At 38.3% G+C, this 144,179-nt stretch overlaps 3 protein-coding genes, 2 long non-coding RNA genes and 1 pseudogene across 11 annotated transcripts; 2 read left to right on the plus strand and 4 right to left on the minus strand.

Moving 5' to 3' along the window:
- Window positions 1-2,912: 2,912 nt before the first annotated feature.
- Window positions 2,913-7,693, minus strand: MRPL16 (mitochondrial ribosomal protein L16). Its single transcript, XM_077116127.1, has 4 exons — window positions 7,559-7,693; window positions 6,210-6,275; window positions 4,460-4,608; window positions 2,913-3,616 (listed from the first exon to the last, which is right to left on the minus strand). Exons 1-4 carry the CDS (start codon window positions 7,611-7,613, stop codon window positions 3,131-3,133), a joined length of 756 nt encoding a protein of 251 aa, XP_076972242.1. The 5' UTR covers window positions 7,614-7,693; the 3' UTR covers window positions 2,913-3,130.
- A 33-nt stretch (window positions 7,694-7,726) lies between these two features.
- On the plus strand, window positions 7,727-41,789 carry LOC143646783 (uncharacterized). 2 transcript variants are annotated; one of them, XR_013157609.1, is made up of 4 exons: window positions 7,727-7,989; window positions 23,431-23,554; window positions 39,780-39,827; window positions 41,308-41,789. It is a non-coding gene; the product is annotated as an uncharacterized LOC143646783 (long non-coding RNA). The 2 variants fall into 2 exon arrangements; XR_013157610.1 differs by lacking the exon at window positions 23,431-23,554.
- On the minus strand, window positions 29,554-38,992 carry LOC143646310 (tyrosine-protein kinase Yes-like; annotated as a pseudogene).
- Window positions 41,790-41,800: 11 nt separating the features above from the next.
- Window positions 41,801-56,733, plus strand: LOC143646785 (uncharacterized). Of its 2 annotated transcripts, none has more exons than XR_013157613.1 (3): window positions 41,801-42,147; window positions 47,749-50,135; window positions 50,875-56,733. It is a non-coding gene; the product is annotated as an uncharacterized LOC143646785 (long non-coding RNA). The 2 variants fall into 2 exon arrangements; XR_013157614.1 differs by having other exon boundaries at window positions 47,749-49,883; window positions 49,989-56,733.
- Window positions 44,704-55,392, minus strand: LOC143646779 (transcobalamin-1-like). 4 transcript variants are annotated; one of them, XM_077116122.1, is made up of 9 exons: window positions 55,227-55,392; window positions 52,567-52,671; window positions 51,614-51,754; window positions 50,613-50,768; window positions 49,561-49,751; window positions 47,287-47,470; window positions 46,312-46,495; window positions 45,088-45,206; window positions 44,704-44,938 (listed from the first exon to the last, which is right to left on the minus strand). In XM_077116122.1, exons 1-9 carry the CDS (start codon window positions 55,297-55,299, stop codon window positions 44,877-44,879), a joined length of 1,215 nt encoding a protein of 404 aa, XP_076972237.1. In that variant the 5' UTR covers window positions 55,300-55,392; the 3' UTR covers window positions 44,704-44,876. The 4 variants fall into 4 exon arrangements, with proteins under 4 accessions (XP_076972237.1, XP_076972236.1, XP_076972239.1 ...); XM_077116121.1 differs by having other exon boundaries at window positions 52,567-52,746; window positions 55,227-55,391; XM_077116124.1 differs by lacking the exon at window positions 52,567-52,671 and having other exon boundaries at window positions 51,614-51,646.
- Window positions 56,734-105,719: 48,986 nt separating the features above from the next.
- LOC143645903 (uncharacterized) lies at window positions 105,720-125,013 on the minus strand. Of its 2 annotated transcripts, XR_013157207.1 has the most exons (5): window positions 124,890-125,013; window positions 120,139-120,314; window positions 118,037-118,137; window positions 106,768-106,908; window positions 105,720-106,029 (listed from the first exon to the last, which is right to left on the minus strand). XR_013157207.1 is itself a non-coding variant. In XM_077115014.1 (4 exons), the coding sequence occupies exons 1-4, from the start codon at window positions 124,932-124,934 to the stop codon at window positions 105,984-105,986; spliced, it is 333 nt and encodes a 110-aa protein (XP_076971129.1). In that variant the 5' UTR covers window positions 124,935-125,013; the 3' UTR covers window positions 105,720-105,983. The 2 variants fall into 2 exon arrangements, 1 of the variants encoding a protein (XP_076971129.1); XM_077115014.1 differs by lacking the exon at window positions 120,139-120,314.
- Between the last annotated feature and the right edge of the window lie 19,166 nt (window positions 125,014-144,179).

Here is a 144,179-nt window from a genome sequence, read left to right on the forward strand (position 1 = left end):
ACTCATTGAACGAGTATTTGGCTCAAGGAGGAATTGGGGGACTTCTGTTGTGGTGGTTTCTGGGAAGGCAAAACAACATATAAACATCCTGAGGTTCCTGTTGATTTGATTTTTTAATCTTTCACCTGGAAATAACATTTCTATTAACATTCTGGGTTCTAGAAGCCAGATCCATCTTCCTTTTCCTTCAGATGCTCCCTTTCCCTCCATATCCTCTTCTGAGTCTAGATCCCTTCCCATCTCCCTTCCTTTGGAACTCTAACAGCATAGTGATGTTGTTTCTCATATGCCTTTTCTCTTTTCTTGTCTGGATGAGCAGAAGAAGATCATGATCATGATCTGCTGTGTTATCCTTGCGATCATCTTAGCCTCTACCATTGGAGGCATATTTGCCTGAGAAAGGTGAGCCATCTCTGGGGAGAGCCAAGCCTGCTTTCGCTTATTAGAAACTCTTGTGTCTTGGGGTCATCCATTGTCACCAGGTGCTTTGCCCTAAACAGGATGGGATTAGGTTCTGAAATAAATGTAAGCTGGAGAAAATTAAAGAGATGTTTGGAGTTGGCAGTAAGTAGATAGGGAGAGAGAAAAGGTGGCAATCTGTTCCATATTAGGTCTGCTAACAGAATGCTTTGTACAAGTCAAGGATGTCAATTTCATGCTGTAGCATTTGGGCCTTGTTATCTGAGAATGGTTAGAAGAGTAAGAATTAGTTCTAGCATTAGAAGCACCATGAACTCTTTGGAAGAGGGCTACATAGACCCAAGGTAAATAAATTTTCTCCTTAAGGACAAGTCCTGCAGAAGAGATTTGGTGATAATGACCTTGGATCACCATATCATGTAATCTATGGTTTTTTTCCCTCCAGTCTTCTATTTTCTCCCCAGCCCTGAGATGGATCCTTGAATGGCATTTCTAACCCTTCTTCCACCTCTGTGATGCCATCACTTCACCACTGCAGATTCCTCAACAGCTATTCCTCTTTAATCTCTCATAACAAAGGCATCAATCAACCACCTATTAAAAGTTATTGCCTATTAAAAAGAGAAGGGGCTTGTGAAAATAAGGAATTTGATGGGGGCCAGGGGTGAAGGAACAGGGAACCCAGCTATATAAAGCTGATGAGGCAGTTGGTTTAAAGATGGAACTGCAAGGCAGAGAAGAAAACAAATGATGAGTATCTGTTCAGGAAATGAAACTTAGGGCCTGAGACTATAGCTATGAAGAGTCAGATATTTTATCACACGCACTTCAATAGGATCTTATTTTAACTGCTTTAAATTGATCAATAGGATCAAGACACTTGCTAATTCTTTTAGCTCTTAGCTCTATTCTAGGTTTCACCCCTAACTAACCCTACATCTACATTCTTCTTCAGGGTTCAGCAGTGGTCTTAGAGTAAAGAGTAACTAAAGTCCAGCACCGAGACTTGTCTTGCTCACTGCTATATCCTCAATGCTTTAGCACAGTGCCTGCCACTTACTGGTCCTCAGTAAACATTTGGTAATTTAATTACCTAAAATTAAGCTCTGATTTCACCCATGGAAGAGTCCTTGGATTTGATTCTTAAATCCTTTAAGACATCATTGGGGGATTCTAAGTATCAGATGCTGTAAAGCTGCCTCGGAATGAATTGACCCATTTATGCAGAAATGCAACAGGTCCTCCCCACCCATCACCACAACATATATTTTAAAGTGATTTTTCTGATGGTGATGGTGGAGCTTTACTGTCTATTGATAGCCTCTTACTCAGTGGAGAAGATGGCTGGCTCCAGGATTGAGTTCAGTAGATAAATTCAGAGCCCAAACAAAAGAAACAGGTTTATACTACAATTTAACTCAGAACATTCATCAGTACTACACTTTATAAAGCGGATCAGCTGTGAACCATAACAAAGACTAGATTAAGTCAGTATGGTGAAAAAGGGAGTGCAATGAGGCATACTGCTTATGTCACTTCTTACCTGACTCATGTTGCTAGCTGAAACTGTTGTTGGCTAACAATGAGTGTACAAGAAACTGTTCCAAACATTGTCCCCAATTCAATTTAAGGCTTAGGGGTATTCAGCTACAAAGTTATATGAATATGAGTTCGAATACAAAAAACTTTAGTGATTAGCTATATTATAATTCTTGAGGAAAACAAAACTGTCTAAATTGTACCTTTTGAGAGTAAATTAAATCCTTATTTTCTTTGCCAGAGATCTTAAGAAAGTGAAAATGGGTTATTAAGAAAAATTACATTTTAGTCAGTGTGCTTTCTATCCATTTCTTTCAAAAGCAAATGTTTTGATATTTTTATCAACTTGTGTTCCCTTTATTTTGAGTAGGGGATAAAGACTACTGCTAGTCACCTTAGAAAAAAGGAGCTAGAACCATGGGGCTTTTAATCACATGGGACTTTCATTCTTCTACCAATAATTATTTTAGTGCTGTGTGGTACATGGACTGTACTAGATCCTGTAGGGACAGAAAGGGACTGAACACTATCTCCAAAGAACTTCAGACCTAGGAAAGGGCATGCAATTTCAATTCTTGTTTTTGTTGGTTCCTTTTGTTAAAAGGCAAAGAATGTTGTCTGAAATCCCTCGCTCCAAGATTGTGAGAAGATGGGAAGATGGACATTAATAAATATCTATTCAATCAATTAACTTATGTCCTGTCATTTCTTCTTTGCTATTCCAAAAACATTACTGAGTTTGTGATTGTGACTAGTAAAATCTCATAAACAAGCTCCAGAGGTTGTACATATAAAAGGCAGTACAGAAATTAAATCTAACTTTCATCACAGGTAGAGTATGCAAACATTTCTTTATAGCCTGAAGACACTCATACCTGGCAGAACCAGAGCTCCTAGCAGTCAAGTCAGGTCTGTCTGAACAATTTAAGGCACTAAGAGTGACCAATGAGACGTTATTTCCTGAGTTATTGCTCACATTTTATTTAATAATCAGATAATGTATTTTAAAAAAAAAATCTACAAACAATGTACACCCCCCCCCCATCATCTCACATGCTGCTCCTTAGTTATGACATAAGGACTAACCAAAACCTTCCAAGTTAGTTAATGGGGATTAAAATGCAGGTTCCTTTTCTCTCTCAATAGCTTATACATCTTTCTCTCACACTCACTACACTCGCTCAGGCAGGAAAAACTTGCCCCAGTATCGCCCTTTCTGGGTCAAGTCATATGGGCTCAATACTTTCCGAATCCCCAACATGTTGGCAGTGGCTATGCGTTCAAAGGTCCAGGGGTTTTGGTTGTTACATTCTCGTTCCTCTTGATCTTTCCGCATTTTCTCTAGAGTCTCACGGCTCACGGCCTTCGCTGAGAAAGGCAACTTGTGTGCAACCTGGTTGAGGAAACCTTCTACCTCTCTGAATTCACAGCGCCCACCCATCTCTACTATGAGACATCCGGTCTTCACGGGTGTCACGTAGTGATCAATGGCACCCTTGCCCCCGCCCATGCGCTGCCCCATGCCCTTGCGGGTGATGGGTTTGAAAGGGGCCGGTATCCGCCATATGGCAAACATGTTCTTGGGGTCCATAGAGCGGTTGATTGTCAGGCGTATCATTTCAAAATGGCCCCAATGGAGGTAACCACCGCCAAGTGCCTAAAAGTGAAAGAGAATTAGAAACACATAGGGACTTAACTAGTTATCTTTTATGGGATTTTCTATCTTCCTTTGTAGTAACTGTGTGATCGAGTAAGCTGTGATGATACACATGAAAATAAAAATACAAATATTTTTACAGTGATAAAGGAGCAAAAGAGTGAACCCACTTCAATAGATGGCCAGGGAAGGCCTCTCTGAGGAGCTGACAATTTAAAGCTGAAGCGAGAATGATAAGAACCAGTCAAGGAAAAATAGAGACAAATGTTCCAGGCAGAGGAGCAGTATAGGTGAAGACCCTGACACAGCAAAGGGCACAGTGAGTTTGAGTAAAACCCATTGTGCCAGAGTAGAGTGAGCACTGGCGAGAGCGGGCATGGGGTTCTGAGAGGCTGGAAGAGGCTGGCCATGCAGGCTACAGGTAGATGTTTTAAAACTTCACTGACTATTCACTGGAGAATAAATTCTAGTCCACACCCATCTGTGTAGTTACTGGCATCAAGTCCTCATGAAGCTACTCAATAAGTATGGAAACAGCTGTATGGAGTCATGGGTAATTTTATTTTTTTACCAGAGGCTTGGAAAGATCTTATGGTCTGATTATAGGGCAAATTAAGTAGCTCCATCCTTTTCCTGCTTTTCATCCTTTACACTCTACACAAAGAAAACATATGTAACTCAAATGCTTATTGGGTACCTGACTGTGTCTGTGGACATCAATTTAAAGAACTAGTGACAGCTCTATTAACATTGTACAGGAAGAAAATTAGAATTAACTTAAAGAGTTGGAAATTCTGTTTAATTCCTGATTTTCATCCTGTAGCTACTTTTTGTCAAACTCACCAAGATTGCAAAATTGCCTTCTGTGAACTCAGTTGCTTTAGTGGAAGGTCCTCGTATGTCTCTCAAATTTTTAGGTTCTCTTTTCACTTTTGGCACAAGTGGTGCCCTTTCAATAAATCTAAGCTTCGACTTCTCAGGAATGGAAACATCTAAAAGGAACACAGACAACCATGAATAAGTAAAACCAGATTCTCAAAAAAAATCTGTTTTCTTTCTAGAAAAATAATACGTGAAGTAATATACTGTCACAGACTTAACACTTTTTTAAAGTATTTATTACATGCTGAACAATGAATTAACACTTTACCTGTGTTTATCTCATTTAATCCTTAAAACAACTTTATAGCATTAGCATATATATATTTTTAGAGCTTCCTTTTTAAAAAAAAGTTTGAATTTTTATTAAAATTTAATGCATATATAAAAGGGCCACGTCAAAAACGTGTAGCTCAGAGTGAGTTATCACAAAGTGAACACATGAACAAATCCACATCAACTATCACCCAGGTCAAGAAACAACATTAGGTTGGCAGTATTCTTAGTGCCATCTTATAGGAGAGAAGATTTAGAGACTTCTAATAATTTTGTCAAGGTAACAAGTTAAATTCCAGCAGAGCCACAATTTAAACCCAGACATGATTTCTTTCTTTTAATACTATACTGCCTCTCTGGATGTCAGTGAGGGTGGTGGAAAGAATACCATATCATACATGGAAATATTTAAGTGCTCCAGCTCTGCCACTTTCTTGGTTGGGAAACTTACAACCTAGGAATCCTTTCATCAGTGCTCTTGCCTTAATATGTGCAGGGGCTTTTCATGCTGGGACCTGCACAGATCCTGTAACATACAACAGCATGCTATGTGAGGATGTAGGAAATGGAGGCCAGGCATGCTACATCTTAAAGTATTATCTTCACTTGACAACTTAGGAAACAAAGCTAACCTGTCATTGTTAAACATTTCTATAATAAAACATAGCTCATTGATTGAGTCAAATATAAAATGTAGCAGAAATGTTTATGATAAAAAATTCTATTCAGGGTTACAGAGACTTCCCCAACTGCCCACCCACCCCCTGGCATTTTCTATGCTGCTACTGAATAACTTAATGCTTTATTTCAACTATAAGTCAATACATACTATCACATTCTATGTAGATGATAAGACCCTCAGCGGTCCAGGCCCCTTTTATCTCTCTTTTTTTTTTTTACATGGGCAGGCACCAGGAATCGAACCCGGGTCCTCGGGGTTGGCAGGCAAGCATTCTTACCTGCTGAGCCACCATGGCCCGCCCTCCAGGCCCCTTTTGTTATTTTGGGTAGATTAAAAAAAAAAAAGGTAAATGAGATTTACGAAATTGTGGCATACCTTAAATGTTTACATTTAGTAAATCAATGCTTTTCACATATTATTTAAAAATGACTACATACCTATAAAACCTCATTCGGAGAGAACACAGTACAAATTTGAGGCCAATTGGCTCTGGCTATGGGTCGACCATCAGTCACACACTTGTGGTAGGCCCCAGGGTTGATATCCCACCATACAATTGTGCTCTAAGAGCAAGGATTTTTGTCTATTTTGTTCTTTGATTTATTTCTAGTGCATACAACACTGCTTGGCACACAGTATTCCCTTAATAAATATTTACTGAATAAGTGAATGGAGACGGGAAACACAAATGCACTCCTATGTCTTCCTTTACTTTGTGCTGGGTTCCATCGGGGAGGACTTAGAAAATGACCTTACCTTCAAAAGATGGCACTGGGAGCAGGGTCTTTAGACCAGCACTGGCCGGTGGGGTTGTCCAGGAACCTGCAGAGGTAAATCAAGTTAAATAACAATGGTGACAAGTCAAGCAGGACCTGGTACAACCCTTGTCAAAAAAATTCCTGATGATCTCTCCATTCCCCCGAGGAGACTTTGCAAATACTTTTTTGTTCACTGTTCAAATCACTCTGGGATTTACCAGGGCATCACTCTGGACCCTCTCTCCCCAAAAGAATCTCCTTTGTTGCTCAGATGTGGCCTGCCTATCTCTCAGCCAAAACGACAAGCAAACTCACTGCCCTCCCCTTCCCTACCTGGGACATGACTCCCAGGGATGTGGACATCCCTGGCAATGTGGGACAGAAATCCTAGAATGAGCTGAGACTCAGCATCAAGGGACTGAGAAAAACCCTAGAATGAGCGGAGACTCGGCATCAAAGGGATTGAGAAAACCTTCTGGACTGAAAGGGGCAAGAGAGAAATAAGACAAAATAAAGGGTCACTGGCTGAGAGATTCCAGAGTCCAGAAGTTATCCTGGAGGTTATTCTTATGCATAATATAGATATCACCTTTTTAGTTAAGGTGTAACAGAGGCTGGAGGGAAGTGCCTGAAACTGTAGAGCTGTGTTCCAGTAGCCATGTCTCTTGAAGATGACTGTATAATGATATAGCTTTCACAGTGTGACTGTGTGATTGCAAAAAACTTGTGTCTGATGCTCCTTTTATCTACCTTATCGACAGATGAGTAAAACATACAGATTAAAAATAAATAAATAATAGGAGGAACAAACGTTAAAATATATTTAGTAGATTGAAACGCTAGTGACCAATGAATGGGAGGGGCAAGGGGTATGGTATGTATAGATTTTTTTTTTTATTTCTTTTTCTGAATTGATGCAAATGTCCTAAGAAATGATCATGATGATGAATATGGACCTGTATGATGAGATCGTTAATTACTGATTATACATGTAGAATGGAATGAACACACGGTAAGAATGTATGTTGATGTATTTAATAAATAAAATAAACAAAACAAACAAAAACACTCCTGACGGAGGTGTCTTGAAAGGTGGGGGCGCAGGTCCCATTAAATAGGCTCACAGACCGAGGCCCCAAAGAAGCCAGCCAGTGTCGGCCGGCGCCGCGCCCCCCAAAACGCCGAGGCCACTCCGGTGCTCAAATCCCTGTGATGGGGGCCCAGGGCGAGGACAGTACCACACTTTCCCCACCACATGCACAGCGAGCTCAGGGTTTGGGAAGGACAGGACTGGGGGATGGCAAGGCAAGGGGAGGGTCTGTCTAGGGACCAAAGGACACTGCTGACCTGACAGAGGCACCCGCGGGAGCAGCCCACCGGCGCGAGATACCCGCCGCCACATAGTCACGCGGGCCCGGACGCCCCAAGTTCCTCACGCCGGAAGCGCTCGGAGCACGGTCCTTCGTGCCGGAAGTGACGTTAGACATGCCCCCTCCGCAGAGGGTCCTGAAGGAAGTGGAGAAATCACAGCCTCTGAGCTTAGGTTCCGGGCTAATGTGTACGGGTCAAGGACGTGATTGGCCGGGGGTCACGCCGGGGCGCTCTCCGGAGTTGTCCATCCATCCAGGGATTGTTCTCTAGAAGGCGGCGGCATGGCGGGAGAAAGCCTGAGGTTGATTTACTTAGCAAGTTAGTCCCTTGACATTAATCTTGCCTTATCTCTTCTCTAGCGGCCTCTCAAGGAAATTATTAGGAAAAGGCCACTGATTGGCTCAGAGGTAAGCAGTAACTGCAATAATTTCTGTTGTTTTGTTTTTTTGCAAGAGTCGTCTTCTGTGCAATGGAGGATACAAAGATGAACAAAACTGTGATCCCGTGCTTAAAGAATTTATACTTTTGTCGGAAATACACGTAGCTTCTATTGAAATAACAGAAAAGAAGGATGAACCTGATGTCTCCTCTGACTACCCTCCCACCTCCATTGAAAACGATTTTTCTCTCTTAATTTCTGCCGGCTCTGTATTTACACTTCTCTTCTGATATTTCCATGGTACTTATTTACAGGAGACTGAGGTCCAGAGATGAAATGATTTGCCACACGGCTAGTGTGATGGAGTGCAGGAATAGTGTTGGGGATTGAATTATGTTCCCGGTAAAAGGCATGTTCGGCTCTCAACCCCTGGTCCTGTGGGTGTGAACTCATTTGTAAATAGGACCTTTGAAGATTTTATAATTAGTTAAGGTGTGCCCAAACTGAATAAGTGTGGGCTTTGATCCAATGATTGAAGTCCTTATAAGCTCAGAAAATTTGACCCTGAAGAAGAAGCCACAGGGAGAAAACAGAAATAAAGTCAACAGAACCCAGAAGGGAAAGGAAAGGGTGTCGCATGTGCATTTGTTACTGGACAAAGGCCGTGGATTCTTTTGCCTGATGTGCTCAATAACCAGTTCCTGAAATAACAGGGTTTCAAAGAGAGAAAGAGAATATTATTAGGTACGTAGTAGGGGAGCAAATGGCCTTGCAGCCCAAACTCTGACTCCCCAAACTGCAGTAATTCAATAATTATTGGAGAAAAGATGGGCAGGGTTTAGGGTAATGAGCACAGTGGCCCCACATGATGGAATTACAGGTGATCTAATTATTGAGCATCTGCAGATTGATTCCATGCTTAGTCACAGAATGTATGTAAGAAAATGACAGAAGTAGGTATAAGTAATTTACAGATTATAGTCTAATCCACTCAGCATGCCTAGAGGGCCCATTTTGGCTAGATCCAGTCTCCGTTTTCAAGATAACTTTAGCTTTGGGGTGGATTAGTCTGGGTTGACCCAAGATCCCTTATTAATAAACGTTAGAGGCTGTCCTTAGTGATTACAGAACTCTAAAGTTGAAAAATTGGATAACTGGGTACAATCAAGGTTAGTCACAAGGTTTTTACAATCACAGGAGCAGAAGATAAAGGCTATACAATCATTATCAGAGATCAAGGCAGCTGGAGTACAATTTAGAGATTTCAGGAGTCTCCCTCTGTCTACTCCAATGTACCAGAAAGTAAAAAGGATCATCTATATAATGATTCGGTAATCAGAATCATCCCTTAAATCCTAATTTCTCGCTTACACATTGCCTTGGGATGGAGAAGCCAAAGGCCATGAATTGCCGGTGAATTGGCAGCCAGCACCAGAAAGTTACAGAACTTGGGGAAAAAGCCCTGCCTTGCTAATGCCTCCACTTCTCCTACCCAGAAAACTGAACCAATAAATATTTGGCTGCTGCTCAAGCCAACCCATTGTGTGGTAATTGTTTTAATAGTCAGGAGACTAAGACTGATATCCTTTCTTTTATTCGAAGGGGCTTTGTTTACATCTCCCAAAAGTTGATGTTCAAGCCACTTGCATTAGATTCTTCTGAGGCCTTTGTTAAAAATGTAAATACCTGTGCTTTACCCTGTACCTTCTGAATATGAATCTGTAGAGGTGTGGGGTTCAGGAATTTTAATTATTAACTATCACCATGGGTGAGTCTAATGCCTAATAAAGTTTGAGAATAAGTGCTGTGATCACTTCTAAAAAGTAGAATATAAATACACGACATCATTTCTGTATTATCAAAGTCAGAGGTCAAGTTTGGAATTTATAACTTTTTCCATCTTTGTCAAAATTATCTGGCACCTCAGTTGTTAATCTTATTTTAATATTAAAAGCCTAGGACTGTGGCTAAGTCCCAGATCTGGTTGTTGACATAAATGACTTCTGTATAAGGCCTTGCCTGTCTCACTGTGGAATAATTTAAGTTACAATTGAGTCATTTAAAGACTTTGAACTCCTTGAAAAAAAGTGAGGGCAAATGGGGTATTTGGTCATATTCTTTTAGAATTCAGGGAGCTAAGACAAGTGTAAATGGAAATTAGTTAACATAAATGAGTGTCATGTATTGAAAACCAGCTGTGCATTGGGGTAGGTGTGTGTGTATGTGATCTCATTTTAATAAACATTATTATTGCTTATCAGATTTTAATCATAATGCAATAATGTAATAAATCACCATGGTACCCCCCTCATCCAGGAAGCATACAGAGCCTTCTCAAAGGGATTGCTGATGTCAGTTTCTTCATGAGTTTTAGCTTCTATCTGTTTTAGATTTCTAAAAGTGCAAATGGTACTATAGGTTTTGCTAAACACCAAGTCCCCCCAACCTATTTTAATACAGTATATAACAAAATGATTTACTGTTTACAAAGGGCTTTTATATACATGTGTCAGTTTGAAACAGTTGTATACCCCAGAAAAGCTATGCTCTTTAGTCCTCATTCAGTATTGCTGAGTGGGATCTTTTTTATTGTTTCCATGGAGATGTGTCTCCACCCATTCAAGGTGGGGTTGCTTACTGGAGTCCTTTAAGATGGAAACATTTTGGAAAACGCTCAGAACCAAGAGGCCACAGAGCTAATAGAGCCTACACAGTCAGAGACCTTTGGAGATGCAGAAGGAAAAACTCCTGGGGAAGCTTTATGAATTAAAGTAGAGGGTGGGCCTTTGCGCTGGTTTGAAAAGATGTATGTACCCTAGAAAAACCATGTTTTAATCCTAATCCCATTTTGTAAAGGCAGCCATTTCTTCTAATCCCTATACAGTATTGTATGTTTGAAACTTTAAGTAGATTATCTCCCTGGAGATGTGACTTGATTAAAAGTGTTTGTTAAACTGGGTTAGGTGGAGGCATGTCTCCACCCATTCCAGGTGGGTCTTGATTAGTTTATTGGAATTGTATAAAAGAGTAAACATTTTGGAGAAAGCAGGAGATTCAGAGAGTGCAGAGAAGGATGACAGAATGCTGCAGAACCATGAAGCAGGGAGTCTACCAGCCAGTGACTTTTATAGATGAAGAAGGAAAATGTCTCCCGGGGAGCTGGAGAGGAAGCTAGCAGATGATGCCGTGTTCACCATGTGCCCTTCCAGCCAAGAGAGAAACCCTGACAGTGTTCGTCATGTTTCTTTCCACTTGAGAGAGAAACCTGGACTTCATCAGCTGCTTGAATCAAGATATCTTTCCCTGAATGCCTTAGATTGGACATTTCTATAGACTTGTTTTAATTGGGACATTTCCATGGCCAAAAAACTGTTAACTTGCAACTTATTAAATTCCCCTTTTTAAAAGCCATTGAGTTTCTGGTATATTGCATTCTGGCAGCTAGCAAACTAGAACAGCCTTCCACTTCAGTGTTCTGGAAGAGTTATGCCCAGACCTTGGAGAGGGTGGAGCACATTCTTTGGGGATTGGGGAGAGCCTGGCTGCCACCAGATTGTTCTGGAGGGGTTGAGTGTGTGCACTGGAAATGACAGAGAGTCTGGTTATGGCCCTGATGTTTGGAGAGGTTGGAGCAAAGAAAAAAGGTGGTCTCCTCAATGTCTGCCAAGGTTGCATTTGGAGAGAGCTGGGCTGGTGCGTAAACTCTTGGAAAGGGATGAACTGCCCCTTTCTAAAGCTCTTAGGATGAATGACTTCCAGACTTTGAAATCTAATGGAGTTTGCCCTGCAGGATTTCAGAACTGTTTGGGTCTGGTGACCCCTGTTTTCCTTCCAATTTCTCCCTATGGAAATGGGAATTTGTATCCTATGATTGTACCTCCTTTGTATATTGGCAGCAGATAACTTGTTCTGAGTTTTACAGGTCCAGGGTCAGAGGATGATTTTGTTTTAGGATGGGCCATACTGACTGTAGCTGACTGATGAGGTTTTGTACGGTTCCTGACTTTGTATTGTATTTGTATTTTTACTGAAATGGTTTAAGTCTTTGTGATACTGTGATGCTATGAATGTACTTTGAATATTTGGAAAGAACATATCTTTTTGGGGTGCAAAGTGTGGAATATGCTGGTTTAAAACTATTGTGTACCCCAGAAAAGCCATGCTTTTTAATCCTCATTCAGTATTTCTGGGTGGGATCTTTTTGATTGTTTACATGGAGATATGACCCACCCAATTGTGGGTAGTAATTTTTAATTAGATGGTTTCCATGGAGCTGTGTCTCCCCCATTCAAGGAGGAGTTGCATACTGGAGCCCTTTAAGAGAGAAACTTTTTTTTTTTTAAATATCATTATCTTTTATGCAGTCACATTTGAGATCATTTGGGAAGTTAAAATCGGGGTTACAAACCCACACTATATTAGTACTGGCATTTATACTTACCAACGTTATTGCCTCTACTGGAGATCTTTGTTTTTCATGCAGCTTTTTTCTTTTTGTTTAGTGTCTTTTTTTTTTTTTAACGTGCAATATAACATATATATAAAAAAGCTCATAAACAACAGAGACCACAGAGCCAACAGAGCCCACACACCTAGAGACCTTTGGAGATGCAGAGGGAAAACACTCTCAGGTGTTATGAAATAGCCAGGTGTTCCCAGGGAAGCGTTATGAAGTAAAGAGAGAAAGCTAACAGATGTCATCATGTGCCCTCCCAGCTGAGAGAGAAACCCCGAACTTCATCAGCCCTTTCTTTGGAGTTAAGGTATCTTTCTCTGAATACCTTTAATTTGGACATTTTTATGGCCCTAGAACTATAAACTTGCAACTTAATACATTGTCTTTTTAAAAGCTGTTCCATTTCTGGTATATTGCATTCTGACTGCTTACAAGCTAAAACAATACACATAGATTATTTTATTACAATCTTATTTTATAGACAATAGTGGTGGAAATGAGTTGCAGAAATGTTAAGATCATTGCATGGAGTAGGATTCCCATTCAAGTCTTCATTCATTCAACAGATGTAAGAATGAATGTTCCTGCCAGTAGAAAATTAATGTGTCTACACATATTCTTGGAACATTCTAGGTAAATTAAGTTCAATCCCAAGTTTGAGGAGTTACTAAAGTTTTACAAGAGAGCTGTTTCCAACTGTTCTCATCCAGAATATCAAGAGGCGTGGAGAATGGAACAACCCTTAATTGTTTGACCAAAAAGAGGGAACAATACCAACTAGTGTTGTTCATGTTTTTGTCTTGACATTATATCCATGATATTCCGTGAATGATTTCACCATAATGATTTCCTGTCATTGGACAGTTAAGTTATTTACAAATCTGTTGTAATAATAGCTATACTGCAATGAGTATCCTTATAATGTTTGAAAATTGAACAATAGATGAATGAACACTTTTTGCACTATTTTCTTATTTCTTTTGGGAAAATTCCAAAAAGAGAAATTAATAGGTCAAAAGGATGCTCATTTCAAATCCTTTGGTTTCATACAGCTTTGCAACATTAGCCTCCACCAACAATGGAGTACCTATTTATCCACACCCTGGCTGATGAAAGAGATTGTAATTCTTTTAGAATTTTGCCAATGTAAAAGATGAGAAACAAGATGTAAAGGTTACATTTATAATAGGATGCTAATATGGGATGGTTTTTGACTCACTAAGGTATGTGGTAATCCCCACATTCCAAAGTGAGGTGCTGGACCTAGGCAGGACTTAGAAACAGGTGGTGGGATCTGGTTCCGTTATCCCTAGCTGCCTACTTTCGTCTAGGCTATAAAAAGTGTTGGGAAAGCCAAGAAGTAGAGATGAAATGGCAATGAAGATTGTTTTAAAGGGAGCTGCTGGTGTGCTGCTAGTTTCATTGGTGAGGGATGGGATGCTTCATCAAGATTAGTAAGAGGCATTTCAAGACCACTTAGAGTGCTTGATCTGAGTCCTCTAAAGTTTGGGGGACACCAGCTTTGGCACAGAATAGAAGGTTGCAGTTGGGAAGGAGCCACATTTCTACTGATCGTGGATTAAAGGTGTGTATGTCTTGTTGACCAGATGTGGGCTTTGGTGTACTGTGCTCTTTTAGGGTTTACTTCTGTTGTGTCCATGAGGATCATGTCGAGGAGCAAAGAGAAAGAAGCTGGAAGAAGTGTAATGATGTATGTGCAGGACTTAGGGGGAAGAAGCATATGCAACCAGCCAACATTTCTGCAGAGGTAAATTTATCTGCATCAAGGGAAAAGCAGATGAGAGATCTCCAGCTAGTGTGGGGTGTATGGGATGCTCTGAAGAATCTATAAAATATCCCAAAGAGAAAGAGAATACTTAACATTATATATCCAACTGTGGAAACTGTTTAGTGTCAGTCTGTCACCTGAGCATGGTCAGAAAAGGAGGTGAGAGATGAGGGTCAGGAAAGATCTTACTTAACTGGTAAATGTGCAAAGTAAGGCTGTATAGATACCCTTCATCATTTTGTTTTCACTACTGTCTCTACCTGAAGCAGGACTGAGCTGGTGGAGAGAAATGGCTTTCCCTTTAAACTATCCCATAGTACTGGACATTTTAGTTACTGAAATGGAAGTGACAACACAACTTTTTTTTAATATCAGAGAACTATGAGAAAACTAAAAAAAGCCCAGCCTCACAGAGTTAGTTTGATAAGCAGTAGCATGGGTAAAGTTGATTTCTGACAGTGTACTCTGAGTCCTACTTAATATAATTTACATAATGGTCATAAGTAAATTACATTTCTTTGAAGAGTAGTGATGTTGAGCCTTTTCTATCTTTAATGATGTGTTTTTGTCTATTTGTTTTTCTCTGTGTGTGTGATTTGCTTGTGTACTTTATTTTTCCATCATACTGTTCATTTTTTTCTTATTGATTCAAAACTGCTTGGTATATACTATTAGTATTAAATTATTATTATATTACTCTTAAACTGTTAGTATTATATCACTATTAATAGTAAATCAATGATATACTGTTAACTCATTTTGTATATATATATTTTTATATGCTTTATAGTGGTGCCACATTTCATCCTTTTTCCATGTGAGTATCCTGTTATTGCAGCACCATTAGCTCATTTTTGTTTTATGTATTTCAATATTTTTAAAGTTTGTAATATGTCTTACTTTTTTGAGGTATGGCCAGTTATAAGTTTTATGTAGTAAAATCTGCCAGTAATTTCATTAGGAATTTCCATCTCTAATAGTATGTTTGTAAAAACCAGAGGTATAAAACTAACATAATTCTTTTACCAAATTGAAAATCCTGATTTAATGTGTGACTTTATAATTTGCTAAATTCTCACATGATTTTTTTCATCCCCTTCTAACATTTTATTCCAATCGCATGTTCTCTCTGATCTGTTAACAGTTACACTTTTTTTGCCTTCTCTAATACATTTAAATAAAAACCAATTATATTGATAAAAATTTGCATACCATACAATCCATCCAAACTGTTCAGCCAGTGGCTCTAAGTATAATCACAGGGTTGTATATCATTGCCACAGTCAGTTTTAGAACTTTTCATTACTCCAAAAAGAAAAACCTCATACCCTTTAGCAGTCACCTTTCAATCCCACCATCCTTCCCCAGTCCTACATACCTCCAATCTAATTCTGTCTCTATAGATTTATTTATATTTACATTTTATATAAATGGAATCATACAATATGTAGTACTTTGTGTCTGGTTTCATTTTTTTTAAATGTATTGTTATTTATATGTTTTCCTTTAGATAAGTTGTAGGTTTACAGAAAAGTCATGTAAAAAATACACAATTCCCATATACCCCCCTATTGTTGACACTTTGTTTTAGTGTTGTGCCTTGTTACAATTGATGAAAGCATATTAAAATATTACTGTTAGGACTTCCGGAGAAGATGGCGGCTTAGTAAGATGCGTGGGTCTTAGTTCCTCCTCCAGAAAAGCAACTAAAGAAACAGAAACAATACGAAACAGCTCCCGGAGCCACGACAGAGACCAAAAAGACAGCGTACCCCATTCTGGAACGGCTGAACGGGCAGGGAAAAGCCGCTGCGGTGAGATACCCGAGGGGTGCGCGTTTTCCCGCCGGGGCGGCTGGCGACTGGGGTCCCCTCCACGCACGTGGCTCCCCGGTCTGACTGGGAACGTTGGATAGCGGGGCCCTCCCACCACGCTTGGCATCTCGGGCCAGCTGGGCAATTTGGACTGGCACTCCCCCAAGCCTCGGCGGCTGGCGACCCCCCCTCCACGCGCGGTTTCCCGGGCCGACTGCGAGATTCAGATTGGCAAGTTAAAGGAGCCACAGCATCTTTTACTGGTGGGCCCCGCAGACAGACGAGCGCCACGAGCGCCACCTACTGGGCAGGAAAAGAAAAACAGAGCCCAGAGATTTCACAGAAAAACCTTTCAACCAGCTGGGTCCCACACCCAGGGAAATCTGATCAAATGCCCAGACACCAGCAGAAAATAATGGATGATGCTCGGAAAATTGAAGATATGGCCCAGTCAAAGGAACAAACCAATAGTTCAAATGAGATACAGGAGCTGAGACAACTAATGCTGAATATACGAACAGAAATGGAAAAACTCTTCAAAAACCAAATCAATAAATTGAGGGAGGACATGGAGAAGACATGGGCTGAACAAAAAGAAGAAATAGAAAATCTGAAAAAACAAATCACAGAACTTATGGGAGTGAAGGACAAAGAAGAAAAAATGGAAAAAACAATGGATACCTACAATGATAGATCTAAAGAGACAGAAGCTACAATTAGTGAACTGGAGGATGGAACATCTGAATTCCAAAAAGAAACAGAAACTATAGGGAAAAGAATGGAAAAACTTGAGCAGGGGATCAGGGAACTGAATGACAATATGAAGCGCACAAATATACGTGTTGTGGGTGTCCCAGAAGGAGAAGAGAAGGGAAAAGGAGGAGAAAAACTAATGGAAGAAATTATCACTGAAAATTTCCCAACTCTTATGAAAGACCTAAATTTGCAGATCCAAGAAGTGCAGTGCACCCCAAAGAGATTAGACCCAAATAGGCGTTCTCCAAGACACTTACTAGTTAGAATGTCAGAGGTCAAAGAGAAAGAGAGGATCTTGAAAGCAGCAAGAGAAAAACAATCTGTCACATACAAGGGAAACCCAATAAGACTATGTGTAGATTTCTCAGCAGAAACCATGGAAGCTAGAAGACAGTGGGATGATATATTTAAATTACTAAAAGAGAAAAACTGCCAACCAAGACTTCTATATCCAGCAAAATTGTCCTTCAAAAATGAAGGAGAAATTAAAACATTTATAGACAAAAAGTCACTGAGAGAATTTGTGACCAAGAGACCAGCTCTGCAAGAAATACTAAAGGGAGCACTAGAGTCAGATGCGAAAAGACAGAAGAGAGAGGTATGGACTTAAGTGTAGAAAGAAGGAAAATCAGATATGATATATATAATACAAAAGGCAAAATGTTAGAGGAAAATATTATCCAAACAGTAATAACACTAAAAGTTAATGGACTGAATTTCCCAATCAAGACATAGAATGGCAGAATGGATTACGACCCAGCAATACCACCGCTAGGTATCTACTCAAAGGACTTAAGGGCAAAGACACAGACGGACATTTGCACACCAGTGTTTATAGCAGCATTATCTACAATTGCAAAGAGATGGAAACAGCCAAAATGTCCATCAACAGACGAGTGGCTAAACAAACTGTGGCGTATACCTACGATGGAATATTATGCAGCTTTAAGACAGACTAAACTTATGAAGCATGTAATAACATGGATGGACCTAGAGAACATTATGCTGAGTGAGTCTAGCCAAAAACTAAAGGTCAAATACTGTAAGGTTCCACTGATTTGAACCGACATTCGAGAATCAGCTTGGAATATATCATTGGTAACAGAGACCAGCAGGAGTTAGAAACAGGGTAAGATAATGGGTAATTGGAGCTGAAGGGATACAGATTGTGCAACAGGACTAGATACAAAAACTCAAAAATGGACAGCACAATAATACCTAAGTGTAATGTAACTATGTTGGAACACTGAATGAAGCTGCACCTGAAATATAGTTTTTTGTTTGTTTGTATCTTTTGTTTTTGTTTTTTTTCTTTTTCCTTTATATATATATATATTTTTTTTTATTAGTATTATTATTTTAATTCTCTTCTCTATATTAACATTCTATATCTTTTTCTGCTGTTTTGCTAGTTCTTTTCCTAAATCGATGCAAATGTACTAAGAAATGATGATCATACATCTATGTGATGATACTAAGAATTACTGAGTGCATGTGTAGAATGGAATGATTTCTAAATGTTGTGTTAATTTCTTTTCTTTTTTTTGATTAATAAAAAAAAATTAAAAAAAATATTACTGTTAGCCATAACTATATAGTATATAACTATACTGTTCAGGGTTTACATGCTCAGGGTTAACTGTAACTATAACTATATAGTATATAACTATACCATTCAGGGCTTAAATGATTTGTTTTTCCCTCATTTACTACCCTATTATTAACACCTTGTAATAGTGTTGTACATTTGTTATAATTCATGAAAAAAATTCTTATATTTGTACTGTTAACCACAGTCCACTGTATACAAAATTCACTGTGTTATGCAGTGTTTTACTTTGTTAAAGCTGCCAGAAATGGAACAGCTTTTATAAAGGGAATTTATTAAGTTGTAAATTTTTGCTTTTAAGGCCCTGAAAATGTCCAAATTAAGGCACCAGAGGTTAACTTCACTCAATAAAGGCTGATGCCATCTAGAACACCTTTGTCATCTGGGAACTCTCATGGCTGGCATCTGCTGGGGTCTCTGACTTTTGGACACCTCTCTCAGCTGGGAAGGAACATGGTGATGTCTGCTAGCTTTCTTTCCCCATTTCATAAGGCTTCCCCAGGGGCATTTTCTTTCTGCATCTCCAGAGGTCTCTGTCTGCCTGGGCTCTTTCCGGAATGGTTGCTTCTTTAAGGACTGTAGTAAGCAACCCCACCTTGAATGGGTGGAGACACATCTCCATGGAAACTACCCAATCAAAAGGTACTATTCTCAATTGGGTGGGTCACATCTGCATGGATCCAATCAAAGAAATACTACCAGCAACACTGAATGAGGATTAAAGAGCATGGCTATTTTGGGGTACACAACAGTTTCAAACCAGTACATACAGTCCCATGTTTTATTTTCTACTTTCCTTCTAGTAACATAAATGACCCTAAACTTCCCCTTTTATTCACATTCACAAACATTATTTAGTGCTGTTAATTATACTCATAATGTGCAACCATCACCATTATCCATTTCTAGACATTTATAGTCAACCTAAATAGAAATTATGTACAAATTAAAGATATCCTCCCCATCTTCTAGTCCCATTCTCTCCCTGTTACCTGTATTCTAGATCCTAACTCCATGAGTTTGCTTGTTATAATTAGTTCATACCAGTGAGATCATACAATACTTGCCCTTTTGTGTCAGGCTTATTTCACATGACACCATGTCCTCAAGATTCATCCACGTTGTCACATGCATCAGGACTTCATTCCTTCTTATAGTTGTATAATATTCCATTGTATTTTAAGTACTACATTTATTTATCCCTTCATCTGTTGATGGGTGCTTAGGTTGCTTCCATCTTTTGACAATTGTGAATAATGCCAAATGTCTGTGTGCAAATGTCTGTTTGAATTCCTGCTTTCAGTTCTTCTGAGTGTATACCTAATAGCAGGACTGCCAGATCATATGGCAATTCTATACTTAGCTTCCTGAGGAACTAACTGTCTTCCACAGCAGCCACACCATTTTACATTTCCACCAGCGATGAATGAGTGTTCCTGTTTCTCCACATCCTCTCTAACACTTGTAGTTTTCTGTTTTCTTTTTAATAGTGGTGATTCTATTAGGTGTGAAATGATATTTCATTGTGGTTTTGATTTACATTTCTCAAATAGCGAGTGATATTAAACATCTTTTCATGTGCTGTTTAGCCATTTGCATTTCCACTATGGGAAAATGTCTATTCAAGTTTTTTGCCCATTTTTAGTTGTTGAGTTGTACATGTTCTGGATATAGTCTTTCTGTATTCTGAATATTAAGCCCTTATTTGATATGTGGTATTTCAAAATATTTTTCTTCCATTGAATAAGTTGCCTTTTCATTTTCTTGACAGAGTTCTTTGAAGCACAAATAAATTTTTAATTTTGAGGAGGTTTTGTTTATCTATTTTATCTTTCATTGTTTGTGCTTTGGGTATAATGCCTAAGAAATCATTGCCAACCACAAGATCTTGAAGATATTTCCCTATATTTTCTTCTAGGGGTTTTATGGTCTTGATTCTTATATTTAGGTCTTTGGTCCATTTTGAGTTAATTTTTGTATAAGGTGTGAAATAGAGGTCCTCTTTCTCTCTTTTGAATACAGATATCTAGTTCTCCCAGCACCATTTGTTGAATAAGCTGTTTTGTCCCAGTTGAGTGGACTTGGGAGACTTGACATATATCAACTGGCCACAGATAAAACAGTCTATTTCTGAACTCTCAATTTGGATCACTTGACCAACATCTGCCTTTATGCCAGTATCATGTTGTTTTGATCCCTGTAGCTTTGTAATATGCTTTAAAGTCAGGAAATGTGAGGCCTCCAACTTATTTCTTCTTTTTTCAAGAAGTTTTTGGCTACTGGGGCCTCTTACCCTTCCAAATAAATTTGATGATGGGCTTTTCCATATCTGCAAAGTAGGTTGTTGGAATTTTGATTTGGGTTGTGTTGAATCTGTAAATCAATCTGGGTAGAATTGACATCTTAACAACACTTAGCCTTCTAGTCCATGAACCTGGAATGTTCTTCCATTTATTCAGTTTTTCTTTGATTTCTTTTAGCAATATTTTATAGTCTTCTGTGTACACATCTTTTACATGCTTGGTTAGATTTATTCTTAATTATTTTATTCTTTTGTTTGCTGTTGTAGATGGAAATTATTATTGATTTCCTCCTAAGATTGCTCATTACTAGTGTGTTTGAAACACTACTGATTTTTGTGTGTTGAGCATGTATCCTATTTGCTAAACTTGTTTATTATTAGCTCTGGTAGCTTTGCTGTAAATTTTTCAGGACTTTTTATATGTAGGATCATGTCATCTTCAAATAGTGAAAGGTTTACTTTTTCCTTTCCAATTTGAATGCCTTTTATTTCTTTTCTTTGCCTATCTGCTCTAGCTAGGACTTTTAGCACAATTGTGAAGCACTGGTGACAGTGGGTATCCTTCTCATGTCCCAGCTCTTAGAGGAAAAACGTTTAGTCTTTCACCATTCTGTATGATGTTAGTTGTAGGTTTTCATATATGCCCTTTTTCTGGTTGGGGATATTTCCTTCAACTCCTGTATTTTGAAGTGTTTCTATCAAGAAAGGATGCTAGACTTTGTCAAATGCCTTTTCTGCATCCAGCAAGATGATCATGTGGCTTTTCCCCTTTAATTTGTTAATGTGGTATTTTACATTAAATGATTTTCTTGTATTAAGCTACTCTAGCATACCTGAGATATAATTCATTTGATCTTGGTGTACAATTCTTCTAGTGTGCTGTTGGAGTCAATTTGTATGTACTGTGTTGAGGACTTTTTCCTACATTCATTTAAATAATTGGTCTGCGATTCTCTGTTCCTGTAGTATCTTTATCTGGCTTTGGTACCAGGGCGGGGTTGACTTCATAGAATGAGTTAGGTAGTTTTCCCTCCTCTTCAATTTTTTGGAAGAGTTTGAGCAGGTATTAGTTTTTCTTGGAAAGATTGTTAGAATTGACTTGTGAAGCCATCTGGTCCTGGATGTTTCTTAGTTGGGAGGTTTTTGATGACTGATTCAATCTCTTTACTTGTAATTTGCCTTTTGAAGTCTTCTGTTTGTTTTCAAGTCAATGTTGGTTGTTTGTGTGTTTCTAGGAATTTTTCCATTTCATTTAAGTTTTCTGATATGTTGATATAGTCATTCATAATGTCCTCTTATGATCCTTTTGATTTCTGCAAGGTCAGTAGTAATGTCTTCCCTTTCATTTCTAATTTTATTTGCATCCTCTCTTTTTTCCTTTCTTAGTCTAGCTAAGGGTTTGTGTATTTGATTAATCTTCTCAAAGAACCAACTTCTGGTTTTGTTAGTTCTCTTTATTGTTTGTTTTTTTAATTCTCAATTTCAATTTTTTCTGGTCTAATTTTTGTTATTTCTTTCCTTCTGCTAGCTTTTGAATTAGTTTACTGTTCTTTTCTAGATCCTACAGGTGTGCAGTTAGGTCTTTGATTTTAGCTCTTTCTTCTTTTTTAATGTAAGCATACGTTATACATTTTTTATCTGTTTGATAGCATTCTTCCTTTTTTGCTTTTACTTGTCAAAAAACCTAGCTATGTTTTTTATGTTTGCTCTGCAAGGGAAAATCTAGAACATTTTTTGTTAAGTTCCACATTCTCTTTTTACATTGTTGGCCATAATTCTTGTTCCTCATTTAAAAAAGAATTTAATCTCTAATCTCAGTGTGATTTTATCTTCTGAGTTAAACTCCAGGCTTCATTATTTCAGAGAATCATAGGATCTTAGTTGTCAGGAACCATAGGTGTCATCTGTTTAGTTCTACTTCCTTACCAGTGTGCTATTGTCAATTATATACTTGCTGTAGGTCATTAATGTATCTGCATAAAAGCAAATACAATTGCATACAATTTTCAGATGGTCTTTGCTAGCAATCCTCCCTCCCTTCTCCCCTGTATCTTCATAAAAATAGTATAATCTATTACTCCTAAAAGAAAGTTTGGGCTTTACCAGCCATGGCCAATAGAGGGCATAAAAGCACTTGTTAGAGTGACTGAAACCTAAGCCAATTGCAGCTTGGGCATTATGCATACACGTATAATCACCACTAGCCAGGTCCAGTACGTTTTTATTTCAGTTTTCTCTATTACAGCCAATACATCAATGTAAGTAGCTTAAGAAATTTTAGAGATAATTCTAGGCCAAACCGCCCATTTATAGCTGAGGAAACTGATCTTAGAGTTAGAGATTTGCCTAGGTTACTCAGCTTGTTTATTTGGAAATACGAAAATGATACTCAGAGCTTTTTGATTCTGAGTTCAGAATTCTTCTCACACTGAAACTGCCAACTAATTTTCCAACTAGAGCTTACCTAATCTGAAATTAGTTACTTCAACATATGTTTATGTGCCAGGCACTGAGCTACTTGGTGAGGATATGTTAGAAAGTGAAACATGGTCCCTGCTTATGGGACCATGAAAAAGTAATTCTAAGAAGCTCAGAAGTAATGGTGCATTTTTCCCTGATAGGTCCTTTCCATGTATGTGCAGCCAGTCTTGGCTTTTGTTTAGTGTTTTTAGTACTTGGTGTGATAATTTTTTTTGTTTTTTTTTGTAAAATCAGATATATTAATAAATCCCCTAATTGACAGTCTCTTCTTAGATAATGTATTCATGTAAAATGGCCAAGAGAGAAGAATCAGTGGCAAGAAAAACAGGAGGAGCAAAGCTTGGAAAATCCTTCAGCTGCACAACAGGAGTAGAAATCCTTTATGGGTGAGATAATGACAAATGGAAACCATACCAAAAATATACTTGGAAACATATAAAAAAATCAAAATAACTCTTTAGAAATTGTTGTGTATAATAAACAAATTTATATGGCATCCTGACTCAAGGTATTTCCAAGTCATTTTATTTTGTGATATTTTCTCACTCTATCACTATGATAGCCACATTTATTTTTATACTATATGCAAATATTTTATTACAGGCACTTACTCAAAGCAAAATTGCAACATGTCACAGCAAATCCAACATCAACTTCACACTACTTCCCTCCACCCACCCCAGTCAATACAGATGAACATGTATACACAGCTAATTAACAGGTAGGTACCTAGGACCTACCTGTTAATCTACTACTCCTAAAAGAAAGTTTGGGCTTTACCAGCCATGGCCAATAGGCCAATCTCCCTAACCTGTGTTCCTCCCTCTTAACTGTATCACCCCTTTTGTTCACCCAGCCTCCCATCATTAGAGCAAACATTGGGGGAGGGAGGATTCTTTCTCCTACACATACCCCTTCAGTTGCTCAAGTTATTGTTAAACAAGAAAAAGTCATCTTTGTTAGAAATATTTTTTTTTCCAAATTTCCAGTTGTTCAGTTATTATGTACTGTATGCAGAAAACTTAGAAGACAGAAAATAAAAGCAAAGATTCTACCAATAATTCTACCACCCAGAGAGAAATGCGCTAACTCTGTGGCATGGTTGATATTGTAACAGTACTGTGTAATCTGCTTCATTCACTTGGTCATACTCCATTGCTGTGGGTTAAATTGTGTCCTCCTAAGAGATGTTCAAGACCTAACTTCTAGAATCTGTGAATGTGACCTTATTTGGAAGTAGAGTCTCTGCAGAAGTAACCAGCTAAGATGAGGTTCTTATAGGGAGAGGGAAATTTCGACACCAACATGGACACCTCAGGAGATAGCCCATTTGAAGACAGATTGGAGTGATACATCTACAAGCCAAGGAACACTAAGGATTGCTGGCTGCCACAGGAAGCAAGATGAGAGGGACAGGTTCTTCCCCAGAGCCTTTGGAGGGGTTCTGACCTCTAGTCTCCAGAAACGTGAGGGAATAATTTTCTGTCGTTTAAAGCTACCCAGTTTGTGGTACTTTGTTATAGCAGCCCTAGGAAATGAATACAACCAAGGAACATCTTTTCATATCAGCAAGTATTTACCTTCAACATAAAGTTTAGTGATTTTTAGGCCTTTTGGTACAATTTTTTATATTCTGTTATAGAAAGTGAATTCCAGTATTAACTCCTTCCAGCAGAGCGCAGAATTAATATCTATCTTTGAAACTTAAATTTTTCTTCCAAAGATGTTAGTCCTATTCCCTGCATGTGTGAGTATGTATTTTTTTCTTTTAAACTTTATTTCACCCAGAACAAATATTGGAAATGGAAGGGTAGGGTTTTGACAGAACATCATTTACCTAACCTGAACCATCTAGGAGTTTCATGTGAAATATTTTGGTTATTTTATTTATGTATATAGACAGGATTGTATGTATGTTTACAGTGATTTGAAAAGGAGTACTTGGTGTAAGAAACCATAATAGGAGATTTTTAAGGTATCATTTCGGTTGAAGTAAAGGAAATGTGTTGGCTTATTCAATCAAAAAGATCAGATGATCTGCCCAAATATCCAAAAATATTGTCTCCCCCACTTTCCTCTCTCCTTAGATTTAAATGATGATTAGCAGTCATTACCTTGAAAGGATGGACATTTTTTTCCCCCCATGGATCACAGATGTTGAGACTCCAGGGAACTTTGCATCTTTTATTTATATAGTAGTTTCTGCCCTTTTACCAATAATATGGTAGTATTGTGGCTATCAACATTTTTTTTGCACAAATTTGAAATGAAGTGAGAAACATTCCACCTGTCCTCTGGGAAGGTTGGGTGGAGACTGCACTCATCTCCTCCTTAGCACTGTGTGAAGTTGGCTGTGATGTATTCGTGGTTGAAGTTTATGTAGTCAGCAACCTCTGAAAACAGAGAGTAGAATAAGGTGACTGTGGGGCATGTGACCACCCCTAACCCATTACATTTGTTAGAGTAAAACCATCCCAGAGTGAAAGGGGCAACTTGGCTAATATGGAAGAAACATGGAATTGAGATTTAGGGAGTCCTTGTTTCCAGTCTCTAGATCACCATTTTTTTGAGTGTATCACTGGGTCATCTACTAAGCTGTATGAACTTCTTTTCCTTCATTTATACAATTGTGTTATTGCTATTTATTCTGAAGAGTTAGTTTCAGGATTAGGAATAGCGACTGTTGGGTGCCTAATGCAGCACCTGGCACTTAATAAGTGTGCAATGAATGGTGGTTATTTTTAGGCCAAAATTAGAGTATTCAAAGGAGGAGCTTATGTTCATTTTTGAAGATTTTATAAGAAATAAGGGAGGACGGATTATGAATTTTTGTCTTTCAGAGCTGGAAGGGTAATGAAGAGCCTTTGAATGGCCAGGCGTCAGAAAGGATGACAATTCCAGGCCCAGATCTTTCTGGATCTCAGAGGCCTTCATTTATTTCTGGCCTTTTCCTTTATCATCCCTTCGGCCAAAGAAGAAAAGTAATTGGCAGACATGAGAATAAGACTGCTTTAAGTTTCTATGGCAATTTTTTAAATGCAGTGGTATGAAAGCGAATTATAATAATGATTACCATTTCTTAACATAGGTCATGCAAAAGGCATTGTACTTATTCATTTTTAACACATTATCTCTAATCCTCACAATAACCCCAAGAAACTATTATTGCTATTCCTATTTTATACGTTCAGAGATAGTTCATTACTTGCCTAATGCAGCTAGTAAATAAGGGGGTGGCTGCTTCTTTCCAAGGCCAGTGTGACTCCAAGATCTAAAGTCTTTATGAGATGCTTTGCTGCAAGTCTACAATTTCTGACCAGCCAGATTTTGATAAATACACAATAGACTCCCAGGAAAATACTTCTCCCTTTGTAATCCTTGGATAACGAAACATCTTTAGTAAGGCCACAGCTTTGGCTCAAATCTCTCAACATGGTGACAATTTGACACATCCGTTTTCCTAGATAACATCATCCTAAGATGAAGCCACACTCATGTGCTCTTTAAGTCAGAGGACATTTTTGTATTACTGCAAAAATTTTAAAGAACTGTTAAGCTTTCACTGAAGCCCGAGTTTTATTCTTCCCACTTTCTGTACACAGACATACACATGCAAACATTCCTGTCCTTAGAGATTTAATAAAAGAACACTACAGAAAAAACATGAAGAATTAATTTTGAGGCAAGCTAAGGTAGAAGAGACACCCGTTCTAGAATTTGGAAGTCTGGACTGGATTCCTGGCTTTATCAAATACTAGACATACCTTTTGTACAAGTCCCTTTACTATCTCTGAGACTTAGTTTCCTTCTCTGTACAAAGATGGTCCTTAGTATCTACGGAGTTGTAAGGATGAAAAACACATCATCACTACACCAATATCAGCTGTTACTTTTGTCCCTCATACTTGTTTCTCACTGGCTGTGAATTCACTGTGGTTTCATTTTACACAGACATGTTTGATTTCATAATTCAAAAGTGGCCACCTTTCTTGGAGCATTTACTACATTTTTCACCTCTCTCACATTTTCTTTTTAATGATTTAGCCTTTTTTTTCACATTCAATGAGAACTTTTCTTTTAATTATCCACAAAACAATATTACAATACTTTATAAGAATATTAAGTTTTAGGCCTTCATCATTCATTAAGAAAAATGTATGTGCTAGAAAGTTGTTTTTGCCAACACAAATACAGGACTTTTATTTATTAGACTCAGTTTTTCTTTTGCTAGACACTTAAACCAGTAATGCTGCTAATTCATATTCATATTTTTGAATTTCTTTTTGACTTAATCATGCAAATCACTTTTGGTTTCACTAATGCATTTTAAATGGGCAAAAACTGTCCCCTTTTTTGCTGTTATTATTATTCTGCATCAGTTTTCCTCCTCAAATCAATTACATTCTCAAAGAGAGAAAATAGTCACCATTGAGTATATTTAAAAAGTGAATGTCAGATAAGAAAAATTAAAAAACAGAAGTTTAATAATGTTTTGAATAAAAGCTCTATCATTGGAATAAGTGTAAAGCCTTAACTTCGCTATTTTGAGGAAGTTAACACTCATGTAGTGTGCATACTAAGAAAAATTATAGTCATACCTTATAATTCTTAAAAAGACTCAGAAAATAGATAAGTGAGGAGCTTTGAGTGCCAGCAAAGCTATTTTGTCACCCCATGACATTGCCATTAAACATTATATTCCATCCCCCACCTGTAAAGATTTCACATTTTCTTTTCTCATATTTTTTAAAACACATTTTTCTCTCTTAGTCTGAATTCATTAACAGCAAAAGTGGATTCAAGTCCCTGATCTAGCCATATTTTATATTTGTGCCACCCTTCACCATAAGTATATATTAGCAACATCTACAATATCATGTCTGTTTTTTAAAAAGGCATTGTTTAAATTCCGGGTCTTATTTTTCATGGTATCTAAAGATTAAAAGATTTCTCCTTGGATTGGACAGTACAGTTTTCATCATATATTACCTTATTTTAAATCAATGCAACTTTAGAAAAGACTAACTCACTTTCTAATCATCTTCATTATTCTAAATTAAACTATTCAGAAAATTATTAAAGTGAAAAATTTCTTATTCTACCTTCCCAGGTCTGTGAATGAGTATTAATATAGTACATTATAATTTTAAATTCTACTGCTGAGGACCAGCATTTAATCAGGTTTTAGATCCTGCTTGTATTACTTTTTGCTTCCCAGAAACCTAGCCCCTTTCCATTCAAAAGGAGACAGATTAGCTGTTTGACTTAATGAATATAATAAATTTAAAAAACTGGAATGGAATTGTTTGGCCCCATGAAGTTCCTTGATTTTAGATTTTATTATGCCATAACTTTTTTATGTCCCAAATTTTGCCTATAAAGACAAATAATTTCCCCTTAATTCTGAGTTTAGGAGAAAAAATGAAAGGACAGTATTTATAAACAGTAGCCTGTTGCTCTTCATTGTCATGCTATCACTTATACTTTCATCAACATCTTGGCTATACTTTCTTTGGACCCTGAAGTAAGTTGGAAAATTCATCATCGGTACTTTAGAGTTTAACACTTGGGGGAAAAAGTGGTTTTGTGCAACTGTGCTGGTTTGAAAGGAAGTATGCCTCCTAAGAAAAGCCATGTTTTAATATAAATCCCATTTCTTAAAGGTAGAATACTCCCTATTCAATACTGTATATTTGAAACTGTAATGAGATCATCTCCCTAGGTGATGTGATTTAGTCAAGAATGGTTGTTTAACTGGATTAGGGGATGACATGTCTCCACCCATTTGAGTGGGTCTTGATTGGTTTATTGGAGTCCTATAAAAGAGGAAACATTTTGGAGATTCAGAGAGATTTCAGAGAGAGCAGAGAATGCTGCAGCACCACGAAGTGGAGAGTCCATTGGAGATGAAGAAGGAAAACGCCTCCCGGGGAGCTTCATGAAACCAGAAGCCAGGAGAGTAAGCTAGCAGATGATGCCATATATTCGCCATGTGCCCTTCCAGCTGAGAGAGAAGCCCTGACTGTGTTCGCCATGTGCCTTTCCAGATGAGAGAGAAACCCTGAACTTCATCGGCCTTCTTGAACCAAGGTATCTTTCCCTGGATGCCTTTGATTGGACTTTTCTATAGACTTGTTTTAATTCTCGGCTTTAGAACTGTAAACTAGCAACTCATTAAATTCTCCCTTTTAAAAGCCATTCCGTTTCTGGTATATTGCATTCCAGCAGCTAGCAAACTAGAACAGCAACTATGTCTGGAATTCCAGTTTACCGTTAAAAAGCAAGCAGAGTGAAGATTTTCTTCTTTTGATTCCTGTACTTAGGAATTCTACACAAGTTCTTTATATTTTGGCAGATTTGTGTGCATAGAAATTAGGCTAACTACTTACACATTTTCTCCGGGCTGGTACTGTGGCTTTGTAGCAGTGAACTAGTCTTTCAAGAAGGACCGAATATATTCAAATGTTGGTTGTTCATCACAATCTTTCTTCCAGCAAAGGTTCATCAATTCATGTAGGGATTCTGGACAGCTCTGAGGGCAAGCCATCCTGTATATCCTTATTCCACCTGTCCAGCACTTAGGATTTACCATTCCTGGGTATGGTACTCTGCTCTTTATTACAAGTTCTGTCTGTAGAATTCCAAATGACCATATGTCAGACTTTATTATACATCCACTGTACAGTGCAGCCTCAGGAGCTGTCCATCTGATTGAAAATTTTGCACCTTGTCTTGCAGTAAATTCATTGTCTTCTATTAACCTTGCTAAACCAAAATCTGCTATTTTGCACATAAGGTTTCCTCCTACAAGAATAGTAGCAGCCCAAAGGTCACAGTAAATATAATTCATTCTTTCAGTATATGCCACGCCATCAGCAATCTGAGCTGCCATATCAACCAGTTGTGGGAACTTCAAAACTTTCCATTTCCATCCTTAAGGAAATCTAATTAACTCCCTTTTGACATAAATTCAGTGACAATGTAAATTGGCTCTTCAGAAACAACAGCATATAGTGGAACAAATTTATCCTGTCTTAATTTCTTCATGATCTGAGCCTCTTGAAGAAAAGCTCCTTGTCCTCGTTTAAACCTCTAGTTGCAAAGATTCTCAAGTGATTTCCCAAGCATCTTTTGCTAGACCTTGAGTCTAGGATTTCACAGTTGGACACACAATTGTCAACTTACGGCATAAACCATCAGCACGCTCTGTGTAGCGTTTCACCAGTTTCTGCAGAGTATCAGATTGTGCTCTGGCTGTGATGGAGTATCCACCATTGTCAAGTTTTCTAATTCTGTAGTGTTTCACATTGTCACCTCTTACCTCATCCCAATCACAAATAGAGAGGGAATAAGCACCTACTTTAGTAGTTTCACTCTGTTCTTACCAAGAAAATACCTCATTGATTCCCAGGATTCAGAAGTAATCTTTCATCATCTTTTCTCCCCATTTTGCCAAAATACCATACTTCTGCCTGGATGGAATCTGTCGGTGCTACATAATTGCTAGGGACATAACCATTCTTTCCTGTAGCAGTTGATTTTGCTCCCTACCATTCTCCTTCACCCTTCTTAAATGAAAGGTCTTCTGTAGCTCGAGCTTCAGAATCATATAAAGCCACTAATATAGTAACAACACCTGTTAAACCAGTAGGGTATGAAGTTGGCACCACCAAGAATGAGGAAGATGCACCTCCAAAAGGTGTCACCCCTGAGGACCCTCCAAATGATGCTATGGAAAGATTGCTAAAACCAACAGATGGTCGCTCTGCTGATGGTGACGGTGACACTGCAGTGTGTTCTGCTCCAGAGTGGCTGACATTTCTGCTGACAGGCTCTGGAGTATTTTCAGTTCTATGTTTAATGGCTGGACTTTGTTCTCTTTATTTCAGTGCAGCCCACCATCAAATGTGTTCCCTGGCTGCTGCAGCTCCGGTAGAGGAGGGGGTTGTGTGGTGGCCCATGGGGCCCTCAGCCTTCTCCTCCACTGCTTCCTCTCCACCCTGGTGTCCCTGGGCCCCCCACGGTGGCCTCCTTCTTTAGGCTTTTATTGCTTTAAGTAGATCAAGCCATTTCATTTGTTCAGTATTTCCCCACTGCCTCAGGTGGAGAAAGCAATTTTGATTTTTTTAAGATACTGTTTATCTATATCTCATCTATCTATATCTAATCACTGTATATACATATCTAATCACTGAATATGCAGTCACTATATGTATATAAACAACCTTGCAGTTATTCATTGATTAAATGAGTGAATTAATTTAATTAAGCAATGAAAAAATTAGCCTTCAAGGTTTGGCAGAAATGCCCAGATTTATTCTCTTACCTTCATTCAAAGGTGTTTTACCACTAAGGAACTACTAGTCTGTCTTGTGATTAACATTTTCAGCATTATTGTTGATAAGAGAGACAAGATGTTCCCAGGATGTCATTGTGGTTTCAAATCTGTAAGAGCAAGACGGTACATGAGGAATGTATTATGTGCTGTCAGGCAATAATGGGTTAATGATGAAGAGACAGAGCCATTCTAAATACTTTTCTAAGTACTTTATGATTTTTTTTTTTTTGGCATGGGCAGCCTCCAGAAATCTAACCCGGGTCTCTGGCATGGCAGGTGAGAATTCTACAACTGAACCACTGTTGTACCGCCCTCTAAGTACTTTAGAGATCAGGTAAAATCAAGCCGAAAAGCAGAAATGAAAATAACTAATGATTATGCAATTACTTCACTTGGAGTTAAATGCAATTAAAATGAATAGTTTTTTTTTTTAAAAACCGTCAATAATTGTTTTTTAAATGATGTAAATGTCCAACAATGGGCAAGTGTTTAGGGGAATGATAGGATGGATAGCCGAGATTGACTATTTTGCAGTAATGAAAATTATTTTTCCAAATAATTTCTTGTGACATGGGAAAATGCCTATGGAATGAATGTGGGGTGAAGCTTTTTTATGAAATGTTAATGGTGGTTGGATTGGTGAATGTGCGTTTTCTTTTCTATACTTTTTCTCCTCCAAATTTCTTTTACGTAGATTTGTTTCATTTAGAATTAGAAAAAGAGCATTCAGGTAAAATTAAAGACACGTTTCAAGAAGAAGTAAAGTATATTCAAAAGGTTGCTTTGAAAATTAAATATTCCTGAAATGAGAGTTGTATCCTGATCTGTCTGTAGAAGTTATAGAAGTTACAAAGCTTGGCAGTGGGCAGAAGGCACAATGTATTCAGCACAACTCTATGCAATAGATCAGGTCTCACCCATTTGCCAATTTCTTAACTTCTGTCAGTCTTTATCAAACTCGATTCTCTCTGCAGAATTTGATTCTGTGGACCATATCATCTTTCCTTTGAAATTCTCTCCTTTTTCCCCTTTCATGACCTGACATTGTCCCTTTACTTCTTCATAGCTTGGACCACCCTATGTTTCTCTCCTGATTCTCTTTTTGCAAACTACAGACATTCCCCAAGTTTAATTTTCTCATCTGTGATTTATTTCTGTATTATGCTCTTTCCAAATAGGTCAGTGGAAAGAACATGAACTTGAGTCAGTCAAATCTGGGTTCTGATCTCAATTCTATTAGTTTCGTGTTATGTGACCTTAGAGCTGTTATTTAACCTCCTTGGGTGTTGCTGATGCTCTCTGTAAAATAGAAATAACTAGACCCATCTCATGGTTTTGGTGAGTGCGTGGTGTTTCCAGCTGACTGCAGTCCCATAACTTCAATCATCACCCCTATCAGATGACTACCGAAGTTCCCTGACCTGCCCCGACCTCTTTCTCTACATATATTTCCAAACGTCTCTTAATTTTTTTATTTCCATAACCCATGAGTAAACATATCTAAAAAGAATTAAGCCTCTGTGAAACACATTCTTTCTTCCTGATGCTCATATCGGTAGTTTTGGAGCTCCTTTCTCTTGGCCCCCATATCCATTCACTCGCCGCGTCCTTGGAGTCCTCCATGGTATGAGCCCATTTATCATAGATGAGGTCCTCAGCACCTCACAGCTTCGTAATTTTAGACATGCCCCAGCTTTTAGCCTCATCTCCCATTCTCATAACTTAATGAACATTTCAGAACATGGCTTTCATGCTGTCTTTTTCTTACTCAAAAACTTGCAATTCTTCCCTACAATAAGAAGCCCAAACTCCTATGCCTGGTATCAAAGGCTTTTCACCATAGCAACCAAGCTACCCTTCCAGGCACCACTCAATTCAGTTGTGTATTCTCTCCTGCAGTCAAGCTGGTTTACTCACTCACCTCCACATTCTTTGCTCATTCCTAACCCAAATGCTTTGTTTTAGCCATTTCCTTTTCCTAGAACCCCCCTTACCCATAAATTCCTAAATGGTACTTATTCTTTGAATGCAGTCTGTAATCACAGAGGCTCCCTTAATTATTTTAATCTGCAATGAACTATCCCTCCTCTAAATTCCTATTTTAAAACTCCATCGTATGCTCCTTTTATCCAGGGTATGGACAGATGAGTGAAAAAAAAAGATAATAAATAAGAGGGGGGACAAAGGGTAAAGTAAATAGGGCAGATGGATATACTAGTGGTCAATGAGAGGGAAGGTTAAGGGGTATGGTATGTATGAGTTTTTTCTTTTTTCTTTTATTACTTTTTCTGGAGTGATGCAAATGTTCTGAAAAAATGATGATGGTGATGAATACACAACTATGTGATGATATTGTGAGCCACTGATTGTACACCATGTGTATGTATGTGTGTGAAGATTTGTCAATAAAAATTAAAAAAAACTCCATCATATATTGGCTTATGTGATTTAACTTTTCTTAGAGTCTTGCCTCTTTGATAGATTGTGGATCTTCAAGGGGCTATTAAATAAAAGTCTGTTAAATTATCAGAAGGAAGGAAAATAAGAAAATGAAGGCAGAAGAGAGAAAATGGGTTTTGGGTTTTTAATTAGGCCTGGGGAGAATGGTGAATGCCATTTGTGCTCACTTGAACGTGGAACTTTTGCATTGTGCTTCTTCTAGAACAACAAGTAGCACTGATCCCCTTTTTTACACTAACATTGATGGCCACATTGAAGAGCAGATCCACCCCTCTCAGCTGGTTATTAATTGTGTAGATGTCAGTGATGTTGGATGCTGGGGTGGATGCAGGGCCAGGAGGGGTGGGGAGAGTTGGTTGTACTTCATGATCTGTGAAGAGTAAAGAGGACAAATTCAAGAATTATTGGGCCTGGATTATAGGTGCAAAATCTCTGCTATTGGCAATTCATTCCAGAAAATGTTTCAAGAAATTGCAATGACTTTGTGGCTTTTGTGGATGGTTCTGAGGAATTGCTGTGCTCTATAAAGCTATTTCCAGCCAGGGGGCACTGAAGAACTGACACCCAGTTTTACAATGGACATTTATTTTGTTAAAAGAATTTGTAACCTGAAGGGAAGCTTGAGAGCCTCAAGTAGTGTTTTTGACATGGTACTTGCTCATCAGTTCTTTTGTCACCCTTACTGAATTTGGCAGCTAAGGTAGTAGGTTTTAGGCCACATACCGACATACTTGGACAACTAGTGTAAAATCTTAGGAAGGACTCTGTGGCCCCTTTGTTAAAGTTGGGAAATCATTGGTAAGCCACTTAAGAAGCTATGTGAATGTAGTAGTGTTTGGTATGATTGGGACTGGGTTGCTTGGCTTTGGTATGTAGAGTCTTACACTGAGATAAATAAGGAGGTATTTGTCTTAGGAAACACTTACAACATAAAATGAATAACATGTCCTATTGGCATTTGATTAGAAAGAAGAGTTGGAGCAATCCATACTGAATACTAGTGATCTCTGGGGTGGTAAAGTTTTTAAGCAGGACTCCCACTTTCTAAGTGCATATTTCTGCAGTGTTTGCATTTTATGCATCTATGTATTGTATTTGCAATAGAAGGAAATAAAGGTATTTCAAATAAAAAAGCAACATTCCAAATTCAACCCTATCCCTTTTGTGTACTATGAGTACAAAAGCTTGATGTTTAGATCTTTATGGCTTGGCTGAACTATCAACTTTGCTCTTTATCTCAGGGTCGATGAGGTTTTTCAGCTGGACTCCCAATTCTAAGTGCATATTCTACAATGTTTGAATTTTATGCATCTGTGTATTATATTTGCAGTTGAATGAAATAAAGATATTTCAAATAAAGAAGCTGCATTTTAGTTTCCACCTTATCCCTTTGGTGTACTATGAGCACCAAGGCTTGATCTTTAGATCTTAATGGATTGGCTGAAATATCAACTCTGCTTTTCTCTTAAGCCTCTCAGACAAAATAAATTATCAGCCACTACTTCCTTTATCTTTGTACTTACGTGATGTACATAGACATCAATTCTATGTCACACTTAATTCATTTTTCCAAATACTATAGTTTTTGTCCATATATCTATCTCCTGATTTTGTATACAGCAGATATGATAAGATAATGCATAATATTTGGTATAATTGGCAAATGAATGAATGAAGTTATATTTTATTTGGTCGCCAGGATCATGCCTCCCAAACTCTTGCTTCCAGAATTTCATAAAATGCTTTGCCTATTGAGGAACTCAAATATGTGCTGAATGAAGTAGACATGGAGGAATGCTGGGGCCAAGATAGTATGGCTGTATGCTAGCATACCACTTTAGGGAATTGGAAGTCTGATGTACTTCCAGTCTTATGGATATAATGGACCAAACAGCCCTATATGTCACTTAAAACCGATCCACACAGCATTCCTTGCATACATTGCCACTTTATGACATAAGGAATGGCAAATATTAAGAGTTTTTACCAGGGATACAAGTCATGTGGGCCACATCTGGGTATGTTTTGCCTTTCAGTGAAGGGACGATTTGGGCAATAGATATGGGGTTGTGGAACTTTCCCTGCTCTGTCTCATTAAGTATTGTATTCATGGTTTTCTTGCAGTCCCACTCCTTGTTAGGTTGCTTAGGTGCCACAGAGAGAGCCTGATATAAGAAGAAAGAGAAAGGAAGATTAGCCATAGTGAGAGTTAGCCCTTAAAACTTTATAAAGGACAGACATTTTCACTAATCATTGTCATAACCTGGAGTTATCTTGAAGCTTCACGAGATTTGGAAATACGTCTGTCTTGTGTATTGCTATGTACACAGCATGTGGCACAGTGTTTGCCACATAGTAGACACACAACAGATATCTGTGGGATGATCAGATTCAGGAGAGAACATTCTTAGGGCTGCTCTATCTATTTGCAATTCTTGGATTTAGAATGAGAGTGAGAGCTGGGCAAAGCAAGCTGTAGAGAGAGCTTTAGCCTTTTAGTCTAGGAGGACCTGGTCATATGAATGTGGAAGACCTCTCTTTTGCATTGTCGTGGAAGCCCTTTAGTGAACTTATCTCACACTTTAAAAATGTGACAGGACTGTCAGAACCTCTACAACCCTGGCCACAGGGATGGACCCAGTGCTAAGGCTGGGTTGATCAAAGTACACCATCCCCTTGGCAACAGTGATTGATGGTTACATGCACTGATCAGAGTCCTTCCCGGATAAACAGACATTTAGAGAGAGAAGCATGTTTTGATTTTTTTTTTTCGCTGTGGTTATTCACAGCTAGAAAAATGGGGATCCTGTAGGTGAGCATTGAGCTGTGAGTCACCTTCATCCTTAGCTACTCTGGAGAAACTATGAGGTAACAGAGAATGAGGGAAATAGGACTTAAACAGGAAGAAAGCATGAATTGAATCCTTTATTATAGTTTTTTTCTGAAATAAAGGCCTGTACGTCCTAGTTTAATTTTATAAGTACATCCCCATTTTTGCTTAAGCAAAAATGACTTTGAGTTTCCATTACTTGCAAAACAAGGAGTCTTGATTAACACACCAAACAAGTCACTTTAACCTTGCTGGATTTTATATCCCATGGGTAAAACAGAAATCATAATCACTACCCACTTTGGGAGAAGTTATTCAAAGTACAAATGAGATAATGTATAAAACATTTTCTAATTTTTAGTGGGTAAGCTATAGTTACCACCTCTCTCTCTAAAGGGTTGTGCTGACTCTGGCCACCAGAGCATGTTAGTGGGCTGGGATTGTTGGTGACTGACATACCTGTAGCTTGTGATGGGAAATAGGAAAAGAGGAGGGGAGTCAGAAATGCTTTCTCAGCTAGAGTCAAGTCTGAACCACCTGACTGTGTGGCAGAAATGCCATCATTAACCTTGCCAACTGTGACAAAGGCCATTTTCAAGGAAGGTTGGTTTAGGGGTATCTGGTTGCTTCTCAGCAATAATATCTTGTCTATTTGCATGTCACCTCCCACATTTTACCTTAAGCGTTGTATCCCCTTGGGATAAAGCATTAGCATAACCAACACTCTACAGAGGGTAATACATTAAGCTGTTTGAAGTTACTAATAACTTTGCATGAAGACATTTATCAGATCCCTTCTTCCTATTAAGTTCCTATCAGAGGAACCTGTAAAGCTTTGGAATGTTGATGAAAGCATGAGGATAAGGTATGGAATAGAGGAAAAGCCACATGAGTGCTTTGGAGAAGGGGGTGGGTGGCCAGGCTACTTAAAGGGCGTTGGTCTCCTGGAAGGGAGTGAGCAAAGGCTGGAAAGGGTACATATCGATACCAGTGCTCAGCTGGGAGAGACCATGGAGAATTACTTAGCACCATGTTGTATCTGTGATTTTTTTAAATATTGCATTTCATTTAACCTAATTGCAACCTTGTTATTGTGGGGAAAATCAAATTCAGGGAAATTCACTATTTTTCCAAGGTGGTGGCAGATTTGGGATTCAAACTCAGGTAGTTGCCATTCCAGAGCCCTCTGCTTTTCTCAAATACCAAGTTTTGGATTCCAGGATTAGACGCCTGGCTATTTCAGACTTCAGGTTGCCTGGATAAACTCCAGGTAAGGACAGTGAGGGGTCTAGGGAGAAATTATGTATCCTAAATGGACCAGAAATCCAAATGGCGAGTGGTATCTGGGTGTGGATCAGATCCTGCCTTTTCATAAAATCTCAAACAGCATTCACTAACCAAATTAGCCAAAGTAGAAACTTCTCTGTCTGGCACTAAATTGAAGCAAGGTTATTTGAACTGAGTCATGAGCAAAACCCATCTTATATCCCTCCCAGATTGCCTCTGATCCTCAGCAAAGCTTTCTAAACCTGAGCCGTGGGAATGCTCTGTATATGATTCAGCAATGGAAATAAACAGGGCTTTGTTCAATGGCAAAATCTCGTTGACCGTGACATAGAAGCTGACTGACTTTGTTCTCATTAATCTCACCTATACAAGGACACATTGGTGTAGGGGTTTTGTATTTAATATTATGTTTAATGTGAACTAAGTTCTGGGCTGTTTATGTCTTTTCCTCTTTTTTTGTTTTTTTTGTATGCTGTATGTTGGGGAGGTCACATTTCATTCTTTTTTCCATGTGACTATCCTATTGTGGCATCATTTGTTGATTTTTTTTTTCTTTTTTGTAGGGAAGTGCACAGGCTGGGAATTGAACCTGTGTCTCCTGCATGACAGGCGAGAATTCTGCCACTGACCTACCCTTGCACCCCTTCCTTTCCTCATTTTTTTTTTTTTCATGTGGGCAGGCACGGGGTATCGAACCCAGGTCTCTGGCATGGCAGGCAAGAACTCTGCCTGCTGAGCCACCATGGCCTGCCTCCTTTCTTCATTTTTAATATGTGGAACACCAGTTTTTGTTTTCTCTTTAGGAATTTATTTCTTTCTAATACTAGTCCAGACACATACAAGGTTTAGGGCTGGCACCGTATCTCCATTATTCTCCCTTTCCTGGGCTTTCTGAGTTGGGGAAGTCATGGTGCAGTTTCTCTATGAATCATATAGAGTATTTTGAGCCTTTGGAGCATAGACTTCTTAGTTTGGATTGAGGATTTGGTCACAGATGGCTCTTTAATTTTTTTTTTTTTTTTTTTTTTTTGCATGGGCAGGCTCCAGGAATGGAACCCAGATCTCCGGCATGGCAGGCAAGAATTCTGCCATTGAGCCACCATTGCCTGCCCTTTAATTTTTGATTCAGTTTGTTATCTCTCCCTGCTACCACTGGCATATCTGCCTTCCATGGTACGATTAAGTCTTAATCAATGGGGGTTTGTATTTTGGAGCTATATTGAGTATCTTAGAGAATCCAGGCCTAGGAATCTGTATTGGCGAAGCATAGGATGGAGTGTGGATGTGGCTATCAGACAGACCTGGCTTTGTCATTTACTAGAGTTGTCTGTGAGGTTGACGTGACATTGAGATTGTGAAAGAGCCAGGCAAATACTGGATATCCACCCAACTTTAGATTATTTTATTTAATTATTATGACTACAACTCTGCCTTTTGTGGAAGAAGATAAAGGGCTGAAGAAAAATACTTGGTTGGCATAATTGAATCAGAAAATTCAATATTTGTTTGAGGACTCACTTTAATGTCCTTATTATATTAATATCCTTATTACATTATATATTATATTTAACATCTTTATATTTAAGCTTATATTCAAGCTTTTAATATTCTATAGTTCTTATTATTACCAAGCTGATCATTATTAATAATGAACCATTACATTTATTGGATTTATTTGTTTCTTTTTTTCCCCAAGGAATGGAAATAAGGTCCCATGGATTTGTTTTCACATTTCACCTATGAGGTAAGGAGGAATGAACCCTTATCTGCATTTACCAGTAAGGAAATTGAGGCACAAGCACTACAAGGGCCTCAAATCACACTGGCTGGTCTTTCCAAGAGATATTGGCAGAAGTGTTGTCCTGTGACCCAGGCTCATTGTCATGGACCCAATGAAGGACATCAAAGATTGTTTATCTGCATGGTGAGGCCAATACCACCAACGATGCTGTTGTCTTTGATTCTCATGCTGATATTCTCCACAATACACTTTACTACCTGACCAAAGGGGTTCTGAAACCTTCCTCTGAACCTACAGGAATCTAACTGTACATACAGGCCAACGAGGTCACCATTGCTTCTGTGTCTGTGGATCACAGGGGGTATAAGACAACAACCACCACAACCATCACCACCATAATATGAGCAGATAATGCTAATTATGGACTTATTGTGTTCCAGGTGAATGATCTCACTTAGTCCTTAGGACACCCTGTGCAACAGGACCTATAATGATCTCCTTTTACAAGATGAGGAAACTGAGGGTCAGAGAGGTTAGTTAAGTAATTGTCGAAGGTCACTGAAGTAAGAAGTAGCAGCATCAGGATTCGAACCCAGATCTGTATAACTCTACGACTCCTGCTTTTAATTAATGTAGACTGGAAGTCATATTCAATCCCGTTTTTCTTGCATCCGTTTGTTAGGGATTGAATCATGTCACCCGAAACTGGCATGTTCATGTCCAAACCCTTGTTCCTATGGGTGTGAACCCACTTGTGAATAGGACCTTTCAAAATGTTATTAGTTAAGGTGCACAAAAACTGAATGAGGGAGGGCCTTAACCTAATAAGGCTGAAGTCTTTATAAGCAAAGGAAATTTGACATAGAAAGAGAAACCATAGGGAGCAGTCAGAAGCTAGAAGTCAAAAGAACCCAGGAGAGAAAGGAGAAGACACTACCACGTGCATTGTCCTGTGCATTATCCTGTGATGAGAATACCAAAGAACCCTGAACTTTGCTGGCCAGCCAGAAGATACCTACTCCATGAGAAAGCAAGCCTGCTAATCTCTGAAACTGTGAGCCGTTAAATTCCTGTTGTTAAACCAATCCATTTTATGGCACTTATTTCGGCAGCTAGGAAACTAAAACACCAAAGTTTGTTTTTCAAATGCCACCAGTTCTCAAAAGCTCTGCCATCACCAGCTCTCAGGGACACCTTCTCTGGTCATCCCAGAATAACAAGTGTGGTCTTACATTTTTGCACCTTCAACATTTGTTGTTTGTATCTGTTTCACATTCTTAGTACTCTCTGTAGTGTTTTGCTCTTGTCATATCCTGTGAGCTCCTGGATGGCAGGAACTTTATATCCCACATAGCATTCAGCACAGGGCTTTTCTCCTTGTTTGTGTATAATAAACATGTATGAACTGTATGAGCAAGCTCTGGCATGATAATACCAGAAGAAATGAAAGACTTGGTAGATGGTCTCTGTTTTTTTTTCATAGATCCTGTGATAGTTAGATTCAGTTGTCGACTTGGCCAGGTGAAGGCACCTAGTTCTGTTGCTGTGGACATGAGCCAATGGTACGTGAACCTCATCTGTTGCTAATTTACATCTGCAGTCGGCTAGGAGGCGTGCCTGCTGCAATGAATGACGTTTGACTTAATTGGCTGGTAATTAAATGAGAGAGCACAACGTAGCACAGCCTAAGCAGCTCGGCATTCCTCATCTCAGCACTTGCAGCTCAGCCCAGGCCTTTGGAGATGCAGATAGAAGTTACCCCGGGGAAAGTTGTTGGAACCCAGAGGTCTGGAGAGAAGGCCATCAGAGACCATCCTGTGCCTTCCCACGTGAGAAAGAACCTCAATGGAAAGTTAGCTGCCTTTCCTCTGAAGAACTAACAAAATAAATCCCCTTTTATTAAAAGCCAATCTGTTTCTGGTATGTTGCATTCTGGCAGCTAGCAAACTAGAATACCCTCTTTGCCTCAATTCAGATCTCAGATATGCTTTAAAATCTGCTGAGAGATCTGCCGTGCCACATCCAGCACCTGATTGAATATCTCCAGCACAGTCAATTTTTAAAGTCTTTCTGGGGTTCCACTGTCATTCCCAATTCTCACGTTCAAGAAAGTTAGCCACAGAAGTGGGCGGAATAATATGTCCATGTTTTAATCCCCAGAACCTGGCAAGGAATTAGTGTTGCAGATGGAATTCAGGTTGTTAATCAGCTCACCTTAAGATGGAGAAATTAGCTGAAGTTATTTGGCTGACCCCACTGTAATCACAAGGCACCTTATGAAGAGAGTTCGAATCAGAGAAAAGATGTGACCACAGGAGCAGAGGTGAGAGTGAGATGATTGCTAGCTTTGGGGATGAAAGGGTCAAGGCATGTGGGCAGCCTGTAGAAGCTGGTAAAGGCATGGAAATAGATTCTCCCCTAGAGCCTCTAGAAGGAATGTGGCCCTGCTGACCCCTTAATTTTAGCTCAGTAAGACCCATTTTGCTATTCTGACCTCCAGGACTTTAAGATAATACATTTTATTGGTTTAAGCCACTGAATTTGCAGTCATTTGCTAGAAAAGCAATGGGAGGGGGAGGGGTGGGGTGGGTGGATCTAGGAAATCATTGTGATGTTTCCTTGGGTTCCAGAGTCTGCTTGTGACCATCCTGAGATAAGTCACACCTCGGAGTGTCACCTCTATAAACCTGCACTTCCTCATAAGTCATCACTTACAGTCATTGTTGTTCCAAGATTAATTAAGACAATTGTTTCAATTGCTTTAGTTAGGAAATAACTCTCAGAGCAGGAACCACACAGGAAAACATTTCTTAACTAATGCATTTCAACAATCCTTGGTTAACTAACTATTGACTGGCCTTATTTATGTATTTTTTTTTTCTTGTGCCTAAATTTCTGGCATGAAAGCACCCGGACTCTCTCTGGACATCTGCAAAGTTTATATATGGGGATTATTCTCGGCTGGGGTAACATAGCTGTTTCTTCCCTTGAACACATTCTGAGTTTTTTAATAGTCCCAAGCCTTAGATGCTTTTTATAAGGCAAAAAGCTAAAATCAAGGGGTCAGCAGGTCCATGTTCCTTCTAGAGGCTCTGGGGGGGAATCTATTTCCACGCCTTTACCAGCTTCTACAGGCTGCCCACATGCCTTGACCCTTTCATCCCCAAATGATGCTAGAGCTTGGTTTCAGTGGCCAATGCTAGTGGAATCGTAGTGGAATACTATTCCATTAATCTTCATGTCTGCCTCTGACATTAAGGGACTTCTATCAGACAACAGTGTTATTAATTTCTAGTTAGAAACACCACTTACAAGAAGCTTGTTGTTCTCTGTTAAACATGGAGATTAGTAGTGCTAGAGGGAGGTATTAGAAAACATAATTGTGCAACGTGAGACAGAATGCGTGATCCAATTAAAAGAATTAAATGAGAATTAAAAGGGGAGTACATTTTCAGTGCTACGATGCGATGTTATTTAATTCTGTGTTGGTCCATCATTAGAAACAATCTCTCCTACCACACTCTTGAAGATAGGGCTTATACAAATTGAGTTCTTCACTGGGGTTGAGTAAATTTTATTGAAAGTGAAATAGAATCATTGAGAGAGAGTCAGGGGTCTGAAAGAGAACTCTCCCAATATTGTTATAGTGAGACTTGGTTTCACGGGTCAATTGCAGGGTCAATACTTTCTGTCATTTTGGCATATTTGGGTTTATATATTTTCCTCGAGCCTCATTTTTCCTGTCCAGAACATTCCCAGTTTTTTTTTACCTGTTCTTTGAGTTTAATTATTAACAATATTCTTTTTTACTATTAACAATGTCCTTTTAGGATATTAATTTTATGGTCATATTTATTAGAGACTAGTAATAATTCTAATATTCTAATATTTGGCATATTTGCTGCCTTAAACCATACCAATTTCACATAGATTCTATAGTTTACAAACAGATCTGACAACTGCTGCCCTGTACTAGCAGTACCATGGAGATCTGAAAGATCTGCCTTCCTTACCTCTCTTATTTAACTTTCAAGGTTAAGTAAGACACAAGAATATAGACCCACGAAGATAGAATTCAATGCCTTCTAGTCCTAAAGTCCTCTGTTACACCCAATTAATCAAAGCCAAGGTGGCGTTGAACCTGATGGTTAAGGATTTGTACGAGAAAGCAGTGTGTGTGTGGGAAGAGGGTTCAATCTCTGACTGGGAAGCATAGTCACTGCGGAAGGAGAGGAAGCTACAATCATCATGAAGAAAATAGGAGTAATGGTGGAGACGTTGCTAGAGTAATTAAACTAATTCTTCTTGAAGGCATCTTTCTTTTAGGAGTTACTTTAAATGGCTTACTTCATGCTTTCTATAAAGCACTTTTTGTCCTTGAGCATCTTAAAGACACAGATTCCTGGCAGCTGCGTGTACCTCAGGCACTCAATATAAAGTTTAATGTAGATCATGCTGCTTAGACACGATTCACTTTTTTCCCCATGCGAATTCTGTTGAAATGAACATTGGAAATGATTTTTGTTTTAGATGTGTGTATTGATTTTCCCCTTTCTCCAGAATGTCATTTTTCTCTGTCCAACCACTGTCTGTATGAGTCGATATGATCACTTGATAGATTCCTTTCTTGCACCTGAACCTCAGAGCACTGAGTCACCCTACAAACTTTTGTTTAATCTTGCTGATTGATGCAGAAACACTGCATTAGAATTTTATCTCCATTTTTGCTTCTTGCCCAAGATCACCCACCTAGTTAGTGGGGGAACCTTGAGTAGAACAAAGTTTTTTAGACATATGGTCTAATCTCTTTTCACTTTTGCCTCTTGAGTTGGCCTTCCTTCTTATAATAATCTTTTTGAAAAATGAACTCATTAGAATGTGCTTTCTTTGTACAGTTAGGGTTTTTTTTTTTTATTGAACTTGCAAAGAGACAAGAGAAAATTATTGACTGTCCTATTGGAATTGAGATAAATGAAAAAGGAAGCTTGAGGCTAATTTCCACATGGAATTCCACGGTAAACAGATTAGATCCAGCAGGAAACTTTAGGTTTATCAGTATTTGCTCCAACGAATCTCCAGATTTTCACAACTGTGGACAATATAACTACCAGCTCCTGAAAAGGAAGAAGAAAGAGAACTGGGGCAAATAATCTGACTGCAGAATCACCAAGTAATGGACAAAGGTACTCACAATCCCTGGTGCATTCCCCACAAAAGCTCATTTTTACCTTATGGGGCTTCTTGGCATTTTTCTCTCCCTTACCTTGGCTCAATGATCTGCCATCACTCAGAAGTTGCCAGTAGGTTCTGTCATTATTGTTGGCCCTTAGACCCTGAACTGAGGTGATATATGGACCCCAGGAGCTCTCTTCCATTGTGAATCTGTGTAGCACAGTGGAATGGTTACAAGAACTTTGAATTTTCAAAGGAAACCCTACACAGGTTTTTGTCAAACTTTCACATACCTAAGAATCACTTGAAGAACTTACAAAAAAATGCAGATTTCCAGCCCTATCCCCAGATAGTTGGATTCTATAGTTCTGGGCAGAGGCCAGGAAGCTACATTTTAAAAAAACACTTCATGTAATTCTGATGCAGGCATCCCTTGCTGAATTAGAGAAATAATGCCAGTGGTTTTTGCCTCCTCTCCTGCCATAGTAGCTACTTTGTGGTCAACAACTTCTAACTTTCTACTCCCAGATAGTACTTGTTGAAAATACTGGAGCAGTAGCAGATGGTATTAACCTTATGTTCCAGAAGCACTGTCCATTAGTGGGTTTTCTTTTAGGAAATGAGGACAGGAAAGAATAATTTAGTATTTCATGCTGTTTTTATTTAAAAATGACATCGCCAACGTGTTTCAGATTCCTTAATCATATTTTTCTACCTTCCTGAAAGCCTTTGAAGGCAGCTTTTACACACACACATATTTCCACACTTATAAATATATTTTATAATCATTATGATTTTCTCAATAGCATCTTATACTACATTGTTAGACACACAATAAATAATTGTCATTTAGATGAAGATACACCACACTTTGCAGAGGCAAGGTCAATATCTTCGTTTTTAATATTTAATATTTAACTCTCTAGTCCACAGGACTAGAGGCAGGTGGGGGGGGGCAGTCTATGAATCTCCTGGAAAGGGCATTGATGAGTGACTCAAAAATAGCTATGAAGCACTATTCTAGATATTAAATATCTGACTTAAGAGGTCCTATCCATTGAAGGATTTTTTGCTGAAAGAGGAATACTTGGGTTTCATCCTTCCATTAGACAAACATGAATTTAATACCTAGCATGTGATAGAAGTGAAAGCTCTTACCTCATTTTTTAAAGGATTCACTAGATGTAGATAAATAGAAAAAGTACCAATTAAAAAGTGCTTTAATGTGTACATTGTATTCAAGTAAAACTTGAGTACACCTTTTGAATCTCTAGTAATTCACACTAAATACCTTAACCTTAATATAGAGACATACCCAAATATAGTTTGATTTTGTTTCTGAGCTTCCTCCATCACATCTAGGAAGACAGATCCATTCAGCACGGTGACATCTGTGGAATATGTTTTATTGATTCGCACAGAATAATGAACTGTTATCGGTGAGGGTGATTCAGCAGATGGTGCAGGGCCAGGCACAGAAATGGAGATGTTGTTGTTATCTGTCAGAGACAGGAACACAGAGAGAAATATTAAGAAAAATAAAAATGGTGTTGGAACCTTGCACACACATCCACCCCCTTCTTTTTAAACCTTCCCTTTTGTAGATAAGAATCTACTCCAAGGAGCAAGTGTCATCAATTGAAGAGTAGATCTCTCATGTGACTAAAGCAGGAATTAAAACCAGAAGCTCACTGACTTATCAAATGTTGTGTTTAGCTCAACTCACTGCTATTTAAGCAACTCAGTTGCTCCAACTCCCCTTTCTCCTAGAGGCTCCTGCTCTTTTGTTTTTTTATACATCAAACAATAATACTGGCATTTTAAATTATTATTTTAATTTTTTAACATTTGCATGCTGGCCACTGAAGTAATCATTATACTGGATTCATGGATTATCTCATTCAATTCTTACAAAAACTTGTGATATCTAATATTATTATTCCCATTTTTTTAAACATTAGAACACTGAAACTTAGAAGGCAAAAATTTCATCCGAAATCCCTAAACTTATAAGCAGCTAAATCATAGAAGAAGAAGAAGATAGAAGGAAAGGTCTCTTCCTGTTTGTCTTGTTGCAAAACCAATTATTTGAACAAATTACTCATCATACAATTTTCTGAGATTACCACCATATTCCTTTCATATGAGGCACTGAGGCCCAAGTTCTCTCTGGGAACTGTTATGCTTTAGTGGTTTATCTCGTCACTGCTGGTCTCTGAGGACATTTAGACCTCATATGCTTGGGGTGTGCTACTATAAAGGAAAACAATTTGTTCTTTGGTGCTTATACCATAGACACAAGGAGAGTCTTTGTTAACATCCAAATAGGTCTTTCCCAGCAGGGCAGGTAAGATCTGGGCTGCTGCTATTGGAACACTGAATGCTCCCTGAGGAATTTCCTTAAGTACTGTGTCCCGAGTCTGTTGGCAGTTCCATTCGCTTTCACTGTAATGGTTTGATGAGACAAAGAGGGCCTATTGGGGGGGCAGGGAGAGAGAAAGAGAGATTTCAATTAATAGGGAAGCCTACATCTATTTCAGTAAGTATTTATTGCACACTGACTGCACAGGAGGTCAGTCAAGAGGCTCCTTAGGAGTTACAGAGACAACAAAGGTAATGTTCTTTCCTTGATGAAGCTTATATGTTAATTTGGATGGGGAGGTAGGGAATGGCTTAATAGCAAAATATAATAGCTCTGATGAGAACAGATTTTCTCTGCCATGTTCACACCTTTATCTCCATTACTGCACAGTACTGCATAGGAGGCACTCAACAAATATTTGTTGACGGATGAACTATTGTAAAACAGCCATAAGATGAATACAGTAAGAAAAGCATCCAGAAGAATGGCTTTTCAAAGGAGGAAGAGCTCATAACATTGAAGTTTCGCTGAGGAAAGGCTTCATGGAGAAGGTGATCCTTGAAATAGGCATTGAAGGAATGATGGAATGTCGGGAGGTGAAATGAGGAGGGGGCAGTGCACTCAGAGAGAGCTGCATGAGCAAAGATGCTGAGATAGGAATGGCCAGGGCATGGCCCCGCAACATTGGGTAAGTGTCTTCATTTTAGCAAGATCCTTATGGGATTCTCCCTAGGAGGACTGATTGCATAGGGAACACTCAGGGCAATTATGGAAAAGAAGGTTGGAGAAGAGGTTTGGGTCAGGTTGGTAGACCCTTGGATCAGGGTGAGGTTTCTGACATCATTTGATTGACAGTGTGGGGGATCTAATAGGTTTTGAACAGATACCATCCTGGCAACAGAATGTAAACTGGATTGGAGGGACAGCATTGTGAAGCAGGAAAAATGAGGAAGGTATTAGAGTAAGCAAGGCAAGGACTAAAATGGGCTGCACTTGTACATTTAGCAAACATGCATTTGTAGGATATATTAAAAAAGAATAAAATTAGTCATGTTGCCTCTTTCCTTAAAAACTGTCTTGTTAGCAAGTGGCTCTTGAGTGGGCCATGAATGAGAATCACCTGTAGGCTTTCAAACACAACCAAGGCCAAAGCTCCTAAGTTGCTATAATTAAGTGTCCAGTGTGGGTAGCCAGGCATTAGTATTTTCTAAACTATTCTCTAGGTGATTCACATTGGGAATGGGAAACCACTTTCTAGTAAGTTCAAATTTTATAATATCCTTGCTCATATCCCTCACTTCCTCTCATAATGCTTACTGAAGACACTACATTAGCCATGCTAAACACCTTGATCTTCTTAAAATATATAACTTTATTTTATGCCTTTGGGTCTTTATCCTCGCTGTGCTTTCTCTCTTGAAGGCCTCTCACTGTGAGTTGGCCTGGCAAATACCTATTCATGCCAAAGACTCAGTGAAAATACATTTTTTTCCTACAAGTTTTTCTTGGTCTCATCTTGATTCTACCCTTTAGAGTTGAATACCTCAATGAGAAATTGCAGGAATAAAGTCCCACTCCTCAAGAAATATATGTGGTACAGTGTAGGTGTTCAATGTGTGAGTTTGAAAGCAAATTTTGTAAGACCCATCTCTTTGCAGCACTTGCTGACTGTGTAACGTTAGGCAAATTAATGCTTAGGACTCATTTTCCAATTACAGGAGATGAAAGTAATAATTCCTCCCTCATTGGGTTGTAATGTGTATTTGTGAGTTAACACAATAATATACTTGAACTAGTGCATATATCTAGCACTCAAAAAATAATGGGTGCTATTACCACTGTCATTTATTAATTCTGTAACAACAATCTAAGCTGGGAGGTAAGATGAAAGCATAAACAATGGTAAAGTGTGAAACTGTATGTGATAGACCAATAAGATGACTTAGGGTAGTCTCTACAATTGAAATTTAAGAAAAGGAAAAGCTTCATTGAAGCATTGAATATAGTGAGGCAAAGGCTGAAGGTGAGACAAGTACATTTCCATCAGTGGAGGTGAATGACATGAGCAAAATCTCAAACGAAGCAACCCCAGTTGGTATAGAAAACACAGAATGGATAATAAGATTGTTGGAGGCTGATAAGAAAAGATGAAGATTTGCTTTCTTCCATGACTCCCTTCTCCTCTTTTACTCTCTGACTTACCTGCATAGCTTCTCCTGTACTATATATATTTCCAATGAGACCATTTTCTTTTTTCTCAGACAGAATTTTTTTTACCAGTGACTCTATATAATTATCAATAAGATTTGAATTCTCTTGATCTGCTTTGGTCTGCCCTTTTACCATATGCCTCCTCACACAGGTCAGAGCCAGGACAGCCATTCCACCAGTATCTGTCAAGAAATGAAATGTTGGCAGTATCTTTGTAAGGTTCCCCAGGATTCCATTAGACTAATTAGAAAATAGCATTTAACAGAATTTTTCTTCAAACTCCTTGAAGGGAAGGATGAAGCAAGAAGTTGGGGGTAAGTAGGATAAGAACTCTTTTTCTGGCTTGATACCTGGTTTTACATGTTTCCTTTAGTGAGGATAATTTACAGAATTATCCTCACATTCTCTTTACTGTCCAGAAATACCAAATGCTGATTTGCTTTGAGCTTTTTGAAGAAAGATGAACTGTGTATCTGGAGCCATGTGGCTGATCACGAATACGAGTTGTCTAGAGAGTACTTCTTTTAGGATATGCAAGCTGGCTTGATGGAAAGTCTCTTTCCTTTGTGAGTACTTTCTTGATTGATGTATTGGACCTTTTCACCAGAGAGGATGTGCTTTTCAAGTTAACTTAGATATCAAAATGGTTCCAATAAATTAGAGAAAGAGACAGAGTTTAGATAAATGAATTCTACAGCATCTCTTTCACTAGCACTTATATTTCATAAAATGTTTTCAAATAAAGATTATCCGAACTTATTCTTATGTTATGGGTGGGAAGATTAAAACCAAGTGGTCCCATACGTTGACTCAAAAACTCAAAGAAGAATGGCTCTTCCTTGTATATCACGGATCTAGAAAGAGGCTTAAACCCCACCTATCAATCACCCTTTCTTCTCATAAAGAAAATTCTCTCCCTAGAGGACCAGGGTAAAGACAATAAGAAAAAAAAAATCTAAGTTTGTACTGGTAGAGAAATCAAAGGGCAAGACCTACTGGTGACTTTGTACTCTGTACCAAGAGAATTGGGTCCAACAACTCACCTACTGAGAACTGGTCATCAAAATAATAATTTTTATTTTCAGGAGTGAAATATTTAGCAATTTTGGTTATTGAATAGTTCCCATTGAACAGACACAAGGCCAAAACATCTAGGCTGAGTTGGTAGTAGTTTGTCAGTGGATTGCCATTGTGTACTTCTGGAAGAGGGAAGAGAAGAAATACCTTAATCATGGAAGTGGTACTGGGTAAATACATTTTCAATCAATTTCTATTTCCTTCATTCCCCTCTCTCTCTCTTTTAAGGTAAAGTGAGTATACTGGGATGGAGGGTTAGTGATGATGAGACATCACCTATTGAATCAGCAAACCTAAGAAGTTTAAAGGCACTTTAAATTTTAGACCATCCAATTAAACCGAGCTCCCTTCATTTTATAAATGATGAGACCCAGGACTGGAAAGATTAAAATAATATCCCGACACTTAGGTGAGTATAAGTCTGCAACCTCCAAGCCTATTACACTTTTAACAGTAATGTGTTGATTAAGTAGAAACATGGATTGGAAGCCATCTCAAAGATGGACTGTAAAGAACTAAATGAACAAGAGGATAAATATTAGGTGACAGTTCAAATAAAAACAGCTGTCACGGTCATCCTGTTTTTCTCAGTGGTAAAGAACTTTGGCCCTTTAACTTCTTACAGCTAATGATTTGGGACACAATGCCTTGTATTATTCACCTATTTCCAGTGTAATTCATTGTTTTCTAAAGGTCAAGTACCTGGTATATTAGAGGATTGTGCTCTGTTTTTGTGTTTGTGTTTGTTCGCTATCATTTATAGATTAGTGTTTGGCACAGGGTCAATGCTCAATTGAACAAATTTGAAAAACATTCAAGATGCATGTTTAAGGAAGTAAGAAGTAAAAGTGGCCCACAGAGATAATGAGATAATTAGAAGGAAAGGGTATAAAGAAATTCCAGACAGCCCTTAATCAATGAAGGAGAAGAAAAGATTGACTGTGGTCTCTGAACATTTGATTCTCACCCATATTTTCAATTTCTGCTTGGAATTTCTTTCCTAGAAGGCCAACCAGGTCAGAATCAAATACAAAACTTTCATTAGGGTTATGACATGCTCCCAAAGCCAGTATTGTCAAGGCAAGCTGTCCTGAGCTTAAATCTGCTCCTGAAAGGAAAAGTATCCAAGTTCAACAAGGTACATACTTATGATTTTTCTGGCCTCCTGTCTTCTTGTACTCATTTCCTTATGATCTGTATTTCTTGTCACTTGCTTTCTTTGTCTTTTCTTTGCTTCCACTCTATACTAATATTTTATTGTTCTATTCCTTATCCCCAAAGCAGAGCCTTTTTCTATCAGTGCTGTATAATTGTGACCTAGATCCTAGTATTTTTCATGAAGACCTGGATCCCTTCGGAATTTTCTTCTTTTGTGGGTGCCAAGATAATAACAATTGATTTGCATATACTACCATCTAGGACATTTAAAACTTTCAGGCTCCTCAAAATACTTACATACTGTGAAGTACATAGGAGTGGCATCATTTCTCCCTCATACTGATAAGAAAACTGAGGCTCCCTTTTGGCATGACCTGCTCAAGGCAGGGAGGGCATGGACTCCCTCACCCAGTCCCTCTCTCTCTTGCTCCATGTTTGCCTCTCTATTGTCAGTTTTCTTTGTCAGTGTTCCACGTTTCCTGTCTGCTTGTAAAGTCAGCCAGTTTATTCGACAATATTAATGGATGAGAGCCTGTACCTTCTTTTGCCTTTTCCTTGTGGTCTCTTGAAGGAAAATTGTCTCAGGACCCCAAAAAGCATGACCTAGCTCTGGAGTGAATGGCAGAGGATTGATGTTTGGAGGCACCTCAAGTTTCATATGGCTAGGAGAGACGTAGCAGGGGTACTTTGGACACAATTTTTATCGGAACTACTCTTTCAGACAAACTTTTCCTCACTTCTCCAGGAAATACAGGCACTCACCTTTCCTTTCCATGTTGTGTTTGACTCGTTGGATCATCTGTTGCTCTTGGCTTTGGCTCAGCATTCCAGTAAGTCTCAGGGACAATAGAACATTGGCAGCTTGGGCTACATGGGTAGCATTTGAATTGATCATTGTGCTCAACAGAGGGTTTAGAGAGGAGCGTTTTTCTTTACTTACCTCTGTGGTGGAGGAAATAAGAAACAGACACCCAGAAAACATTAATACTAGGAGTAGGGATGGTATTAAAATATTAACTGACAAGTATGGCACAGACATAGACCAATCTAGTGGCCATCGGCTGCGTTGCTGAAACAATGCAAAGGAGAGCTTGGAGTCCCAGCTATGCAGGCATCACTCCTTCACCAATCAGGATGGAAGTATCTCAATATTTCAACAACTGGTTTACATCCTTGACATTATGTGCTGGCAGGATACTGATCCTGCCTTGGAGTATCATTCCATATTCTTGTAGATGAGGCCTAGAGAGTGTATCGCTAAAGAAACCTGAGTAATCAGAGGCTTAGCTGAGGCTGGATGTGTTTCTGACTCTCAGTCTCTAGCCCTTTCTAACTTCCTATTTGCAGTTCTTTTCCCCTCCATCTTATTCTAACTCATTTGGGTTATTACTGAGGGTGTGCTGGTAAGGCTTTTATGGTCCCCAAACCATATATATTATTTGCTTGTCCAATTAGCCAGACATCAAGATCATAATTTATTGAGATAAACCTCCAGTTCTATTATACAACATATCCAAATCCCAGGGGCAAGGACGGAAGGAAGTCTCATTATGTGTGGAACTAAAAAGGAAATCCAGAGCCCCCAGAGAACTGGAGGAGAATAAGAAGAGTTAGTCACCACTAAAACCATGACAATGTCTAAAGAGACTTTTCCACAATACTGAGACATAGTGAAAAATCTTACCCCTTTCCAGATTATCTCTTGGGTTGATGCATTAGTGAAGACTTCAGTCCTGGCTTCAATTAGACCTTAGCTGAGGGCTGTGCATCTCAGCATGGGACTGTGGGTAAGTTATGTGACTTCCCTGACCTTCAGTTTCCTAATTTTCAAATTGTGGATATTAACACCAACCTCACAGGTGTTGGACAAGAAACCACTTACACTGTAAAATGCTGTACATATTATTACATATTGTACAATATGTTATATGTACATCTTGTTACAACACTTAGAGAGTCTAGGGAATGTGACTTCTTTATCTTTTCTTTTTTCTTTATTTTGAAGAAGGCATGGCATGACTTCTTCAATTTAAAAGAAAGAGTCAGGCAGCTCTGAATGGAGTGATTAGAGAAAGGGCATGACTTTTTGCAGGTACAGTGGAATCACTGTGAGTCAGATCTCTGACGTTTTTGTGGTTGCATACAATTCAGCAGGTTTTTTGGCATTAACTTTTTAGTTCCTAGTCAATAACTCAAATCAGCTTGACTTTGAGAACTAAAGACAAAGTTATTTATTTTGTACAATGAAGTGTACTTCAAAGCCTCCGTAGGGATCCCCTATTCTCAGGATACCATGGGGAAGAAAGATGGAAGAAAACTTAACAGCTGGCAGATTCTGTGCGTTAGCTTATATGAATACAAGAATATCTTCTGCTTATATTGAGCTCTTTTTGCTGTTGGATACAGAGTACCAGGAAAATATATACACAGATGGTATCGCTTAGTCATTTTTAAGCTTATTTGCAGCTCAATTCCTGGTAAAGACTCACAGAAGAGAAATCATGAGCCTGAAGTTACATCAGACTTTAGGGAGTCATCTGCTTCAGCCACTACCCCTCATTATCCTCAGTTTATGGAGGAAGTGAAAGACTGAGTCCAGAACCATCACAGTGCCAGTCCTGGTTGAGGTTTCGATTTCTCCAAGAACTTCTAGGGCTGTCTGGCTTCAAAACCACACCTGAACCCTATTTTTCCTCTCAATTAGTTTATCTTCTCTTTAATAGGACTACACAATCTCTGGAGCCAACACTCAGAGGGGAGTGATGGGGCTTTTATCTATGTCCCATGGAGAATAGTTGGAGAAAAGGAAATGTATAGTTTGGAACAAATAAACTCAATAATGACAAGAGGGCAGTCTTCATTATTTGAAAGCGATAATCATCATTTGTTTCCTGTGTAGTCACAAGAGTTAGCACCAAACACACATGTCTAACTTCAGAAAAATAGATTGCAACTCAAAATCATGAGGTAACCTTTAACAATCTTGGGATGTTTCTATGATCATGACTTTTCTTTTCACTGGAAATGAACAAGAATAGACAGTTACTTGCTAGGGATGCTGTGGTAGAGAAGATCTGCACCTAGGCAGAAGGGTCAGGCAAGTTAGCATGGAATCTATGTCTCCTCTTAAAACAATATACAGGGCGGGCCACGCTGGCTCAGCAGGCAGAGTTCTTGCCTGCCATACCGGAGACCCGGATTCAATTCCCAGTGCCTGCCCATTCCAAAACAACAACAACAACAAAAAGAACCCCAGTATACATTGTGGGACTCTCTATCTCCTGTCACCCTTTACATTACTCACAAAGTCAACCCATGTATAGAATTAGAATAGGGTATTTTCTTACTCTACACAGAGTCCCCTGTCAGAAGCTTTCAGGAAACAATGATACTAGTGTAATTTTAGCCCAAGGTGTACTCACCACAGATCTTGCATAGCTGATTTGGAATAATCAATAGGAGCCCCACTAGGGGCAGCTGGTGTGATTGTCTCATCTCCCCAACAGTGTCCTGGAATGGTGAGGAATTGACTGGATATTAACTGGATGATGGGCAGAAGGTAATGAGAACTCCTCCTTCAGGTTGCCTCAACCTGAAGCAAATATTGAGCAATGTCAGGAGGTGTGGTCAAGTGTGTTTGTCCAAGTAATGTGATAAACCAGGAAGAAAACTTGAAAGGTATGGTCAGGGAAAATGAGGAAATACTTCTTTGTTTCCTGTCAGAAACCTTCAGGGTTCTCATTCCTTAGAACTTGCCTTTATCCTAATAGTGATCACAAATTAGGTGAATGACTGTTTTTAATAGCGAGTCCACCTTTTTCCATTCAACTTTTGTTGTTTTATTTTAATGTCTCCTGGGAGATTTGATGTAATAGGGCAAGGGAACCCAAAATATAAAAATGGAAGTAGAACTTCTAAGTCTAAAATTGGAACAAACAGGATTTAAGAGCTTGGCACCTGGAAGGATGCACTGGACTCTTTGGCATAGTGGTTTCTGACCTGTGGCTTTCTCCTAAGATAGATGCTCTTTGAGTCTACAAGTCCAGAAGGAAAATCAGAGATATACACCTGAAAAATAGATTTCGGCCCTGCCAGGACAGTTGCTACATTGTACATGTTAGAAGTGATACCTACACTAGAGAATACTGTAAGCCTTGCTGAGGACTTGATCCTAACAGTTTTTTAATTATACTCAGGAAATGAATATTCAACAAATATTTACAGAGCATCTGCTCTGCATGACATGATACAATAGAAGCATGGAAATATCAAGATAAATAAAATAGATTCTGAATCCAGGTTTTTCAACAGCAATGCCATAGATATTTTGGACCAGACAATTCTTTGTTGTGGGGAGCTGTCCTATGAATTGTAGAACATTTAGCACTATCCCTGGCCTCTACCCATTAAATGCCAGTAACACCCCCAAATAGAGACAATAAAAAAAATGTCTCCAGACAATGCCAAATAACCCATAATGGACAAAATTGCACCCAGTTGAGAATCACTTTTCCAGTCTTTGAGAAGTTCTCAGTTTTTTGTGGAGTAATTGTGTATATATTTAACTTTCTCAATACTTTGGTCTCTATCAAGACTTTCAAACCAATGGTTCTTTTCATTGACTCCTACCCCACTCATGTACTTCTATCCTTATCTGGATGACTTTCCACATTATAATTACTTCCGTTGCTCTTTGACTACTCTCTTGCTTATCATAACTTCTTAGATTATGATAACTGGCTAACTCCAACTCTGCCTATTTTATGTCCAAACACACACAACTTAAACACAACCAGTTGTACTGATTGAACTTAAATTCATACTCACTAACCTCAAATGGGCCCACAATATGATCTGGTAATCAAACTATAATTACCTATACCATTAATTTTCCTATCCCCATTAATAATATCTAATTAAATATCATATCTTCCCCTCTTTCCTCAAAAGCTCCTCCTCCCTCATGCTTACTCTTAGTGTTCTATTTCTCTGAGAAAATTGAATAAGAGAGATCTTTTACAAGCTCTCACCACGACCATATGGAAATCTAAGAACATCCTCTGCACTCAATTTCCAGTGCTTTATATCAAGTACATTGTTTTTGCAATTTTCTATTCTCTCTTTGGTATTATTGATTATTTCCTTTTTATTGGATTTTTCCTATTACCATATGTGGTAGGTTGAATTAGGAAGCCTAGGAAAACATGCCTAATATTAATCCCCTTCCTGTTGATGTGAACCCATTGTAAATAGGACCTTTTGAAGATATTATTTTTAGTTAAGGTGTGACCAAATGAATCTGGATGGGCCTTAATCTGGATTATTGGAATCCTTTCTAAGTGAAAGAAATTCAGACATAGAAAAGGAAGGCCAGAGGGAGAAGCTGGAAGTCAATGGAACCCAGGAGAAAGGAGTGGACATTGCCATATGACAAGGAAGCCAAGGAACCCAAGGATTGCTGGCTAGCCAGGGAGCAACCCTGTCAGGAAGCAAATCTTCTGGCTTCTGAAGCAGAGAGGCAAATTTAAGCCAATTCATTATGTGCTATTTGTTATAGCAGCCAGGAATCTAAGGCAACATAAAAATGTGCTGTTATTATTTATTGAAAAAAATTTTAAAACTATCTCTTGACTTCTGTTCATTGTCTTTAGAATATTTTGCCTTTCTGTGTTGGGGTCCAATGAATTACCTATATCAGTGGGTTGATGTCTTTAAATCAGTTTTGGTAAACTCTCAGCCATTATCTCTTGAATTATTTCTCTGCCCCATTCTCTCTATCCTCTCCTTCTGGGACATCAATTATATGTATATTAGACCATTTGTGACTCATCTGTCTCTTCTGTTCTTTCCTTTTTATTCTTTCAGAGTTCTAATGAGTTCTTAATATCAAATATTGTATTTTTCAGTTCTAGAATGCCTAGAGATTAGCAACTGCAGATAGTCACTGCCATAGGGCTGGAGGGGCAAATAAGGGGGCTGTAACCACAGAGGATGGGGCCATCTGGCAGCATCTGACATACTAGAGATGGTGCTGAAGAAGAGCTGAAGGGGGAGAAATTCCCTAGATAATTCTCTTCTTGTACCTTCCAATCTCCTGCCAGTGACTCAGTGGTGACCACTCTATTCTATTAGCAGCCATGCAATTGGATTCAGATTCCCAGTGAACACATGAGGCATAATGGGCTTCTCCTAGAATCATGTTTACTTAGCCTTAAGAAAGGATACAGGATAGGAAACAACTCAACATGCAGAGATCAACACAGAGCAAAGGTGATATTTCCCAGGCTCAGATGCTGATACTCCACTCAGTCTGCACTTGGGATGGGCAAGGCTATGAGAGATGAGGCTGAGAAAGTATGGACAAGTGTAGCTCAGAGGAGCCATCAGTACTTGGGTTCCTTCACCTTTCATATCAATTTAGTCACACAGTTCCTGCAGGTATATGTGATTAGCCTCTATCTTCAGGGGCAGCAGTAACTCATCAATACATAGTCTTTATTTGTATTTCCATTTATCTTGGATATGGTAGAGGTAAATTCCCAACAATTCTTCAATTTAACACTGCAAGGAGAATTAACCAAGAGTAAAATCCTCAAGTACCCTTTTAATTTAGATGAAAGGCCAAAAAACCAGCTGCAAATCTTTTACTTCCTTCTATCGACTACTCCTAATTGGAAGTCAGTTGGAAGTCAGCCAAGAAAAAGTTCGTAGGGACTAGGTCTCTGATTTAGAGCTGAGCAGGGGAAGGGCTCATAAGGAGTCAAATGACTAGCTGACCCTTGTAAGTGTTTCCGGCTGTCTTCTCCCTCTACTACTGTATCAAACTCCTCATCTAAGGTTACCAACAACTTTTTGTTTCCAAATCTAATAGAGAGCTTTCATCTTAACTGATCTCTTTTTCTCAAAACAGCTTTTTTGAGAAGTAAGTCACATATCATACATTTCACCCATAGAGTGATAACTCAGTGGTTTTTAGTGTATTCACAGAATTTGTGCAACTATCACCAGTCTATTTTAGAACATTTTCATCATCCCAGAAACTCTACCCATTATCAGCAACTCCTCATTTCCCCCGCCCAGTCCTAGGAAAGCACTAATCTACTTTTTGCCTCTGTAGATTTGCCTATTCTTGGACTTTCATATAAATGGAATCATACAATATGTAGTATTTGTGATTACCTTCATTCACTCAGCATCTTTTCAAGGTTCATCTATGTTGTCGCATGCATTAGTACTTCATTCCCTTTTATGGCTAATAATATTCCATTGTATAGCTATATCACATTTTGTTTATTCATTCATCAGAGATGGTCGTTTGGGTTCTTTTAACTCTTTGGCTATCATGAATAATACTGCTATGAACATTTGTGTACAAGTTTTTGTGTGAATATATGGAATTCCTGGGTAATATGGTAACTCTATGCTTAACCATTTAAGGAATTGACAAGACTGCTTTTTGAAGTGATTGATTTTTGAATGCACCATTTTACATTCCCTCCAGTAGTTTATGAAGGTTTTGATTTCTCTACATCCTCACCAAAACTTGTTCTTTTTTTATTTTTTTCAAAACTTGTTCTTAACTGACTTTTTGCTTATAGCCATCCTAGTTGGTTGTGAACTACTGTCTCACTGTGGTTTTGATTTGCGTTTCCCTAATGACTAATGATGTTAAGCATCTTTTCATGTGCTTATTGGCCATTTGTATATCTTTGGAGAAACATATGTTGAGATCCTTTGCCCATTAAAAATTTATTTTTGTCTTTTAATTATTGAGTTGTAAGAGTTCCTTATATATTCTAGAAAAAAAACCCTTATCATATATATGATTTGCAAATATTTTCTCCCATTCTGTGAGTTGTCTTTTCTATTTGACCTCTTTAAAGCACTAAATATAGTTGAGCCCCCCCTCTAATTTTAGACTTTCTTGACTTTTATGACAGTTGCAACCATACACACCCTTCCCCCTGATTTTCCTCCTACTTTTTTTTTTTTGGCTATTCCTTCTTTGCACCCATTGTTAATCTTTTTAAAGTTTTAAATGTACATCTTCAAGGTTTTTTACTTAACTCTTGTTGTTTCTCATGCTACATATTCTCTCTAGTTATTCTCATCTATTTCTTCAAATATGCTGATATTTTCCAAATTTATATTTCTTAGATTCTTTTCTGAACCCCAAATTGCATCCAAATGATTTTTCTACATTTCCACTTGGAAATGTCTCATAGGAATCTCACAATCAGCATGTACAAATTAAATTATTGTTCTTCTACTGCAAACTTGCTTCTTGATCAGTGCTTCCTACTATGCTGTTTAGTAATGGCAATGTGGTCTTAGGTAAGTTTCTTCACATCACTGAGTCTGTTTCTTCATCAGAAAAATATAGATAATAATAGTTGTTATCTCCTAATTTTTAGCGTGTCAGGATTAAATGAGCTAATATTGTGAGGGTGCTTTGTGAGCAGTACAGAACTATTAACTATTATTATCTCTCTGATAACCATTAACTCAGATATACCTGCCTGAAGTCTGGTTATAATGTCTGGTACTCCCATCTCCCTTTTCCTTTAATCTAATCAGCCAGTCACGGGTGGTACAGATTCCACCTTCTGGAATCAGTCCACTTTTCTCTGACTTCACTGCTGCTATTTTGCTGATCTAAATTTCCCCTATCACTGCAATAACTTCCAAATTTGTGTACCAGCATCCACTTTACCAACCTCCCCCTCCCCAAGCCATTCTCCACTTAACTCCTAGAGCAACATTTTTCAAATTCAAGTTTAGAAAACCCACTTGAAGAAAAAGAATTCTCAAAGAAGAATTCTCAAGTTTGAAATACATGGCCTGTGTATTTCACATAGACTTTTGCTCTATGAAAATGTATTGAAATTTTTTGAGATATTTTATAGTTGTAACTGATAATTTAAAAAATGTTTTTCAAATTCTAATAGAAATCTAAGACCCTTGAGAATGCGTCCGTGACTCCCCAGACTCTGAGTAACCAGCTTTACATCTTCAGTAATCTTTAAAATCATAATTCTGATAATTTACTTTCTGAATAAAACCTTGAAGTCTTCCATTGCTCTTACAATAAAACTGCAGATTTTAAGCATGATCTTTAAGACCCTGAAATCTCTGGTCCTTGCCTACCTCTCCAGCATTATCTCAATATCTTAAAAAACCACCATGCACATTATGTCACCACCTCAATTTTTTCAATTATTCTAATGTGCCAAGTTCCTTCCTGCCTCAAGGCTCTTGCATGTGTGGTTTTCCTTACTTGATGCTCTCAGATGGCGCCACTACTCAGTCCCTCAACTGGCCCACTGTTCCTTCAGCTACAATGCCACTTCCTCAGAGATGCTTTCTCTGCACCTCCAGACATGACTTTCCCCCTTGTTTTCCACTCTCTTTGTACTCTGCCTTTCCTTTGTACCACTTATGGGAATGGCAGGTAATTATTTGCAACTGCATTATTGTGACTGAATTTTTATTTTTAATTGCATTTGTGTTTAATGCCTGTCTCCTCCACGAGACTGGATTCCTGATGGGTATATTTCTGTCCTATTAATTATTATATCTATTACACCCGACAAGATTCCTTCATAAGTTTCTCAAATATTTGCTGAAAGAAGCCACTTCTGATCCTTAAGCAAATGTTAACAAATGTGACTAGATAATCCATTGGAACAAATCAAGATTTAAACTGAAATAAACTAGAAAAGAAATGTAAACTATCGAGGTGGCTTCCATCAGAAGTGAGAGTGTGTTCTTTAGATGGGTTTTAAGCATCTGGGATTTGGAGTCAAGATGACCTGTGTATTAAGTATCTTAATAGTTATCTTTTCAGCATTTCTTTATCAAATAAAGCAGATCTACTTTGAGATCATCTACACTCCTTTTGTTTCACCTCTTTCCCTGCTGATAAACACAATGCATGCTATTTTGGTTATTTGCTTAGCTTACTGAAGGTGAACACTGGGGAGTGAGCTAGGCATCAAGATGTATAGTAAAACCCAGATCTTTCAGGGTTGATAGACTGAGCAAGATATGGCTCTGAGAGTTCACAGGAAGGTCAGGAGATACCTCTCAGGACAAGCTGCTCTAAGCTAAGGGCAAATGATGGTAGGTCTGCTCCCCTCTAACATATATCGTATATCGACATAAAAATTATAATTCAGCCAAAGAGGTATTCAGTAAGTTATGGTCTATCCTCCTAACTTGACAAACCAACCTTCATGATGACCTGCAACAAGAGATTTAAATTTGGAATTCTGAGTCTTCAGAGTTCCATACTGGAACATTGCAATATGGTAAAAGCCATTCTCTACCTTCACTCCCATGTGCCCACCATGGCAATGATTAAATACCCCTGCTCTTCCCAGGCCCACCCTGACCTGCACTGTAAGTCCATTTATACTCTCTCTTCTCCTACCCACCATGGTCCATGGGCTGATCCCCTCTGTCTTCCCAACCTCATTCTGACCTGTATTGTTATGGGTCTCCTGTATCTATGTAGGGACGCCCAGTTGGCTTGTCTAAGCTCCATCCACATTTTCAGCTGAGAACTTCCCCACTGGGCCCAGGGATACCCATACCAGGATGACAGAACCTGCTAAGAGGTTCATGCAGGCCTTGGAAGTAAGCTCAGGGCCATTTGGGCTGGGAATTCTGGGGGCTTGGGTTCTGGGTGGACATGCCTTCTTGGTCCTACACATCTCTTGCCTCATGGGAACAGTATATAGAGAAGGCCAGAGACGGGTCCTCTAAAGCCTGGGTTACTGAGTGGGGGCCCTTCCTTCTGAGATCTGAGGGTGATACAAAATGGTATAGTAGCAAATTGACTTATCCTATCTCTTTTTTCCTGTCATAAAAGTAAGTGTCTAGAAGAAGTTAAAACTTCTATATTGGGAAATTTTCTTTTTCAACCTGTTGATTTTTGATCTAGGTCCACATCATGCTGGTTGGATTAGTTTCTGTTTTCTTTTAGGTTATTCCCCATTCTCAAAAGACCATGACTACTAGCACAGATTATACAAATGCTTTACAAAGTTTACCTTATAGAGATGTTGGAAATATCAGGAGGAAGTATGAAGAGAAGTAGGATTTGGATTCATTATTAATTATTTATTCCTTATTGATTCATCAAATCAAACATTTATTGGGGGTGCAAGGGTAGTTCAGTGGTACAGTTCTCGCCTGCCATGCGGGTTCGATTGCTAGCCCACGCGCTTCCCAAAAAAACTAACAAAGAAACCAACAAAAAGAAACAAACAAAATTCAGCAAATGGTGCTGCAATAATGGGACACTCACATGGAAAAAGAACAAAATGTGATCCTACCATACAGCATATTAAAAAAAAATTTTTAAATAATTTTAAAAAACCATTTGTTGATCAACCTCTATGAACATCTGATTTCTTAAAGTCATGATCTTACACTTAAAATCAGAGGATAAAAAACATCAAAAATAAATAAATAAAATCAGAGGATACTGAAGTTTGATTAATTTGGAGGTTTACAAAAAACTGAAGGCTGTACCGTGAAAGTAATATAGGAGAAATAGAAATAAGTGAGGGAGAATTGGAGGCCGTTTCTACTCATTCTCTGATCAGCAATACCTGAGACCTCTTTGCTGAATGCATATAAATGTATGAGTATCCCTGAATCACCTGCAGCAGTTGAAAGTGCAGGCTGCTGGGCTCTGTTCTTGCCCCTCTGAGTGAGAATCTGGGAATTTGCATTTTTAACAAAAGCCTGTGATGACGCATATGTACAGTAAGCTTCCAACTGTTACAGAACCTGTTGGACTGGAGTAGTCTTATGCATCTGTAGTTTTACATAATGTGCCAGATAATTCTAATTATTTAAGATTTGGGGGCTATATGGTAGCCCATGACAAACTCTGGGATCTGTCCTGTAACTACTTGTTTGAAGAGTGCTTTGAAAACTATTGCTTTTTTACCTCTTTGCTTTGTATATATGTTATACTATACAATAAAAAAAAAAGTTTAAAAAGAAAAAAAAGCAGGGGAAGCTGTATGTGTAAGGAGTGGTATATGGGAAGTCTGTATAATATCTGTTCAACTTTTCTGTAAATCAAAACTGTTTTAAAAATAAAATCAGTTTATTCAAAAATAAGACATAGGTTGCATAAAAGAAAAAAAAAGATTTAGGAGCTATTGGACTATGTGTCCTCTAGAGCAATTCATCCAAGCCAGTGGTCCTCAAAGTTTGAGGATCAGTAGCATCAGTGTCACCTGGGAAACTGTTAAAAATGCAAATTCTTGGGTCCCATCCCAGACCTACTGACTAGAATCTCAGAGCATGCAGCCTGGCAATCTGTGTTTTAACAAGCCCTCCAGGTTATTCTGATGTTACTAAAGTTTGAAAATCACTGGCTTATAGTATCCCGCTAAATGTCATTCCCCAACAGTTCAATAAATAGACACTGACATTCTCTGAGCATTCTGTTCTTCCAGGTATTTGGGAAGGCTTGAGAAGTCACAGTTCTCAAAGCTTTGCCAAATGCCATTTTATTTGCACTCCTGATTTCAGTACTGGAATTAACAGAAGACTGTAAAAGTTTCAGGAGGTAGAAAAAACTCTTTGAATATATACTATGGTGGCAATTCTTATAAAGATGTTTTAGTTTCTTCTTTATACTTTCCATACTTTTGCAAATATTAAACAATTTTCCAATGCATAACACATACTCATAGAAACTGCATAATTGCCAAACTGATTGTAGCTGTAGTTGGCTGGCTGTGGCATTGAATTTAAAGTTATTTCGAGAAGGCCAGGTTCTTCTAGCTTCTTATGTTTTTCAGCTGTCCTTGGTTGGGAGTTGACTTCATGAAGGATTTTGTAGTGTTACAACTGTCTCTCCTTTTGTGGCTCTTTCTGAGCAAGAGTCATATATGAGAGATGACCTTCACTGTATTAGTCAGGGTTCTCTAGGGAATAGAACCAACAGGAAATATCTATAAATATGGGATTTTATAAAAGTGTCTCACACAACTGTGGGGATGCATGAGTCCAAATTTTTTTTGATGAAATTTTTCATCAAAAAATGATGAAGTTTTTTGATGAATTTCCCAAGAGAGGTGACTGGTTGGCTGAAGGAGAGATGAAAATTCTCTCTTCCGTATGCTGAAGTCATCACTTCTCCTTTTAAAGCCTTTAACTAATTAGATTAAATGTCTCTCATTGCTAAAGATACACTCCATTATTGATTAAGATGTAATCAGTTATAGGTGCAATCAACTTACTAATGATTTAAGTCCATGAAGTATTCTTGCAGTAATGAGTTAGGCCAGTGTTTTCTTGACCAGACACCTGTCCAAGTTGACACATGCACCTACCATCACACTCATTGTTTTAGTTAGCGTTCTCTAGAGAAACAGAATCAGCAGGAAATATCCATAAATATAAAATTTATAGAAGTGTCTCATGTAACCATGGTAATGTAGAGCCCCAAATCCGTAGGGCAGGCTGTGAAGCTGATGACTCCAATGGAGGGTCTGGATGATCTCCAAAGGAGAGGCTTGCTGATCAAAGCAGGAAGAGAGCCTATCTCTTCTGAATCCTCCTTAAAAGGCTTCCACTGATTAGATTAAGAATCACTCATTGCAGAAGACACTCCCCTTGGCTGATTACAAATGGAATCAGCTGTGGATGCAGCCAACATGATCATGATTTAATTCTATGAAATGTCCTCATAGCAACAGACAGACCAGCACTTGCCCAACCAGACAAACAGGTACCACCACTTGGCCAAGTTGGCACATGAACCTGACCATGACACTCATGTTTTGTTGTTTGAAGGTGTAGTTTCTGAGAGGTTGTTGGACCTTTTGCTCTTTGCTATTTTGAATAGAAGTGAGTTGCCATTCTGTTTTGCTGACTTTTCTGTAATGTTTCTTTCTTTCACTCTCTACCTGTCCCTCAAATTAAGTATCTGATTTATCTGATTTATCCTTATGTTTGGGAAAGAGCTATGTTTTTTAATTCTTCTTTCTAGATGTAAGCATTTTCCATCATTTATCTCTCTGAACCATTCACTCCACCTGGAGGTAAAAATGTCTTTACTTAAGATTTCAGCTTGCTCTTCCATTTTCCATCCTGATCTACTCATAATCCAGCCATTTGTCTTCATCCAAAAAAAAAAATACCTTGACTGAAGAAAGATGACATTCGGGTTTCTCTGTCAGCTAGGAATGCATATGGAGATGTCTGCTAGCTTTCTTTCCCGGATTCTCCTTTCAGATGGCTTCCCTGGGGGCATTTTCTTTCTGTATCTCCAAAGGTCTTTGTGTCAGCTCTGAGGCTTTTTCCAAAATTGTTCCCTCATAAGCGACTCCAGTAAGCAACCCCACCTTGAATGGGAGAAGATACATCTCCAAGGAAACCACCTAATCAGAAGGTCCCACCAACAATTAGGTGGGTCACATCTCCATGGAAACAACTTAATTAAAAGATCCCACCCAACAATATTGAAGTAAAATTAAAGAACATGGTTTTTCTGGGATATACAACAGGCGTACAGGGGATATCTTTATTTTTCACAAAAGACTATGCTCAAACTTTCTCTAAGTGCCCTTTATGGCAGAATTGCTATGTAAGTCTTTCTTTCTTTTTTTTCATTTTTTCTAACAGTGTTATTAGGATGTACTTATTCTGTGTTCTGGGCTGTAGTTGGATCAACTCTACTTGGCAAAAATTACTTTTTGCATTCTGATGAAGTGTCTCTGGGAATGGGCTCTCCTGTAACCAGTATAACTAAGAAAGGATATGAATTTAAGTTCTCTGTCATCAAGTGCAGGATTCAGAAAGAGGTAAGAGGTGTGACCATTTCAAATAATTAACTAAATTTCAGATTTTACCTTGCAGTGGTACTTTGTTTAGAGTTAGTGCAAGATAAGTGCAGTCAAGGTCAGACATGAAGAGCATGTTCATTTTTTGATAACAATGTGGTGGTTTGGAAGTAAATGTACCCCAGAAAAACATGTTCTTAAATCTAATCCATTCCTGTGGGTGTGAAACCATTGCATATAGGACCTTTTGATGAGGTGACTTCAGGTCCACCTCAGTCAGAATGGGTCTTAATCCTATTACTGGAGTCCTTTATAAGAGAATGAAATTCAGACAGAGGAAGAGAAAGCCACAGAAAGCAAGAAGCTTAAAAAGAATCCAAAAGAGAAGGAAGACACCAGGAGATGCTGCCCTGTGCTTTGCCATGTGACAAGCTAAAGATCAATGGTTTGCAGGCCCTAGAATTCCAGTCTTCAGGGAGAAAGCATCACCTTGATATGGATTTTCTTTTAGCTTCAAAACCATAAGCTAAGAATGCCCATTGGCTGAGTTGATCCATTTTATGGTATTTACTTGAGCAGTCTAGGAAACTTTAAACACTTGGCCTTGCAACTTTTTGGCTAGTAAGATGATTGGAACCAGAGATTTGGCCATGAAGAGCCCATAGCCCATAAAGGGAGAATTTTTTGGACATATTGTATTATGACTTTTTAAGCACTTTTAAATCTTCTTTAGTAATAACATCTTCTATAATCTGGAGACACTGTACTATAAGAAGGCATCATTACTACTTTTCATATTAAGAAACTAGGCTCAAATGGTGAACAAGTTACCTTTTCATGTAGCTGTCACAGAGGAAGGACCAAAACTGAGATATTACCAAACTGGGGTTTACATTCTTCCTTTGAAGAACAAGGCATTGAGAAAAGGATGGACAGTAACATATATCAGAGATAGAAAATACAAGGGGAATTCAAAGGAAGAAAAGATCCAAGAAGGTTTGACAAATAGGTAGATTTGCTAGTATACTGTTTATGATTTTTCTATGTCCATGAATGAGTCTGGCCTATAATTATCCTTTCTCATAAAATCCTTAAGATTTAAAATCATTTGGGTCAGATTGAAATTTTTTGACCCCTGAATACCCAGCAGAACTTGGTAGTAAGTCTTCCTGCATCTTTTGTTTTTCTTTGTGGTTAATAACTAGCATGAAGATGAGTCCAGGTGACTTGACTGAGGTAGCAAGAGAAAGCAGGGGAGCTGGGGAGTGAGTCTGCATTTTCTAACAGACTATGTAACCTTTCGTGGAGGATTAAAAAGTGGACTTTGCATTTAACATGAATTTGTTTTTTTTTTTTAAACACGCAGTGATTTTATAACATGAATTCAAAAGAATTACATTTATACGAAAATTAAGTGGAGAATAACCCAAATAGCCATTTAGAGATTTGTGTGTTTTATACAAATAATTCTAATTCCTTCAATATGCCCTTCACATCCACAAAATTTACTATTTTGACTTTATTGTAGATAAAAGTTTGACTATTTCTGATTTCTTTTTTACTTTTGCCTTTATGTTCCTTTCCCATATATCAAAGCATGCCTTATTATGGACATTCAGAAAAAATTACAAAGGTGAAAGGATTAATAACCGGACTAAAACGTTTATACAATTGAATAAGAGATACTAAGTAAAATACAGAGAAATCAACCACAATACTGTTACTGGGACAACCAACTGTCAAGTATAAAAGCCAATCAGAACTACAGGTTTCTTTTAAAGTCTATTTTCCTAGGGTATGACAACCATTTCTAAAATTTTCAGTCTTGCAAGACTTCTTTGAAAGTATAGTTGCAAGGACAGATTATTATATGTAGATCAATTTTGTTGACAACTTCAAAATTTCTCCAGTTTCTGTACTCCACAAAAACAATGATGACATACTTAAGAATATTTTAAAAATAATTTATCACATTGGATTCTTTCAACAAATTTTATGACATGGAAGAATCTCCCCCATGATGGCTGCATTTCTGTCTTAGACTTATTTTTACTTATAAGGATTTGCCGCTTAAAGGACAGGATCTAGAATTTCATTAGTTAGCATTAAAAATAAAAAACAGGACCATAACACTCAATTTAGCTAGCAGATGTGAATAGGGAGGATCATTTTTTTAAGTGTACAGTTCAGTGGTTTTTTTGTATATTCACAAAGTTGTGCAACCATCTGCACTATATAATTCCAGTATATTTCATCACCCCTCCACCCCTGCCAAGAAAGCCCTTACCTATTAGCAGTAATTCAGTATTTCCCCCATCTTTCCAGCTCCTGGCCACCACTAATCTAATTTCTGTCTGTATAGATTTGCCTATTCTGGACACTTTATATAAATGGAATCATATAATATGTGATCTTTTGTGTCTGACATCTTCAATTTAGCATAGTTTGCAAGGTTCATCCACGTTGTAGCATATATGAATACTTCATTTTTATGGCCAAATGATATTCTGTTAATAGATATACCACATTTTGTTTATTTGTTCATCAGTTGATGGACATTTGGTTTTTTTCCCTTTTTGGTTTTATGAATAATGTTGCTACAAACATTTGTGCACAAGTGTTTGTGAGATCATATGTTTTCAGTTCTCTTGGGTAAATATCTAGGAGTAGAATTGCTGGTCATATGGTAACTTTATGTTTAATTGTTTGAAGGACTGTCAAACTGTTTCCTAAGCAGCTATATCATTGTACATTCCCACCAGCCATGTATGAGGGTTCCAATTTTTCTTCATTCTTACCCACAGTTGTTATTGCCCATCTTTTTAATTATAGCTATACTATGGGTGTGAAGTGGTGACTCGTGGTTTTGATTTCCATTTTATCAATAACTAATTATGTTGAGTATCTTTTCATGGATTTATTGGCCATTTTTAAATCTTCCATAGAGAAATGTCTACGAGATATCTTGCCTATTTTTAATTGAGTTATTTGTCTTTTTATAATTGAATTATAAGAGTTCTTTATATTAGGTACAAGTCTCTTATAGATATATGATTAGAAAGTATTCTGTGGGTTGTTTTTCACTTTCTTGGTAGTATTCTTCGCATAAAGATTTTAAATATTGATGAAGCCCAATTTGCCTGTTTTTGTTTTTTTCTTTTGCTACTTGTACTTTTGGTGTTATATCTAAGAAATGTTTTTTTTGCCTAATCCAAGGTCAAGGAGATTGATACCCTTTTTTCTTCTAAAAGTTTTATAATTTTAGCTCTAATGAACAGGTCTTTCATCATTTTGAGTTAATTTGTACATATTTTGTGAGGTTGGGGCCCAATTTCATTCTTTTGCATGTGGGTATCTGGCTATCCCAGCATCATTTGTTGAAAAGTCTATTCTTTTTCAGTTGAATCGTCTTGGCATCCTCCTAGAAAATCAGTTGACCCTAAATGTGTGCATTTATTTCTGGATTCTCAATTGATCCCATTTTATGTCTATCTTTATTACATTACTGTAATGTCTTGGTTACTCTAGCTTTGTAAGTTTTGAAATTGGTAAACGTGAGTGCTCCAACTTTGTTCTTTTCTGTTGGAGTTGAGTGAGCTTGTTGCAGTGGGCTTTTAACACTTCAGCAGGCAGTTTACAGTTGTTTCTCAACTTCATTTCCAGATTGGGCAGAGAAGAGAAGATCAGCCAGAAGTGAAAGAGTAATGCCGTCCCAGGTCTTTTGTGAGCATGCCTGCAGCCCTCCATATGCATATAGCCTTCTAGATTCACAGGGATATTTTCAAGATTTTTAAAGCTCTCTATTCATACTTTTCTTCTCCATTCTTTCTTTGGTAGATTTTTGGTCTGCCACTTGTTTGCTTCAGGTGTTATCACTGCCGCAGGCAGCCGCAGTGTTAAACAACTGCTGCTAATTTTATTTGGCCGATAGTCTCAGGGAAAGGCTATTTGCAGTGACTGTGTTCTGAATTAGATCAAGTAAAGACCAGCATTCCAGGGGACTTCCAGACAGATCAAATAATGACATCTGTCTGGCTTTGAGGCTTTGGGAGAGCTCCAAACTGTTCTTTCCGTGGCTGCTGGGATTCTGGTTTTCACTGCGACTCTGCTTATGAGACTATTGGTTTTCTTGGGAAAAGGGGATGGGAATAGAGAAAAGTTAAAATGCCATAGTGCTCACTGCTCTCTCTGAGAGTCAGCCATTTTTATCGAATAAATCCTTCTTAGATAACTATCTAACAAGCCCTATATTAATTTACAGCATTAAAAAAGTTGAAGTTGTCCGTTTTTGCCAGTTTTCTTGCTGTTTTATGGAGGCTGGATTTTAGAAGGTCCATACTCTGTCATTTTGGAAGTGACTTTGTTACTGGACAAAGGTCATGGAGTCTTTTGCTTGATGCCCTCAGTAACCAGTTACTGAGAAACTGGGGTTTTAAAGAGAGAAAGAGTTTATCACTAGGCACCCAGTAGAAGGGCAGACAGCCTAAAAGCCCAAAATCTGTCTCCTCCAGTTTAGGGAATTCAAGGATTTTAAGCATTTTAGCAAGGGGAGATGAGGTCATTTCAAATAACAAGTTCAAAGCAGAAAAGGAGACAGTGTTAGCATTATAATTTCAACAGGAGAACATAAACTGGAAGGAGGAGAGCAGAGCTATCCCTTCAGTGCTAAAGGTTATCTTTCAATAGCAGGGTCTAGCTGATATGATTTACAGATGTCCTGTGCAAATTTGGGCCTTTGCCCTACAAGGAAACAACCAGATAAAAGGAGTAACAGTTCTTACAGTCACAGAGGCACAAGATAAGGGCTTTTACAATCATTTCAGGTATCTGGGCAGCTGAAATACAGTTTAGGGATTTCAGATATATTCCCCTCTGTCTCCCGCAATATCTCAGAAAACAGAAAGGAATATGATTCAGGAGTCAAAATCATTCCTTAAATCCTAATTTCTCAGTGACAACTTTTGGGTATATTTTTAATTAATAACAGAAGGAGCATTTTTAGTAATTATATTATACAATTTATGTAAAAGTTATAGAACCCTGAGTAAAATAATGTATATGCAGTAGAACCACAGTGGACAATAACCATGTTATTGAATGTTATATATATATATATAAATTTGTATATATACATATATAAATATGTATCTATTTTTTTGGCATGGGCAGGTACCGGGAATCGAACCCAGGTCTCCAGCATGGCAGATGAGAACTCTGCCTGCTGAGCCACCGTGGCCCACCCTGAATGTTATATTTTAATTAAATCAACCATAGAAATATTTTATTTATGAGAATATTTATTGTATAAATTAACAGGTTGAAAAACGATAATGTAACCGAGAAGTTAGGAATTAACAAATGATTATGATTACCGAATAACTATATAGATGCTTCTCTTACTTTCTCATGTGTTGTAAAATGACCAAAGGGAAATGCCTGAGGTTGCTGAGCAGTGGCCCAGCTGCCTTGATCTTTGATAATGATTGTATAACTATTTAGCCTTTATTTTCTGATTGAAAAACCCTTGTGACCGGCCTTCACTTGTACACCCTTATTCTGTTTTACAAGGTTAGAGGTTTATGATCACAAAGTCAGACTCTAATGTTTATTAATGAAAGAATTTGAGTCATCCTAGAACTAAGCTACCCAAATTCTGAAACTGTCTTGCTAGATGAAGCTGGATCTAACCAAAACTGCCCTGCCTGACATATGCCGGGACCTATAAGGGACCTTAATACCTCATTAAGGTATTAAACTTTAACCTATAAGGGACCTTAATACCTCATTAAGATACTAAAAATCATGCCCATCACCATAATAAGGCTGCCATTTTCTTACATACTTTCTGTGCCTAAGCACATAATCAATCTGTACGTGTGCAATAATTAGATCATCTTTGATTTTATCATCTTGAGCCATTGAATTCATCCTAAAACTTGCCCATATTTTAAAACTTTTTAAATTCTATAATATAATATATATACAAAGCAAAGAAAGAAAACAGCAATAGTTTTCAAAGCACTCTTCAACAAATAGTTACAGGACAGATCCCAGAGTTTGTCATGGACCACCATACCATCATCTCAGGTTTTTCCTTCTAGCTTCTCTAGAACATTGGAGGCTAGAAGGAATAAATATTTTTTTAGCATCACAATTGACGTTTTTGTCTTTTTAATGAAAAATAACACATATACAAAAAAAGCAGTAAATTTCAAAGTACAGTGCAACAATTAGTTTTAGAACAGATTTGAGAGTTTTTTTATGGGTTACAATTCTACAATTTTAGATATTTACTTCTAGCTGCTCTAAGATACTGGAGACTAAAAGAAATATCAGCATAATGATTTAGTAGTCATACTCATTTGTAAAACCCTACCTTCTCTGTATAACTCCACCATCACCTTTGATCTTTCTGTTCCATTCTTTGGAGGTATTTGGACTATGACCTCTAACTTTTTCATGTTGGAAGGGGCTGTCAATAATTTGGGGTAGGGAGATGGAAATAGCTGATGTTTGGGAGAGTCTGGGCCCTCTAGGTTTCATGACTTATCCAGGTCAAAGGACCAATCTGGAGGTTGTAGGTTTCTGGAAAGTTAACCTAGTGCATGGAAATTGCCCTGAGTTTTCTTTAGGATTGGCTGGTATCATTTTGGTTGGGGTTTGGCAAGTTATGATAGGTTGCAATGTCTAACTAAAACCTGAATAAGAGTGACCTCCAGAGTAGCCTCTTGACTCCATTTGAACTCTCTTAGCCACTGATACCTTATTTGTTACACTTTTTTCCCCTTTTAGTTAGGATGGCATTGTTGATCCCATGGTGCCAGGACCAGACTCATCTCTGGGAGTCATCTCCCATGCCACCAGGGAGAATTTCACCCCTGGATGTCATGTCCCATGTAAGGGGTGGGTAATGATTTCACTTGCAGAGTTGACCTGCCCTATGAAGCTCTCCAAATTACTGTAGTTTGGAATGACAGATTTTTGGCCAATAGTCATCTGATCACCTGCTTTGCACTTAAGAATAAATTCTTTCTCTCTTTGAAACCCCAGTGTCTTAGGACTTGGTCATTTGAGCACACTGGGCAGAGAACCCTCTGCTCTTGATTGGTATCAATAATTATTGATGACATTTTTGTAAAATATGTAATAGAAAAATACACACCAAATGTGTTTACAGAAGTTATCACTGTATTAGGAATATGGAGATTTTAATTTAGCCATCACATAGTGCTTTCAGATGTCTCCACAATGGACAGGTATTCAGAAACACAAAATTGTAGTTATGGTTTTTAACTAGAAGTGCCTCACCTGTGACCCCGGGCTGTAGTAATGTTTTAAGGCAAAGTTCCAAAAGAAATTGAGTAAACCCTTGTTTTTAGTCTGGTATTTCTTTCATGCTTAATCCAACAGTTGTGATTTCTGTTTCCATAAATGCTAACTGGTTGCACTGGGGTTCAAAAATAGGACTTGGCATTTTCTTACTGTTCTTTGTTAGAACAGTCTCTTCACAGTTATTGTAAATGGGCCTTGGTATAAAAATATTAAATTTTGACTTGATCTACTTCTTGTTCGATTTCTTTAGAACTCCCCCTTGACATCACATATTTCAACTTAAAAGGTCTTCTTGTCTCACTAGGTTTTCTTCTTTGGAATGATTTTTCAGACAGCCCTCTACTGCAGCATAATGCACAAAGAGGTCACTGGTAAAATTCCTTTGATGTATATTATTTCTAGGTGAGTGTAATGGACCAGCCAATTCACAGATTGCCTTCTATGACTTATTTGCTAAAAGCAAAACATTTGGGAAATGAAGCTCGGTTTGGTCTGAGGCCTGGAACAAAGTTGGTCTATATAGTTCTTCAGTCCAATGAGGTATTTATCCATATCATTTAGTTATTGCAGATGATCTCCTTGGCTCCCCCACACCATTTCTGTGTACCTTTTCCCCAGTTTTGTGTGCTTTGACTTCTAATGACCCCAACTGAGCCTAGGAGTTTGTAAAGTGTTGTCTACCACTATGGTTAAGTGGTGTGGAGTGTGGAAACTCAGCTCAATTCACCGAGTCCGGGATAAATTTAGAGGTAGGATTTATGCTTTAGCTCTCTTGCAGATCCTACTGAGTTTAGGACTCTGCTTGAAAGAGCATCCTGCTTGTTGTCTTAACCTTCCCTGTCCTGCTTCTCCCATTCCCTTACTGAGAACATTTCTATAAGTCACCTGTACATAAATCCCCTTGTGAAGTTCTGCTTTTGGGGAACTCAACCAAGACACAGTAAATGGGTTAAATAGGGATCAATGGTTTATATGCCTAAGACCATATAGTTAGAAAATGACAAGTCAAGACATGAAGACATCTCTCACTCATGCCTTTCAAAAGATCAGGAGATGCTTGGAGAAATAAGGAAAGTAGCAAAAGTATTCAGTGTGCAAGTTTTTAGACCATTTAATTAAAAAAAAAAAGTTCTGGCCTAAGTCATATAGCTCATGATTATACACAAGATCTAAACACTTTGTAATTTATATAGCTTGTCTAAGTGGGCATAGTTGCATTGAAGAATAGTTTTTTAAGGAAAAACTAGGATGCTTGTTTATTATAGATACTATAGTCCTATGGCTTTAGGGGAAACTTGCTAAACTTTTTTATGCCTTCAGGATCAATGGAATAGCACTGTTAGCCTTCTAGCATTTTATGAATGAGGTATTTTAAAAGATCTAAGACTCCTGATTTCTACTCTGTGGGTTGTTTTTGAGCAACTTCTTCATAAAACTTATTAGGGGGGCCTACACTGTAAACTCTGATAGCAGTCAGATTTAGTCTGGAGTGTTAACTGCTATTTCTGGATTTTGAGGGGCTGTTTTATATATGTATAATGTGGTGCTTAGAGATAAAAATGAAGCCGATCAGGTAGGGATTAAGGCAATTCAGAATACAGGGGTAAGGAAGACATTGCCTGTATTTTAGAACTTCACCTACTCTTTGAGACGAAAGGAAGAAAGTTTTATTATATCTAGAACCTAAATTTCCTGGAGCACATAATCTAACTCAACCTGTTTGGATAGGTCATTTAAATAATCCAAATACAGGGAGCCCAGAAAATGAATGAGAGCCTTTAATTCTATATAGCTTAATATAATGCCTGGATACATCCCAGAGTATATTAAGCAGATAATAAAAAAAATTTGGTAAAATCCTTTAAGGGTTGGGAGAAAAATTATGGAGCTATTAAGCTTTACCCCTGAGGAAACTCTGATGCTGTGCCATACATTAGGGACACCCAAATCAATAGGCCAAATCCATGATCTTGAGGCTTGCTCTCATGAAGCTTATGTATGTAGCGGAGAAGCTTAGCCTATCTATAGGTATGCCTGAGAGTCACCTCCAGAGGACCTCTTTTGTTGCTCAGATGTGGCCTCACTCTCTCTAAGCCCAACTCTGCAAGTGAAACCATTGCCGTCCCCACTACGAGGGACATGACATCCAGGGATGAAAGTCTCCCTGGCGGCATTGGAGGTGATTTTCAGGGATGAGACTGACCCTGGCGTTGTGTGATCAACAATGCCACCTTGACCAAAAGGGGGTAACAAATAAGATATCAGTGGCTGAGAGAGTTCAAATTAGAGTTGAGAGGCTACACTAGAGGTCCTCCTATGCATACTTCTGTTAGACATTGCTACCTAACATAACTTGCCAAACCCCATACAAAACAATTGCAGCCAATCCTAAAGAATACCTAGAGCATTATAAAAGATTCTACAGAGGTTCCATGCATTAGGGTAACTTTCCAAAACCTATAACTTCCAGATGGTTCCCTAAACCAGATAAGTCCAGAAATGCAGAGGGGCCAGCTTCTCCGGAACATCAACTAATTCTATCTCTCTATCCCATATTATTGACAGCCCCTTCCAACATGAAAAAGTTAGAATGAGCATAGCCCAAATACCCCTACAGAGTTGGAGAAAGATCAAAGGTGATGGTGGAATTATACAGAGAAGGTTGGGTTTAACAAATGAGTATGAGTGCTGAATCATTATGCCATTTCTTTTAGCCTCCAGTACCTTAGAGAAGCTAGAATTAAAAACACAAAATTGTGGAATTGTAACCCATACCAAACTCTGAAATCTGTTCTACAGCTAATTGTTGTGATGTACTTTGAAATTTATTGCTTATATATATATACGTTATTTAAAGAGAAGGAGGAACATAACAGAGAAGAAAGGATTTAACAAATGAATGTGACTGCTGAATCATTATATTGATATTTCTGATGGTCTCCAGTGTCTGGGAGCAGCTAGAAATAAAAAATGAAAAGGTCGAACTGTAACCTATAACAAACTTTAAAATCTGTACTATAACTACTTGTTAAAATGTACTTGGAAATTTATTGCTTTTTTGAATATATGTTATAATTCACAGTTTAAAAAAAGTTTAATAAAAAGCCCAACAACTTCATCAAGGTCACCTTGAACTCAGAATTTCCAAAATGACACCCCAGAAAAGCCATGTTCTTCTAATCCATTCTTGTGGGTGCAGACCTATTATTGGGTGGGACCTTTTGATTAGTTTATTTTCATGGAGATATGACCCTACCCATTCAAAGTAGGTCTTAATCCACTTACTAGAGTCCTTTAAGAGAGCTCATGGAGAGATTGAGCTCAGAAAGAAAATGCTCCAGGAGAAGCCAGAAGGACCCATAGGAACTGAGAGAGCCATTTTGAAACCAACCCAAGAGAGAAGGGCCAGCAGACGTCGCCATGTGTGAAAGGAACCCAGATGCTATGGGCCTTTCTTCAGTGAAGGAATCTCTTGTTGATACCTTAATTTGGACATTTCCATGATCTTAAAATTGTAACTTATAACTTAATAAATTCCCTTTGTAAAAGTCAATCCATTTCTGGTATATTGTATTCCATCAGCTTTAGCAAACTGAAGCAATAGACAAATGGGTTGAGCCAAAATGAGACTTTTTATTTTCTTATCCTGATGTGCAGATTTACACTTCTTTAAAACTTGTTTTTATTGTGAAATATAACATATGTACAAAAAACCCAATAAATTTCCAAGTACATTTTAACAAGTGGTTATAGTAGGATTCAGCTGATTTTAATTTTCTTTCTTTATATTTGGTGGTATTTTTCAGGTTTCCCACAAATAACATCCATTGCCTTTGTAATTTGAAAAGAAACTCAGTAGGGGATATTGCAAATATGGCGGAAAAATGGATGGGTGTATATCACAAATGGTTTATATCCTTTTCTGTTGTAAGCATGTGGGCCCATGCAATAAAATAAAAATAGACCTATAGTTTTAGGGTTCAGTGTTCTGTCCTTACCACAGAAGTCACTTCAGTGTTATTGCTCATCTGAAGTGAATTATTAGTCAGCAGTTGTTCTAGTTTGCTAGCTGCCGGAATGCAATATACCAGAAACAGAATGGCTTTTAAAAAGGGGAATTTAATGAGTTGCTAGTTTACAATTCTAAGGCCGAGAAAATGTCCCAATAAACATGTCTATAGAAATGTCCAATCACAGGCATTCAGGGAAAGATACCTTGATTCAAGAAGGCCGATGAAGTTCAGGGTTTCTCAAATGAGAAGGCACGTGGCAAACACAGAGTTTCTCTTTCATCTGGAAAGGCATATGGTGAACATGGTCAGGGTTCCTCTCTCATCTGGAAGGGCACATGGCAAACATGGGATCATCTGCTAGCTTCTTCTCTTGGTTTCCTGTTTCATGAAGCTCCCCAGGAGGCGTTTTCCTTCTTCATCTCCGAAGGTCACTGGCTTGTGGACTCTGCCTCGTGGTGCTGCAGCATTCTCTGCTCTCTCTGAATCTCTCATTCTCCAAAATGTTTCCTCTTTTATAGGACTCCAGTAAACCAGTCAAGACCCACCCAAATGGGTGGAGACATGTCATCACCTAATCCAGTTTAACTCTTGACTAAATCACATCATCCAGGGAGATGATCTGATTACAGTTTCAAACATACAGTATTGAATAGGGATTATTCTACCTTTATAAAATGGGATTTTGATTAAAACATGGCTTTTCTAGGGGGCATACATCCTTTTAAACCAGCACAGCAGTCAAACAGCAGAACTCTATCTTATGGAATCATACCTGGGGAGGTCTTTGGGTAGGTAAGAAGAGGGTAGGGTCAGCTCCTAAAGAGCTGTGTTGGCATGCCTAATGGGAGATGATGAATTGCATCTTGCAACCATGAAAATAGCATAAGTTATGGGACTTTGGGCACTAAATTTAATTTCAGGACTTGCAACTGAAAGAAGATCTATAAATCTTGGAATGTGTCCATGGGAAGGTTGAGAAACAGGCACTATAAATAAAAGATAAGGTGGCAGAATATATTTACCTTAAATATGGAAAGTCTGACTAGACAATCAGACAAATTCTTATCTCCATGAAGAACTACTGTAGCCCTCCCAGACATGGAGGTGAGACCTGAATTTATTAAGAGTCTTCAGTTGTAGGAAGGGTAATTGTATGGAAGGTATTACTGTCACACTGAGACTGCACCCAGACTGAGCACAAATTAACCAAGCAGAACCAATCTAGGTCAGGCATTTAGAAGAATATACTGAACACCAATCAATTAATAACTTTTCTTAGATTCATAGGAGCTATATTGAAGCTAAGGATTCAGTATAGTATAGTTGATGGGTAGGAGAGGGGAGAGACAGTGTGCCAAATTGAGCTACTTCATAATTTCAGAATCAGTGGATCTTAAGTGAAATAAACTCAGGGGATGAAAAGAAAAAAAAATGGGTGCATCAATATCAACCAGATTCTGGAAAAGATATTGAGCTTTAATCAAATCTAATATATGACAAGTAAGGAGATAAATCTCAGATAATCTGGGAGTGGCTACTTGCTTTGTGAAGGAAATATTCACATTAGCAATCTTTAAATAGCATAAGGCATAGTCTCACATTGTTTTAATTACAAGTACTTAATTTAGAAAATCGTGATCTTTCTTATAAAACTTTTTAAGGATAACACTTTCTGTGAAGTCAGGCATACCTGTAACTATGCATTAATTACCAGCCATTGGAATAGAATTTTGGACTCAAAAATAAGGCCAACAAGCAGCTGGTATGATCTAAATAGAGACCTCATAGTCTTTTGATAGCTCTTCCAATTGTTTAGTTCTTTTACTTTCAATCACAAGAGTTCAAAGACCATTCCAACGGTAATATTCACAATGCCAGATATTGGATCAAACCATATGAGCCTGCTATTTATGTAGGTCAAAACCAAATAAAAAATATCAATTTCATATGATTTAACCTAATACAAGTAAATATTCCAGTAGTTCATCTATACCTCTGTACATCTTCATTAAAGCTAAAGGCTTTACTGTATTTGTTAGATCAAAATATCGGTGAGCAAATAAATGCTTTGTGTACATAAATATTGACAAAGTATAGGGTTGGGATTAAAGATGCATCTTGGAAAAACCACTGATAGGCATTTAGCTCTCTCTTCCACTGTATTAGACACTGGTGCTAAGGTTTTCCAGACCATGGAAAACAAGAAAAGAAATGCAAGGAGCTGATCTCTTAAACTATGGGAAATGGGCCAAAGGAAGAATAGGGAAAATTTAACAAAATTTATACCATGTTCCAAGTTCAATGTGGAAGATCACAACAAAACTGTGATCAGAAAAAATGTGGCTCCTCCTTTCTAAAATACATTATTGCTTAATGTGTCCTGCTTCAAGATTATCAGCAGAAGAGGAGACATTAGAAAAGTCATATCTGGATAGTCATCTAAAATGAGACAAGCTTAGCTGAACTAAAAAGAATTTAACAATGTAAAATGCTAAATATTTTTATAATCCCAGCTAATTCCAGCATGCTGTAAAAGATTTAACACTATGCTGATATGCAGACACCATGCTTCAGATTTCAATTAGAATAAAATGTGATAATGTTCAATTTTAAATTTGAGGGTAGCTGTGTTACTATACCATTTTCTAACTGGATTACCTCACTTACCAAGAAGCAGGAAAAGACACCATTGGATCAAAAGGAAAGTAGTTACCACTATGCATTGTATGAGGGTACTCAGATTATTGTGTATTTACAAAGTTTAAAGGTTCTTCATATATGATTTTGGTTGCTTTATAAGTTGTTTTTATGTTGAAGCTCTTAGAGTCTGACAGAATGGAAGATGAAATGTGAATGAATGCAGAGAAAGCAATAGGTGAGATGAGTATTTTGTTATAATATTATTCCTAATGATATTGCCAGATTGGATTTTTAAACATGGTTTTGCAATTTTAAATAGATTTCTATGTTTAAAGACGTTTTTCATGTAAGACAAATTGTTAAGTTAAAATTATTAAGAGCTATAGTGATACTATTATTCTTGAAATAATTTTCCTCTGTATATGAACTCAGCTAATTCCAACATGCTCTAAAAGATTTAACACTATCTTTTAGAAGTGTTAAACAACTTCTAAAAAAAAAAAAAAGAAAAAAAAGGATTTTTTAGAACTTTTTTTTTGCATGGGCAAGCACCAGAAATTGAACCCAGGTGTCCAGCATGGCAGGCAAGAACTCTGCCTTTAAATTACTTAAAAAGCATAACTATCCCATGTGTTATGTATTGTTTAGAGCAAATGTACAATGTCAGCTTAAAAAATCCTTTTGGAAATAGCCTGCTTTTAAAATCTGTTCTTTTTTTCCTGATAGCAGCTGCTTCAAATGTAAAATCATTTAAAAGAGCTTTAGTTGGGAGTGGGGAGGTGGGTGGATAAAAGTAATAGGAAAGCATAGAAAACATTGTCAAAATCCAATAGTTACGTGGTTCAGTTGTCTAGACATCCTCTGTTTGTGGATTTTCAGGCCTTCCCAGTGGTGGGCTTCCAGGAGGAACTGTCCAGTTTGAGACTAGAAAACAAAGCAGAAAAGAACCTACGTCTTCTAACAAGGGGGTAGGGAGTTAGGTTCAGGTGGTGGCTCTCAAATTGATTTTTCAATGGTAAAGGCATAGTTTCCCTGAGTTTGTGTATGAGGCTCTTCATTTCTTGCACGCCTCTTTCAGTGTTTTCAATATCTGCGAAAACCTGCCAGACATGTTGGTGACTATCTATGGGGAATGCAGAGGCATCCTCTAAAGAAGGTTTGCAATCCAAACTTTTGGTCGCCCCGCCAGGATCCTTCCCTTTGCCATTGTACTGAAGAGATCCCAGTGTAGCCGAGAAATCATGATTTAAGGGATGATTTTGATTCCTGAATCATTATATAGATACTCCTTTTTGCTTTCTGGTATATTGGAATAGACAGAGGGAAACACTTGAAATCTCTGCATTGTAATCCAGTTGCCTTGATCTCTGATAACGGCTGTATAGCTTTGATCTTCTGGCTCTGTGATTGTAAAAATCTTGTGACTACCTCTCATTTGTACCCTGTTATCCAGTGTTTCAACTATTTAGAGCCTCGTAATCACACTAAAGACAGCTCCTAGTGTTTATTAATGAAGGGTCTTGGGTCAGCCCAGAACTAACACACCCCAAGTCCGAAGTTATCTTGATAGCAGAGAATGGATCTAACCAAAATGGGCCAGCATGATATGCATGGGAGTTTAGACTTTAACCTACAAGTCACTATACCTCATTCCACCATTTTCTTACATATGCTCTGTGACTAAGCGTGTAATCAAATTGAGCATGTTCAATAATTAGATCACCTCTAATTAGGTCATCTAGGGGGCAGCTTGAAGGAGAGCAGCGGGAAGCGCTGGCTGTGCAGTGCAGCATCGCTTGCGCTAGCAGTCAGGACTGGGCTTGGGCTGGGTCAAGTTCTGCTCAGCAGCGTTGCAGCCCTATCCCGAGAGCTGGGCTTGGGCCCCGGCTCGCACCAGCTCTCCCTGGGCAAGGCGAGAAGGAACGCGCCGCCCGGCGGTTCCCATGTTCCGTCCAGAAGGCGAGCAGCTTTCAAAGCCTGTATGGTTAGGTGCAGGGTGGTAGGGGGTTGGGGGGTTGGGGGAGGGGCACTGGGTATTGCTCTCGCTTCAGTGTCTTCCGGCGGCAACACCGGGTTCTTTCCCTTCTCTCGCGCGGTCGCCAAGCTTGGAAAGACTGGCTATCTCCAAGCAGGCAATTAGTTCTAATGGGCTGCCTCAATACCTAATCTTTACTGGCTCATCTGTTTAAAGATTCCCCCAAAATGTCTCTATAGTTTTTAAAGCTCTTCTGCATTATGTCCTGAGAGGTTGGGATAGTGCCTAATAATTCACATATATTTTAAACAAAGTGGCCATGTAGTCCTTGAATATTCTATTATGATAGGAAGCCGTCTGTGTATAATTTTTATGTGGAGTTGATTTTACCAATAAAACTTGCTGTGTCTTTGTGGCTACACTTGATGACAGAGAGCAAATCTGGTAATAGAATTTAGCTGAGTGGAAGAGTAACTGTCACCCACCCTGCTGTTAGAAGCTGTTCAATAAACTACTTATAAAGAGAGTGTTAGTTTATATCTGGCGCTGCATTAGAAGCCATCTAGTTTAGCTGCTTGTGGTGTTTGGAGATGAAATGAGAAAGAATAGAGCTGAGAAAGGACTTTCTGAAAAGTGAGTGATTGGCTTCTTCCCCCACCTCTTTATTACCCACCCCTTTACACCTGGAACCCTCAGTATTAGCTATTTTATTAACTCTTTTTAAACTTGTCTTGAGCTCTGAGCTCTGAATCTGATTCCAAACAGGATATCTGCTACTTACTAGCTGTATAGTTTGGGGTAGTTTATTTAATTTCTCCATTTATCACTTCCTCATGTGTAAAGCAGGAAGAAAATAATATCTACCTTTTAGGATTATGGAGATGACTAAAGAAGTTAACTCAAGGAAGACATTTTGAATAATATGAGTTCAAATATAACTCCTTTGTAGCAACTACAGCGACTAAGCCATACATCTGTTTGTCAATTAAATAGCTTTAGAGATAAGTTGCAGAATGAGACATCCAGTGTGACATTGTTTGTATTGGGGGAAATCACCATCTAGCTTTTAATTTTAGTTTTTATTTTATCCTCTGGTCCACTCCTCCTTACCTGTGAATTCTGTTCAACAGAAGAAGTAATCACTTTCAACCCTTAATGGTTTCTTTTTATATTTACAATGTTATTTCTAAATAGTAGCCCTATCCTACTACTTTATTATTTTAAATTTTAACTATTAATTTTTGTATTTCCTCTATGGTGATGAAAATTCAACTCTTCCACTCTTTCCTTTTTGTATACACATACATACTTTCTCTTCCTGCATCTTCCCAATATAGTTATTATGATTATGTTAAAATTGTTCAAGCTGAACTACAATGTTATATAAGTATATTTCCTTTCTGGTATAACATTTTGCTTTTGTTTTTTTCCCCCCCCCACGAGTTTATAGTTGTTTGTTGTCTTTATGTAGTTTCTGTATACCAATGAATTTCCCCCCTAAGATTCCTCTAGAACTATAAAATAAATCATTTTTATTTTATCTGTTATTTTATAGGATTCCATGGAATATCATATATGTGTATGATACATATGTAAAGGGATGGCAAGTTACATTTGTAGCTTGGCTACAATTTGCAGCCTTATGCAGTGGTACTGATATCACAATATTTAAAAGCACAGGTTCTGGAGTCAGACTGTACATTATAGTATGGACATGCACAAGTTATTTTGACTCTGTAATTCAGGTTCCTCGTCTAGAGAAAATTGTATTAACAATAATCCTTATTACACAGACCATGTGATTAAATGAGATGATACAAAGTACTGAGGAACCCTACTGTGTATGAGTAGGGTTCCTACTCATATATAGTATACATATATACTATATATGAGGAACTATACTATATATATATCTACTCGTATACATCCAGTAAAGATGTAAAACCATGCATGGGAATGATGGTTGATTAACTCAGCAGAGGGAGGAAAGAGAATGGTCTCAGGAGGGGGCATATGGAGACCTCAACAGTGATGCTTTATAAATATCTGAAACAAATACAGAAGATGTTATCTGTTAAAGCTGAGTGGTAGGCACATGAGTAATATTCTTTACTCTTCTGGTTGTTTGAAACATCTTTTACTTATAAATTAAAGCTTGTGTATAGAACCTGAATAACAGTGACTTGTATAACTACACTTTTACAAGTTTATTTTCCAGAAAAGAGAACAAAGCCTAAGAAGTTAAATTGTCAATGTCATTATATTTTATACTCCAATCTCCCATAGGCGTTTTAATGGATATTGGAAGATGCAGGCATTAATATTCTATTACTTAGCCATTTCTGACTTGAGCACAAGTCATATTTAAATTCAACAGAGAACCATTAATTCCATTCTGGTGGTAGCTTAAGTCCTTTAAAAAATGTTTAGGAGCCATGTTGGAAATAAACACTATCGGGTCTTCAGTGAGAGTAGACAGTTTGACAACCTTAGATTCTGCAGACCTATGGCTTTGGGAAATACCTAAAGAAGAACCTTTGTTAACCTTTCTTCAAGATCAAAAGGGATGAGCCTGATTTTATTCTTTGTGGCCTAGAAACTAAACCTTCCATGATACCTTAGAACAATCCTTTATATGAGCTACCACTCTTCAGTTAGTAATAGCGTAATTCTGAAACCTGCTTATTAGGATCTTCTCGAGACTGCTTCTTAATAAAGCTTTTCAGAGTTCAGGTTCTATTTGATAATCTTGTCTCTCATATGAGATTAGCAAACCTTAGCCAATAGAGAGAGTCTGAATATGTGTCCTTTAACAATGGCTAGGTGAAGACAGAGTACTTATAATCTTTGCCAGTGTCTCCTACTGGCAGAACCCCAAAGAGAGCCTAGAAAATGTACTTAGTGACCTCTTAGCTCCAGGAGTGTAGGACAAGAGATGGGCAGGTATGGAACTGAGACTATAGATAAGGAACACATATGGCTTCCCATGCAAACAGAGCTACTGCTTTCCACTTTTATAATGGAAGTCTGCAAGGATTTTTGTATTAGAGCTAAAGGTGGTTACAATTTGCTTATCCATTCTCTCATATCTAGCATTCATTTGGAATGAAACCCTTTCACTTTCATAGAAAATACCCCTGCAGTTTTCGTTCTTTCAATAACAACAGTATATTCAGGCTTCATCCACTTAAAAACCAAACCAAAACAAAAAAAATAAATCCAGAATGGAACCAGGAGCTAGTAAATTCAGAGAACAGTGACATTAACCAGCAATGGAAACATACAATGATTTTTGTATTAAATAAGTGCTAAGATTGATTATAGATTTTTTTAAAATCTTCTTTCTCATATCCAACATTCACTTGGAATTGCATTCAGACAAAGGCAGTGGATTCTTTGCCCAGCGCACTCAGTGAACAATTCCTGAGACAACAAGGTTTCAGAGAGAGAGTTTTATGCTAGGCACGAACCAGGAGAGCAGTTAGCCTGTTGGCCCAAAAGTCTTTCTCCCCAAATGGCAGTAATTCTGATAGTTTTATGCTATTAAAGATGGGCAGGTTTTAGAATAATGAGCTCAAATGGCCCCAGATGATGTAATTAGAGGTTATCTAAATACTGAGCATACATAGATTGATTATATGCTTAGTTACAAAATGTATGTAAGAAAGTGGTGGCCTTAATATGATGAAGGGCATGACTTTTAGTATTATAATGAGGTACAGGTGACTTATAGGTTCAAGTCTAAGCTACTGTGCATGTCAGGTGGGCCCATTTTGCTTATATCCATCTTCAGTTATCATGGTAACTTTGGACTTGAGGTGGGCTAGTTCTGGGCTTTCATTAATAAACATTAGGAGCTGTTTTCAGAGATCATAAGGCTCTAATATTGAAAAACTGGATAAATGGGTACAAGTGAAGATTAGTCACAAGGTTTTACAATTAGAAGGTGTGGTAGTTAGATTCATTTGTCATCTTGGGCAGGTGAAGGCACCTAGTTCTGTTGCTGTGGACATGAGCCAATGGTACGTGAACCTCATCTGTTGCTCATTACATCTGCAGTCGGCTAGGAGGCGTGCCTGCTGCAATGAATGATGTTTGATTTAATTGGCTGGTGCTTAAATGAGAGAGCTCAACATAGCACAGCCCAAGCAGCTCAGCATACCTCATCTCAGCACTTGCAGCTCAGCCCAGGCCTTTGGAGATGCAGAAAGGAATCACCCTGGGGAAAGTTGTTGGAACCCAGAGGCCTGGAGAGAAGGCCAGCAGAGACCATCCTGTGCCTTCCCATGTAAGAAAGAACCTCAGTTGAACGTTAGCTGCCTTTCCTCTGAAGAACTAATGAAATAAATCCCCTTTTATTAAAAGCCAATCCATCTCTGGTGTGTTGCATTCTGGCAGCTAGCAAACTAGAACAGAGGGGCACAAGATAAAGTCTATACAATCATTTTCAGACATCAAGGCAGTTGGATTCAGTTCATAAATTTCAGGTATTTCCCTCTGTCTATTCCTGTATACTGAAAAACATAAAAGAATATCTATAAAATGATTCAGCAACCATAACCATTCCTTAAATCCTAATTTCTCAGTTACAGAATGAATCCATTAGTTTCATACAAAACATATTTATTTTTTTCTTTTTCTATCATCCTTAAAAGTCAAAAGCCCCCAATTCCAAACTGAGAACTGGGATTAGTTAAAGCCAGATATTGGTGACCCTAATCATTGTCCCAAAGCAAAGACGCTTCCTTTCTTGAAAGTATCCAAAGTTTTAAAGTGAGAGAAAAAAATTCCATTGTCTTTTTACTCCAGTTGGTCCCATATGTTGGGAAGTTATCTAAATGTTACAACATTTACTTACTTATCTCAAGTTTTGGAAGATGATGTTGTGGAAGGACACACTTTTTATAAATGAGTGGGGTCTAGGTAGTTAACATAAATAAATGGGAAATGACAAAAACTGAAGTAAACTGGAGAACCTAAACTGTTTTGCAAGGGTGCAATCTGTTCTTAGCCCAAGCCCCAAATCTCTGATTTTCAAGAGAATGCAGGAGCCCTTAAGTTTAATGTGAAGTTTCCTGATATTTAAGGCTAGCTACTAATTAAAAGATTAAAAAAGGCGATAGAATCCAGGCTAAGTAAAGTTAACCTAAGCAAGTTACCGGCATGTGACATTTGACAATGGAATAAAAATAGTAAAATATCTGGCACATGGTGTTTCCTCAATATGTGTTACTTCTCTTCTGCACAATATTTGAAGACATTTGTTTGCTGACTGCTTTGCAGCTGCTTTGACTTGTCACCCTTAAACCTACTACTCCCTCTCCAGGGACTTAAATTCGTTGAGGGAGAATTCATTGTCTACCTTGAAGGTTTCATTTCTCTGAGGATCTCTATGATACTATAATCTTTCTTAAAAAAAACATATAACCCACAATCTCACATCTTTTGTGCCCTCCCATTTCCTCATCTTTTATTTTTTTAAGAGATTGGCCAACTGTGGAAATGGAAATGGTTTGCTTACCCTTTCCAACCCATCCTCAACAGAGACATATATATAAGTAGCTCTAGGCACTACAGATAGGGCCCATCTTAGAAAAATTTCAGGAGATTGGGAACCCTACTATTCTGGCTTGAAGTTTACTCATGTTGGTTATTGCATAATTTGTAATAAGTAAAGAAAAAATGGAAAGGGGACAGGCTCTGGTGTTAGCTTACTAAGAGATCTCATTCCTCCAAAAAAAGTGAAAGAGAGTAATTAGAGTTCAGGTATGGGGAGCCATCAACTTATGATATGTGAGGTAATTCGATGTCTGGCTTAGATTTAAAGAGTGAGGTAGGATAATTTTTTATAGTGATAGGCTTATATTTGGAATTGGTTTTAAAGAAATTTAATATAGTAAGAAAAATCAGTAAATTAGTGTTTTGGTTTGCTAAAAGGGCCTTTGCCAGTTTGAATCTGTTGTGTACCCCAGAAAAGCCATGTCCTTTAATCCTCTTTCAATATTGCTATTATACATTTATAATATTATATTATAAAACTACAGTTCTTTATACTTTCATGCTGATAAGGGAAGAGATAGATTATCAGGAGCAAAAGAAAGACTTCAGAAACAAATTTAAGTATGTAATTAAATCATGTATAGTACTGGTCAATTAAAATCAGTGGGACACAGAGGACTTATTTAATAAATGAAGTTAATATAACTAGCTTGCCATTTAAAGAGAAAAATTCTAATTCATTTATTCATTTTTAAAAATTTTTATTAATAAAACCAGTCAACATACAACACAAACATTCTTAACGTATGAACATTCCGTACTTAGTGTGCAATCAATGGCTCACAATATCATCACATAGTTGTATATTCATCACCATGATCATTTCTCAAAACATTTACATCACTCCAGAAAAAGAAATAAAAAGAAGAGAAAACTCGTACATACCATACCCCTTACCCCTCCCTCTCGTTGACCATTAGTATATCCCTCTACCCAATTTATTTTAGCATTTATTTCCCCTATTATTTATTTATTTTCAATCCATATTTTTTACTCATCTGTCCATATTGTAGAAAAAAGGAGCATCAGAACACAATCACAATCACACAGTCACTTTGCGAAAGCTACGTCATTATATAATCATCTGAAAGAACATGGCTACTGGAACACCGCTCACAGTTTCAGGCACTTCCCTCTAGCCTCTCTAAATACACCTTAAACTAAAAAGGGGTTATTTATATAATGCGTGAGAATAACCCCCAGGGTAACCCCTCAACTCGATTTGAAATCTCTCAGCCACTGACACTTTATTTTGCCTCATTTCTCTCTTTCCCCTTGTCAGTCTCTTGATGCTGAATCCTAGTTCATTCTAGGATTTCTGTCCCACATTGCCAGGAAGGTTTACACCCCTGGGAGTCATGTCCCACATAGAGATGTGGAGGGCGGTGAGTTTGCTTTCCATGTTGGCTTGAGAGATAGGCCACATCTGAGCAACAAAAGAGGTTCTCTGTGGGTAACTCTTAGGCCTAATTAAAAAAAAATTATTTATTGATTAAAAAAATTAAGAACAAACAAAAACATTAGCATAAAATTCTGTTCTACATATATATTCAGTAATTCTCAATATCATCACATAGTTGCATATTCATCATTTCTTAGAACATTTGCATCAATTCAGAAAAAGAAATAAAAAGACAACAGAAAAAGAAATAAAACAATAACAGAAAAAAAGATTATACATTCCATAGCCCTTACCCCTCACTTTCATTTATCACTAGCATTTCAAACTAAATTTATTTTAACATTTGTTCCCCCTATTATTTATTTTTATTCCATATGTTCTACTCATTTCTTGACAAGGTAGATAAAAGGAGCATCAGAGACAAGGTTTTCACAATCACACAGTCACATTGTGACAGCTATATCATTATTCAGTCATCATCAAGAAACATGGCTACTGGAACATAGCTCTACATTTTCAGGCAGGTCCCTCCAGCCTCTCCATTACATCTTGAATAACAAAGCTTAGCCTATCCTTTGCAGGGATAAGTTTCATATGAACAAACCCCAAGATTGAGGGTTTAGCCTATTGATTTTGTTGTCCTCACTGCTTGAGAGAATATCAGGCCTTCTCCAACTGGGGAAGTTGAATTTTCCCTCTTTCTCACCATTCCCCCAAGGAGACTTTGCAAATACTTTTTATTCACTGTTCAAATCACTCTGGAGTTTATCAGGGCATCACTCTAGACAAACTTACAAAATCCCATGGCCTATTCAAGGTTTCATATACTTATGATGTTCAATTAAACTGTCCACATAAGTTATATTAGGAAATATACCAGTCAAAATATAAATTTTGTACCAGATAAACATTTTTTGTTTTAGTCTCATACATAAGGTTAAGTTTTAAACTATGAATTACCATCTATTTTCAATACCCTGCAATATTGACATTCCTTTGTTCTTCTTCATGCAAAAACGTTTTTTAATTTGTACATTTAGTCACTGTGATTGTACACTCTAGGCACTCTTAGATTATACCATTTCAGTCTTTATCGTCTATCTTTCCTTCTAGTTTCATTTGTGCCCCCAGCCCTCCTCCCTCTATCATTCTCACATTTGGCATCATTCAATGTACTAACATTATTGTATTACAGTTGGGTAGTAATGTGCTATCCATTTCTGAATTTTTATGATCAGTCCTTTTGCACAATCTGTATCCCTTCAGCTCCAATTACCTAATATCTTACCCTATTTCTATTTCCTGTTCTTAACTGAAATTCTTCAAGTTCATTCAGTAATGTTAGTTCATATCAGTGAGACCATACAGTATTTGCCTTTTTGTTTCTGTCTAATCTCACCCAGCATAATGTCCTCAAGGTCCATCCATGTTGTTACATATGTCATAACTTTATTTTGTCTTACAGCTGCATAATATTCCATCATATGTAAATATCACAGCTTGTTTAGCCACTCATCTGTTGATTAACATTTGGGCTGTTTCCATCTCTTAGCAATTGTAAATAATGCTGCTATAAACATTGATGTGCACATGTCCATTTGTGTCCTTGCCCTCATGTCCTCTGAGTAGATACCTAGCAATTGTATTGCAGATCATATGGCAATTCTATACTTAGCTTCCTGAGGAACCACCAAAATCCCTTCCACAGCAGTTTACCGTTTTACATTCCCACCAACAGTGGTAAGTGTGCCTCTTTCTCCACATCCTCTCCAGCACTTGTCGTTTTCTGTTTTATTGATAATGGCCATTCTGGTGGGTGTGAGATGATGTCTCATTGTGGTTTTGATTTGCATTTCCCTAACAGGCAGGGAAGTTGAGTATCTTTGCATGTGCCTTTTGACCATTTGTATTTCCTCTTCTGAGAAGTGTCTGTTCATGTCTTTTGCCCATGTTGGAATTGGGTTGTTTGTCTTTTTTGTTGTTGAGTTGAACAATCTGTTTGTATATTCTGCATACTAGACCCTTATCTAATATTTCGTTTCCAAATATTGTCTCCCATTGTGTAGGCTGTCTTTTTACTTTCTTGACAAAGTTATTTGATGCAGCAAAGTGTTTAATTTTGAGGAGTTCCCATTTATCTATTTCTTTCTTCAATGCTCATGCTTTGGTTGTAAGATCTAGGAAACCGCCTCCTATTATAGGATTTATAAGATATTTCCCTATATTGTCTTCTAAAAGTTTTATGGTCTTAGATCTAATGTTTAGGTCTTTGATCGATTTTGAGTTAATTTTTGTATAGGGTATGAGATATGGATCCTCTTTCATTCTTTTGCATGTGGATATCCAGTTCTCTAGGCACCATTTATTGAAGAGACTGTTCTGTCCCAGGTGAGTTGGCTTGACTGCTTTATCAAAGATCAATTGTCCATAGATGAGAGGATCTATAGCTGAACACTCTATTCGAGTCCATTGGTCAGTATATCTATCTTTATGCCAGTACCATGCTTTTTTGACCACTGTAGCTTCGTAATATGCCTTAAAGTCAGTTAGTGTGAGACCTCTGACTTCATTTTTCTTTCTCAGGATATTTTTAGCTATTTTGAGTACCCTGCCCTTCCAAATAAATTTAATTATTGGTTTTTCTATTTCTGAAAAGTAAGTTTTGGGGAGTTTAATTGGTATTGCATTGAATCTATAAATCAATTTAGGTAGAATTGACATCTTAACTATATTTTAGTCTTCCAATCCATGAACATGGTATGCCCTTCCATTTATTTAGGTCTTCTGTGATTTCTTTTAGCAATTTCTTGTAGTTTTCTTTGTATAGATCTTTTGTATCCTTAGTTAAATTTATTTCTAAATATTTTATTCTTTTGGTTGCAATTGTAAATGGAATTTTTTTTCTTGATTCCCCCTCAGATTGTTCATTACTAGTGTATAGAAACACTAAAGATTTTTGAGTGTTGATCTTGTAACCTGCCACTTTGCTGTACTCATTTATTAGCTCTAATAGTTTTGCTGTGGATTTTTCAGGGTTTTCAACACATAGTATCATATCATCTGCAAACAATTGGAGAGTTTTACTTCTTCCTTTCCAATTTTGATGCCTTGTATTTCTTTTTCTTGTCTCATTGCTCTGGCTAGAACTTCCAACACAATGTTGAATAACAATGGTAATAGTGGACATCCTTGTCTTGTTCCTGATCTTAAAGGGGAAAGTTTTCAGTTTTTCCCCATTGAGGATGATGTTAGCTGTGGGTTTTTCATATATTCCCATTACATGTTGAGGAAGTTCCCTTCTATTCCTATTCTTTGAAGTGTTTTCAACAAGGAAGGATGTTGAATTTTGTCATATGCAATTTCTGCATCAATCAAGATGATCATGTGGTTTTTCTGCTTAGATTTGTTGATATGGTGTATTACATTAATTGATTTTCTTATGTTGAACCATCCTTGCATACCTGTGATGAATCCTACTTGGTCATGGTATATAATTCTTTTAATGTGCTGTTGGATTTGATTTGCAAGAATTTTGTTGAGGATTTTTCCATATATGTTCATTAGAGAGATTGGTCTATAATTTTCTTTTCTTGTAATATCTTTGTCTGGCTTTGGTATTAAGGTGATGTTGGCTTAATAGAATGAGTTAGGTAGCCTTTCCTCCTCTTTGATTTTTTTGAAGAATTTGAGTAGGATTGGTACTAATTCTTTCTTGAATGTTTGGTAGAATTCACATGTAGAGCCATCTGGTCCTGGACTTTTCTATTTTGGGAGCGTCTTAATGACAGATTCAATTTCTTTACTTGTGATTGGTTTGTTGAGGTCATCTATTTCTTCTTGAGTTAATGCTGGTTTTTCATGCCTGTCATGGTTAGGGACAGGTGTCAACTTGGCCAAGTTGTGGTACCTGTTCATCTGATTGGGCAAGCGCTGGCCTGTCTGTTGCAATGAGGACATTTCATAGGATTAGGTCATAATCACGTCAGCTACATCCACAGCTGATTCCATTTGTAATCAGCCAAAGGGGAGTGTCTTCTGCAATTAGTGATGCTAAATCCAATCATGGGAAGCCTTTTAAGGAGGACTCAGAGGAGACAGGTTGCATTCCTGCTTTGGCTGGTGAGCCTCTCCTGTGGAGTTCATCCAGGCCATCCATTGGAGTCATCGGCTTCGCAGCCTGCCCTGTGGATTTTGGACTCTGAATTCCTACGGTCACGTGAGACACTTTCATAAATTTTATATTTGCAAGTGTTCCCTGTTGATTCTGTTTCTCTAGAGAACCCTAACTAATACAATGCCTTTCTAGGAAGTTGTCCATTTCATCTACATTGTCTAGTTTATTAGCATAAAGTTGTTCATACCATCTTCTCATTACCTCCTTTATTTCTATGGGGTCAGTGATTATGTCTCCTCTTCCATTTCTGATTTTATTTATTTGCATCCTCTGCGTTCTAGTTTGCTAGGTGTCAGAATGCAATATACCAGAATCAGAATGACTTTTAAAAAGGGGAATTTAATAAGTTGCTAGTTTACAGTTCTAAGGCTGAGAAAATGTCCCACTTAAAGCAGTCTATAGAAATGTCCAATCAAAGGTATCCAGGAAAATATACCTTGATTCAAGAAGGCTGATGATGTTCAGGGTTTCTCTCTTATCTGGAAAGGCACGTGGTGAACACAGTCACAGTTTCTCTCTTGGCTGGAAGAGTACATGGTGAGCAAGGCATCATCTGCTAGCTTTCTCTCCTGGCTTCCTGTTTCATGAAGCTCTCTGGAGGCATTTTCCTTCTCCATCTCCAAAGGTCACTTGTTTGTGGGCTCTCTGCTTCTCATGGCTATGTCGTTCTTCTGTGCTCTCTCTGAATCTCTTTCATTCTCCAAAATGTTTCTTCTTTTACAGGACTCCAGAAACTTATCAAGACCCACCCAAATGGTGGGTCACCTAATCCAGCTTAAGAACCACTCTTGATTAACTTGCTTCTCCAGGGAGATGATCTGATTACAGTTTCAAACATACAGTATTGAATAGGGATTATTCTACCTTTATGAAATGGGATTTTGTTTAAAACATGGCTTTTCTAGGGTTCATTCATCCTTTCAAACCAGCACACTCTTCTTCTTTTTGTCAGCCTTGCTAAGTGTCTCATAGAATCAACTTCTGGTTTTGTTCATTTTCTTGATTGTTTTCATGTTCTCAATTTCATTTACTTCTGCTCTAATCTTAGTTATTCCTTTCCTTGTGCTTACTTTGGGGTTAGTTTGCTGTTCTTTTTCTAGTTCTTCCAAGTGAACAGTTCATTCTTTGATTTTTACTCTTTCTTCTTTTTTGATATAGGCATTTAGGGCAATAAATTTCCCTCTTAGCACTTCCTTTGCTGCATCCCATAAATTTTGATATGTTGTGTTTTCATTTTCATTTGCCTTGAGATATTTACTGACTTCTCTTGTAACTTCTTCCTTAACCCACTGGTTGTTTAAGAGTGTTGAGACTCCATATATTTGTGAATTTTCTGGTCCTCTGCCTATTATTGATTTCCAACTTCATTCCTTTATGATTTGAGAAAGTGTTTTGTATAATTTCAATCTTTTAAGATTTATTGAGACTTGCTTTGTGACCCATCATATGGTCTATCCTTGAGAATGATCCATGAGCACTTGAGAAAAGGTGTACCCTGCTGTTGTGGGATGTTCTATAAATGTCTGTTAAGTCTAGTTCATTTATTGTATTATTCAAATTCTGTTTCTTTATTGATCCTCTGTCTAGATGTTCTGTCCATTGATGAGAGTATGGAATTGAAGTCTCCAACTCTTATGGTAGATGTGTCTATTTCTCTTTTCAGTGTTTGCCTCATGTATTTTGAAGTACTCTGGCTTGGTGTATAAATATTTATGATTGTTATGTCTTCTCGTTGAATTGTTCCTTTTATTAATACATAGTGTCTTTGTCTCTTTTAATTGTTTTACATTTGAAGTCTAATTTGTTGGATATTAGTATAGCTACTCCTGCTCTCTTCTGATTGTTGTTTTCATGAAATATCTTTTCCCAACCTTTCACTTTCAACCTGTGTTTATCCTTGGGCCTAAAATGTGTCTCCTGTAGACAGCATATAGATGGGTCCTGTTTTTTAATCCATTCTTCCAGTCTATATCTTTTGATTGGGGAGTTTAATCCATTAACACTTAGTATTATTACTGTAAGGGCAGTACTTTCTTCTACTATTTTGCCTTTTGGATTTTATATGTCATATCCAATTTTTCTTCTTTTTACCTGTACTGATAGTCTTCATTTCTACACTCTTCTCCACACCTCTCTCTCTTGTCTTTTCCTACCTGTCTCTAGTGCTCCCTTTAGTACTTCTTGCAGAGCCAGTCTCTTGGTTACAAATTCTCTCAGTCAATTTTTGCCTGCAAATGTTTTAATTTCCCCCTCATTTTTGAAGGACAGTTTTGCTGGATATAGAATTCTTGGCTGTCAGTTTTTCTCTTTTAGTATCTTAAATATATCATACCACTGTCTTCTCGCCTCCATGGTTTCTGCTGAGATATCTATGCATAGTCTTATTGGGTTTCCCTTGTTATGTGATGGATTGCTTTTCTCTTGCTGCTTTCAAAATTCTCTCTTTCTCTTTCACATCTGACATTCTGATTATTAAGTGTTTTGGAGTACATCTGTTGGGATCTATTCTGCTTGGGATATGCTGAACTTCTTGGATCTATAATGTTAAATCTTTCATAAGAGTTGGGGAATTTTCAGTGATAATTTCCTCCATTAGTTTTTCTTCTCCTTTTCCCTTCTCTTCTCCTTCTGGGACACTCACAACATGTATATTCATGTGCTTCATGCTGTAATTCAATTCCCTGAGTCCCTGCTCATATTTTCCCATTCTTTTCCCTATATTTTCTTTTGCTTGTTGGATTTCAGATGGGATATCTTCTGCCTCTTGAAATCTAACACTGTAGGTTTCCATTGTTTTTTTTCATCTCGTCTACTGTGTCTTTCATTTCCATAAGTTCTGTGATTTGTTTTTTCAGACTTTCTATTTCTTTTTTTTTTTATTTGTTCATCGCTTACCTTCTTCATATTCTCCCTCAATTCATTGATTGGATTTTTGATGAGGTTTTCCATGTCTGTTTGAACATTCTGAATTAATTGTTTCAACTCCTGTATCCCATTTGAATTCCTGGTTTGTTCCTTTGACTGGGCCATATCTTCAATTTTCCTAGTATGATTTCTTAGTTTTTGCTGGTATCTAGGCATTTAATTTCCTAAATTAGTTTATTCTGGAGACTGTTTTCAATTTTTTTACCTAGGATTTTCTTGCTGGATGACTTTGCTGTCTATCTGTTCTTTGACATTCAGTTCAGCTTATTCCAGACCTCTAACTTAGGTTTTAACAGATCAGAATTTTTCAGTTCTTGTTTTCTTGTTTCTTGCTCTGCCTGTATGGTGCCTTTTTTTTCCCCCCTTAGGAGAGTCTACTTAGGTATTATAGACCCCAGTCATGTTTTCTTAGACTAAACTGGCCTCCTCTCAGAAGGAAAGAGTCACCTGCATCAGTTTTCCCTGATGGTGAGACCCAGCAGTTGAATGAATTTCCTATTAAGCCTCTAAACTCGGTTTTTTCCTATCTTGCCCAGTATGTTGTCCTTGTCTGCCTGCAGGTCCTACCAGCATAAGGTGATGTGGTACCTTTTACTTCAGCAGTCTCTCCCTGCTGTAGGTGAGATTGAGACAGAAGGGAGGTTGTAGACTGGCTTTAATTGCTTCAGTTTTCCAAACTCTGGGGTCTGAATTCCTTAAAGAAGAGATTCCACCTGAGAGCCCCACCCCTTTCCTGGGGAAGGCACAGCCTCCAGACAAGCTTTCACACAAGCTTAATTCTGCCCTTGCCTGGGGCAGTTGGAGACTGAGAAGCCATGCAGTTGTACCCAAAGAGCAGTCAAGCTGTAGAAACACAGCCACAAAAAAGAAAAGAAAAAAAAATCCTTTTCAGAGCAGGATCCCCATTCATTGGGTTTGCCAATTGAGAGCTTAAGTTGGTATGGTACTCTGTGTATCTCCAGGTGTTATGTGCCCCCTCCTTTCCTTCAGAGCTCAGACCCTTTTAAGTATTTTGTGCTGTTTGATAAAAAAATACCTGTTTTTTTTTCTTTTTCTATTAGCCCTGCCCCTCTGCCCTGGGGCAAAACCCAGCAATCTCAGCTTTTATGCAAGGTTCAGCTGAGCTGGGGATCTATTTTTACAAGTCAGAATTTGTTAATTAATTCCACAATTGGGGCTTGGTTGTGCTCAGCCCCTTGCTATTAGTACAGTCTGTTTCCTTTGCCCTCTGGGAAGCAGCCCATGGGGGCGGGCCACTGGCCTCCGAGCCTTGGGGAACTCATGGTTCTGGGTGGGTCCAGACTGGGGTACCCTGTGTGTACAGTCACTAACTTGGCCCCAGCAATTGTTCTGTACTGTTCCTGGTTATTTACTAGCTGCTCTGGAGGACAAACTAAATTCTACACCTCACGAAACTGCCATCTTGGTTCCCTGGGTTTATTTTTACTCTCATTTATTCTTAAAGAAGTGTTCAACTGGATCAAAGATTAAAATGCCAAGAATTAATATATACAAATTTTGAAGGAAATCATTGGTAAATGCTTTTAGAATCTTGAGTTCAGGAAGCATTATATGAAAGCCAGAGACTGTAAAGGAAGAGACTAATAAGTTAGACTACATAAAAATCTCTGCTGTACTGTGAAAAACATTATAAATTGAGTTAAAATACTAAAAACAAAATATAAGAATAATTCACACACATTTGACTATGGTTAATTCACCCTTAAATGGATTGGAATATAATATAGACAAAACTGAATAAGGGACTACAGCAGGCAAGTCTAGTAGAAGTAAAATGGCCAGGAGCCTATGAAAGGATTTTCAACTTCATCAATAATAATGTAAGATATTACTCTGAGATTTTTTATTGTCATATCAAAAGTTTTATAAAGCATGATATCATTTGGAGTCTAAGAACTCATGCAATGGCACACCCTAACACAGTGTTAAATGATAAATATTTGACAACATTCATTTTAAAAAGCTGTTCATGTCCTTTCCCCCAGAATTTCCATATCTTGGACCATATACCATAGGAATGCTTGAACATGTGTGCAACAATATACTTTTAAGGATATTATTATTTGTAATAGCGGAATTTTGGATATAGCTCAAATATTCACCAATGGTCACTTGTTAGTCATATAATACATATAAAATGTATTGCTATGCAGCTGTACTGTAAGCCAACTCAGCAGGTAAACTCATTGCCCTCCCCACTATGTGGGACATGACTCCCAGGCATGTAAATCTCCCTGGCAATGTGGGACAGGACTCCTAGGATGAGCGGGGACCCATCATTATGGGATTGAGAAGAACTTCTTGATCAGAAGGGGAAACAGAGAAATGAGAAAGAATACAGTGTCAGTGACTGAGTGATTTCAGAGTCAAGAGGTTATCCTGGAGGTTGTTATTATGCATTGTATAGAAATCCCTTTCTAGGTTATGGTGTATTGGAGTGGCTGGAGGGAAGTACCTGAAACTGTAGAACTGTGTTCCAGTAGCCTTGATTCCTGAAGACGATTGTGTAATGATATAGCTTTAACAGTGTGATGGTGAGACTGAAAACCTTGTGTCTGATGCTCTTTTTAACCAGGGTATGGGCAAATGAGTAAAAAAATAAGGACAATAAAAAGATAAATAATGGGGGGGTAAAAGGTTAAAAATTGGGTAGATGGAAATACTAGTGCTCAATGAGAGGGAGGGGTAAGGGGTTTGGTATGTATGAGTTTTTCTCAAATTTCTTTTTCTGGAGTGATGCAAATGTTCTAAAAATAATCATGGTGATGAATATACAACTATGCAATGTTATTTTGCGTCACTATTGTATACCATTTATGGATTGTATGTGTGGGAAGATTCCTCAATAAAAATATTTAAAAAATAAGCAAAACCTCACTTACATGTGGTAATTTCAGTCATTTAATTTTAGTTATACCAATGGAGATGTAACAGTATTATAATTTATTTCCCTTATGACCAATGATTGGAGCATTTATTCAAATGCTTATTGGCCATTCATATATCTTCTCTGTGAAGATCTATTTTAGTCTCCTGATCACTTATTGTGTTCCATTGCTGGTCTTATCAGTCTTTGTGATCTATTCTAAGAATTGTTTGTTGGCAATAAATATAATGTTTTCCTAAAAAATAAAAAACAAGAATGCTGTGTGTGCCAGTATGAAACTATTATATACCCCAGAAAAGCCATGTTCTTTAACCCTGTTTCAATATTGTTGGGTGAGATTTTTTTGATTAAGCTATTTTCACAGAGATATGACCCACCCAATTGTGGGTGGGATCTTTTGATTAGGTGGTTTGCATGGTGATGTGTCTCTCCCCATGCAACTTAATAAGTTCCCTTTTTAGAACCATTTCATTTATGCTATATTGCATTGTGGCAGCTTTAGCAAACTAATAAATACACTGTGGGTATTTATGTAGTGGCTAAGATTAGCATCAATGATATGTTGATTGCAAATAGCATAATAGAACATGTCATATTTTTGTGAGGGGAGCTATATATAAAATAGACAATACATCAAGCTGATAATAGTGACTATCTCTGGGAAAAGGTGGGATAACAGAATTACTAAGTTTTTTTTGGGTGCATGGGTCAGGAATTGAACCTGGGTCTCCAACATGGCAAGTGAGCATTCTACCACTGAACTACCTAAATTGATTTTTTTTCATTCTTTGTTCTTTTTATAAAGTTACAGACATTCCTTTTGTAAGCAATTTTTTTCATGGGCAGGCACCAGGAATCGAACCCGGGTCTCTGGCATGGCAGGCGAGAGCTCTGCCTGCTGAGCCACCGTGGCCTGCCCTGTAAACAATTTTTTTGAAAGAGGGAATGTGTTATGTACTGAACTGTGTCTCCCTCAAAAGATGTGTCATAGTCCTAATCCCCTAGTGACCTTATTTGGAAATAGGGTCATTGCAGGTGTGAAAATGGAATGGTTAATGCTATACTGACCATCTTGATCTGCTTAAGCTCCCACATTATCCAGGGGAGGACCAGGTCAACTGGGAATTTGATGAAGCTGCTCCAGCTTAACATGCCCATGACCCTCTGAGTGCCCAGCACATTTCTACAGTTATAGAAACTGCAAGTCTCCCAGAATGAACCAGTTTAAGCTAAGTACAGAAAAATCTGGTGGCAAATATCCTGCTTCTGTGGTATCCGAACTGGGGGTAGCCATCTCCAAAGACATTCTCACTGACAAACATCCTGGCTTCGCAGTATCTGAACTGGCCTGCTGTGCTCAAAGACACTGTGAAACCACCCCTAACAATGCCCAACTCCTCCCAGAGCAGCCTAACAAAATTCTCTATGCCCTCTCAAGGCAGTCCAAGTCCCAGATAAACCAAATAGGCTGTTCTCTAAATCCCCAGCTCCAATCAGGTGCTTCTTTCTGGCTCTGATCCACAAGCATGTTTTCTCTTGCTCAATAAAACCTATATTATTATTATTTTAGCAGCAAAGTTCCCTAGTATTTTTCCTTTTGAGAAGATGGAACTTCAGTTCCTAAGTTTTCCACTGCTTCAAGTTTAACAAAGGTATTAGTTAAGATGAGGTCATCCTGGAGACAGATTGATCCTTACTCCAATATGACTGATGTCCTGCGGAGGAGAAGAGGAGATGCAGGGAGAAACCCACTGAAAAGACCATGTGTTGTAGTTTGCTAGCTGCCAGAATACAACACATCAGAGATTGATTGGCTTTCAATAAAAGGGGATTTATTTAGTTAATGTATAGTACTTCAGAAGAAAGGCAGTTAACTGTTGACTGAGGTTCTTTCTTGTGTGGGAAGGCACAAGGTGATCTCTGCTGACCTTCTCTCCAGACCTCTGGGTTCCAATAACTTTCCCCAGGGTGATTTCTTTCTGCATCTCCAAAGGCCTGAGCTGAGCTGCGAGTGCTGAGATGAGGTATGCTGAGCTGCTTTGGCTGTGCTATGGTGCTCTCTTACTTTAAGCACCAGCCAATTAAGTCAAACATCATTCATTGCAGCAGGCATGCCTCCTAGCCCACTGCAGATGTAATCAGCAACAGATGAGGTTCACACACCATTGGCTCATGTCCACAGCAATATAACTAGGCACCTTCACCTGGCCAAGTTGACAACTGAATCTAACTACCACACCATGTAAAGATGGAAGCAGAGACTTGGATTATTTGGCCACAGACCATGGAATGCCAAGGATTTCTGGCTACTAGCAGAAGCTAAGAAGAGGTAAGGAAGGGTTTTTACCTGGAGACTTAGGAAAGAGCATGGCCCTGCTGAACACTGATTATGGATGTCTACCCTCCACAACTGTGAGAGAATAAATTTCTGTTGTTTTAAGCCACTCAGTTTATGGCATTTTGCTAAGAAGGCCTAGGAAATGAATGTAGAATTATTTCCCCTCTCATGTGACAGAGGAACCCAGATGTCAACTGCCTTTCCTGTGAAAAGGTGTCCTCTTGTTGGTGCCTTAATTTGGACATTTTCATAGTCTTAGAATTGTAACTTGTAGCTTATAAATTCCCTTTATAAAAGCCAATCCATTTCTGGTATTTTGCATTCTGGCAGCTTTAGCCAACTGAAACACTTGCTAACCAAACCTTCTGGAGTTTCTGAGTTCCTGTTCCTCATTAATGAGGAGATGAAGTGGCATTGGACTGAAATGCTTTGGAAGGAAATTAAGGCAGTGTTTACCACTTGCTGTTCACTGTCATGGGGATTTGAGCCTTGGCCCTATTTTGATGGGTTCCTTTCAGAACCCATGGCATATGGAATGAGACTAGTGGATCACCAAATCCTATCCTTTCATTATATAGGTAAGGAGTGGGAAGATATGACAAGCTCAGTATTGCAGAACTGGTCTGTGGCAGGGCCAGTCCTCCAGAAGAGATCCTACTGCTAGCATCCTCAAAGTGTCATCGGTGGAGTAATATCTGAGTGATGGCAAAGCACATTCATAGACCAGTGTAGGAAAAAACAAACTCAGGTTACAGAGCCAGGGAGGGACCCTACAAGGATTCACCTAATCAACAATTACATAACATTTCCATTTAGACATCTAACCAGCATCTTAGACATTTAATCACTCATCTAGACCTGAATTTATGATCTTGCCCCAACTCCAGAATGCTCCCTACCTCAATAAAAGGCAGCTCTCTCCTCATTTTACCCCCAATAACCAATCCATCAGTAAGTTCTGTTGGAGTTCTCAGCTGGTTTATTTCACTTGTCTTTTATAGGGCATTTCTGCTTTTTGCCCTTGGATTCCAAGAATCAATTTTCAGCATAGCAGTCAGAGTTCTGGTGCAACCCAGTCAGATCGTGGCATTCCTCTGCTCAAGACCCTCCAGTGTTCTCATCTGACTCACGGGAAAAGCAACCATCTTAATGGTTGCTTAATTATAACTCACGAGGTCCTATGCAGCCTGGCTTTCTTCTCTCTCAGGAAGGAGGGCTAGAGAATGCCATCTCTCATCTCCTACCATGCTGTCTGAGCCTCCTCTCTCTACTTTAACTATCTGGTCTCCTCATCCTTCAGTTGACTGGGTCAGTTATGCTACTGCCCTGGGGCATTTTTTTTTCCTGTAATTCCTTCTTCCTAGAATTCTCTTTCCTCTATCCCTGGTTCCCTTGGCAATTTCAGGCCTCTACTTAAATGCCACTTTCTCAATGAGGCCTTCCCTGATGGAGAAAATTATTTAAAATTCTATCACTGTTTTAGTTTGTTAATACTGCCGGAAATGCAATATACCAGACATGGAACGGATTTTATAAAGGGAGTTTATCAAGTTACAAGTTTATAGTTACAGCTGAGCTACTCAAGACTGTTGGCATACTCTCTTCGATTCTTCCCTTTCTCTCTCTCTCTTTTTTTTTTTTTTGCAAATGAAACCATGCAAACATTTATCTTGCATTTGGTTTCACTAGTTCAGATGTCTACACAGAGAAGTAAGTCCACTTGCCTCTCATCAGCATTCTGACTCTGAAGTGTGCTACCCTGGCCAGGTGTGGCTCTGTCCCGCTGCCGAGTCCTGGTCCTCCAGGGCCTAAGAGGTCCACACCTTTGACAGTATCAGCATCACAGCAAATACAGAAGCCGCACAGGTACAACTTCAGATGGCACCAGGCGCTGTGGGGGCGGATTCCCGAGGTCTCTCTCTCGTCCCACAGAACAGTGAGGCAGCAAAGGTCTGGCTTTTTGATAAACACCTCCACAGGCATGGCCTACTGGTTTGCAGTCTCCTCTGACAGCAGGAATGCCAGCCAGCTTCCTCCGGACTGCATGTGAGGAAGGACTCCCTGTTTTTTCACCATTCAGATCTAGCTTCACAGAGCCCCCGAATTCTTGCCACACCTGGACCTGAGTAAGTGCTCCGAGTTTTAGAAGCCAGATGCTTGTTGCATTTGGACAGAATGAGTAATTTGTCTTTCAGAGTTTCTTTGTATTCAATAGTTGCTTGACCTTTTCAATGGTTGCTATACCTTTCTGCTCTTTACAAAAATGCAAACTAAATGCGAATAGATGGATTAAAGGATTAAATTGTACAAATAACAAGTCTGCTCCAAAATATACTTACATTAAATAAACTACACATTTCAGTGAGAAATATACAGTAAATGATTCAAAGCATTCTGCTAAGCTTCGGGACATCTAGGTAGGGCCAGCATTTCTGGAAAAAGCTCAGAGAATGTGTATCCAATCCCCATTTGCAGCAAGTTTCTTAATGCCACTCTGCAGTTACACTGAACATATCACTAACATCACCTGCTTGGGAAACTCATTTATTTGGGACAAGGGTAAGCAAGCTATAGCGTCAATTCTGAATTCCTTAAAACTTTTCAAGAACGTCATCAATAGCCTATACAATACGGTTTCGAGAAAGTAAACATGTCAAGATAAGCAGACAACTCTAGAACCCAGAACACATTGTCTGGCTGTACTTAAGTTGAAGTGCCCCCATCGTATTCTGGGCAATGTGGCCATGAACTAGTACAATCCAGGGGAACTGAGAGGTGACATGGGGTTAGGAGGAGATGAATTAACCTTGAGTTTTATGTTAGAGAGACACATCTGTGACACAGCCTGTGGTCCTGCAATCTTTTCTAGCATCATCTGGCATATTTTGGAAATCCTTATCCCACAAATGACATTCTACAGCTTCAAGATTCAGTGGTTCATCAATATTCAAAAGTTAGTAAAATAAAGAGTTTAATCCTCAAACCACATCCTTTGGCAAACTCGTGGGAGCCTAGTCTGTGCTGTCAATTGAACGTTCTCGCAGTAAACTTAGACATATCTCCCCTATCTTTGGGATGTTGGGATACCAGACTCTGGTCAAACATTTTACTTTGGGAGGCACCATGTTATATACATCAGGAGCTTCAGTTTCAAGCTGAAATTTTCCACGCTGGTAGTAACCCTCATCTGGGGTTAACATTAGCTAAAAGCACCATCGCTTGTTTGGATCTGGAAAATGTATTTTGCATGTACAAGATAAATTAGCTTCAAGGTCTGCAACATCTTCAACCAGTAGCTTGTCTCTCACAGAAACCCTCCGACTGGGGTTGAAGATAGGGCTGCAGTTTAGGAGCCTTAGAAAACCATCATCCCATGTCAATTTACTTGCCAGAAGTAGCACTACAGCTTCCTTTACCTGGGCCCTCAGAGACAGGCCCATCATGGCCTCTTACCTTCCCATTATCTCTTGAACTCACTGTACTTATGCTATCATACCCTCCCTACACCAAAACGGCTTTTTTGTTAAGAGCACCAAATTACCCTCTACATTGCTAAATCCCGTGGTTGCTTTTTAATCTTCTCCTTATACTTGACCTATCAATAGCATTTAATTATTTTTCATTCCAAACATTTTTGAAACATCACCTTGAGTTCTACTATAATAGTCTCCTGATTTCCTTCCTTAACTGCTTTCTTTCTAACCTCTTTGCTGGCTCTTCTTCATCTTCCTGAATACATAATATTGGAAGGCTCAGAGCTTCATCTTTTGACTCTTCATTCATGTTTTACTGAATTACAGATGATAACAATAGACATATAAGATAAAACAAGCTTTATTCACAAACATCACCCTTTATAAAGTTAAAAATAGTGCCTTCTAAAAAGGGAGTATAAGAAGTTAACCGATGATTTCATTTCAGTTTTTTTTTTAAAGTGGAAGATAGCATATGGCATAGTCAGTTTCTTTATGAGGTTCTTGAAAACTTCCAAGTGGCATGTCAAATGCACAATCCTTAATCAGCTACAGAAATAGTTGACAAGTTCCCATCTATGCAAGTTGATAGCCTGTTATTTCCTCTCTCATGAAAGAGAGATCCCATCACTTGATGAGCAAAGGAATGATCCAGTGGTACATATTCAGATTTCTGAAATGAGAAAAAGGTGAAGCACATCCTGATGTGTCAGTTGCTTAGCTATTTTCTCAGAGTGCCCATGGTTTCAAAGAAAAGCATTACATGCATGTCTGCGTGGGCGCACATATTTAAGTAGATCTCAAGCACGAGAGAATGTTTTAGACTTTAAACTGACTGTGAGGCAACAACAATTCAAGTAAGATATATGTATGGGGTTATGAACAATTATGGATATTCGACAACTCTAAGTTATGAAGAAAGTCCCAGATGTTTAAAGACAACCCTGGTTTTATTAAAGGTCTGATTATGTTTCAAAGTAATATTGAAAAGAATTCAGTTCCATTCAGTGAGAGCAATGTTCAAAGATTATGAACCATGTATATTTTTAAAATGTCTTTTCAGAGTTTCAGAAAACAGAAATAACAATAACCACCACCCAAAGACTTGTATTAAATCCTACATTGTGGTGCAGGCATTTAGTTCTTCCCATGAGAGATTGGATCCTAATGTTACTGTGTCACTCTTTACTATGACTCTCAAAACCATTATTTTGTGGTGTTAATAATAAACTTAAAATAATTTAGGCATTTACTGATGTTGGAATTGAAAAATTTTACCTTAGCATTGATTATAACATTTTACACAAAGCTAGAAAATTAGCACTACTGAACAAGAAACTCTCTTTGTACCTAGATAGGGTGTTTTCAAACTTGAGCAGTATTAAGAAATGCTAGTTCTAAGTTTCCTTACCTCAGCCACCTTGAAAAGTAGATATCTCCACCCACTCTGTTGCCTAGTCTTGCATCCTTTTCATTCTGCTTGGGCTCCAAATTGAAGGCAGTTTTTAGAAAATTCTCTTTTCTTTGGACTTCTTCTGTAAGAGTGACCTGGCTAAAATGGGAGAAAAATAGCATCAGATCAGCTCTTGCCTTTAAGATCTGTTCAAATTTTCATTTTCATGGTGTAAACCTTGGCCAAATCAATTTACCATTTGTGTCATTCACAGATGGACCATTCAGCATCCCTGACTGCCCAGCTGCGAGGAGTGTGCTTAGCTGGCACCCTCCAACTGGTAACTCTTTCATTTCTGCCACAGCTTTTAAGCAGAAATCTTGCTTTTCTCTCAGTGGCTCCAGCCAATGCTCAAGCAAGACTATGGAACAAGGGTCTTGCCACTGAGACTCAACATGGTCAATATGTGCTTGGGAAAACCTTGTTGGGCTGGTACAGACATCAAAGTGTCTGAAGGTCTGCCTAATGCACCCCCCATGTCCAATCTTCCCTTTTCTCCTTTTCTTTCAGGATTGTTACCCCCCAATAAAAATTTTTGGACTCCAAACTCCCATCTCACAACTTGTTTGAACCAGCTGTGATACTTTGCCACCAGACTAGTTTTCTGGTACATGAGAAGTAGCACACACAAAGATGAGGGAAAGAGAGAGAATGTTTTAGACTTTAAATTGACTGTTTAAAGGCATGCAAGCTTTGGAACCACATTGCCAGGTCCCATTCTGGCTTCCTACCTGTTCTGGTTTGCTAGCTGCTGGAATGCAATATACCAGAAACGGAATAACTTTTACAAAGGGGAATTCAATAAGTTGCTAGTTTACAGGTCTAAGGCTGAGAAAATGTCCCAATTAAAACAAGTCTATAGAAATGTCCAATCTAAGGCATCCAGGAAAAGATAACTTGGTTCAAGAAGGCCAGTGAAGTTCAGGGTTTCTCTCTCAAATGGAAGGACACATGGCAAACGCAGTCAGGATTTCTCTCTCATCTGAAAAGGCACATGGTGAACACAGGGTTCCTCTCTCATCTGGAAGGGCACATGGAAAACACAGTGTCCTCTGCTAGCTTCTTCTCCTGGCTTCCTGTTTCATGAAACTCCCCGGGAGGCATTTTCCTTCTTCATCTCCAAAAATCGCTGGCTGCTTATTGTGGCTATGTAGTTCTGCTCTGTTCTCTCTGAATCTCTTTCTCCAAAATGTTTCCTCTTTTATAGGATTCCGGTAAACTAATCAAGACCCACCCAAATGGGTGGAGACATGCCGCCAGCTAATCCAGTTCAACAATACTCTTGATTAAATCACATCTCTGGGGAGGTGATCTAATTACAGTTTCAAACATACAATACTGAACAAGGATTAGAAGAAATGGCTGCCTTTACAAAATGGTATTAGGATTAAAACATGGCTTTTCTAGGGTATATACATCATTTCAAACCAGCACATTACACCCTCTGGACCCTAAAAAAGACATGTTTTTCCCATATACAAAATACTTTATTTTCATAACAATATCAGAAATCCTTAAACCATTTCAGTAGCAATACAAATGAAATATAAAGTTAGAAACAGTACAAACTCCTCTCAAAGTTAGTTGCAGGCATAGTCTGCTTTAAGGCAAAATTATCCTCTGGCTTTGGACCTGTGAAATTCAGAACAAGTTATTTGCTTCCAACATACAAAGGAGGAACAGTCATAGGATACATATACCCATTTCCATAGGGAAGAAGGAATGCAGGGGTCACTGGACACAAGCAGTTTCAAAAAACCACAGGACAAAGTCCATTAGATTTCAAAGTCTGAGAGTCATTTATCTTCAGGACTTCTGAAAGTGGCAGTCCCACCCTTTCCAAGGGCCTATGCAGAGGCCTGCCTTTCTCCAAACGTAACCTTGGGGGACATTGGGGAGACCATTTTTTTCTTGGCTCCCCCCTCCAAGGATTGGGGTTACACCTGGGCTCTTTGCCATCTCTAGAGCACACGATCAACCCCTCCATGTGCTGGCAGCCAGGCTCTCCCCAAACCCCAGGAAAGGTGCTTCACCCTCTCCAAAGCCTGAGGTGGCATGACTCTTCCCCCTGCAACAAGGTGGAAGGCCCATCCTCTGCCTCTGGGACAAACTCACCCTCTCCATGGGCTTGAGTGGGTCCATTCTCTTAGCCTAAGGCTTTTTTTTTTTTCATTCTATTTATTTTTTTTTATTAATTAAAAAATTAACTAACACAACATTTAGAAATCATTCCATTCTACATACGCAATCAGTAATTCTTAATATCATCACATAGATGTATGATCATCATTTCTTACTACATTTGCATCGATTTAGAAAAAGAAATAGCAAGACAACAGAAAAAGAAATAAAATGATAATAGAGAAAAAAATAAAAAATACAAAAAAATATATAAAAAACAAACAAAAAACTATAGCTCAGATGCAGCTTCATTCAGTGTTTTAACATAATTACATTACAATTAGGTAGTATTGTGCTGTCCATTTTTGAGTTTTTTTATCTAGCCCTGTTGCACAGTCTGTATCCCTTCAGCTCCAATTACCCATTATCTTACCCTGTTTCTAACTCCTGATGGTCTCTGTTACCAATGACATATTCCAAGTTTATTCTCTAATGTTGGTTCACATCAGTGGGACCATACAGTATTTGTCCTTTAGTTTTTGACTAGTCTCACTCAGCATAATGTTCTCTAGGTCCATCCATGTTATTACACGCTTCATAAGTTTATCCTGTCTTAAAGCTGCATAATATTCCATCGTATGTATATACCACAGTTTGTTTAGCCACTCGTCTGTTGATGGACATTTTGGCTGTTTCCATCTCTTTGCAATTGTAAATAACGCTGCTATAAACATTGGTGTGCAAATGTCCGTTTGAGTTTTTGCCATTAATTCCTTTGAGTAGATTCCCAGCAATGGTATTGCTGGGTCGTATGGCAATTCTATATTCAATTTTTTGAGGAACCGCCAAACTGCCTTCCACAGTGGTTGCACCATTTGACATTCTCACCAACAGTGGATAAGTGTGCCTCTTTCTCCGCATCCTCTCCAGCACTTGTCATTTTTTGTTTTGTTGATAATGGTCATTCTGGTGGGTGTGAGATGATATCTCATTGTGGTTTTGATTTGCATTTCTCTAATGGCCAGGGACATTGAGCATCTCTTCATGTGCCTTTTGGCCATTTGTATTTCCTCTTCTGAGAGGTGTCTGTTCAAGTCTTTTTCCCATTTTGTAATTGGGTTGGCTGTCTTTTTGTTGTTGAGTTGAACAATCTCTTTATAAATTCTGGATACTAGACCTTTATCTGATATGTCATTTCCAAATATTGTCTCCCATTGTGTAGGCTGTCTTTCTACTTTCTTGATGAAGTTCTTTGATGCACAAAAGTGTTTAATTTTGAGGAGCTCCCATTTCTTTCTTTCTTTCTTCAGTGCTCTTGCTTTAGGTTTAAGGTCCATAAAACCACCTCCAATTGTAAGTTTCATAAGATATCTCCCTACATTTTCCTCTAACTGTTTTATGGTCTTAGACCTAATGTTTAGATCTTTGATCCATTTTGAGTTAACTTTTGTATAGGGTGTGAGATATGGGTCCTCTTTCATTCTTTTGCATATGGATATCCAGTTCTCTAGACACCATTTACTGAAGAGACTGTTCTGTCCCAGGTGAATTGGCTTGACTGCCTTATCAAAGATCAAATGTCCATAGATGAGAGGGTCTATATCTCAGCACTCTATTCGATTCCATTGGTCGATATATCTGTCTTTATGCCAATACCATGCTGTTTTGACCACTGTGGCTTCATAATATGCCTTAAAGTCCGGCAGCTTGAGACCTCCAGCTTCGTTTTTTTTCCTCAAGATACTTTTAGCAATTTGGGGCACCCTGCCCTTCCAGATAAATTTGCTTATTGGTTTTTCTATTTCTGAAAAATAAGTTGTTGGGATTTTGATTGGTATTGCATTGAATCTGTAAATCAATTTAGGTAGGATTGACATCTTAACTATATTTAGTCTTCCAATCCATGAACACGGTATGCCCTTCCATCTATTTAGGTCGGCTGTGATTTCTTTTAACAGTTTTTTGTAGTTTTCTTTGTATAGGTCTTTTGTCTCTTTAGTTAAATTTATTCCTAAGTACTTTATTCTTTTAGTTGCAATTGTAAATGGAATTAGCTTCTTGATTTCCCCCTCAGCTTGTTCATTGCTAGTGTATAGAAATGCTACAGATTTTTGAATGTTGATCTTGTAACCTGCTACTTTGCTGTACTCATTTATTAGCTCTAGTAGTTTTGTTGTGGATTTTTCCGGGTTTTCAACGTATAGTATCATATCGCCTGCAAACAGTGATAGTTTTACTTCTTCCTTTCCAATTTTGATGCCTTGTATTTCTTTTTCTTGTCTAATTGCTCTGGCTAGAACCTCCAACACGATGTTGAATAATAGTGGTGATAATGGACATCCTTGTCTTGTTCCTGATCTTAGGGGGAAGTTTTCAATTTTTCCCCATTGAGGATGATATTAGCTGTGGGTTTTTCATATATTCCCTCTATCATTTTAAGGAAGTTCCCTTGTATTCCTATCCTTTGAAGTGTTTTCAACAGGAAAGGATGTTGAATCTTGTCAAATGCCTTCTCTGCATCAATTGAGATGATCATGTGATTTTTCTGCTTTGATTTGTTGATATGGTGTATTACATTAATTGATTTTCTTATGTTGAACCATCCTTGCATACCTGGAATGAATCCTACTTGGTCATGATGTATAATTCTTTTAATATGTTGCTGGATTCAATTTGCTAGAATTTTGTTGAGGATCTATATTCATTAGAGAGATTGGTCTGTAGTTTTCTTTTTTTGCAGTATCTTTGCCTGGTTTTGGTATGAGGGTGATGTTGGCTTCATAGAATGAATTAGGTAGCTTTCCCTCCAGTTCAATTTTTTTTTTTTTTTTTTTTTTTTTTTTTTAAAGAGGGAGGAAGGGAAGGAAAGACAGAGAGAAGGAAGGAAGGAAAGAAGAAAGGGAAACATCTTTAAACATTTTCTTGTTTTATTGTATTTTGTTTGTTTGTTTGTTTTTACATGGGCTGGGGCCGGGAATCGAACCGAGGTCCTCTGGCATGGCAGGCAAGCACTTTGCCCGCTGAGCCACCGCGGCCCGCCCATCCAGTTCAATTTTTTTGAAGAGTTTGAGCAGAGTTGGTACTAATTTTTTCTGGAATGTTTGGTAGAATTCACATGTGAAGCCGTCTGGTCCTGGACTTTTCTTTTTGGGAAGCTTTTGAATGACTGATTCAATTTCTTTACTTGTGATTGGTTTGTTGAGGTCATCTATGTCTTCTTGAGTCAAAGTTGGTTGTTCATGCCTTTCTAGGAACTTGTCCATTTCATCTACATTGTTGTATTTATTAGCGTAAAGTTGTTCATAGTATCCTGTTATTACCTCCTTTATTTCTGTGAGGTCAGTGGTTATGTCTCCTCTTCCATTTCTGATCTTATTTATTTGCGTCCTCTCTCTTCTTCTTTTTGTCAATCTTGCTAAGGGCCCATCAATCTTATTGATTTTCTCATAGAACCAACTTCTGGTCTTATTGATTTTCTCTATTGTTTTCATGTTCTCAATTTCATTTATTTCTGCCCTAATCTTTGTTATTTCTTTCCTTTAGCTTGCTTTTGGGTCAGTTTGCTGTTCTTTCTCCAGTTCTTCCAAGTGGACAGTTAATTCCTGCATTTTTGCCTTTTCTTCTTTTCTGATATAGGCATTTAGGGCAATAAATTTCCCTCTTAGCACTGCCTTTGCTGCATCCCATAGGTTTTGATATGTTGTGTTTTCATTTTCATTCCCCTCGGGGTATTTACTAATTTCTCCCTTGACCCAGTGGTTGTTTAAGAGTGTGTTGTTGAGCCTCCACGTATTTGTGAATTTTCTGGCACTCTGCCTGTTATTGATTCCAACTTCATTCCTTTATGATCCGAGAAAGTGTTGTGTATGATTTCAATCTTTTTAAATTTGTTGAGACTTGCTTTGTGACCCAGCATATGGTCTATTTTTGAGAATGATCCATGAGCACTTGAGAAAAAGGTGTATCCTGCTGTTGTGGGGTGTCATGTCCTATAAATGTCTGTTAAGTCTAGCTCATTTATTGTAATATTCAAATTCTCTGTTTCTTTATTGATCCTCTGTCTTGATGTTCTGTCCATTGATGAGAGTGGCGAATTGAAGTCTCCAACTATTATGGTAGATGTGTCTATTTCCCTTTTCAGTGTTTGCAGTGTATTCCTCACGTATTTTGGGGCATTTTGATTCGGTGCATAAATATTTATGATTGTTATGTCTTCTTGTTTAATTGTTCCATTTATTAGTAGATAGTGTCCTTCTTTGTCTCTTTTAACTGCTTTACATTTGAAGTCTAATTTGTTGGATATTAGTATAGCTACTCCTGCTCTTTTCTGGTTGTTATTTGCATGAAATATCTTTTCCCAACCTTTCACTTTCAACCTATGTTTATCTTTGGGTCTAAGATGTGTTTCCTGTAGATAGCATATAGAAGGATCCTGTTTTTTAATCCATTCTGCCAGTCTATGTCTTTTGATTGGGGAATTAAGTCCATTAACATTTAGTGTTATTACTGTTTGGGTAATACTTTCCTCTACGATTTTGCCTTTTGTATTATATATATCATATCTGATTTTCCTTCTTTCTACACTCTTCTCCATACCTCTCTCTTCTGTCTTTTCGTATCTGACTCTAGTGCTCCCTTTAGTATTTCTTGCAGAGCTGGTCTCTTGGTCACAAATTCTCTCAGTGACTTTTTGTCTGAAAATGTTTTAATTTCTCCCTCATTTTTGAAGGACAATTTTGCTGGATATAGAAGTCTTGGTTGGCAGTTTTTCTCTTTTAGTGATTTAAATATATCATCCCACTGTCTTCTAGCTTCCATGGTTTCTGCTGAGAAATCTACACATAGTCTTATTGGGTTTCCCTTGTATGTGATGGATTGTTTTTCTCTTGCTGCTTTCAAGATCCTCTCTTTCTCTTTGACCTCTGACATTCTAACTAGTAAGTGTCTTGGAGAATGCCTATTTGGGTCTATTCTCTTTGGGGTGCGCTGCACTTCTTGGATCTGTAATTTTAGGTCCTTCACAAGAGTTGGGAAATTTTCAGTGATAATTTCTTCCATTAGTTTTTCTCCTCCTTTTCCCTTCTCCTCTCCTTCTGGGACACCCACAACATGTATATTTGTGCGCTTCATATTATCATTCAATTCCCTGAGCTCCTGCTCAAATTTTTCCATTCTTTTCCCTATAGTTTCTGTTTCTTTTTGGATTTCAGATGTTCCATCCTCCAGTTCACTAATTCTATCCTCTGTCTCTTTAAATCTACCATTGTAGGTTTCCATTGTTTTTTTCACCTTTCTACTGTGTCTTTCAATCCTACAAGTTCTGTGATTTGTTTTCTCAGACTTTCCATTTCTTCTTTTTGTTGATCCCATGCCTTCTTCCTGTCCTCCCTCAATTTATTGATTTGGTTTTTGAAGAGGTTTTCCATTTCTGTTCATATATTCAGAATTAGTTGTCTCAGCTCCTGTATCTCATTTGAGCTATTGGTTTGTTCCTTTGACTGGGCCATATCTTCAATTTTCCGAGCATGATCCATTATTTTCTGCTGGCGTCTGGGCATTTAATCAGATTTCCCTGGGTGTGGGACCCAGCAGGTTGAAAGATTTTTCTGTGAAATCTCTGGGCTCTGTTTTTCTTATCCTGCCCAGTATGTGGTGCTTGTCTGTCTGCAGGTCCCACCAGCAAAAGATGTTGTGGCTCCTTTAACTTTGGAAGACTCTCGCTCCTGGGTGTGTGGTGCAGACAGAGGAAAGGTTGTAGGTTGGTTTTAATGGCTTCAAATTGTGAAGTCCTGGGATCTGAATTCCTTGAGAGAGGGATTCCACCTGAGTTGCGTTTCACCCCTCCTGCGGGGAGGGTTCAGGTGGTAGAGAGCACCGAGAGCAGCCTGTTTCTGCGTTTGGGTCAGTTGCAACCTGTGTAATCCCGGCACTGAGTCCAGAGGCAACCAAGCCTCTGTAGAAACAGCCGCAGAAGGCTCTGTTTCACCCCCTTTCCTCTTTTTCAGTTAGCCCAATAGGCGACTTCCACCTTGATCAGTTTCACCTGAGCTGAGGGCCTATTTTTAGTAGTCAGAAGTTGTTCCTTAATGCCACTATTGGTGTTGGGTTGGGCTCAGTCTCTACTACTGTTGGAGACTCTTTCCTTTTCTTCCGGGAAGCCGCACGTGAGGGAGGGTCGCCGGCACCGCAGCTTGGGGAACCGCCGATCCAAGGTTCCCAGCTGGCCTGGGAAGCCGCATGTGTGGAAGGGGTTCTGGTCACCGTGGCTTGGGGAACCCAATCCAAAGCTCCCAGCCAGCCTGGGAAGGAGGGAGAGGCTCTGGCCGCCAGCCGCCATGGCCCCGGGAAGCGCGCGCCTGTCGGGGACCTCACAGCAACGGAGTCTCTTAACCAGTCCAGCTGTTCTGGAATGGGGTATGCTGTGTGTCTGGTCTCTGTCGTGGCTCCAGGAGCTGTTCTGTCAGCCTAAGGCTTCTTGACCTCAGCCTCCACGGTTCTACCTGTGATGCTACTTTTCTTCCAATGTGTCCCTTTTCTGTCCCTCTCAGTCTTGACTGGCAGTGGTTCTCTTTATACAGATCCCGCAACATTCTCTTTGGCTTTCTATGCAGTAGCCTTGGATCATGCCCATCAGACCTAAGGAGTTTCCACAAATCCTTCCTGGATAATCTGATGTCCAATCCTGGCTTTCTCTGAAATGGCTGACTGGCTCCACATTTGGTCAAGTCCTCATGTGGGTCACTGTTCTCTGGGGTCTCCCTTCCAGGAAGCTCAGAATTCTCCAGAACATCAACTTCTGGTTTCTTTGTACCCAAGAGTTCTGTTCTCAGTTTATCTCTTTCCTGTTGCATTTAACTATAAGCTGCAAGGAGAAACCAGGCTGCACTTTCCACAGTTAATTTGGAGATCTCTTCTGATAAATATCCAAGTTCATGGCTTTTACAATGTGCCCTCCAGCCAAAGCCACTAGTCAGTTTTGCCAGATTACTTGCTATTTTAAAACAAGGATCACCTTCCTTCCAGTCTGCAATAGCATGTGCCTCATTTCTGTCTAGAGCCTGGTCAGAGGTATCTTTAGAGTCCACATTTCTACCAACAGTCTCTTCAAAACATTCTAGGCCTTCTCTATCAGGCTTCTCACAACTCCTCCAGATTCTTCCCCTTATTCATTTAAAAAGCTGTTCTAACATGTTTAATAGTTGCAAGCCACAGCAGCACCCCATTCCTCAGGTACCAAATTCTGTTTTAGTTTGCTAGCTGCTGGAATGCAATATACCAGACACGAATGACTTTTAACAAGGGGAATTTAATAAGTTGCTAGTTTACAGGCTGAGAAATTGTGCCAATTAAAACAAGTCTATAGAAATGTCCAATCTAAGGCACCCAGGGAAAGATACCTTGGTTCAAGAAGACTGATGAAGTTCAGGGTTTCTCTCTCAAGTGGAAGGGCACATGGTGAACAAAGAGTTTCTCTCTCATCTGGAGAGGCACATGGTGAACACGGTCAGGGTTCTTCTGTCATCTGGAAGTGTAAATGGTGAGCACAGCATCATCTGCTAGCTTCTTTTCCTGGCTTCTTGTTTGATGAGGCTCCCCAGGAAGCATTTTCCTTCTTCATCTCCAAAGGTTGCTGGCTGGTGGACTCTGCTTCTTGTGGCTATGTCATTCTGCTCTGCTCTCTCTGAATCTCTCTTTCTCCAAAATGTTTCTTCTTTTATAGGATTCCAGTAAACTAATCAAGACCCACCCAAATGGGTGGAGACATGCCTCCACCTAATCCAGCTTAACAACTACTGTTGATTAAATCACATCTCCAGGGAGATGATCTAATTACAGTTTCAAACATATAGTACTGAATAGGGATTAGAAGAAATGGCTGCCTTTACCAAACGGGATTAGGATTAAAACATGGCTTTTCTAGGGTACCTACGTCGTTTCAAACCAGCACACTGCCCACCAGCCCAGCTGTGTGACCTCAGACAAATCACTTACTCCATTTTTCAGTTTCTGTAACTGGAAAGAGATACAGTAGGACACTTTTCATAGGTTTATGGTAAAGAGCAAATGCATCAGTAATAAAGCATTTAAAACAAAACCCAGCTGATGCACCAGTGGCTCAGTGGCAGAATTCTTGCTTGCTATGCAGGAGACCTGCGTTTGATCCCTGGAACCTGACCATACCAAAACAAAAAAACAAACAAAAAACAAAAAAACCCAACATACAACAAGATCCCACATGTTTATGTGCCATTACTATTAATATCACCAAAAGAAAGAACACCCTGCAATGCTTCTCTTTTACCATGGGAATAAAAGGTATTTAAGATTTTAACTTGGTACACCATGGAAATGTTGCCCAAAGTAAACCCTCCCATATATATCAGAATTTTATTATTAAAATGATAAATATTAATAACCCAAAGTCTGGTGATTTTACAGCATTAGTTACTAGAGCAGTGCTTTTCAAATACTAATAGGTACGTGATCACCTGGTTAACATACAGATTCCATAGGACTGGGGTGGGACCTGAGATTCAGCATTTCTAACCAGCTCCCAGATGATACAAATGTTCTGGTCTTTGAAACAAACTTTGAGTAGCCAAGGGCTAGACTCTACGGACACCAATGAGAATGTTCACCCTTGATTTCTGCAGACTGGATAATTGCTAAGTGCGCATTTCAGCATCCACCCTTGGCAACAGGCCAACAAACTGCATGCTGAGAATACCTTCTGATCTCATATCCTGGCTGAGCTGAATATGCCAATCTATCTTTTTTTGTTGTTTTTTTAATTTTATTTTTTCACCTTACATGGATACCATCATAAAACTAGTGCGACCTAACTTGGCTGTTTAAGTCTATCAGGTTTTATGTGACCCTAATGTTAAGTAGCATTAGTTGTGCAAATCTACTTCCACAACCCCTAGTATTGCCAATATTCTCATATTTTAGGGTGAGTAATGATAAATATTGAAGAATAGAGAGCTAGAATCAAAGAGATTTGGGTTCTCATCAAGGTTTTTTTCCCTTCCCTTCCTATGCAATCTAATGTTTTAAATTCAGATTTCTTACCTGAAATAAAAGTAAAAGTAAAGGCTCTACTTACATGTTAGAAAGACAGCTCACAGGTATCTCAATTCGGTTGTTTAAGGTGGTTGAGATATATACAATTTTAGTTCTATGTTGCACGGTATTCCCTGGGAGAATCTGAGAAGACAGAGAGCTTTTGAGCACTTATTTCAAGCATTACAGGGAAGCTAAAGGCATTTGATTAGGAATCAGGGAACCTGTCAAGCAACCTAAAATGGACATATCTATTCTAAGGTCAGAGACTGGACTTACATGGGGCCAGTTTTAAGTGGAGATATGCATTAACCTCTGGCATAAAGCATGAAATTGACCTGAACTTGAAAGGATTATTATGTTTTATATTCAATATAATATATTGTCTTTTATAAATATTGCTGTATTTTCTTATGATTTTTCTGTAAACCTACAACTACTCTAATAAAAATAAAATACCTCAGGATTAAAAATGGCATAGATCCAATTTTGAATAGTGACAGTGAGCTTTGAAATCAATCTGTTTGGAGTCCTAATGCAGACCCTAATTGTTGTGTAATCCCAGAAAAAATTGCCTACCCTGCCTGAGCCTTGTTTTCTTCAACTCTCAAAGTGGTTATCCAATATTGTAGCATTGTGGTAATAAAAAGTAACATTTAGAAATTCAAAAGGTAATCAATATGCAAAATAGCTATTAGAGGGAAGGGATTTAGAGGAGATAGTTTATTTAGGAAGGTAGCGAGTGCTTTCCTAAGATCACTTATCAGAACATGGTCTTTATCAAGTTCTTGGTACCTAATTTCATGAGATCATTAGATAAATCTAATCTAAACACTTTTAACTATGAGCAACTGAAGTTTTAAATCTGATGTAGACAAACTATGACTTGCAGGTCATATCTGGCCCATCACCTATTTTGGTTTATTCTAAAATTGCTTATAGCTTCTGCTGAGCTGAAATCACAGAGTTAAGTCATTGAAATAGAAACTACATGATTCACAAAGCCTAAAATATTTATAATCTGCTCCTTTAAAAAAGAAAGAAACATTGTAAACCCATAATTTAAATGATATTTCTCTTTTAGAGATATTTCAACCTTTTGGAAAGCTTTGGGAAGTGAGTTATGACATACAGAACTCTCCTGATTTTATCATCCAGACACTGCAATAATCTACAGATATATCTATATCTCTTTTCTCTTTGTTTAAAATATAATCTTTAGTGTAGTTGAACCTAATATCTTATCGAGACCTGAAAAACTTGTATTTCTTTTAACATTGTATTCAATACAGTGGGGAAAAAAAACATTTATTATTTTTTATTATTTTTTTATTTTAGCAAAATCTGACTTTTGATGCTCAGTTTTTATTTGACAAAACAAACATGTTTCATGGCTCAGTTGTGTGGGAAAACATATAAAGTCATTGCTGAGATACTGCTAGGTCCCACCAGAATGTAGGATAATGCATGGAATGGGATGGGGCTGGCCAGAAGAGAAATGTGTTTGCTCTGCATAACTCCAGGTATTTGGCTATACTGATACACATACTGATCTGTATTTGTGCCTGATTGAGAAGCTGACCGAATGCCATGAATTGTAGTCATTAAATGACCCATAGAATAACCTGCTTAGCACTTAACTATATGCATGCAAAAGGAGATTTTCTTTTCTACAAACCCAACCCAGGCAGATTCCCTTATTAGTTGACTTCTGTTTCCCATAGAGCTCTACTTTACAATATGTTTGCCATTAGCCACATATGTCTACTTACATATGTTTAATTCAAATGAAGTAAAATTAAATTCTGTTTCTTAGTCTCAGTAACCACATTGCAAGTGCTCAAAAGCCACAAGTGGCACATGACGATGGTATTTGACAGTGCAGAGAAGGAACACTTCTATCACTGCAGAAAGTATCTGTTGGACAGGGCTGCTTTAAAGATTGCTGCACATTAGAAGTTGCAGCTACTGACCAGCAAGTGAGAAACTTCAGCATCTCAACATTCCCTACCAGTTTCTGAACTTAACTGGTAGGAAAATCAACTTAGCTTTCTCATAAAGAGAATGCACTGGCACCTAGTTTGTAGGACTTGAAAACATGAAATGGGCAGGTAATTAAATTAAATAGCCATTGCTCTTTCTTACTGTTGTTTTGATGCCGCACTGAGGAATAGTGTAGAAAAACTCATATGACTCATTTAGATTCCTGGTGACAGGGCATCTCTCTCCCAGAAACACTTCATTAGGGTGTGCATACAGTTTGTCATATATATTTGCTTTAATCCTGACCTGGATCCAAGAGGGGCCACATTCTACATCCACTATTTAGAGAGAGACGAGAAAGTGTCAGTATGATTCAGTATTAGCACATTGTCAACATAAAAAAGACAGGTCTTATCGCTACTAAACTAAATATTAGAGGTGGTCCTTACATGTAAGGTGGCCCTTACATGTCTACCTTCTCCCAAAGATATCCATGAGCACATCCATTCCCAAGAAGTACCTAGTTTAGCCAATAAATGGATGAGAGTCAACAAGTTTCTTAGTTATTGCTTGTACAAGACGACCAGAACCACATTATAGCATTCAAACAAATGACTACAGCATATAAATTCTGACACTTCTGGTCAAATTGAAACCCCTCCAAAAAAATCACTTATCTTCATCTTTGCATGGAAAATAGCATAGACTACAATAAATAGTATAGTAAGTGGTGTGGTACTGTAGAGAGCTTCCCAGCCTTCTGGGATAAGTCACGGGGCTTTTTGCCCACTGGGAATTATCAACCAGTCATAGTATGGCCACCTTTGAAGTAAGATTTGAAAAGCACTTGCACATTTATTCTCTACCTCAAGCCCTGCAATGGCCACCTTAGCAATTCAGGAAGTTGTCAACTGATTGGCCATGCCAGACTCTGCTCCAGGTGTGAGGGATGTATCAGTGAATAAGACAGGTCATACTGTCTATCCTTCTGGAGTTTACAATCCACTGGGGGAGTCTAACAACAGACAGACAGCAATGTAGTTATCAGATGCAGTGTAGGACAACTAAATAAGGAGGGGATTGGAGTAAGGGAGGACTTCCTTGGATACAGCAGGTGATCAGGAAGGCCTCATCAAGGACAGCTGAATTGACCCCTGGCTAATGTGAAGGGCTTATTCTTCAAAAAGGTCTAGGAGGATGTCAAACCTTTTCACAGGGGGAAATGGCAAGTGCAAAGATCCTATAGTAGGATCTAGGAAACAGGAGGCTGCCATTGTGCCCACAACTTAAGGAAGCAAAGGACATGGTATGACATGAGATCTCAAAGGCAGAGGCTATCCATAAGGCTCTGAGGTCTATGATAATGAGTTTGAACCTTATGCTAAAAGGTTCTCAGAGCTTTAAAAAGTAGTCACTCTGATTGCTGTGTGAAGAATGTATGAGAATAATTGGAGGCAAGGAGATAAGTCATTGCAGTAGACCAAGAAGGAGATAATGGTGACTTGGATTAGAAAAACAGCAAAGGAGAAATTGTGAGACTTTCAGATATACTCTGGAGATAAAAGTGGCATGACTTGTGGCTAGAATGGATACATGAGGAGAAGGGATGAGAACAAGAAGGGAATCTAGGATTGCACCTTGAAGGCTAATGTGGTGGACAAGCCTAGGAAAAGAACAGAATTGAATAGGAAAAAGTCAAGGATACCATTTTTGGCATGTTTAATTTGAGACCTAATTATAGATCCAAGTAAAAATGGTGGTTAGATAGGATATAAATCTGGAACTTAGGAAAAATGTCAGAAAAGGAGACAAATGTCAGAGTAATCAGAATGTGATAGTATTAAAATAGCACCAGGTAACTAGTAGGAAATAAAGGATCCTAAGAAACCTCAGGCATCTTTGTCTACTAAAACACACACACACACATTCACAAACACCACTGGAAGCCCAGTGTTCCAAGTCCTGTTAAAACCAAGAAGTCTTCGGTTCTCCTTGGAGTCATGAAGACATAAAATCATTGGAACTTCCTTAGCATAATTTCTTGTGGAATTACCTGCAATGTTTTCTAAAAATTCATCATTCCTACACTTAGAGTGTTTGATTCAGTAAGTCTGGGTAAGACCCACATTTGTACTTTAAAGAAAATATCCTGGGGATTTTAAAATATAGGTTATTTTAATACATCACAGGAAATCCTGAAGGATGAGGTTTACATCTCAGAGATATTTCTTAGCCCTTCCAGTTATTTGAAAGATCACTTGGTCTTCACCTAGAAATGAGCACAATACTTTCTGGCGAAGATGGCTGGGTCGACTTACTCTGTAATTACCCCTTCTGTACCAAACCCATTGCAATATAACATACAAAAATAATAAATAGAAAGCTGAAAATGAGATACAAATTCCATGGAGCAGAAATAGAACAGAAATGGGAAAGGAGATTATTGCTTCAGCTAAGAGTTTGTTGATTTGGTGGGGAGGGGTGTGTTAGGGTCCCATGTACGGTGTGTTATTAGAGTGTTCCCTATAGAATGGGCAACCAGAACCAAGCTTAGTACATGAAGTCAGGAGCTGGAGTCAACCTCCAAAGAGCTAGGCTTTTAGACAACTAAGGACCTAGAGAGGAGGGCAAACCATGCTTTGAGTAGGAATAGAGTGAGTGACCTGCTTTACTACAGGACGATTAGAAAACCGACCATGGTCTAAGTTACAATAAAAGCCTTAAATTTCAAAATTTCTCTGACCATAGTTAAATCTGGTGAGACATCAACAAAAATTATTTTAAATTAAACTCTTTAGGCCTCATGATTTAGGCCTAAAAAGTGATGGAAATGAAATGTATGTATTTAAATGAATGTCAATAAAGCTACTACATTTCGAAGTTGTTCAGTCACATCCCAAAAGTATGACGAGGGAAATTTATCATCTTAAATGAATTTATTAGAGTCAAGAAACTTGAAAACAGGTATTCAGCTAAAGAAGCCAGACACGGTTTGTTAAGGGCATTTCTCCAAATCACCTCACTTGTTCGATGATTAGCTAAGAGGACTCACAGAACTCAGAGGCAGTTGTACTGATGGCTACAGGTTATTGCAGCAAAAGAGTATATGCCAGGATCAGAAGGGAAAAAGAAGTATCAGGGCGGGCCGCGGTGGCTCAGCGGGCAAAGTGCTTGCCTGCCGTGCCGGAGGACCCCGGTTCGATTCCCGGCCCCAGCCCATGTAAAAAACAAACAAACAAACAAAATATAATAAAACAAGAAAATGTTTAAAAATGTTTCCCTTTCTTCCTCCCTTCCTTCCTTCTCTGTCTTTCCTTCCTTTAAAAAAAAAAAAAAAAAAAAAAAAAAAGTATCAGGTGGAGTCTAGAGAAATCCATGCACTGGCTTCCTATGGCATCTCCCTCCCTCCCTCCCTGGGAGGTGTCATAACAAGCATGCTTCTTTGAGAAGCAGAAAGAAACAGTATTATACATGCAATGTTTCTCAAAAGGAATTCAAAAAGGTAGTCCTTTTGAAACCCAAAGTTCAGGGTTTTATTGGGGTGCTGGTCACATAGACACGCTCTGCCCACCAAAAGAATCCCATGGGAAAGCAGGCGTTTACCGTAAATCACATTGTGTGTGCACACAGTCTGAGCAGGCTGGCATAGAGGCACAATCTTAATCACCCAGGGAATGTTGATAAAGACAGATCCCCAGATTCCAGCTCTAAAAGGAGACCCTTCTAAAGATCAGCCCTGCTTTGTTAACTATTTTCTGCCTAAAGTTAAACACAAAGACAGCAAAAATTAATGACAGAAAACAAAAGAAACAAAAGAGATCCACTTTCAAGTTGGTTCTTTGAAATGAGAAATAAGCAAAACAACAGCCATTAACAAACAAAACACACACTATCCACCAAAGAAAGAAACGCAGACAACTTGCAGATGTATCCTGTTAGGAATAAAAAAGGGTCTGACAGATCTGATAAAATTTTAAGAAAGCCAAGATACTGCTATAAACTTTAAACTTACAATTCTTATAATATTAGTTTTGAATTCTAGAAAAAAGTACTAAAATTAAGATAAGGAAAAAAAGAACCCTATTAAGCTAATTTAATTGCTAATTAAACGGAAAAATATTTAGTCTTATTTTTTGAAAGCTTTACATCTTATAAAAGAGAGAACAGGAAAGTTAGCTACCTATTTCACTTAATGAGACCGAGAAAAGTGTAATACCACATCCATATTAAGACAGGTAGTAGGAAAAATAAAATCTTAGAAGCAGATATTTAAAAAGTCCTAATAAAGTATTAGCTAAAAAAGTAAGAAATCAGATATTGTGATCAAATTAGGTTCTTTCCAGAATTGCAAAGAGATTAAACATTAGAAGACACGCTATTGGAAGTGTCTCACATGAGCAGATTAAAAGAAGAGTCATACTGTAACCTTGATAAAAAAAAGACAAAACTAATTTATATGCAAATATTCTTAGGGGGAAAAACCAGTAAATGTATTTCACTAGCAAAATAAGAATAGAATGACATTTAAAAATAAAATTCACATATGAAACACTGGTCACAGAGATACTTATTGATGAATAGTTTGTGACCATTCATTTTAAAGTCAGAAATCACAACATAAAGTGTCCACTTTCACAGCTTCTTTTAACAGTTTGGTGGAGACTTGTTCTAGTTTGCTAGCTGCCAGAATGCAATATACCAGAAACGGAATGACTTTTAAAAAGGGGAATTTAATAAGTTGCTAGTTTACAGTTCTAAGGCTGAGAAAATGTCCCAATTAAAGCAAGTCTATAGAAATGTCCAATCAAAGGTATCCATCCAGGGAAAGATACATTGGTTCAGGAAGGCTGATGAAGTTCAGGGTTTCTCTCTCAAGTGAGAAGGTGCAGGGTGAACACAGCATCATCTGCTACCTTTTTTTCCTGGCTTCCTGTTTCATGAAGCTCCCTGGGAGGCATTTTCCTTCTTCATCTCTGAAGGTCGCTGGCTCATGGACTCTCTGCTTTGTGGTGCTGCAGCATTCTCTGCTCTCTCAAATCTTCATTCTCCAAAATGTTTCCTCTTTTATAGGACTCTAGAAACTTATCAAGACCCACCCAAATGGGTGGAGACATGTCGTCACCTAATCCAGTTTAACAATCACTCTTGATTAAATCACATCTCCAGGGAGATGATCTGATTACAGTTTCAAACATGCAGTATTGAATAGGGATTATTCTGCCTTTAGGAAATGCGATTTTGATTAAAACATGGCTTTTCTAGGGTCCATACATCCTTTCAAACCAGCACAAGACTCTATCCGATGATGTAAGAAAAGAAGAACGAGGTATAGGAATTGAAAAGGGAGAGAAAAAATGATCATTTGAAGATGATGTCATGCCTATAGAACGTCACAACTCTTCAAACTATTAGAATTAGAATGACAGGTTTGCTGATTACAAACATACACAGGACAATATTTAATAGCAAAGTTATGTACTAGTGATAACCAATTAGAAAATGTAACAAAATTAAGATCCTAGTCCTAAGAGCAAGAAACAAAACAGACAATGCTAGGACTAAACCTAAAAAGCTGTGATTGCTCTCTCTGGAGAAAGACAATATCATTAAAGGACATAAAAGAAGACATAAAAGGAGAGAAAAATGCCCTATTCATAAAGTGGAAGCATCAGTATTGTAAAGATGTCAAATTTTGCCAAATAAATATATTTATTAAAATACCAACCAAATGCTAGGCTCCAAAATGAATGAAGAAGAGAAAAATACCAAGTTAAGACAATTCTGAAGAATAGGATGAAGTACTATCAGGTATGAAATATAAAACTTAGTAATTAAAACACTGTTGTATGGACACAGAGCTTGAGCATGCAGTGGAATAGGACAATGGCACAGAAATAGGCCATGGTGACCTCATACGGTGACCATCAGGGTGGCAGTGTGTCCTCATCAGGGGGCAGAAATGGACTTCCCAATACCCAGTGCTAGAACTACATTCCTACATCTCATAAACCATACACACAATCTATTCCATATGGATTTAAAGGTGGGATATGTGTGCTGGTTTGAATCTACCATGTATCCCAGAAAAGCCATGCTCTTTAATCCTCATTCAGTATTGCTGGGTGGGAACTTTTTGATTGCTCCTAGGGAGATGTGGGCCACCCAATTGCAGGGGGGTAACTTTTGATTGGATGGTTTCCATGGAGATGTGTCTCCACCCATTCAAGGTGGGGTTGCTTACTGGAACCCTTTAAGAGGGAACCATTTTGAAAAAAAGCTCAGAACCAACAGAGACAATGGAGCCAATAGAGCCCACACAGCCAGAGACCTTTTGAGATGAAGGAGAAGAACACCCCTGGAGGGGCTGCATGAACCAAGAACCCAGGATTGAAAATGAGCAGATATCCCTGGGGGCCTTCCCAGCTGAGAGAGAAGCCCCCAACTATATTGGCCCTTTCTCTGAAGTTAAGGTATGTTTCTCTGGAGGTCTTAGTTTGGTCATTTTCATGGCCTTTGAACTGTAAACATGCAACTTAATATATTCCCTTTTAAAAGCCGTTCTGTTTCTGGTATACTGCATTCCAGCAGCTTTAACAAACTAAAATAATATGTTAAGCAAACTTTAAGACTTTCAGAAGATGACATAAAAATATTATAACTCTATCCTCAGTGTGGGGAAAAGATTCCTTAAGCCCCCAAAGCACTCACTGAAATGGAAAAGACTGATATTAAAATGAATAGTTTTTTTCCCAAAAGCCATCAACCCTCTTAAAAGTGTTAACCCTAGATAAGGCTACAAGCATTAGTATCCAGAATATATAGAGTTTTACAAATAAGTAAAAGGCAAATTCTGATAGAAAAAATGGACAAAGTCTATACATAGACAATTTATAGAAGGGAAGTCTAATGAAAATAAGACTTATAAGTAATCACAAAATAGTTCATTAAAATCTAGAAGCTCCATTTTCACCTAGCAGGCTGGCAAAAATTTGAATTTCCTGAAACCAAGTGTTGATGAGGTTGTGGAGAAAATGGAACTTTAGAGGGAGAATAAACAAATATAACAATTTTAGAAAGATATTTCTCTAAATATCCAGGAAATAGAAGATGTATGCTCTGGGGGTATACCTTAGGGATACTCAGGAATGGGCAGGAGGAGTCACAACTATAGTAACATTACAAAAACTAACAACTGGTAACAACTTAAATGGCTAACAAGAGAATGGATAATTTGTGCTCTCACCATACAATGTTATCACACAATAATTAAATTCAAAGAAACAACTGTGAAGACGTGCATAACAAAAGTAGCTAGTATTTGTAGATTCCTGTTACTATGGATCTGGAGCTAGGTAGTAAAACTATGAAACTTGTAGAGGAAAGATAAACACAAAATTTACATCACATATTACTTCTGGGATGGAGAAGGGAGAGAATGGAACATTTCTGCCCTTGATAAGTCTCTTGGTTCTACCTTTCTGGCTTACAGAACCATTCCACATCTTGGAAACAAGCAGGAACAGCCATCCAAGGGGGAGAAAGCCCTTCATTTGGTCAGACCCCAAACCACTCAGGAAACAGGAAGTTGCGAGAGGAGGGTGGGCTGCCTCTTGTGTTTTAATAGTTGAAGCCACACTCAGATGTTGGCAATTAATCACAATTTGGAGAACAATAGAGAATGCTCCGTTAGCTCAAGTTCCTAAAACTTGTTTTTTTGTGGTCAAATATTGCAGACCAGATGGCCCTGTAAGCAAAATGTGCTTTTTATAGGATTTCCTAGAATTGGAGCTATTGAATTATTGTGATTCGGGTGTAGTGAGTTTTGTAGGCTGGTCTTTAATGGGTGAAAAGAGGTGGGGTGAAGCGGGTACCACAGCAGGAGAATCTAATTGTCTTGTACAACTGAGAAGGCGAGTCCTGAGAGCATTTGGAGTTTAGGACACTGATTTTTACCTGCTTTCACCTGATGCCCCCCAAAAGATCTCTGTAGCAGCAATTCTCAAAGTGAGATCCTGGACCAGCAGTCTCAGCTCCATGTGGGAACTTGATAAAGATGCAAATTCTTGGGATCCATGCCAGAAGGACTAAATCAGAAACCCTGGAGCTAGGTTCCTGCAATCTGAAGCTTCACAAGCATTCCAGGTGATTCTCATGTTCACTAGCCTGTAGAACTGAAAGAAGAGAAAGGAAGAGGGTATTTAAAATTTGGGGTTATTTTTCGTTAGTCCTGGAAGTGCCTGCTTCCTGTGAGTATTCTAAGTGTTGCAAAAGCCCTCATGGACCTATCATGCTGAACCTGCCTGTACCTTTGCTTTGACTGCACCAGACCTGGCATGAGAGTCAGTATCAGCCAAGTGGAAGCTTTGCTCTCAGTCTGTGATACTTATGGGTCAGTACAGGAACCTCTTAATAGAACTTCACCATTATTTCTAAAATCCGTCCTGGCCTGAGATTGCAGACAGAGCCCTCTCTGGCAGAGTATCTCGGACTCAATTTTTGGAGCCAGGGATGTCAAACTTAAATGATCTGTGGGCCTTTTGATTGTTAATTCATTTTTCCATCAAATAGATCTAAGTAACCTCCAGGCCATACCTCCTGCTGGGATACAGGGATCAATAAACCAGCAGTTAGCACCTTCATGGAATTTACATTCTACTGTAGAGTAAAAACAATGGATGAGTAATTACATGGTTATGACATATATGATAAGAGCTATGAAAAAGCAGGTTATGGGGCTGAAAATTAACGAGTGGCTATTTTCAGAGAAGACTATTCCAAGCTTGGCATGAGAAAGGGGAAGTTTGGCCACAATAGAATGCTCTGATTTTAGAATGGTCCAGGAAGTATAGGTTTCTGATGATGATTTTTTAAATATATATAATGTAGAAAAAAATCCTTTTTTTTTTTTTCTCATGGGCAGGCACCGGGAATCGAACCTGGGTACTCTGGCATGCCAGGCAAGCATCCTTGCCTGCTAGGCAAGCCACCGTGGCCCATCCTAGAAAAAAATTCTTAATGTAAAAACCATATGTAAAAAATGTTTCAAAAGATTGTAAACTATGTCAAGATACATTATAAAAAACTCATGGACAAAATTTGGATGTGATCTTTTTTCAGATTGATGCGCCTGAATGATAAGGTAGTTGAAAGCTATTTTAACAAATCGTATTTTGAATAATTCAAAATAAAGCCAATCCTCATCTTCTTTTGTCTTATAACATATTTAACATTTTCCCTCTCCTTCTTTGATAGAGATTGGCCCAATGTTTACAAATAGAAATTCGCCCAGTGTTTACTCATCTTATTTGTTCTTGCTGGGTCTCCAGGAAGAGTGCATATTATACTCTTCCTTATAGTTATCTTGGGTTCATGTGACTTAACTAAGGGAAGTGAGGGATGTGCATGCCATTTTTAGGCTGGGCCATAAAAAGTGCTGTGTGATTTTCTACTCTCTCTCCTGTGAGCCTTAAAAGGGAAGAACTTCAAGGTAACTGAGCCACAGGGTGAAAAGAACCCCTACACCCTCCAATTACTTTTAGGAGAGACCCCCTCCAAAGAGAGCTTCTAGATCTGCACTCGACTTAGGGTGATAAACTTTTTTTTTTTGGTATGGGCAGGCACCGGGGACTGAACCCTGGTCTCTAGCATGGCAGGCGAGAATGCTGTCTGCTGCGCTACTGTGGCCCACCCAGGATGATAAACTTTTATTGTCTTATGTGATTGAGATTTTGTTGTTACAGCAGCTAGTGTTAATTACTTTGTCTGATACATTGAGTAATGAGGAATAAGCTTATGTAAACTCATGAAAAATTTTTCATGTGAGCTTAAAAACGAGCAAGGGCTACAAAATTATTTTAAGGAGTACTTGAGCAAAACCAATTGAAGTTCACTGATCTCGGCCAACTGGTCTTTACAACCAGTCTCTGTGAGAAGGCAAGGATCAGGGGTTGCATGTGGGGAAATGAAGTGAACTTTGTTCTGTAACAGGTACTTTACATACTCTCTGACTCAATCTTCCAAACAACCTAGGTGGTAAGTAGCACTCCACCCATTTACACAGGAGGAAATGGGGTAAGAGATGCTGAATGATAGACCTGAGAATACTGATATCCCTGTCTGTGTACTCTCCTTGCTACCGGACTGGAAAATTTGCTTTCAGGAGAAATTAAAGGAAAGAACTTCATTAATTACTATGCTGTGATAAAAAAAGAAAATCTTTTCTATAGTTCTGTTGATAAATGCTGGCCTGGCAAATACGGCTTTGACTTGAAATCATAATCTGAGGACGTTTCATCCCCTCCTTCCAATGCCTAAGAATAGGCATTTCTCTACAGAGAAACAGCCAAAGGAAATTGCAGGACTAAAGAAGAGCCCCAATAAATCTACAAAGAATGAAATAAGGTTAAGGCCAATTTTCTCTCAGAGCCAAGCCCTGCTTAAGTCCGTTTATCTGCTGGAAACAGAACTCACAAGAAAGATGTCAACCCTTAATGTGCAGTGGCTACACAAACTAATAAATGTGATCCAGTGAGTGTCTTAGAAGTATAAGCAGCTGAACAGTAAAATCCTTCTCCCTTGGGAATGGCATCTGGGATGGAGAGAGGGGCAGAAGCACTCCTGTTCCTATAGTCAAAGTGGCAGCTAGAAGCCTTTGTCTTAGACCTGAGTTCCTGTCTTTATCTTCTCATTATGCCATCTGGAAGAAGTAGAGAATGCAGTTTTTCTCAGAGTATTAGTTGGTTTGAAACCAATATTAGTTCTACTCTGGGATATTTGACTCCATTATTATATCCACTATTCAATTCCCACCCTCTCCTACTTTTGGTCTATAGATTTACATAGTAGGAAGCAAAGACATTTGGAGGAATTGGGAAGGGTAAATATAACTATGCTATTTATATCACAGCTGAAAGTTCATTCCTTGAAAAAGCTACGAATGTTGCTTCAGAAGAGGCATATGCCCCACAGCCAGGGTTCATTTTGCTGAGAGAGCAGTGAAAAGATTTTAGTATAATTTTGGGTTGTTGGCTATGTTGGAGTAGTGATTAAAATAGCTTTTTTTTTTTTTTGCGTGGGCAGGCACCAGGAATTGAATCCAGGTTTCCAGCATGGCAGGCGAGAACCCTGCCTGCTGAGCTACTGTCGCACCACCCGTGAAACAGCCTCATTTTGAAGTTGCTGTTATTACCTAACCTGATGGTTTAGGGCAAAACTTTTCACAGCATTGAAAGTCAGGTCCTCATCAATCAAATGAAAATATTTTCCAAGTGTCTGAATCAGGAAGCTTTTCACTTGCAACACTAACTTCATTTATTTCTAACAGTTCAATTTATTCTAACTAGTAACCACTCCCTCCCCCCACCATTAGCTGGATTTCTAAGCTACTTTATTCAATATAATTAGGATTGACCTTGATGACAGGTTTTAAACTAATGAGAAAATGCATATGGCAGTTCTAAGGTAGGACAGCCTGCCCAGTGCATTACTAGATGATGAATTAAAAGGAAACATGTTTTATTATAACTCCTTATGAAGTTGAAAACAGAGGTATACACTTCTTAATTAGGGAGCATAAAACAAAGAAGGTCATTCCATTAAAATCAAGGCACGTAAAACATTTTAAAAACGCAAGCTAACAAATGGGATCTCTAGGCATTATGCCAGCTTTGAGTAGCACATCCAGTGTATTATCTTCCTACAGAGGTCCAGGAATTTACATTTGCTTCCAAATCATCAGGTGGAGAAGGATGTGCAAGGGATTTACAAAGGAGTGCAAATGCACGAAAGATAGTCTATCTGCAGAAAGAAAAAATAATCAGAGTGCTGCAGTATGTTTTTCTCCTTTTTGTCTCTGAGAGGTACTGTTCTTAAGTCAGAGTGGGATGGAACGGGGAGGGATATAAAGAGGTAACTCTCAAAATCATGTCCTAAACAAAGTAAGGAGTGGCGTTGTATGTGTCTAGGGATATAAATATTTTTTACCTCTTTTACCTGTGAAATACGTCAGAGAGATATATATCATACATCTAACTTAATATAACACCTCACATTTTAAAAAAATGATTACCATTGCCATAGTATTCGGCTCTTTTCCTTCAGAGACAGCTGCATGCCAAGTGTGCATTACATGCATATATGTATATATTCATAATTTTCTTTCATGGCTGGCTCAAAAGGAAAATCCCATACATTAGAAAATGTACATTTGTCAGGCAAGCAGACATTTAATTCTACCAGGGCAGGATCTGAGTTTAAGATACATATTTTTTCCAAATTATTTTTTATTGATAAATATTATATATTCACATACCACATAATCATCCAGAGTGTCCAATCAATGGTTTACAATATCATCAAATAGCCATGCATTTACCATCACAATCAACTTTTTTTGTGTGGAAAATAACACACAAAAACCCAATAAATTTCATAGCACATAACAACAATTAGTTGTAGAACAGATTTCAGAGTTTGGCATGGGTTACAATTGCACAATTTTAGGTTTCAAGATATTTTTCAGTTCATATTCTTATGGATTGCCTACCCATCAAAGTCCTATACCTTCTGTATTAATTTTAGAACATTTATATTTAATATTTTATTGATGTTGATTTTGGTCAAAATATTTCAAACTTAGTAAATCCAAGGACCCTGAGAGGGAAGGCTGATTCATATGCCTTCCGTGCCAAATCACAGACAGACAGGAGGGTGCCACAAAGATCAAAGCCTCTAGGAGAAGCAAGGAAAACATCAACCAGTCTTTCCTGGATTGGAAGCACAGGCTTTTATACAATCTCCTTGTAACGTCTTGTCATTTGTTATGGAATACCCTTGAACAGCGCTGTCTTAAGTAACCCCACCTTAAGTATCCTGTTGAGTGTTTCTCCCATGAATACATTTGTTATTCCTGATCTTTGGAGGGGGCCACCCTGTGCATCCATATCATTAACTTTGATTATTTTTACAGGAGTAGGATGGCTAGAGAGAGAGAAAAGAAGAAGATAAAGAAAGAGGAGTAGAACTAAGATATATTTAGGGTTCCCTGTTTTTGTATCAGCATCTTTTTCCATTCATTCCAGAAGGGGCATTTTGAAGGATCCCATCCTATCCTCACCTTAGAAAGTGAGTTACTAGTTTAATAACGGAACCAGTAAACTTTAGTAAAAGAAGGTCCTCCAGACATATCACCAGATTTGCTATTAGCTGATCAGAAGTCATTGATCTAAAAGTTTGAGGATCTCCTATGGGACAGACTCTAAATGAGCCAGTAAAAGTTCTATCCATGGATCTTATAATATTCTAGCAAGCTTCTCTGCCTCACCTGTGGGGTCACAATGACTCAAATGTCTACTGTATTCCCTTTGACCATTTATTCAGTACTTCTAATATTTCTACTTCTTCTTTGCTAAGAAATAATAGAATTTATTACATAGACATCAATTATAATTAGAAAAAACTTATTTCTCAGTCTTAGAGTTACAGGGATATGGTGAAATTAGACCCAGAAGTCTTAAGCGCAGCACTATGCCAAATTAAACAAAATTAGCTGAAGTACAGTAATAAGGGTGCCTGGTGCCACATATTGCATACATTTTATTTCCCAGGCACTGCTCTGATCTCTTTATGTTCATTATCTCATTTAATCTTCACACAAATCTATCAAATAGGCACTATTATCTCTACTTCAAAGTAGAGGAAACTGAGGCACAGAGTTATTAAGTAACTTCCCCCAAATCACCCTGATAATAAGCATCAGAGCTGGGAAATCAAGAGCAGAATAATACAGCGTCAGGGGATTAAGCATCTCATGATAATTGGGTCAACCTTATCGCAGTAACTTAATCCTCAGCTTCAGCTCTCCTGGCCACTGTTCTAGTTTGCTAGTTGTTGGAATGCAATATACCAGAAATGGAATGGCTTTTAAAAAGGGGAATTTAATAAGTTGCTAGTTTACAGTTCTAAGACCGAGAAAATGTCCCAATTAAAGCAAGTATATAGAAATGTCCAATCTAAGGCATCCAGGGAAAGATACTGTGGTTCAAGAAGGCCAGTGAAATTCAGTGTTTCTCTCTCAAGTGAGAAGGCACATGGCGAACACAGTCAGGGCTTTTCTTTCATCTGGAAGGGCACATGGCAAACATGGCATCATCTGCCATCTTCTTCTCCTCACTTCCTTTTTCATGAAGTTCCCTGAGAGCTGTTTTCCTTCTTCATCTCCAAAGCTCTGGCTGATGGACTCTGCTTCAGGGTGCTGCAGCATTCTCTGCCCTTCCTGAATTTCCTTCTTTCTCCAAAATGTTTCCTCTTTTAGGACTCCAGAAACTAATCAAGATCCACCCAAATGGGTGGAGACACGTCATCACCTTATCCAGCTTAACAACCACTCTTGATTAAATCACATCTAATTACAGATTCAAACATACAGTATTGAATAGGGATTATTCTGCCATTACAAAATGGGATTTTGATTAAAACATGGCTTTTCTAGGGTCCATACATCCTTTCAAACCAGCACAGCCACCTGAAGGTGATTCAGAGGATATGAAACTGATCTGGCCTAGTAGACTCACCTGGGGACAGAACAAGCCACAGATATGGAAGCTTCAAGATCTGAGAACTTATATATAAAGACAATTCAGATGTAAAAAGAAGACGTTTCCTTGGGAGAACCAAAGGAGACAAAGAAAACGTTTAAGGTGACTTAAAGATTTTGATAGGAATTAATGCATCAGTGAGTATCTCTAAAAAATGGGCACACACCATAAGGTATCTGGTCACTGGCAGTGAGGGGACCATTTTCTAAGTGGCTAAGAGGCTTAACATCTGGTAGAGGAAATGGTTCTTAGGAGGTGACAATACTTGTCAGTTAAGGCAATATCATTAGGTCTTAACTGAAAAGTACTGTCACCTCCTAATAATGCTATCGCCTCAGAGCTTTTATTCATTATTATAAAGAAAAGGTTTATAGCCCTTTTCTTCTTTTGAGATAATTTCCTTATATGCAATGAGGCCCTGAAGGACTGAGCATGACTTTAGAAGATTATACGAATTGGAGATACATCTAATTGTAAAGAGGACTTTAACAGGCTTGCATGTTCTTTAGAAATATCATATTCCTTTTAGGAAATGTGGAAAATGTGGTATAGAGAATATGAAGTTTTTGTTAATCTCATCATCTGGACACTGCCACAGTTATTATTTGGGTATGTTCACTTTATTTTCAATATTCATTTAACAGAACAGAAACTCCCTATTACCTTATCCCTATAACCCTATCACTAGCGCTCATCAACACCCTGATATTTTATACGGGAGTATGAACACAGTGTTAAAGTCTACTTCAAAAAGGCTCAAAGTTTTTGTTTCTCCATTTTCAAATGGAGGAAAAATTAAAGGAAACTATCCTTCCCAGGGTTTCTCACAGGAGGTGGGGTAGGGTTGGGGAAAGCATCAGAGTTACCTATAAGGTTTTCCTAAGGTCAACCCTTAGATCAATGACCCCATTTTACCCACCCTGACCTCCATGCCAGAAAGGGGCACCAGAATCTCCCATGGGAGCTGAGATGTCAGGAGGTCAAAAAGTCAGCAGAAAGCATGTGTCTTTAGAAACATCACGTGTCCATCACTCAAACAATTCTTCCATTTGCCTGAAATCAGGAAAGTCTAACTGCTTCCTAAGACTAGAAAGACTTAGTGGGATATGGAGCCTCTTGGCTACCATTTTATTTATCTATATGTAAATATAGATAATATACAAAATAAATATATAAAATACTGTAAATATATTTTATAGTATATATTGTATTTTATATATAAAATATTGTAAATGTATTTATATATAATGCTGTAAATATATATAACATATATATGTATAATACTATAGTATTATGTATAATATACATAATAATTTTTTTCTAAAGGTAGCCAAGCAGCTCCATATCCCATTTAGCCATTTATAAGTGTACAATTCAGTGCCACGAATTGCATCTTTAGTGTTGTGCTGCCTTCATCACCCCCAAATGAAACTCTGTTCCCATTAAGCAGTAATTCTCCATTCCACATCTCCCTGACCCCTACTTTCCTGTCTCTATGAATTTGCTTATTCTAGGTATCTCAGATAAGTGGAATCATACAATATTTGTCCTTTTGTCTGGCATGTGTCAGTCAGCATAATTTTTTTTTAGGAGTGGGAAACTTCTTCTGTAAAAGGCCAGATAAATAATTTTGGCATTGTGAGCCATGAGGTCTCTGTCATAGCAACTCAACTCTGTGAAGCAACCCTAGGCAAATAAATAAATCAATGAGCATGACTGAATTCCAACAAGGCTTTATTTACAGCCATGGGAATTTGAATTTCCATATATTGTGAAACATTCTTCTTTTTTAGGTTTTTTCAACCATTAAAATCTGAAAGCAAAACAAAACAAAGCTATTCTTAGTTTGTGGGCCTTACAAAGTAGGTGACAAGTCAGAGTTTATGGACCCCTGGAAAAAAAGATACACCTGTTAAGTGGGGGCAAATTTTATGTCTTATTTAGTTTTCTCTTCCCTAGAGGGTGGATATCTGACAGACAAGTGGACACTGCTCATTCTCACCTTCCCTCATTGCCTTTGTGGATGTGATATTTGGCAAAATCTGTATAGGTGATGATTAAGAAAGAAAACAAACTCTCAAGCCCATGGCACGTGGATTTATAAGGCTCTAGAAGATTTAGTTAATGAGGCAAATACCTAATTACCTCTGTCCTGATGTTACAATCATCAGGATGGTATTGAAACTCATAAAATCCTTGATGTACCGAGGTTATAGGACAATTGTCTCCTAGAAACACTTCACCAGAGGCCATAGGTAGACCATTATCAAATACAGTTGAAAAACCCTGACCAGGAACAAAGGCTGCATCGTATATACACTGCTGGGATAGAAAAGAGACTCAGATAGTACTGTGATACCAGAAAAGAGAAAGTGTCATATAGCACTGTGAGTCCATGGGCAGCCCCAGGGGTTCATAGAACTGGTTTACCATAAAAAGCACCCTTTCCTTACTAAAAGAAAACACATTTCAGAGGTGACCTTCATAGACTTACCTTCTCCCATAAAACATTTAGGTGCACTCCCAACCCCGAGAAGAATCCAGAAGATCCTAAACACGGATGACAAATAACTCATACAGATCTTAGGTGCCCCATTTTATAGTTCAAAGTGGAAGATGATCTCCTTTTAGGAAAAGTTGCAGCATTTATGTTAGTAATTATGGCCAATAGTCTACCTACCACATTCCCAGTTTAAATTCCCTAAAAGCAAAGCTGATGTTTTAACCTTGGTGTTTAATTTATGTTTAATTTTGGGATTTCCTGAAATAATACTCAATCACTAAAACCAGTGATGAAGCTGGGATAGATATCTAGTGATCATACCTTAACCCAGTGCTCTGTTTCCATACTATTTTTTTTTTACCTTTACTGCTAACTGTGACCTAGTAATTATGTTCTCAGAACTGCTTTGGTGGGGGTGGGGTGGAGAATGTACAAGAAATCTAATCCTGCCCAAAGCTGCTCACTTTAGTTCCACCCCCCCCCCCCCACTTCCACTCCACCTAGGAAAATGTGTACTCAGTAATAAAAATTTTAAGGGAAGAAAATGAAAATCTGAAGAAATAAATCCTATGTAGATGATTAGCATCCTCAGCAATGAAATTGAGCCTCTCAGTGAGTTTTAGATTATCTCCCAATAGACCCACCCTCTAAAATTCAATGAACATGCATTGAAAGTGATGGATTCAAAGTATGTCGAGAGGCCCAGGGAAGACAGCGTCCATGAAACACTCAAATGATGCATCTACTGGCCCCATTGATCTTCAGTACCTATAATAATAAAACGTTAAAAAAAAAGGACAAAAGAGAGAAAGGAAAGAGGAAGTCTAGATCAGCATGACTGTAGCTTAATGGAAAACTTGGTTGGTCTTTGCTCATAGTTTTTGGGGAGGTAATTTCTAAATCTTTGGAATTTCTTTTTGTTATTCTTGGTGGGCCCAGGACCACACCAGATAGTTCATAAGCTAGAGATGATGGGTTGGAAACAGTCATACCTGCAGTCTTAGACTGGGGGGACTGGATACCTTAGAAAGACCCAATCATGTGATTTGAAGGTTAGGGCTTGGAAACATCATATCAGGCTACCTCCTCTTCCTCTGCAGGGTGGGGTGGGATGGCTGCAGATTGATTTCCACCAGTAGGCACTGATTCTATTAATCTATGTAATGAGACCCCATAAGAAAAAATTTTAGGAGGTTTTGCTTATGGTGAATAAAGGGCTCTTGCCAAGCTGCCCAAAGGGATGGATTACTGTAGACACCTGGCTGTGGCTTCAGGTATAACAAGGCAGTCAGTCCTCTCACAACTCGCTGTTATCCTGAGTAGATGGTGCCTTGGGCTCTGGCCAGATGAAGGCTTTTTTGGCACTAGGTAGACTGCATCTCCTTTTTTCTCTGATATGGACTTGCTATAGAAAAGAGCCAGGTATTTACACAGTAATAAGAGAGGTGGTGGGGAATTGATGATCAATCATGAGGCTTCTTTTTTGGCTTTGTAAACCTCATTCTTTCAATCCAATGCTCTGTTGCTAGTAGTGAAGGGTCCAAAGTGTCTGCAGAGATCACAGGTGCCTATGGAGATGCCAGCATGATGCCCCAAAGTGCAGCTCAGCACATTCCTAAATCATATGGTGATGGTGGGCCCAGCAGAAATAGGAAAGGGCGGTGGACTAGATGACTCCAAATTTCCATCCGTGGGAACTTAACTCAGCACTGGGGAGAAAGGAGGGATGGAAGAAGGAGACAAACACTGTAAGAGTATTTGTCCAAAAGAAATGGAGTTAATCTAAGAGTTTAAATTTAAAATGGAAATGACTGACTTACCTGATTTGGCAACATTCTTTCCCCCTGTGCTATGAAGCAAAAACATGGGCTTGAGATAATAATCAAGGTAAGAAAAACAAACCTTTTATACTTCCATATATTTGCAGCACAGTTTGCACATTTCAACCCTGCCAAATATGGGTATTGCAAAATTGGCAATTGGTATGCAAATGTTGTAAGTCCAGCCAACTCTGCGTTATATTATCCTTCCTACATTTACATTCCTTTTATAGTAGATTCAGTACAAACTCGTGATTTTCATTACCATAGGCTTGTATTTCTAATCCTGGAGCCTCTTTCAGGTTATGATGCAGGATTCTAGGGCTACTCAAAGGCACAAAATAGGCATAGGATATATTCGTGGAGCTTGAATAATTTTGGAAGATCTGGAGAAGAGTTAAGAGAAGTACTACAACTGGAAACAATCTTAACATATGATTTTTTAAAAGAAAACACATTTCTTACCGAGGCAAATGAAAAATGTACGTGTATTTTTACAGGTAGAAAAACTTTTCAAAACATAATCCAAAATAGTGGGCTAAGAAGTCCATTCAGACATGCTATCTTGGTTGATGGAATATTTCAGCAGTGATGTTACATAGCATGGCACAGACAATTATAAAAATATCACTGATTTATTAATCAAACTGAGTTTCAGTTGAACCTAATGGTCAAGTTTCATTATCAGAAGAGCTAGCAGCTTTAGGAGTTCATATTGGTCAAGTCAGGTTTCACTCTCCTTGAATAGATGAGTATTTTTTGGGACAGAGGAATGGGGCCAAATTTGTCTGGTTTCACTAAGGAGTGGAAAATTCTCCATCTACCTCTCTTCTCTGGTTGGCTAGAGAGAAGATGGAATAGAGCACAAGTGAACAGCAGGGCTTACTTGATAATGAGAAGGAAAAAGACCCAAACAGAGAGAACAGCTATAGTTAGTCCAAATAACCCAAGTGTAAGAATCAAGCTAAGTTTGGCTTTCACAAAAGATGTTGCAGGCAGGGAAAGGGGCGGGGGCCTCTGACACAAGCTTAGAACTGGTGCCAGATCCTTCATGGCCAGGATCATTAAAAACGTAAGACATTATCAAAAGGGGAACCTTCAGTGGGAAGTTCAAATTAGTTAGATTGTCTGGATAGACTGCAACCTCTGGAGTATCCAGTCAGTGGAGAAAAGGGGAGGGTCTGTGAATTAGGGACAGGTATAACCGTTTCTGCATTATACTGTTTGGTGCACAGGCCACCATTTTTCAGTTAGGTGCCCATTCTTGCAAGTTCGTGAATAAATTACTTTCTTCTCCACAATCGGATGAGCTCTGGTTCTCCCTCAGATATGGTGTTCTTTCTAACACCAAGTAGATGCCCAGTTTATACTGTTCCACTATAGGCAAACCCATCATATGACACCATTTATCAGGGTGATAATGTTCATAGCTGATGATTCCACCCCATTGCTCTTTCTCCATGGCAAACTATATGGGATATAAGAGCACAAATGGAGGCAGAACCATATAGTTATCTTATTTGATGACTGCATATAATAACTGATAATGTAGGTCTTTCAAAAGTGTTGTGAGAAGGGACCCATTAAGAGTTGTTTTAACTCCAGGCAATGGGTGACAATAGGGAGAATAGAGAGCTTTATTCCAGATCCAAAGATGGATGTTCTAGGATGTATTATTATCCTTTTCTTTCTATTTTTAGGTGATGAAAAGGAGAATGGGAGAATTTTACATAGCTTGGCAAATTCAAAGCAGTTATAAATAGGTAAAGGAACTCCTTGCTCCTATTTGAGAACTCCTGTTACTTTTAAAAATTTATTGTTCTATGGCCGTAAGAATGTCCCAATTAAGTCATCAATAGGATGATATGTTCTCTAAAGAAAGGCTGATGGCATCTGGGGTTCCTCTGTCACATGAGACATCATATGGTCAGTGTCTGTTGATCCTTCTCTCCTGGGTTTGGTTGCTTTCAGTTTCTGGCTCTTTCAGTTTCTGTGGGTCCTTGCTTGCTTGTCCTGGGGCTCTTCTCTCTAAGCTCTCTGGGTTTTTCTCTGTGAGCTCTTTTATCCTCAGAAAGTACTCCAGTAAAGGATTAAGACCCACCTTGAATTAGGTAGGTCACATCTCAATTCAAACAACCTAATCAAAAGGTCCCACTCACAATAGGACTGCCCCCACAGGAATGGATTAAAAGCACATGGCCTTTTCTGAGGTACGTAATAGCTTCAAACCAGCAGAGTATCCGTGCAGTGACCTGATGGAAATTTCAAGTGCCAAAAACAAGTAACAAAAACAAATAAACCAATGCAAAAAACAGCTTTCACACTCTTTGCAAATTGATTGTGTGTTGACTAGTGCTCTTCCTCATACTTCAGCTCTCCTATCAAGACAACGAACCTGCACTAAATATGCAGGGTCCACTCTGTCTTGTCTGAGACTGCATCTTATCCTTGGTTTGTGCTTGCTTGTGGCCTTAGGAATTTCCCTGTTTACAGGAATCCAAATGGCCATTTACTTGTTATGAAGCAGACTCCTCCTGGTATTCTACTGTGTATCTTAAAATGCTAATCCTTCTCCCCAGATTGCTTTAGTTGTTTAATACCCTGCTTCAGCTGTCTGCAATTCACCTCTGCCTGTAGGGTACATTCTGCAGGGGTGAGCCAGAGGCAGGTGTCCTGCCATCTAATAGACTGGCACTGGTATTCAGGTGCCCCATTACCATGTTCCCTCTGAAACAGAGCCAGGTACCCACAGTGAAAGCACAGGCAGGCTACGTACCATGCCAGGGAGGGGAAGCAAAGGTGCCTCAAGCCTCTCCTACCATTGTGTTTTTTTTTTTTTTTTTTTTTTTTTTTTTTTGGTGTCTTCTTGATTCATCACTTGCCCAGGTACTGCAATCTTTTAACACTTTTCTGGAGTTTTGAGGAAAACGTACAAAGATTTTGTGGGGAAACAGAATCTTGGAGCATTTTATGCTGCCATTTTGTTTGAATGGAAGTTCCTAGGAGTCATTTTTATCTCCTCTCATTTTTTTTTTTCTGCATGGGCAGGCACCAGGAAACTCCTCTCATTTTTTTATACCCTCATCCAATCATTTCCATGTCCCATTCCTACTACCTGTGCTTTACCTCACCTCCAGGTTAATCAACCTGGCATTCATCTCCATCACCTCTTGCCTGCCCTAGGCTTTAGACTCTCTTCTATTTCTTTTCCAACACATTCTTCTAAATAGCAGACAAGGTAATTCCTGTAAGTGGTGGCAAATGGATCATACATAAGCCCATTTAAAACCCTCAATTTGCTTCCCCTTGTAGTTAGAATGAAATGCAAAATCCTATACAAAGGACCATACTTATTTCATTTTTATTAATAAAACCAATCAATATACAGCACAAACATTCTTAACATATGAACATTCCATACTTGGTGTGCAATCAGTGGCTCACAGTATCATCACATAGTTGTATATTCATCACCATGATCATTTCTCAGAACATTTACATCACTCCAGAAAAAGAAATAAAAAAGAAAAAACTTATACATACCATACCCTTTCCCCTCCCTCTCATTGAACACTAGTATTTCCCTCTACTCAATTTAACATTTGTTCCCCTATTATTTATTTATTTTTAATCCGTATTTTTTACTCATCTGTCCACATCACAGATAAAAGGAGAATCAGAAAAAGATTTGCACAATCACACAGCCACTTTGCGAAAGCTATTTCATTATATGATCATCTTAAAGAAACATGGCTACTGGAACACAGCTCTACAGTTTCAGGCACTTCCCTCTAGCCTCTCTAATACACCTTAAAATAAAAAGGGGTTATCTATATAATATGTAAGAATAACCTCCAGGGTAATGTCTTGACCCTATTTGAAATCTCTCAGCCATTGACACTTTATTTTGTCTCATTTCACTCCTCCCCCTTTCAGTCAAGAAGGTTTTTTCAATCCCTTGATGCTGAGTTCCAGCTCATTCTAGGATTTTTGTCCCATATTGCCAGGGAGGTTTATACTCCTGGGAGTCATGTCCCATGTAGAGAGGGAAAGGGCAGTGAGTTTGTTTGCCATGTTGGCTGAGAGATAGGCCACATCTGAGCAATAAAAGAGGTTCTCTGGGGGTGACTTTTAGGCCTAATTTTAAGTAGGCTTAGTCTATTCTTTGCAGGGATAAGTTTCATATGAACAAACCCCAAGATTGAGAGTTCAGTCTATTGATTTTGTTGACTTCACTGCTTGTGAGAATATCAGGCCTTCCCCAAATGGGGAAGTTGAATTTTCCCTCTTTCTCACCATTCCCCCAAGGGGACTTTGCAAATACTTTTTTATTCACTGTTCAAATCACTCTGGGATTTATCGGGGCATCACTCTGGACAAACCTATAAAATCTCATGCCTGACTCAAGGTTCCATGTAGTTATGGTATTCAATTAAACCACACAAGTTATAGTAGGAGATATACTAGTCAAAGTGTAAATTTTATACCAAGTAAACATTTTTTGCTTTAGTCTCACACATAAGTTAAAGTTTTAAAGTATGAATTACCATCTGATTTCAACACCCTGCAATATTGACATTCTTCCTCATGCAATAACATTTTTTAATTTGTACATTTAGTCAGTATCATTGTACACTCTAGGCACTCTTAGATTATACCATCTCAGTCTTTATCGTCTATCTTTCCTTCTGATTTCGTTTGTGCCCCCAGCCCTCCTCCCTCTATCATTCTCACATTCAGCTTCATTCAGTGTACTAACATTATTGTATTACAGTTAGGTAGTATTGTGCTATCCATTTCTGAATTTCTATGGTCAGTCCTGTTGCACAATCTGTATCCCTTCAGCTCTGATTACACAATATTTACCCTATTTCTACTCCTGATGGTCTCTGTTCTTAACTGAAATTCTCCAAGTTCATTCATTATTGTTAGTTTATATCAGTGAGACCATACACAGTATTTGTCCTTTTGTTTCTGGATAATCTCACTCAGAATAATGTCCTTATGGTCCACCCATGTTATTACATACTTCATAACTTTATTCTTTCTTGTAGCTGCATAATATGCCATCATATGTATATACCACAGCTTGTTTAAGGGCTATCCTTTTTAAATTGACTTCTGCCTTTCTTCCCAACCTCATCTCCTATTCTTCCTTTCTGAGCTCACTAGTCTCCAGTCAATTGGCTCTTCAAGTCATTAAAGCAATGCTCTATTTTATGACTTGTTTTTTCTTTCTTTGGCATGGGCAGGCTCTGGGAATTGAACCCAGGTCTCCGACATGGC

The sequence above is a fragment of the Tamandua tetradactyla genome, chromosome 9, assembly GCF_023851605.1.
Source record: "Tamandua tetradactyla isolate mTamTet1 chromosome 9, mTamTet1.pri, whole genome shotgun sequence".
NCBI classification, from domain to species: Eukaryota; Metazoa; Chordata; class Mammalia; order Pilosa; family Myrmecophagidae; genus Tamandua; species Tamandua tetradactyla.

What these genes read in the sequence shown, in the direction of transcription:
- MRPL16 (XM_077116127.1), bottom strand. Translation starts at nt 7,613, where the DNA reads ATGTGGCGGCGGGTATCTCGCGCCGGTGGGCTGCTCCCGCGGGTGCCT. An exon ending in CCCGCGGGTGCCTCTGTCAG is followed by an intron (nt 6,276 to 7,558) that starts GTCAGCAGTGTC and finishes TTACCTCTGCAG; the next exon opens with GTTCCTGGACAACCCCACCG. An exon ending in CCCAGTGCCATCTTTTGAAG is followed by an intron (nt 4,609 to 6,209) that starts GTAAGGTCATTT and finishes TGTTCCTTTTAG; the next exon opens with ATGTTTCCATTCCTGAGAAG.
- LOC143646779 (XM_077116121.1), bottom strand. Translation starts at nt 55,299, where the DNA reads ATGAGACAATCACACCAGCTGCCCCTAGTGGGGCTCCTATTGATTATT. An exon ending in TCAGCTATGCAAGATCTGTG is followed by an intron (nt 52,747 to 55,226) that starts GTGAGTACACCT and finishes CCTCCACCACAG; the next exon opens with AGGTAAGTAAAGAAAAACGC. An exon ending in ACACAACATGGAAAGGAAAG is followed by an intron (nt 51,755 to 52,566) that starts GTGAGTGCCTGT and finishes TTTTCCTTTCAG; the next exon opens with GAGCAGATTTAAGCTCAGGA.
- LOC143645903 (XM_077115014.1), bottom strand. Translation starts at nt 124,934, where the DNA reads ATGCCTCCCAGGGAGCTTCATGAAACAGGAAGCCAGGAAAAAAAG. An exon ending in GTGAGCTGTCTTTCTAACAT is followed by an intron (nt 106,909 to 118,036) that starts GTAAGTAGAGCC and finishes CTCCCATTTTAG; the next exon opens with CCAGGTCACTCTTACAGAAG. An exon ending in TACTTTTCAAGGTGGCTGAG is followed by an intron (nt 106,030 to 106,767) that starts GTAAGGAAACTT and finishes TTCTCATTTCAG; the next exon opens with AAATCTGAATATGTACCACT.